Source organism: Tympanuchus pallidicinctus, unplaced genomic scaffold, assembly GCF_026119805.1.
Source record: "Tympanuchus pallidicinctus isolate F22 unplaced genomic scaffold, pur_lepc_1.0 scaffold8, whole genome shotgun sequence".
NCBI classification, from domain to species: domain Eukaryota; kingdom Metazoa; phylum Chordata; class Aves; order Galliformes; family Phasianidae; genus Tympanuchus; species Tympanuchus pallidicinctus.
This window is the reverse complement of record NW_026294802.1, coordinates 7,972,555-8,116,733: the sequence shown is the minus strand read 5'-3', so window position 1 is coordinate 8,116,733 and position 144,179 is coordinate 7,972,555. Positions and strand designations below refer to the sequence as shown.

The 144,179-nt window shown below is 42.2% G+C and overlaps 1 protein-coding gene and 3 long non-coding RNA genes across 7 annotated transcripts; 2 read left to right on the top strand and 2 right to left on the bottom strand.

Moving 5' to 3' along the window:
- Positions 1-56,864: 56,864 nt before the first annotated feature.
- LOC128073086 (uncharacterized) lies at positions 56,865-62,629 on the bottom strand. Its single transcript, XR_008202613.1, has 2 exons — positions 60,905-62,629; positions 56,865-60,332 (listed from the first exon to the last, which is right to left on the bottom strand). It is a non-coding gene; the product is annotated as an uncharacterized LOC128073086 (long non-coding RNA).
- A 12-nt stretch (positions 62,630-62,641) lies between these two features.
- Positions 62,642-76,538, bottom strand: LOC128073085 (uncharacterized). 3 transcript variants are annotated; one of them, XR_008202612.1, is made up of 4 exons: positions 76,192-76,538; positions 73,420-73,483; positions 62,909-63,040; positions 62,642-62,816 (listed from the first exon to the last, which is right to left on the bottom strand). It is a non-coding gene; the product is annotated as an uncharacterized LOC128073085 (long non-coding RNA). The 3 variants fall into 3 exon arrangements; XR_008202611.1 differs by having other exon boundaries at positions 73,420-76,538; XR_008202610.1 differs by lacking the exons at positions 73,420-73,483; positions 76,192-76,538 and adding an exon at positions 72,798-73,399.
- Positions 76,539-84,258: 7,720 nt separating this feature from the next.
- AKR1D1 (aldo-keto reductase family 1 member D1) lies at positions 84,259-118,468 on the top strand. 2 transcript variants are annotated; one of them, XM_052668077.1, is made up of 10 exons: positions 84,259-84,478; positions 87,648-87,821; positions 99,647-99,814; positions 104,270-104,386; positions 109,113-109,190; positions 111,145-111,267; positions 112,872-112,981; positions 113,412-113,577; positions 114,104-114,186; positions 118,307-118,468. In XM_052668077.1, exons 1-10 carry the CDS (start codon positions 84,386-84,388, stop codon positions 118,347-118,349), a joined length of 1,155 nt encoding a protein of 384 aa, XP_052524037.1. In that variant the 5' UTR covers positions 84,259-84,385; the 3' UTR covers positions 118,350-118,468. The 2 variants fall into 2 exon arrangements, with proteins under 2 accessions (XP_052524037.1, XP_052524038.1); XM_052668078.1 differs by lacking the exon at positions 87,648-87,821 and having other exon boundaries at positions 84,261-84,478.
- On the top strand, positions 104,393-109,069 carry LOC128073329 (uncharacterized). Its single transcript, XR_008202682.1, has 2 exons — positions 104,393-106,106; positions 106,203-109,069. It is a non-coding gene; the product is annotated as an uncharacterized LOC128073329 (long non-coding RNA).
- Positions 118,469-144,179: the final 25,711 nt, after the last annotated feature.

Here is a 144,179-nt window from a genome sequence, read left to right as displayed (position 1 = left end):
TTCAATTTTTCAATGCTGGATGTCAAGAACCTTTCTAAATATATTTTTTAAAAAAATAACTTTAATTCTGTCCAGCATATTTTACAAATCTTTACATGATGTCATCTAGAGGCTTAAATGATGGAATCTGGTATATTCTTGATTTTTATTGGAACTTTTAATTTCCTGTCTTCCTATTTTAGGATTAGTACAAGACTTCTCTTCAACACCCTCCTAGTGCAAATACCAACAATTGAGTGCAGGTTCCTCTTTAACTGTGGACTGATTTAGAGGTGATTATAAACGGGACAGTTTTCTCCAGTCCATTTATGAGCACACCAAGCACTACCAAAAGTTTTACTTGGGTCAAGATACATCTGGAGTCAAGATGCAGTCACTTCTTTTTGCTTTTCCTTATCTACTGAACTGGTTGTCTTTTTCAAGAAGAAAATTAGATTACTTTGACAAATTCATATTGGCTGTTTCTTATCACTGTATTATTCTCATGTACGTTTTCATTTTTAGGTAATTCATCTCGCTATTTTTCTAGGTATTGAAATTAGGTAGACTTCTCTGTAATTCCCTAGGTTTCTCATTCCTCATTTTTAAAAGCAGAAATGGTTATAACCATGCAGTCCATGGCCCACAGCCAATGACTCTCAATAGTGCCCAAATCTGAGCCTGCAATGAGCGTCACATTGAAGAAACCTTATTGAACAATTTCCATTAGACTTTTCTCTTTTTCTTTTTTAATTAATTTGTGCCACAATGGAGAAAAACATAAGGAAAAGCAAAGCTTTAAACTGAATGGGTGTTTTCTTTAACATAATTTGCAAAACATGTGTTGCAATATCAGATCTCTCATCATTACCAAAAAATCACAAGTGTGATCACAAGCACATTGCCATATTGGGCTATTTTGTTGCTGCAGGCTCCTGTGACTTCACTGCTCTTCCAGGAACTCTCAGAGATAAGTGAGAGTTCAGAATGTATTGAATGAATTTCAACAAGCTCTAGAGACTTGCGTATATCTCATTTATTCAAAAATCCTTTTACATATTTTTTGTTTGTTTTTTTTTTTTCATTCTGGCATTGTGCTCATGAAAAACGAAACAAAACAAAACAAAAAAGCAGTGTTGTTAAACATTTATCATTAATGTTTATTTGCATGTAAAGAATGTAGCAAAATAAATAGTAAAAATTTTTACTCTAGTCTGGGTATCCATTACTCGTGCCTCTGCCCTTCTCTTCCTCTAAATTCTTGGTATTTATAAAACCTTTTTTTCTTCCATTTTATGCTGGAGGAGAGATGTATCTCATTTTGTGACTTAGTCTTCTCGGTTTCATCCCTAGATGCTTATACTACTGCTTTATTACTCATCTCACTTGTATGCCCTTGCTTTCACTCTTTGTAGGATTTCCTTTTTGATATTCAGGTCACTGGAGAATTCTCAAGGCAGGCATCCTGGCCTCTTACCACTTATCTTCCTTCCACATCAGGATGGTTTGCTGTTGTGCCTTCAGCACTGTTTCTGTTATTAACAACAGTTCCCCTAAAGAGATTTATTTTCCTAATAACATCTTCACTTGGGACAATTCCTAGCAGCACCCTCAATGACTGTGTTAAATCATGGACATTATTTTTTAAATGATGTCTTAAAACTTTTAAGGAAAACAAAACAAAACAAACAAACAAACCAACAAATTAGTACATTTTGTCTACACTTTTCACTCACAAAAAAAAAAAAAAGTCTTAAAATAGATAAAATGCACCCTAAGCAACTTATGATGATTACTTATTATGTCTCATTTTAAAGAACTATTTTGCCAATGAAAAAAGGGCACGTTGGGATTTCAGCACAATGATTTACGATTCTGTCATAGTGACAGATGCTCTTCGTGTACCTCTGACATCGTGATCTGGAATCACTCTGCTTTTTTTCCACGCTTGCTGGAAAAAAGAAGTGCAGTACATAAACACTACTATTTATCCCCAAGGCCCTGCCCTGTGTTGGCTCAGAAGACCAATATGCTTCTGAGTTCTGCAGTAGAAGTCACATAACTGGTGAGACTACAGCATGGAAACAGCACTGCAGACCTGGTTGGGCCCCTTACTGGATGCTTACCAGGCTGATATGCTCACATCCAGAGAGGGTCTGGCATGCTGCTGTGCTCCTCTGAATCTTGGCAGACTTCAGCCACCATCTCCACCTTCCACTTCTCAGTTCATGCTGTGGGCTGAGATTCCCAATCCTACACACCCTTTGTCGGTGTTTGGGATTTATTAGCCGCACATTTTGGCTGCTGAGATGCAGAATTTAAGCCTAGTGGGACAGAAAATAATTGAAGCAGTAACATAGAGAGGAACTGACTCATGGAGGAAGAGAGATGTAGTACTGTACCAGTAAGGAACTTCTTTTGCAGATCACCATCTCAGCCCCTTTCCATGTCTTTTCCAGGAGCACAGAATACTTCTCTATCACCTCTCCTTCCTTCATACCACTCTATTTCCCTGCCCACTGAAGTACAACCAGTCAGAGCAGGCTTCATCTTTTGTTAATTTACAGCTGGCAGGGGAAGGAGACTATGGCAGCCTAATGAGGCATTGGCAATTTGCACAGTTCACTGCTGGTTTGCTGGGGAAAGCTTCCCACTAAACAGAAGATCACTCTAATTCAATAACCCTCCATCTCTTGCCCTTTCTTGGTACAAGAATTGTTCCCAGCACCCATGCCTCTGCCTAAAGGACTGCTGAGAGAAGCTGAATGTTCAAGGCATTTCTTCAGCAAAGGGGTGAAGTGACACAGATATGTGATATCTATATACTTCATGAAGTTTTGCTGATGCAGTGATGTTACACTAAGAGTTTCTACCAGCACAGCTGTATCAACCAGGCTTTGCACATCTTCACAGCCTCAACACAACCATGTTGGTACCAACTTGTGGGATAAACGCAGCTGAGGTTCAGAGGTCCCCCAAAATACATCTTATCTTGGTGTGTCAGGGACCTTGCTAACAAAACTCTGTTCCTGTTGATATCTTATTATGACAACATTGTTCCGCAGTCTACAGTTTTGCTGTTATCTTTACCAGTTAGTAGTGTTCATGTTTGAGTTCCTAGAAAAAAAATTCAGACTGGCGTCATATCACAAAAGGAAGAAGTTCTGCTGGATATGTTACAATGCTATTTCCACACTAGGGGAAAAAAGAAAGCAAGCAGATACATTAAACGCTTTGAGAAGATGTAGCAAACTATAGATCTTGTAGATTAAATTTATTCTCCCAAAAGTATGTTAGGCTGGTATAATTCCCTTTCCAAAACAATTATTTAAATAGTTTTTATTCAATATTGTTCTGAACTTTAGAGACCATACCTTGAATATTTTATAAATGTCACCATTTTCTGTCACTCTTTATCCTTTGTTTCTTACACACAGGTCTAAATCCTTGGTCTTCAGCCACGTAGCTGTTGGGGCTTTGGTGTTCGGTTTTTTCTCTTCTTTTTTTAATTTACCTTGCAGTCATTTTTCCAGGGTTTAGTTCTCTCTCTTTTTCCAGCTGTCATAGCCAGCAGAGGAATGGACTTCTGGGATCCTATCTAGCTTGAAAGATCTATAGTCACATACTCTATTGACCCATTACAAAGTAATAAGTGGAATAAATGTAGTAGCCTTATCTCTTTCCCTGCTGGATAAGACTCCAAATCACAAACACTACTCTATAACTGAGAAGCCTCAGAAGCTTTTCAGAAAAGTTCAGCTGTGGAACAGTATAGGGCAAAAGATTTTAAAATGAAAACATAAGGTCTTGCATGTTCATTTCGTCCCTGTGCTCTGCTTTGGTCAGCCCTGTTAACAGCCAAATGATTTTATGAACTATAGATTCAGCCATTATACAGTGATGAAATATTGCAACAAAGAATACTTATTCAGTTAACTTTCCAGACTGGGGCCGTTTTTATATGGACAATTTGAAAAGCACTGAAAACTGAGCCAGGCTCAGATTCAAATAGAGATAATAGTTCTGCACTCAAGGAGCAAAAGATATTAATGCATCTTTATCATCTCTACTTTCTATGAATGAGTTAGCAAATAGGTGTAATTATCAACAAGCAATCCAAATTCTGAATTTGAAGGTTAACTTCCTGATGATTAGCAAGGGAGATTGATGTTGTTGCATTCTGGAGCTTCCTGGGTACTACATCACAGGTGGAACTAAACCAGATCTGTTCTGTTTATTTTTACCATATGGCTAGTAGTAGTTAAGATGCCTGACAAATGGAAGGATATCCACTGCAGATGATGTTTGAAGCTTTCATGATGGAGTTTCATAACAAAAGACTCCGCTACATAGATAAGCGCTGACAGAACCAAACTCAACTGCATGCACTCAGGATTCAGGCTAGACTGGCAGCTACAGATGTGTAAGAGTTGCTCTTCATTGCTGCTGGTACTCACTAGTTTTCACTTAAACAGTCACACGGCTCCAGACTGTGTCTGGAGTACAGAATGGAGTGCAGAGCAAGGTCAGAGAAGCTTGCCCATGAGACCATGGTTTGAGATATTCAACCACTAGATAAATTTTACAAGGTTGGAACACAAAAGAAAATAACTTCTATGAAAGCTACAAAAGTGCTTGTTTACAAAAAGGTGAACTCATGAATATCAGTTCTGCAGAGCCTGAGCTATCAGTAAAGTTGAAGGTTTAGACTCTGTTCTTTAGAGTTTAGGAAATGAACAGGAGTTAACCTTCAGGCAATAGACATTCAAATAATTCAGTACTGTGATGCATCTATGGAAATTAAATTTCACAGATGGTTACCATTTCTTCCCTTCCTCAGACCTGCAGATCTTTGAAATCATTTGGTCTTTCAAAAATAAAAAAGCAAGTGACATTGTTCAAAGATTTATATTTGCAAAATCAATTTATCTGTCAGCTACTACACAAACTTATTTGAGCCTGAAATATTTACAACACAGCAGAAAAGCTAAGTATGAGTGGAGTTTGTTATGTTATCACAAAACCGCCCTCCTTCAAAAACAGTTTTTTCTTTTTCACTATTTTGCAGAAAGCCAGAAATGTAATACTAGAAGCAATATCACGTTGTTCCTTCTTAAAAATATACCTTTAATTAAAGAAAAAAAATCATCTTCTGATAAAATTTCTGGATCATACTCAAGAGCAGATACTGCTCATGTACTTTTAAGTCACAATCATTCTGCCTACCTTAGCAATTGGCTTCACAACAACAAGGTAGCTCTCCATCCCTCTCCTCAGAAGAGGGTAAGATGGCACGTTAATGTCTTGGGAAACTTTTCTTTTTCATTCTTCTCATTACAGGCATTGCAAAAAGAATTTACTGTTTGATCACTCTTTGTTCCACGCAATGTCTCCTCATGCCTAGTGCAAAAGAATGTCCAGGACACCACTGCTTTCCTGGAGCATCAGTAATCACAGAGATAGCAGGATGTAAGGGGCGTGCATGTAGCCACCATGGAAACTGGTCTCTACTGGTCAGCTCAGATGGAAGGGCTCACCTGTACTCACCTGAAGTTCATACAAGGCTCAGAAAGCAGCCATAACTGGAGATTATTAGGACTGATGGCATCAAATCTGTTTGGTTTGCAAAGTTCATCACCTGGTAGCAAGGTCTCCAAAAGCACCACCTAATTCCAGTCTATGGGCAGAAAAAGCAAAGTCAAACCTTGAAGGAGCACTCTTTCTATTAAAGTATGCCTTTATGATCAAACAGTGTAGGGCTTTTTCCCACAGAGAACAAACACAGTGAACTTTCCCTTTTTGGTAACAAGGTAGCCATATCCCCACCATGCCACATGCCACATCATGAGTCCACTTGCTGAATTCTGCTGAGAAATCTATAAAACTTATTCAGAGCTCAATCAAAGCCTTACAGTGTATGTATTTGCATATGCAACAGGCTGGAAAAAGGAGAATATGAAATTTGTCAGTTAGCCCTCAGTCAAGGAATCAAGAAAACCAAAGGCTTGGAAAGATCTGGAATCTTGGGAAGGTCTGGAAGATAAAATCTCCATCATCTCTTTGCCCATGGAGGACTTGCCCTACCCAAAGAAAAAAGTGAGCAAGCAGTAAGAGTCAGTGGCAGCTGTTCATTTGGGCAAGGCGATGGGCTCCGAAATATCAGGTGAAGATGGTTCATATGGTGCACCAACTTGCAGAAGAGGGCCTTGTCCTTCAGCATCCAAAGGTCTTGCATATGCCACTGGTTATCCTACCTGCCAGTCAACATAGTCCCTCATGCTAAATTTATTCGAAGATTCCTATCCTAAATTTATAAAATGCTGCAAATATTTGATCCTCAATAATGCACCATGGAAGGAAAGAGACATTTTTATATTTTTCCAGATCAAATGTTCAAATGAGATCTCAAGACAAACTCTTCGAGAAAAATAGAACTTAAAATGTTGTCATTACAAGACAGGATCAGACCCATGACTGATCTGGTCCATTAGGTCTGAGAGTTCAAATATACATGAGCGAGTCTTGTGACTCAGCTGCCGCTTAGATAACTGGAGGTGGGTGAATAATGTTTGGAAATTAATCAGGCAGCAATGATGTTTCAGCACACATCTGTAAACTTGTTAGCTCTGACACAGTTAAAAGTATTAACAACGTTATGCCAAATCATTCTTTCAGCTACAACAGCTCAAATCTGTTATTGCACTGAAGCTCTGCTGTTTTCCTTTTTAATTACATTTAACCCATCAGCTGCTTACTGTTAACAAAATCTGAGAAAATGGCTACATTAAAGCTTTTTAATTTTTTGCCTTTTGAACTCAGATGATGCTAATTTAAGAAGACAGCACACAGCAGCTTACCAAATGTCTTCTTTGATCACTTCTATATCTGTTTGTGGCTTCTTTCTCTGGAGAAATGGATGTGTACATTCACTGGAAAGGCTACACTCTACTCCAACCCCGCTTCAGGTGAACCTTCCAGTTCAACTGCTACTACAAATACAAACAACATACACAGAAGATTGCGTAACTGAGGCAAAATGACAATTTTTGTTTTCCTGAAGATTGATATTTTTTCAGCTAGATCTGAATCTGAGACATTTGAAAAGGGAAAAGAGGTTTTTGCTTATCATTTGTGTCATTTTAAGAATATTAATATGTCCCTCCTCTGTCTTTCTCTCACCTTTATCATTTTGTGATCATGAATGAGTGGAAATATAAACACTTCACTCTGAGAAAATTAGTGCCATTTCCCAGCCTGATTCCTTTTTAGGGCTCTTTATTTCCCTTTTACCTCAGCCAACCTCTGCACATCTTGCCCCTCATCAAAATGCAATTTTCTCTTCGTGCCACCCCACACCTGCAGTGTATTCACCTTCGTATCAGGGTATTACACATTGCCTCAGCAACCTCTTCTGCATGTACTACCCACATCTACAACGAAGTCTGCCATGCTCTTCACATCCTTTTCTTTCTCACTTTTTGTTGAAGCCTGCATTTATTTTCAAAGACTTCTCTACTCAGCCTTTTATGTGCTGTGCTTTAAGCCCTTTCATTCCCCCGAGCATTGCCAGCCATCCATTCTTGCCCTGAGAGGGAGGTGGATCCTCCTTGAATTTATTATTCAGGGAAAGGAGACAGGCCCCATTATTTGAAAGGCTCTGTTTGATTTCACAAGTCATTTAAATGAATGGTACATATGTGCAACTAGACAGTGCTTGTTAAAATGGTTAATTTGATCCTTTCTTTTCAGAGATGGTGGGAGAGCCTAAAATCACAAAATGAGTAACTGAGTAAAAAGGCAAGAATTACGTTTTGTCCTGCTTTCTTTGTAATAATATTCAATAATAACATAAATCTTACAGAAATACTTATAGGGTATTACTATATCTACCAAGAGTTCATTGTGTCTTACTTTATCAGAATGAAAGGCAGAGAAATGAGTGATTAGATTATGACATTAAAGCTGCGCCATTTTTATTTAAGCAATTGCATTACTTGCAGAGCAGTCTGCCAGAAAAATGACTGCCTCAGTGACAGATCTCTTTTTCTATCACAAAGCCCCCTTTAAAATAATTAGCAACGGGACAAAGTAAAATACAACATATAGGAAAAATGGGAAAATATTCAGATGTTCTAAGTTAACCTTTCTAAATCATCTGCTCAAATGACAAAATCACTGCAGGAATTAATCTAATGTTGTGATCTTCAGGCAGGGGAGGCTGAGCACTTGCACAGGTGTCAGTTAGGACAGGAAGGATGGTGCCAAAGCCCTTCAAACAAAATCTCCCCAAGATGTGCCTCCTCATCTCTGGTACTGCCTGAAGCAATATCTAAGTCCTACGTTTTACAGAGGAAATATTTTTTTTCCTAAAAATAGAAGTGTCTACTATCAACTTACTGAGAATGTAAGCAGCAACTTCCTGGTTATAGGTCAATTAAAAGACACTGGAGAAATTGCTGCATTGGCTTCAAGGGAACAGAAGGCTGAGTTTCTGTTGCCAAATATTTGGGAATGATTTCCAATAGTTTTATTGGGAATTACACCTATAATCATTTAATAGAGAGAAAAATATGGCAATAGCAAATAGAAATTCCATAGTCATGTTTTTCAGCATCTTCAAGTAAGCCTGTGGCAAATGCTGAAGTATGACTGGAAACCACACCACTAAATTTTACCATGCAAGTGTACTGGTGACAAGCATCCTGTGTTTAGAGATTTCTTCAAGGCATATAAATATTTATTAATATGAAGGCTTTAGTCTTAATGTTTTCATTTCTTATCAGTTTGGCATCTGTTAGGCTCCAGACCTGGTCCCAAAATTGTCTCCCTTCATTCAAACAGAATAAATGGGCTGCACTTCTCCATGGCCAAGGATTGCTCTCCAACACATCTCCAGAAGCATTACACTCAGTGTAATACCAAATCATTTGCCATCACTTTTTGTAGTCCTGTCCAAGGAGTACTTCAGGGACAGCGTCTATACAGAAGTCCTCAGCTTCTAGAAGCCACATACAGAAAAAAATAGAATCATTAATATTGGAAAAGACCACAAAGGTCATCTAGTCCAACTGTCAGTCCATTCCCACCATGTCCACTGCCTACATCCCTCAGTGCCACATCCACACGGCTCTGAAACACCTCCAGGACGGGGACTTCACCACCTCCCTGGGCAGCCTGTGCCACTGCAGCACCACTCTCTGAGAATAAATGTTTCCTAATATCCAACCTGAACTTCCCATGGCACAACTTAAAGCCATCTCTTCTCATTCTATCAAAGGTACAATATTATTTTAAAGATGAGATGAACATTTTTCTGAAGTCGTGTTGCAGTGAGCCAGAGATCTGGAGTGCCATAAGGCACCCTGTTTACTAGCATAAACTTGATACCTGTGAGGAACTGATCCTCTGTAGCTGTTAATTCTTTGATGGTGTACTCTCTATGTCTGTAATATTTTATTTATATACATATATATAGCCTTCTAACTGAGATTAGGAAGCACCTTCAAGCTGGCTGCTATTAGGCCTGTGCTTATGTGCCATATTGCCTGTTTGCTATCACCTTTAGACCAGACAGCAATGACCGTTTTGTTTCAAGCTAAGCCTTGAGCTTGTCAGAGCTATGGTAATGAGTCCATTGCATGTGTGCTTGTTCCTTAGTTGAAATTCCCTACTTTTTTCTGAGGAGTGCTGGAGATAGTGTCTGCAGTGAGAGCTCAGTCTTACTGAAGTCTAAAGGAAACAGTGATTGCTGCAAAGTAAAATCCCTCATATCATAAGCACCTTCCATATACCAAGCAACACCAGCATCTTATGTGCATGCAGACATACGCTTGCATGGCTTGTATTATTTATGCTCTTAGACCTCATCAGTTTCCCATATTAAAATGTAATGATTTCATATTCACTCTGTGGCAGCATATGCTGATCATCTTGGAAAATATTAATCATTTTTCTACAGTTTCAATTCTAAGGAGTCATTGTTCTGCCATTTCTATCTTCACAGTGGATGAAGACTTACCCACTGGTGTCACTGCAACATGATAGACTGTTATCAAGTCCTTACGAGGGGCATAAAACGTGTTTAGAGAATTAAGTTAATAAAAAAATAAGAACTCAGTGGCAGGAAATAGCATTACAGACTTCAAAAAAACAGAAGCATAATTAGTACTGTGACATAATGAGGAAAGAAGGCAATAAAATTATTTTACTTCATTTTGTATTTCTTGGAGCAATGCAAATTAGTTTGTCAGCAGGGAAGGGTTGGTTTCTTTAAATTTCATCTGTATGCTGTCTTAATGTTGTTTTCTTTTTAAAAGATTTTGCAGAACACAGTGAATACTATACAGCTGAATTTTGAATTTGCATGATGCATGAGCGACTCTCCTTTTTCAGGCTGAGAATCTCATCTGCAACACAATTAGGAGAGCTCACTGTGGCTGGAGAATCAGTATTGCGCTGGTCCCAAGAAGAACAGAAGGATGTGAGCATTTGATCTGTGATCTCTGCAGAGCCATGAAGGCTCAGGATAGCAGAGATACTTGCATCTCTATGGCACTCCTATTCAAAACAAAGAGATATCATGTTGGTGGCAACCTGGAAAATTCAGTGAGGCCAAAACAACCAACACATGTAATTACATATATTTTGTGATGCAAGAGCAAGAGACAAAAGATACCCAATGCTTTCCTTACATTCAACTGATGCCCATGACAAAACTTCTCCTGCACTACTTGTTACTTCTCCTATACATTAAAAAGTGATTATAATTATACAAAATACTGACTAGAGAGGTAAACTGCAGTACTGTTTTGTTCTCTTTTTTCTTCCAGTCTTTACATTTTTTGTCTCAAACAGAACATGCCGAGTTTCAGATTTCTTGAAGAAGAAAACAGTCACTATGAGTTTCCATATATAGTAAGTTAGTTTGCTGCTATTTCATTAAAACCTAATTTAAATTGAACTAAACACTTCTCTGAACTAATTAGTATGACATGGAAAACTGCAGAATATTAAATCTCTCATGGTCTCATTTTATACTACTAAATGGAAGCAATGTACTGGTATGTTACAGATTCACCTCTGTGATGTGAAAACAGAAAATAAAAAAAGAGAAGGAAAGGAAGACCAAGCGAGAGCATAAGTTTAAGAGAATCAAGGTTGTCAAGAAGAAGCACTAAGAAAAGTACTAATTCTTTTATTAGAAAAGTGGACAGGAATTATAGGCCCAAGAGACAGGATTTGGAGATGAAACTGAAAGTAACTCAAGAAGCCATTTAGTTTGCTCCAGGCAGCATGAGAGAAGGAGCTTACTGCCAACTGTGGTGAGACAAGTGGGAGATATATAATATTTAAATCATTTCTATTGAATTACATGAAAAGCCTACCTTAAAAGTGTTAGAGTTGCAAAGTTCAGAGCTCAGAAGATGGGAAATGCCTGATTTAAAGTTTCCCAAACAACTAAAACTTGTAACTCATGTAGGCACTGTACAATCTTTAATTACAGGATCACATATACCTTTTTACACAAGACCTTTGGCCTTTGTCTGTGCACGGAGGGCATACAATAATGAGCAAATATTTATTACTTTGTTTTATCCTCATTGTTAAGTGTGTGGCCTCATGCCTTATTTACTACATGGTATTCAACCTCTGCCCTGAATACACAATTAGTAATATCCTCACAGGATCTCCCATGTAATTTATTGCTATAGTACTTAGTGCTTCAAAACGTTAATTAATATCTCCAAACTCCTGGCACAGACAGGTCATTTTTCTTAGTTTTATGGTTGGGAACAGTATGAAATGACAAAGTTTTTGGGTAAAGTTTTTTTCAGGAAACTTGCATCTCTGTGTATCTCCTTGAAGAAAGGATTGTTCACCATTTTCCCTTTCTGTCCTCATGTCCCTTCCATATATTCTGCAGGAATACCATGCTGGCTTTTTTGACATGCCACTGAATCTCCAGTCTATCATGCTGGGCTGCCTGCAGTATGAACTCTGATATTTCACTGGGCAGTGGGGATAGGCAGCCAACAACAGCCTATCCAAACCTACTGCTTGAAGGAGAGAGGACCACATTGTGACAAACATCAGTGAAGTGGTCCTTCAAAATGAACCAGCAGCGCCATGGGAGATGCCACTCTCACAGCTCCTCCAGTTTCCCACTTTTCTCCATGCATGAAGCACGACTGCTGCATGTAGCCATAATAGTATTCTCATCCTTCTAGTGAAATAAGCCTCTTGTGCTTACTTGGCATGTGCCTATAGCCCTAGCACTGAACTTGCTGCTAAGAAGGAAACTTACCTCTGTGCCAAGGAAAACGTGTCCCTCCAGCAGTGACTGTTTACTATGGCTTTCCTGGCTTTACTATGGCTTTCACCAATCTGGTAGAGTACCAGTACCGATGTATTCACTGGGATATTGCCTGTGGCATGGAGAGATGCAGGTAATCCATGTGATTTCCCCACACTTCTAGAAATATGAGCAGCAGTACACAGAAAAGAGTTTGATCTCTCCTATGGCTCTCATTTTAACATTCCTGGCCACGCCAGTGCCTGTATGTACAAGCTCATAAAACTTATAAAGCTGTCCTGGATATTACAGAGGTGTGAAGCTCTAGTTGTTTTGATGGACTCCTCTCTACAAATGCCCCAAAAGAGACAGGTGTACTGAGGTCCTGTGAATTCACACAAGCTATCTTTAAATTTACAAGTTTATACTGGCTTTATTCCCTGTAAATGAGTTACAAACATGAGTTATTTCCGTAGCCAATAGGAAGTTATTCCTGTAGGAAATCGCATCAGCCACATTCCTATGTCCTCTGCCTACCCAGCCCCAATAGATTGTAACCTAGGAAGATCATGGAATCACAGAGAATCCCAGCTTGGAAGAGATCCACAAGGAGCACAGATCTTTGGATCATCTCTCAACTTTGATCAAGGATCAACTCTTGGCTCCACACAGGACTACCCAAAATTCAAACATCATTTTAATGGAAACAGATAAAATGTTTAATCTTCCACTGAAAAATAAGGGGCATTGGTTATGTTTAATCAACGTGAAGGTAGAATTCTTTGATCAAGTACTGTTTATACCGAAGCATGGACGTCTTGGCCACTGATGTTATCTAATTAATCAAGTAATATTGTTCTTCATGGAAAGGATAGAGGGAAGTTGACAAAAGGAGAACTTTCAGCTTGTACTTAGGTAATGTGTGACCATATTTGAATAAAAGGAGAAAGGGTGCTCCACTCAAAAGGACCACTAGAGACCACTAAAGACCCCCCCAAAGAAAGGAGGAGATGCACTTAACTGCTTGAAGAGGCCAAGATGGATGATTCTGCAGTGTAGATGAGGATAAATAGGTATTAGATGGGTGGAGTACTTGCGAATTTAATGTTTAAATATGGTGAAGAAATTTGCATTGGTGTGCTTATTTTGTGGAAACTTCCACCAAGCACTCGGGCCTGAATACCAGGCATCTCTCCTGGGCATGTGGGAATTGGCTCATTGCACACTGGTAACGAATCCACTTCATAGACAACACTATGTCTGAGAGTGTTGTCCAAACTCTCCTTGAAGTCCAGCACTTGGGGCCATGACCACTGCCCTGGAAAGTGTGTTCCATGCCTACTGCCCTCTGGTGAAGAACCTTTACCTCTTGTTCAACTTGACTCTCCTCTGATGCAGCTCCATGCCATTCTTTAGTGTTCTAGATCAACAGAGGGTGACCAGAAGTAGAAGCATTATACTTATTTCCTCCTCTTTTGTGAAAAACTGTAGTAAAATTTTCAACTTTGATATGGATGGAGTTGAGTAGGAATGCCTCTGTGTGAAAGAAAAGGAAGAAGTAGAAGAAGAGTTAAAAAGGATAGTATGGTAATGACACTTAAGTTAGTAGGTTGTAAAGTTCCCAGCATAACTACCTTTAATCTCTCTAAACATCCAGATTGACAAAACAAAGGGCAACCTAAATAGGACAGCCTACACCCAGAAAGAGAGACAAAAGAGCAATGAGTTAATCAGTTATTTTTGCTTGACTCACAAAGGTAGGACAGCTGTAGAGACAAATGATTCTCAGTCTGTGACTACTGGTACAAAAGGTGCAAGAAAATCCCCCACATTTGAAAACCAACATGGTTATCAGCAATGACAACAATCCAGAAGGCACTGTGAGAACAAAGTAAAAACGTTCACTCATTCTCTGTGTCACAATAAAGGATCGTGGACAGACCATACACAAGTAAATCTTTGAGAATCTTAGTATGAGTGAGTGAGCAAAATCGATCAGAGAATGACTGTGATCGAATTAAAATACAAAATCAAATCACCTTTCCCTCCCACACTGCCTCTTGTTGAGATTTGCTCCACTGCTTGAGCTTGGCTGAACAGTTCTGGGTGTTGGACTGCTCCTCTTGTCAATCAAGTAAGAATTAATCTCTGTACAAGTCTTACATACAAGATATATGGGTACTCTTAGATACAGCAAACGTGTTTTTATCTACAACAGAAGTCCATCTTGAAACTATTAAAAGTGATTAAGTAAGGGAATTCTTAATCACAGTTAGACTACTAAGCTTGCCCTTGAAGACGGGAACATCTTGGGAGTATGTGAATATGAATTTAATCAGTATGACTAGAGTAGTCAGGAGAAAGGGAGATTGGCCCCTATATTTAATAGAACCGTCCTCATTATAATACTAAAAATCACACCCATTGGCTTGAAGCCTCCATCCCACCTGGAGATCCTCCCCAGTGAGCATGCACGATATCAAAGAGTATTATAACATGCAGACTATGTAACCATTCATAGAGCCAGAGCCTGTATCAAGCAGTGGTCAAGTTATATGGGTACGTATTAAAAGCATCACAGAAAATCCCTAGCACATAAATTTGTGCAACTTTGCAATAAATCAGTATTTCATCTCTGTGTTTGAGACTGGCTCATCGCATACCAGGCAAGGAATCCATCTTTTGGACAACACTCCCACCAGGTTAGTAAACCTTTTCCTGCCAGGCCCCTGCATGCTCTTGGCCTCTACCTGCAGGTCAGCTGTACTGGCCAAGAAGCAGCACGTGTTCCCAGGTGTGATTTCCTGGTGAAAATCAGTTCTAAGCCCCAGTTGATGAGGGGCAGCACGCAGCACAGGCTTTAAGGGCGAATGTGACTGGCTCTCACCAAGGGACTGAGTGTACTCTGCCCTCTGGAGTCCAGCACTGGAGCACTGCAGTAGGAATACTAAACAGATTGCTGAAAAGGATCTCACCTGTCCACTGTCCCACTGGCACAGTCCTCTCTAAGCACAAAGAAGCTGTGTCTGCTGGCTGTAGAAGGGTGCTACCTATCTACACTGCTACACGCCCTTCTGTTGCAAGAGAAGGTTGTTTTAGGCTATCAAGCACTCCTACCTCACTCAACTTCACAGAGAAGGGAGGAGATCTTAAATACCACAGCTAACACAGCCTTTACAACTGAGTCACTCCCCCTATGCCTATTAATGGCTTTGCAAACTTCCACAGCGTATAGACAGAGTACAGACAGAGTACACATCTTTACATGCTTTACGAGCTTGTGGTAGTCACCCATTCATCATTCATGGTAGAGCACTAAAATATTTTGCAAGCAATTGTATCTAATTCTAGAAATTTAATTAATATCAATTATGTCGTAAGTGTATAAAAAGTTGTAATTCTTGTAACTTCAGCACAGCCAGCATTTGAATTTTCAAAGCACTCTAAACAAGCATGAATCTGTAAAGAATCCTCTTTGCAGAGGAAGCTGCTGCATAGAAGTTAAATCTATTACATTTCTGTGCAGTACTGATAGCATAAAGTTGGGTTACAGTCTCATGCCATCAAAACAGGAAGCTCCGCTGACATGTACATAAGTAATATATCCCACAGTGTATTCTCTTGTATACACTACTCTGCTTTCCTTACAGGTGATCTTTCAGTTTGGACTAGGTCTATATAGAATCGTAAAATGCCTTGGGTTGGAAGGGACCTTAAGGACTATCTAGCCTCAATCCCATCTCATGGGCTGCCACCCAGCAGCTCTGGCTGCCCAGGGCCCCATCCAACCTGGCCTTGGACACCTTGAAGGATGGGGCACCCACAGCCCTCTGGGCAACTGTTCCAGTGCCTCAGCATCTTCTGGGTAAAGATTTTATTCCTCATGTCTAATCTAAATCTACCCACTTAATTCATTATCCTATCGCTACGCTCCCTGGAAAAAAGTCCCTCTACACCTTCTTATAAGCTCCCTTTGTTATTAGAAGGCTGCAGTGAGGTCTCCCTGCTGAACAAGTCCAAATCCCTCAGCCTATCTTCATGTGACAGGTACTCCAGCCCTTTAACCATCTTTGTGGTCCTCCTCTGGTCCCACTCAAACAGCTCTACATCCATCCTGTGATGGAGGCCCCAGATCTGGTCACAGTACTCCAGATGGGGCCTTAGAAGGACAGAGCAGAGGCAAACAATCCCTTTCACATGCTGCTGCTACCACTCTGCTGCTACAGCCCAGAATGCAGTTGGCCTTCCAGACTTCAAGTCCATGTTGCCAGCTCACGATGAGTTTTCCATTCACCAACACCTCCAAGTCCTTCTGCCAAGTAAGAGTGATAGGATGAGAGGGAATGGCCTCAAGCTGCATCAGGGGAGGTTCAGGTTGTACATTAGGAAACATTTCTTCTCTGAAAGAGTGGTGCTGCAGTGGCACAGGCTGCCAAGGGAGGTGGCGGAGTCACCATCCCTGGATCCATTCAAGAAACATTTAGATGTGGTACTGAGGGACATGGTTTATTGGAGAAATATTGGTGGTAAGTGGACAGTTGGACTGGATGATCTTGGAGGTTTTTTCCAGTCCTTATGATTGTAGGATTCTATGAGGCTATCTGCAAAAAACATGCTTGGTTACATAGTCAACATTCACATAAAATTAAGTTACTTTCTACTTCTAACAACTCATCTTTTACTGTAAAACTATTCCTTGCCATCATTCTAGGCAAAGGGAGAAAATAAAGAACAGTAAAGTAAAAATATGGGGCTCGTTTGTTTTCTCTGCATCACCTCAGCAGTGCGAAGGGTCTCATATGGGAATGTTAATCCTGGTCAAAGCCATTACACAGCACAGCTGTAAAATTAGTAGAACAATCTGAGGCAACAGCTACACATGTCCAGCACACCTTAAATTGTTATTTTTCAGACTAATTAAATCCCTGATCTGGTTCACTGCACAAACAACCATCTTGGCAAAAAAAAATAGTGAGAAAAAGAACTACAGAGTAAAACTTCTTAAATCCTCACCACCAGCAAGTGAAGGTGCTTGGAGACACAGCCTAGCACAGAAATTCCTGGGGAGTTGTCTTCCAGTAGCAGCCTGTGGTGTCCTTTATAGTGGTTGTTAAGATGGAATAGGTTTAGAACTAAGCAGTCCAGGGCCTGTGGTAATACATTCAGGAAAAGGTCCAGTCTTATGAAATGGTTGACAAAATGTAAACATTAGGTAAGAGCTGCTCAAATGATCTGTCTACACAAATCTAGCACTGATTTAACTACTTGTGATACTAAAACAGCTTTCTAGCATTATATAGCCACAGCTATCGACTAATTTCTGCACACACACAGTAAATGTATACAAAATTCAAACACTGTGTGTTATTCAGATCTAAAACGAACACTTGGAGCTATTTTTTACAACCCTGAGAGTGACTATAGGAACAATGACTTCAAAAGTTATTTTGGTCTAATCAAGGAATCACAAGATGGTGGCCATTGTTTTCCCAGAGGTAATTTTGGTCTCACTTCTGGGAAATAAATTGTCCCCTTTTCTCCCAAAGCTGACTGAAAACCAGTTTATTTTTTAATGACAGTTTGGGACCCATCAGCCTGAGGATTCCAGGCAAAGTGTAACATGAACAGTCTTCTGAAGTTCAGGTTATTACAACATGGCTTAGTCTTTTTCCACATGTATCATCAGATGAAACGTTGAATTAATCTGCTTTATTTTGCAAAAGTAAATAACTAAAAAAACCTACACAGCGAAGACCTGATACGTAGGAAAGTTTGCCCACAGCTAGCCAGGCTGGTAAACCTAGAAAGCCATATTTACTATCCGATTATATCAGTGAGGCTACAAAGATTCAGATTCCAAATAGGCTGATATGAAAATAGATTGGAATAGCTATTTTGTTTTCTCCCAAACCACTACATTTTGCCTTTCAAGTCTGGGATTTTAATAATTTCTGCTTCAAGTTTCACTATAGGATTTCACATGTGAGGTAAGCAGACTGTTCTGCTGTGTATTTATAGAGATTTGAAACTTCATACAACATAGTTCTGATAGTTGTAGAGAATTTTAACTCAGTTTTGCCACTTCTTACTTTGCACTGCTTGATCCGATGAACCATCTCAATGAACTTCTCTATCAGCCTTTCAGCAGCTTCCTTTATGATCACGATAATTACTATTACAACACTTCAGGAGTGCTTTTTTAAAAAGGTACTCAGTTCTTCATTTGTGATTTATTTTCAAGCATGGTCTCACATCAAGAGTTTGCAGATGATTGTGTGGTCTCTCCTTGGCAGGCAGCCTACAGTCTGTGAAACAACATTTGAGGAAAAAGCCCTGAGTTTAACCAGTTGAGTGAATTTCCTGAAAAGATAAAGGAGAGAGGAAATGAAATCAGGCTTTGTTTCACTGGTACTCTATCATAGAACTTTTACACTAAAATGGCTCCTAGGAGCTACCAGAGAGTCAGAGCATGCTGAACCATGTGGATGCAGAGTTGGGATGCTTTCCTCTTCAACACTGTGCCAGTACACCTTGTTGTTTATGAGATGCCTTGAGACACACCTTGCTGGCAGATGAAGAGAGTGGACTGCATCATCAGAGAAGAAAAAGGTCCTAGTCCTCTGATCTTCTTGTATTTCTATACAGCACAGGCAGAATTACACAGAAACCCTGGGCAAACACACCAGTGCCAGTAACCACAACTGTGAATCTCTGACTTGAAAATTAGCAGGCTGTTGTGTACTGCATTAGCCTTGGAGTAGAAAAATTGTTGTCAAGCTTATTGAAGACAGCCAAGAAACTGGCAGCAAATGTGTGGTACAGGGCATTGGCTCTTCTTTCCCATGCAAGGGATGGAGTCATGGCACAGAGGCAGTCGAACAGAAGATGCCAGGTCTGGCAACCACGCTGCAAACACACTGCTCAGTCACGTGTAAATGCAGCTGGAGAAACGTGATGAGATAAAACCAAGCAGGTCTGTCATATGACTGGCAATCACAAATATCCTGTTCTACAAACCCATCCCAGGTCCCCTTCTTAATTACAAGAAAAGCAAATAAACACTGGAAAGATAAGGCAGATGTGAACTAAGTTTCTAATGTCATGTCATCCTCAGCAATTCCTGTTTAAACCTTGGCCAGAGCTCTGCTTATCTACCCAAAAAGCTGCACAACTCCAACACCTACAGTTTCCTCCACTCTCCACGTGGGATGCTCCTGACACACAATGCAACATTTTCAGCATATGTAGGTCAGCAAATGGAGCACATTTAGCTTGAAACACGCATGGTGCTACGGCAAATGCAAAAGAGGGCATCTGAAGCAGCTGAGGCTACTGACTCTCAGGGACAGCAGCTTTCTCCAGGCACCAAATGTTTTCCTGGTCCTGCACAAGTTGAGCTATAATATCTGGTCTTGACCTCTTTCTTTGGCTGCTCATTTGTCAAATCTAAGATCTACAGAAGCAGCCAAGTAGAAATATTAATTTCTCAAATAAAAGAAGAGATTTTTGATGATCTAAGATCCCAAGAGGCAGTTAGTAGCCCATCTCACACTGTCTTGCCCTCTTGCAACATCATCCCAACTGTACTAGATCAAGGATTCTGTTCTGATTCTGTTCAAGGATTCTTTGGGAATTTTGGATTTAAAATATAGGTTTTTTAAAACAGGTTATTTGATAAGAGGATTTGTAAGAAGTGGTTCTGGCAATCTGTCTGGGGGGACCAAGCCGAGCTTTGCAGAAGATGCTGCCAAAAAGCACTGACACGTTTATCCTGGATGTACACATAGAGGGAAGGAAATTGCCTGAAAACAAAACATGAAAAGGATGTAGCTACACCCAAAAGGCGTCAGAGATGAGGCAACTTTTAGGTTTATTAAGCTAAAGGGGCAGATTTCTTGCAACAGAGAGCCTACTTGGCGAAGTGACTGAGTTCAGAGAGGCCCAACAAGACAATCCCAGCCAGACACATGGGAAAGCTCCTCCTGAATCATGTTGTCTTCTGCCAGGACTGCACTATGACTTGCATCCCTGCTCCTGATCCCTGGCAATAAGTTTGAATAACCAGTAATAAGGAAGATATCCATAATGTGTAAGTGGACTGGCAGTGTACATCTCTGCTCCCTTCTCTCCTCTCTGGCATCAAGGCACAGGGACACTCATTGTCAGGGTAATAAAGGACATTCAAATCATAGGATCACTAAGGTTGGAAAGACTATCGATATCATCTTGTCCAGCCATCAATTCATGCCTGTGACTACTCTAGACCACGACCCTCAGTGCCACATCCACACAGTTCTTGAACACCTCCAGGGACAGTGACTGCACCACCTCCCTGGACAGCCTGTGCCACTGCAGCACCATTCTTTCAGAGAATAAATGTTTCCTGATATCCAATCTGAATCTTCCCTGGCACAACTTGATGTCATTACCACTAGTTACCTGGGAGAAGCAGCTGACCCCCACCTTACTACAACCTTCCTTCTGGTCATTGTAGAGAGAGATAAGCTTCTCTTGAGCCTCCTCTTCTCCAAACTGCAATCCCAGTTCTCTCAGCTGCTCTCCATAAGGCTTGTGCTCCAGTTCCTTCACAGCTCTGCTGTCCTTTTTCTAGACAAGCTCCAGATCACAGAATCACTGAATGGCAAGGGTTGGAAGGGACCTCAACTATCATGAATCTCCATGAATCCCCAACCCTAGATCCTTGGTCAAGGGTGTAAGAGAATCTTTCTGCACCTTTGTCTCAAAGCTTCTTGCTGGACAACTTCAACAGATGGACAACTCCAGGCAAGTCCTGGACAAGTCCAAGGTATCTTCTGTCTGAAGACTTGCAGGCCCCAGTGAAATGAGAGATAAGCTGCCACCAGAGATAAGCGGCTGCGAAATTGCCAGTAGTATCCTTTTGTGAGCACATCTAGAGGGAGATAACCATCTAGAGGACTTGCATGCCCACAGGTGCTGCATATGACTCTACCCTAAGTGCCCAGGAATGCTGCATTGGCAGAAGAAGAGGATAAAAAAGGAACCCACAATCAAGGAATGTGGTGTGCCTGATATCATGTGGTGTGATATTCGCCTGCTGCCTGTTTCTCCTGCCTGTTTCTCCACTGCTGGTTGTGTACTGTTTACCTGCTTCCTGCCTAATGCCAGTCATTCTGCTACCACACTTCCCCCTACATCCTTACTCCTGCACCAGCCTTGTACCATCAGAAAAGCTCACAGTGGGACACTGCCGGATCCTTGGTGGTAACTATCCCTGCCTTACACAATTTTTGCTCTCTTCCTATCTTTCCTGTTGCTCTTCTCCATTGGTTTATTCATAATGTGGGAATCAAATGTTGTTTCTGCATTGGAATTGGATAATGCTTTTTTTTAACTTCACTATCATAGTTCTTTTTGGGAGTCGTTCTACTTAACTTGGGGAAGATCTCTGATAAGTTTACATCACTTATCTTCTAGACGAACCTTCCCAGGAATGCACACTCTGTATATAGGTGTATATATGTATATTTTGTCATACAATCTGCAAGAATATCCTGCACAAGATCAAACCAGACAACAATTCATGGCAAGCCCGAGGAAGCGCCTGAAGAGAAGGCCTAGCATCATCCCCCCAGTGCTCTTTGTTTAACGATGACTTTAAAGAAAATCACCTTATCAGTGCGACAAGGAGAGCACCCAGACATCTTGGAAACAACAGGATGGCTGCTGACTGACACCAGATAACAAATAAATTAACAAGTAAATAGCAAATGTAAACCTTCCGATAAGGTTGTGAACCTGGAGTACCCAGCCATTGGGGAAACAGAGGAGAGAGGAGGCAAGGGGGAGAAAACGGGGTATAAAGGCTGTCATGTTGTGTCCATAGCTGCGCTCCTGCTTGCGGGACGCCCGCCATTGCAATCACAAATAAATTCTGCTTTTATCAGAGATACCGTCCTGACAAAATTACTTGGATATTTCCAACAATAATAATGGACAGACTTTCCCTTTCCCATCACTTTAATTGATAATAAACTGGTTGGACGACATTTGACCATGCTTGTGTCTTGATATCACTCCTGTTATATCAAAAAATCTCCCCTCTCACTTGGATAATTGGAACGAGACACAGGGGAAGGTTCCATCTCCAGCAGCACTGAGTTTGGTTCTAATCTTAGTGCACAGTACCCAACAGGGTCAATGGGGACAACCTATCTGTTAGGAGTAAAGTGTTTGCAACAAACTAGGAACAAGAGTGTAAAGTACTCTTGCTGTTGAGTGACCCATCTGGCTCTCTCCAGTGAGCATTTGCATGACTCCTAAACATTTAAAAGTAGAAATAATCTTTTTCTTTCATCATTTCTAGGTGATAGTTGGAATGGTTGATCAGTTTTCTTGTTAAAGGGCTACTGACATGTCATTTTGGAGCTTTCGGACAATCAGGTCTTGATTAAATTTAGTCTTGTAGATAAAACTCTTGCAAGGATTATTTTCAAGTTCACTTAGCCCTATGTAGAAGCACAGCATTATTTTCATATTTCAACTTCCACCGACTCATCTAGAAGTGTGTTTCCATGCACAAGACGCATGAAAAGTTTTTATGGGAATATTTAAAATGTACTTTTGTAGACAAAGCAGGCATAAAAGGTCACTCCTCAAGATTAGAAGATTATAAGGAAAGAGCATTCAACCTTTCAAAATAACTTCATTTTAATTGTGTTTACTGGATACTTACAATGCACAAGCAATGGATGGATGGAAAGATATCAACTGTACAGAACTCAGGGAACAACCCCAGATTTTGGCTTTGGAGAGTTCACTGGAAATTCTTTCTGAGAATTCTTATTTCTGTAATAAAACTAGAAAACAGTCACCTTCCAAGCAGTGGATGCTCTACAGCAGTCTATGCCCACAAGTACATCTACTTTGGGAAGAGCCCAGATTACCAAGCTTCTGGGCCAAGGAACAAACAAACAGCAACAGAAGTGTTTCCAGGCAAAGATGGACTCTAGCCTGGAAGATTCCAGGCTACCCTGGCAGAACCAAGCATCCTCAAGTCATGATGTGTTTCAAGAGCATCAAACATGCCAGTCTAAACACAAATCCTTGATTCATCTCTTCTTGATCAGAGTCATACTCATGCTTTCTCTGAGTGTTCCTGAGTAAAAAGAAAAGGTTTTCTGGGGAGAAAAAGGGCAAATTTTACAAAATTAATTCAAAGCAAGTGTATGAGGAAAGTGCATTGGCAGAACCACTCACTCTACAAAGACAATTTGCCTCACTCCTCGTTAGCCTACAACTTTATTACAGAGGAAGCAGTGGAAGGCCAAAGTACAGCTAACCAAGAATCTCAACAACAAACAACAAGAACTTTGTCAATTATGAGAGACCAAAACTGAAATGTTCTTTATCAGAAAAGAAGAAAAACAAAATGTGTAAAAATAGCACAATATTTGATTGATAGGACAAGAAGTGTAGGGTTTGTTGTTAGGCGACTAACCGGGGATTCGGGCTGTCATGGCGCAGGCAGCTGAACTGTCTCATGATAAGCACATATGGGAGTTGTGCAGCACTGTGGTACATGCTTGGAACAGTGCAGCCGTTGGCCTTGAGGAAGAAAATAAACAAGGAAGACGGAACTCAAGGATGAAGATAAGGAATAAGAAGATGGACGCCACCTGGAGATAGCTGCCATGGAACATGTAACAATGAAGGGCCAATGGTGTTGGGCAGCCTGGACTGAAACCTGCTAATAAGATTCTGACAAGTGGGCTCCGGAGGGTGTATAAGATACTGTTGAATTTCAATAAACGCCATTTTGCAGCATCCTTGTATTGGTGTGTGTGTTGCAATGGTCGTAGAAAGGAGAAATTGGGGATAGAGCAAGGAGAGATCACTAGCCCCTGCAGTGACTGATCCTGAAATGGTGGCGTGTCTGCGGCAAAGAAGAACATTGAATCAGTTCAATGGGAAGAGGAAAAGATCTGAGGGATGTTTTTCCACATACAGTAAAATTTGACAGAAAAAAAAATGGAAACAGTAAGAAAATTCTGATTCAATTCAAGTAAATTCTTGGCTGAAAGTTGAAGACAGGAAAGATTTTTGAAGATGGCAAAGGCTTCTATTCCAAAATTTCACAAATAAAATTTTGCAATTCATCCAAGGGAAAGGGAAAGGGAAGGGAAGGGAAGGGAAGGGAAAGGGAAAGGGAAAGGGAAGGGAAGGGAAGGGAAAGGGAAAGGGAAAGGGAAAGGGAAAGGGAAAGGGAAAGGGAAAGGGAAAGGGAAAGGGAAAGGGAAGGGAAGGGAAGGGAAAGGGAAAGGGAAAGGGAAAGGGAAAGGGAAAGGGAAAGGGAAGGGAAGGGAAAGGGAAAAGGGAAAGGGAAAGGGAAAGGGAAAGGGAAAGGGAAAGGGAAAGGAAAGGAAAGGAAAGGAAAGGAAAGGAAAGGAAAGGAAAGGAAAGGAAAGGAAAGGAAAGGAAAGGAAAGGAAAGGAAAGGAAAGGAAAGGAAAGGAAAGGAAAGGAAAGGAAAGGAAAGGAAAGGAAAGGAAAGGAAAGGAAAGGAAAGGAAAGGAAAAAAAGAAGGAATTAGTTTGCAGAAATGCAGACCATTCCACTCAGATCCAATGAGGCATTTTGGTTCATTCAAGGTTTGGGCACAATAGATTTTTCGTTTGTTTGTTCTGTTTTGCCAAACAAAATATGAGCATATTCTGACCCAAAGCAAGATTTCTTATTTTGCTCTTTTTTGTTTGTTCGGCCTCTAAACAAACAAACAAACAAACAAAAAAACCAAACTAACAACAAAACAGTATTTGTCTGGATCTGCTGGGGTGATGAAATGACATTATGCCAAGGTAACATAATTTTATCACAGCAAAATGAAGATGCTAAAGCATCCATTTAATCCAAAGCAGCTGTGAGCTGGTTTTCTGCTTGCTGACTGCTGACAGAAATGTAAGAAAGACACAAAGAATTCTGCAGTACAGTCTAGAGATCAAAGACGGGAGGTTTTCTGTCCTTCTGTCCTTTGCTTCTTCCTATGATCTTGGCCATGCAGACCAATGGTCTACAGTAACTTGGACAGACAAGAGCTCCCTGAAACTCTTTTAAAGAACTGACTTCAATGACAAACAGCACCTGTCTTTTGCTAGCACCAGATATTGTCTTGGCATTCACAGGTTATTTATTGGTGTAGCACAGCAACCAGCAACATACTTCGTTTCAAAAGACATAAGTCATTTTAGCTGTAAAGTTTTCTGAAGTCCTTTCAGAACTGTCTACCCTCACTTCTAATGCTTTATGTATGGGTGGCATGATGGGATGGCTCATAAGACAGGCACAGCCTCCTGCTGCTCCCATTTGCACAGCTCCTGTGGCCGTTCCTGCCACCACTGAGGCCACTGCTGGGACCAGTGAGCTGCTGCCAGCATCAGGAGGAGCTGCATGAGAGGAAGAAAGTTTCAGTCTCCTTAATGTATATGGAAAGCTTATATTTTAGGGCTCATTACTCAGAAAGAAAAATCCCATGTTATCTTCACCAGAAAATACATGGGCACATAGCACAGAAAGAAAAATGAATGGGAGCTAGCAGGAAAGATACTAATGAAACAAGTGTCGTTACAACACTCCTCTTCCAGCAACAACCTGTCCCTGCTGTGGCAATGAGCTGTGTCCAGGCCCTCAAGGGGCTGAGAGCTCTCAGCCCTGGTAAAGAGCTGCTTTGTGCCTCCTTCAGGATTCCTGTTAGGACTCCTTCAGAGAGCAGTTCCATCTTACATAGAAATACATTCATAAATAAGCACCAAAAAAGCGCCTAGTCAAACCTACTTCCTGAAAAATTCAGTAAAACACAGTGTGAGTTATAGCCAAAGCAGAAATGGTTTTCCTGACACAATGTAAACAACAGAAGCGAAGGAGCAATAATAGAAATGATGAATCATGGGCAGGAAGCATTGTATTTTGATGCTCATGCAAGAACTGAGCAATATCATTTTTATGCTGGCACAAAAAAAGGTAACTAAAGTAATAAGGTGTAATATTTTCAGTGGTTATTAAACTATAAGCAGCTCATATGACATCCAAGCACCTTGACGATGGTATTAGGACTTAAGACCACCTTGCAAGGGATAAGGGGACACATCATGACCCCAACAACTTGTCTACTATCTGTGTTTGGTTTGAAGAGCTCATCTTGGAGAGCAGCAGCAGTGAGCTCCATTTAAACTGCTGCTTATGGAATTCCTGAAAACAGGCATAAAGGCAATTTATATTCCTATTCATGTTGTCTTATTCAATGTTGAGTGAGCCTAGAAGCATCCCTGGTATTTGTCCCAGGAAGAAGACAGGAGTTTTTGCTTTAAGAGCCTACTCTCTCCCCTGGAATGCATTTGCTGTGTGGATTCTCTGAATCCACCAACTCTTCAGTAAGGGTATCAGGCAGACTAGCCTGCACCCCATAAAGGCAGGGGAAACATGAAGTTTTGGGCTTAAATGGAGCAGGCAAGAATCACTGAATCACAAAGGTTGGAGAAAATTTCCAAGATCATCCAGTCCAACACCAGCCCATCCCCACTATGCCCACTGACCACGTCCCTCAGTGCCACATCCACACACTTCTTGAACACCTCCAGGGATGGTGACTCCACAACCTCGCTGAGCAGCCTGTTCCAAGTCATCACTACTCCTCTCTTTCAGAGAAGAAATTTTTTCCAATATTCAACCTGAATCTTCCCAGGCACAGTTTGAGGTCATTATCTCTCAAAAAGAGAAGAGTAACAAAGATGAGCATTCATTGCTGGAGCTACAGAGTGACATATTCTTCAAATCAAGAAGGATCATCTTACTGGTACTGAGCAAATATTGACTATTGACCAAGTTAGGTATTCAAGTTAGTATCTGTAGTACTGAGATGTTAACATCTGTGCATCAAGAAAAGAATCTTTAGTTCAGTAGCCGGGTTCTTTTTTTTTAAAGTTCATATTTCAAACATGACAAATATCCCTACTATAAATTATACATTAGCTTCCTGTGCAAAGCTTTTTAGGTGACAGAGAAGCAGATGGTTTTCAAGTCATGTGTACATATGTTTCTCAGTGCAAGAGGTACATGTGGAAGCTTCTAGGCAGAAAGCATATAAGAAAGACAAGACAAAATCTTTTTAAAGGGGAAAAGGAAAGTGCCATGCCATTTTCAGTGACAAAAACAACAACAAAAAAAGAATCATAAACAAATACTGAAAAAGCTACTGGAGGATTTCCTGAAATTAATCTTGGCAAATTCAGTGGAGCTATGAAAAGAACAGCGTGAATTCCAGAAGGTTCTGAATTTAACAGCTTTCTACCTTAACACGAGATGGGAATTATTATTCTGTCACTCTTTCTGGAATGGTATTAAGATTCAGATGCTGAGTGCAGCAATTGAGTGCAAAGGCTCGTGGTACTCCAAGCAGCTCCTTCTGCACCTGTTTGTAATCGATTGCCTCATTATCATTTTGCACAGCGGGAGAGAACATGGCTAAATTCTGCTTCAGAGAAAACTGAAAATTCACCAGGCTTATTAATGTCCCTTTCATCTGCAGCACTGCACCGCCCTAACAGGGAGCATTATTGCCTTATGCTGGATGATGAGAAGATGCCCCAGAGAAGCCTCTCACTGCCAACACAGTGAGTGCGCATGATGCAACGAGGAAATGAGGGGCCATGCCCATACCATCTTTCTTTTTCCTTCTCTCCTCCCCAACCTCATAGAAATCAAGGTGGAGTAAGGAAGGGAAGAAATCGGGAAAACCATTGCTTTTATCATGTTTTCATCTCTGTCCTCCTGGAAAATAAATTTATTACAACCAGAGCACAGTATGACAAAAGCCACCGTAAAGGTATCAATTTCTCTGGTACTAACATTCCCCCTGACAATATTTGCAGCCTCTTATCTCTGTTTGGTTTTTACACACAGCTGAAAGCAAAATGTATTTGCACATAGGGAAAGTCTGGCAAATAAATATATTCACTCCAAAGAGCTACACGTAAGAGCCATATGTGTAGAGAATGGTAACCAGCACACAGAAATAAGCCAGCAACCACATGCCCTGGAATAGCAAATACCCAGTGAAGTGGTGTCAGTGCTGGAATACCTTTGCATAAATTATTCACAAATGAATTCTGAATATTTAATATGCAATGATAAGGTTGTCTGAATGCACACATGCATTTTTCTACTTTGCAGAGGTTTTTGTTTGTTTTTCTCTTTCTACATTTGTTCTGCTGCTTAATTCCCTCTTTCCCCCACTGCCTTTGCAGACAAACGTATTGCAAAGTGTTCCTCTCCAGCAGAGCCCTCATAAGTCATCCTAACCCATTCTGAACCATAAGAGCAGTGGCTGATACAAGAATAACAGTTAAATGAGGATTCTTTTGTTATAGTGGCCAGTCTGCTATCAACTAGTTCTGTCTTCTTTAAGGAAAATGAATGCTGAGAATTAACTTGCTTTATTCCCAGCTACTGTTCTGCACTGGCTTTTAGTTGCCTAGATCCTATACTGACCAGTCCATAGCAATCTGCCACTTCCTCGAGGACTGCTCACATCTTTAAAGTAAGAAAAGATGCCAAGGGACATTAACAGATAAACATCCCTAAGTACATCTCAAAGGTTCAAAAAGAGGTATCCTGTCACCATGTGTATTTCCTGTGATTGATTCAGCATTATGTAAATGGTACCCTGCAACATGTTCAATTCTTCTACAGACTGAAAGGATGCAAGAAAAATATGCATTCTTTGCTTAAAATTCACTGAAGCCAGGGAGGAGGAGTCTGTCAGTTTATCATGACTACAGCTCTACAAGTGTGTTAATTTAAAGCAGTGCCTCTTAAGGATACAAGGCATGTATCAACCAGTTTCACATTATTTATATTCAATAGTAAAAAAAATAATAATAATTGTAGATTAAAAAATCTCTCACGAATTTTCCTCTGCTGATTCTCCAGGAGCAGGAAGAGAGTGCATGTTTTGTGCAGGGTTGTGTACTCTCCTACTAATGGTGCTCCCTGTGGTATGTACACACAGTGACACAAAGAGAAAGGAATGCTAGCTTGTGCTTGAAGGAAGAGATGGAAAATTAATGTCTGACAGGTAGGAGAGGGCAACCACAAAAGGGGAAAATGGTAAACACTAAAGGTCAAATGAAAGGAGTAAAACAACCAGCAACTTCTAAGAGATTTCAGAGGCAAAAACCATCTGTTTTTCTTTTAGTAAAGTCATAGCTTGTGGCCACATGCAATCCTTATTTACAGTGCTGAACTCCAACCAAACATTCTTAGAACAAGTGTCTCAGGTTACTTCTACATGGCAAAATACCAGGCCACACAGAGACCCTGAATGAACTCACTCAAAGAACTAATGCAACAAAAGCCCCGCTGAGAAGTGTATTAAGATGTCACTTCATCCTGGCTAGACTGATTCTAGTCCTGAGAGGACAATTGAATATAAATCTCTCAAGCTCTAGAGAAAAATACTGCTGTGGGGCTGTCCCTCCTAATCCCTCTTACCTTGCGTGCCATCTGCTTGGTGCAGTCATTTTCCATCCATACAAACTCATCTTTGCCTTTACTGATGCTAAATGTTTCTTTTGTGTGACTGACTTACAGACTTAGTGATGCAGGCTCTATTTCAATTATTCTGGAAGAGGAATATAAATAATAATAAAACTTCTTAAAGAGTAAGTGGATCTACAGAAGCCAATAATAAAATTTGCCAATGATCTCAGTATTACAAGAATTTCATCTTTGCAGCCAAAAACATCCATTCAAACAAGACAAGAAAGGTCAAATTAGCATCAGGAACCATGTAGTCCTATCTGCTGTGAATTTATGACTTCTATACCTATTAGGCATGACTACTTCACAATTGTTGGTGCATTTATCAAGAATATGAATCATTTCAGCTCCATTTCTCAGGTACAAACTCAAATGCCCCTCAGTGGATGTCAAGATACTTAGCATCTAATTTTAACAAATTTCCATGGAAAACAAATAGGGGTTTATACCTTGAAGTGTCTGACACTAAATTATTTCCCTGAGGTCTCATAAGTAATCAACTGCAGAACAGAAATCCGAATCCAATTTCCCAAGTTAAAGGCTGGCGGCAGAAGCTTTGGGCAGGATCTCTGTCTTGTATGTTAAAACAGCAGCCTTGAAAAGGAGCCACGTGGTGCCATCGTCCAATCTCTTGACCTTGTCACGGCACGAAGGACTGGTAGAACCTCTTGGAGCAGGCTATGAGAAGAGGTCTTGCTGTTGTTGAGTCAACATCTATCATCTGATCTTATTTCTCAGATTGTGAGAGTATTTATCGCTACCAACAGTATCGTGAACGCAGGTTTTCTTTTGTTTCAAATCTCTCCAGTCACGTAACTGAGCAAATTCAGCGTTAGCACAGCTTTGCCAGGAGCTATGGGAACAACTCCATGACCTCTGCGCAATGCAAGCACAGGCACATACTGGTCTTACCAGCATTCCCACAAGCTTTGCAGTATTGTTGCTAGGAGCAGCCACTGAGGACTTCCAAGAAAAAGGAAACTGTACAAGAACAGATATCTTGAGCAGACAAGACCTGTAAGTTCATGGGCAGACCTATCTTTAATACTTTTCTTCCCTCAGACCTCAGAAGATGCTTCTTCCCCACCTCTAACCCATAAGTAAGCCAGAAGTAGAAAAATATTTCAAGGTGAACAATGAGGTGTTTTCTATGCCTCCTGCCCTACTACGTAGTATGGAGGCTTTACTCAGGAGAGTGCTGTAAAGCACAGAGTCTGAAAGGGTTTCTATAATTCCTGGGATTTACATGTCCAAATCCTATTAGGATTAGCTCTGCCTCCTTCATCTCCAAAGCAAATGCGTGAGACTTTGTGTATGTGAACTCTAGGAATGAGTTCTTTAAATTATTGAAGCCTGTTTATTCAATGTGAACAAGAAATCTATTCCTCAGTGCATTCAGAGGGTTATCAAATAAATTCTGCAAACAGTCCCTAATCTTTCATTTCCCGTTCCTCGTCACAACAGGAGCTTTATTTAAATCTAATTAGCTTGTTTATTTTTAATTGAATTATTCTCTTATGAAAGGTTATAAAATCTGAATTATTACTTGACAGTGAGTTCAGAAATGACTTAAATGAGGGCTTAATCCCAAGACTAGAAAAATCAAGGTCTCCATTGTGTTTTGGATCTCTCCCCCTCAAAATGCATCACATATAAATATTTTAAACTAGAAATACTACTGTCTACTTATACATTCATTGCATTACTTTCACCTGTTGCTTCTTCAAAAAGATTTGAAAGACATTTTATTCAGAAACAGTATTTTCCCCATCACTTTGTTTCAATTACTACTAGCATCATTATTACTAATAAATCACAATTAGTTGCTATGGAGATAGCTAAGTCTGCAAATTAAAGATTATGATTAAAATTTCCTAGGCAAAAAAGCAACAAGGAACACATTAACCTCAAATCTAACAATGGGTTTATTTCCAAGTAAGTTATGTAATTGTTGGAAATAAAAGAAAAAAGAACAGAAAATAGCACTAAATCACTACCCATATCCAGCATTTCCTAATGTCTTCCAGGAAACACCATGGCTTCTAGAGTTCTTCACTTCTAAATCTGAATATTTATTAAACTACATTACAGCTATTCCAAGGGCCAGGCACTAAGTTGTCATTACACCAAAGTGTTTACCACTGACAGTAATGGCGGTTGAAGACAAGCAGTCAATGTGCTGTGTGTACTCATAACTTTGTGTATGCACTTACTTGAAATACAGCTGCAGAGTCAGGGGCAAACATCCTTTAACACTGACAGAGGTGTAAGTTGTAGTGTATGAAAAAAGGCTTTAGTCTTGAGCTATGACTGTGACTGCACCAGGCTGTATTCTTGAATACAAGAGTATTGAAGAAGGCTACTAACAGAGTTTCTTAGTGATCTAGGCAGAAAATAGCTTCACCTCGCTCAAAAAAATGCAAGTATTTCTGAAAGTTAGGAGGCAGATGGGAGGCAATCCCTTGGGAAAAGATTGAAATCAACATTTTAATTAAATGGTTTTCTAAGAGGAACCACAGAGAATAAATCAGATGTAAACGTTATACCCAGAAAGAATCCCAAGAAACAAATCCCAAGTTCATTGAAGTATGGGTGGATAAAAGAATAGTTTTCTTCTTAGTTCTGTCTCTAAATTTAATGTAATTGTGTTGCCAGCATTTAAGCTATGTAAATAAATTCTCATTTACGCTTTACTTTTAATCTTTACTACTATTAAGCGTGATTTCAGGAGCACTAGAAAGCAACAAAGTTTGGGTGTAGTAGCCAGTACAGGCAACTTCAAGCATTACTACAATGCCATCCCCAGGGTCTTCAGAAGGAGAATGTGCTCTTCTGGAAGCCACAGGTTTCAGGGCCAGTACTGGACTCTCCTGGTACTCCAATATCAGCAAGTATTGGCCAGGCACTAAACAGGCTGCCCAGGGAGGTGGTGGAGTCACCGTCCCTGGAGGTGTCCCAGAACCGTGTGGATGTGGCACTGAGGGATGTGGTCAGTGGGCATGGTGAAGATAGGCTTGTGGTTGGACTACATGATTTTAGAAGCCTTTTCCAGCCTAGATGATTCCATGAAACATCCATCCATGCTGAGGATGGAGTGGGAGAGGCTAGACAGGACTTCTGAGTAAGACTGCCAGTCCCCTATGGTCTTACAGTGAGTTGATAAAGGATGCACTTATTCCTCATGAAGCTTAAGGAATGCAGACCTATCTCTTAACTCTTTCCTCCTTTCCAGCTCACATACTTAGTGCTAATGGCTTAAAGTACAGTCCCTCTCTCCTTCACAACATTGACTACAGGTGGTTGTGGTCAGAATCCCATGTAATAGCACTTCAAGTGTGATTCCAGTTCTGCTAGTGAGATGATGTTCTCAGCACCTCATGAAAACAGAGAAGGAATTTTAAAATAATGAAGTCAACAGCTGAGATGCAACAAAGAATTCTGCTCAGCAAATCTGAGATTTTGAAGTTCAAAGTAACAGCAATGACCTTTACAGACAAAGACTTGAAGAAATATCTGTAGAAACAGAGTCTTTTTCTTTCTCTATAGTCTGACTGATGAACTGTTCTGACTTTCCAGGTCATGAATGTGTTGTAGGAATATCACAACCCTGATTTTTCCAGAAATGTTAAATATCTACAACTTCAGCTAAACTGAATGGCACCTGGATTTGCCTACCCCCTCTGAGAAGCTAAATTTCTATTTCTTATCTTCTTTGAGAAGGCTTTGCAGCTCAAAATGAATTAAACAAATATAAAGACATACTTACAGTAGTCGTACTTTGAGAAATTCTGAACAAGGCTAAGTACAATGTTTTGGCTGACTGCAAAATGATTCTTTAGACAAGTGTCTTTTTTTTTCTGACCTTCTACTCTGAAATGGAAAAAAATTTTGAATCATGGAATTTCCTCTGATTTCTGCCCAAGTGTTTTCCCTGTGGCTTCTACATGAAACCTAGGAAACCCAATCAGTGGTACATTCCTCCTTTGCATCTCATGGCCTTGCCAGGTGGCTCTGTCTGCGTTTTGTGCTACAGAAAAATAAGAGGCTGAGCTGCTTCTATCGCTGAGCACAAAGACTGATAGTTTAGCATGTTCAGCTGCATTAGAGATTTATGATTGTCTTGGTATAAGACCTCTGCTCATGGGCCATTAAGCTTCCTCCTTTATATCTAGGGCAGATAAGCAATTTTGTATGACAAAAGAAATATTAGATGAAAAAGTCAATTGAAAGCTTACCAAACATGTATTAAGGGGAAAATCCAATGCCTTTTGTATTTGGGTTTATTAAAAGAAATGCAAACGTTCTCATGTTACTGTGACAGCAATCTCTGATTACCTGAATATCCTGGTGTCCTGAGAGAACTGATGTTCAGATAGCTGCAGTGCATTCCCAAGCACAAGCTGAGCTCTTTGATTAAACTAACTCCCACAGTGAACCTGGGACAAAAACAGTGTTAAAATATTGGAAGCCCTCCAAAGATGAAACTCATTCACCCCTCCACCATCCAGAACAGCTTAGAAAATTTTTCTCTTTACTGAGAATTACTGTCATGAACCTTTTTCATACCAAACGGGTTTGGTGGATCTTGGATAATATCTGTTTAGAGCCTCCAGCACCATACCCAGATTCCCACTATCACTACTAAACAGTTGCAAAATCTCATTTCAAGACTGAGCTTTCTTCATTACATGCACAAGCTATGTTTTCCATAGTTAGCAGGAAAATCCCTGAAAAATCTTTTCCAAATTTTTTGCAAGTCTACCCAGGACATAGTCAACCACAGTACTGACCACGAAAAGCTTTGCTATGCCTAACAGGAGCAAGTAGCAACCATGATTTTTACCCAGTTAATTTGAAGATAAGACCTTGAGGTATGAAGCTAAGGAAGAATTTCTACACTGGAGTGAAACTCTGTGTGTTTCTTATCTGTTTTAAGGATGCAAAAGCATCATCTGATGGTTCAATCCCACCTGAATTTAACTGCCTGAAAACTAGATTCTGAATCTCAGCTCATCATCTAGCCTACTCACTGATGCCTGCGGAGAGACAAGCATTTCTAGGAGTGATTCAGTTCGCCTATCGTTGATGCCTAGAATAAGCACCTTAATTTTTTAGCAGCTAAAGATAGGTCAAGCGACTCTGGACTAATGGAAAATTACCACCCTGCTTACTCAACACAACTACTTAATTTTGCGTGGGCATTAGTCTGTTTCTTTCTACTCTTTCATGAGTATGCAAGTGCCAGGCCCTCAAGGCAACAGCAGGCTTTAACCGCCCTGTCCACTTAGTAACCATCTTTCTCTGTAACCATCTTTCTCTTCCCTCTTCAACCTCTTCCCTTTGGGGCTTGGCTGGCTGTGCCCAAGGTCAGCTCTGATGTACGTGGCAATATTTAGGTTGTGAGTCCTTGAGGCCAAGATGACAATGACACACTGGATTGCATTAGCAAGAGCATAGCCAACAGCTCAAGCAAAACAATCCTCCACCTGTTTAGCACTTACAAGACAACCTGTGTATTTAATACATTTGATAGCCAACAATTAATTGAGAGTCCTTGGCAAACTGACATTCTGTCTTTGGAAGGTTGTTTTTCCTAGATAGGCAGGACATCTGGAGCCTAAAAGAAGAGTCTCGACATTCCACCAGCTGTGAGGAGGTACAGTGTACCCTGCCAGGGTTGATAATATAGGCACCATAACAAGGTCAATGTGATAATTAGAAACACAGTCAGCAACCAATTTCTGTACATATATTTCTTTAACTAAATAAGGAAACAGGCCTCCTTAGCTTATGAACTTTAGGTTAAACAGTATCTCCCAGTGGAATCCAACAATCACCAAAGCTGCTTGCAAAAGCCCCGTAATAACACAGCACATGCGTAATATTAGATTTTATATGTTAAGCAATTGCCAGAACAGGTAGGCACTTCATAGAACATGTATGAATGTTCACTTGTTGAACAGGAGTGCTTTAGTTCACCTATCTGTGATGCCTAGAATAAGCACCTTAATTTTTAGCAGCTAATGCAAGCTGGGAAGGAGGAAAGAGTTAACCCGTCATTGGGGTTGGCGAGTTTTATTCCTGGATTTCAGTGATACATTCAGTCATGGTATCTCTAGTTAAAGAAAGTCATTGACAAACTGGAAACATGTCCAGTGAAGAGCAATCAGATAGGAGGACTGGCAAGCTGGATCATACAAATCCAAGGAGAGGCTGAGGTAAAAGTCTTGTTCAGCTGCAGAAACTGGAAAATGCTCAGGGAATACCTAGCAGTGTCTTCAACAACTTAATAGAAGAATGTAGACAAGAAAACCCGCTTGGATGGACACAGTCAAAGCATGAGGCAAAATTATGTGATGGGAAATAGGTAAGTTGCAAGGGACAATCCAGAGAGATATTAAGAAAAGCTTTTCCACATCGATCGTGGTCAATTATTGGAAAAAATGTTCTGAGAAGTCCCAGAATCTGCATCATTGAGCACAGAACTCAATAGGCTAAGGCTATAACAACTGACCAAGTTGACCATGCCATGAGCAGGAGGTGGGGCTGGATAAAATACCGGTGTTCCCTCCACTCTGCACAAATTTCTGTGCACTTCTGACTGGACTCAGCTCACACTAAGTTGATTCCTTTCTTTCCCCAGCTTCAGCATGGGTTTTCTATTCATTCCCACATATGCTTGAAATATAAGGATGAACTTCATGCTGACAATGGGACAGTATAACAAAAAAAAAAAAAAAAGTTCCAGAAATGAAGAAATATTATTTCAACATTTCCCAAACATAATCAAACAATTTTATTTCAGTTAGCCTGATTCTAGATGTAGTGGAACTTCCAGTTTTTATAACCTTCACTATCACATACATTCAAAAACTAAAAATTATATTTTCAAACTTCTATATAACTTCTGTACTTCTGAAGGTCTTTCACAGAATGCCTGTGTACAAAACAGGAAAAAACTCAAAGGCACACAAAAAACCAACTAGTGGTTGGTTTATAGTGGCCTATAAACCCAGGACCAAAACAAGATGGAAAACTAAAAACCAGTTTTCTACCCTGAAATAGCTCTCAGCAAAGACAGTAAGGAAAGAGGGGAAAGCTTATACTCCCTCTTGCATTCAAAGAGGCATAAAGGAGAATTACTGAACAAGCTGGGGTGGGGAGAGAAGACAGAGAAAGAAGTGAATGGGCTGAAGAGCATTCAAGGCAGGAATGGTTTTGAATGTTAATGTTCTTGCTGCAATTTAAAACTAAGCCAATTTAATGTGATGACAAACAATAATAAAACCTAACACTGCGTCATGCTCCTACCATAATATCATGACACTGCATGCTGCAATTCAAAGATAATTAAATTACTTCATCAAAAATCTTTGCCATGATGCCTGACCTTTAAGCATATCAAGAAAATAAGGAAGTTCATCACCACTGTAGGGTTGGAGATTTGAAGCAGTTTCTCTCCCAGAACACCTTTGTAAAAAATCATGCTGTTATCAAAGTACATTTCCTAGTTTTAGCACCGTTAAATCAATTGCTTTGTAGTCCTTATTGCAGTGCTCCTTTCACTAATTGAGGAAGAATATTTATGTAGTCTCTGACAGTTGCTCAGGTTATTAAATTTGTTCCCTATAGAATTTGAATTCTGCCACAACAAGGGACACAGATATACATTATAAAGGTTTTTGTTCCAGATATTCTCGCTTTGCAGGAAATCTCTACATTCCACTCTTTTCTTCAGAGCATGGGGCTGTCCTGCAGCATCTGATCAACTTTCAGTCTTTGTTCACAGTCTTCATACCTAAGCAGGGCAACGTTTTCAGTTCCTGATGTTTACAGAGCTTGGGTAAGGCCCACAGCTAAATAGCTTCAGTCTTCAGAAATGCATTCTCCCAGGCAAGCTTGATTAAAATTTGGATGATTCATGAAAGGTTCTGTGCAAGAGCAGAAGAAATTCCTTTTTAAACTCATAGATAAGTTGCTTGTTTCCCAGGATTATATGAAAAGGAGAAGGGATATGGTTCCTGAATCAGGATCAAGAGACAGGCAGGATTGGTTGACCTCCACTTTGTTTTTATCTATCAATTCGTCTTCTTTTGCATGATTTGCTGCTCAGTTGGATTGATGACTTTGATATATATTCTTCAGAATAAAAATACTATTTTCCAGGAAAAAGCTCCTGATGTTAATTCTTTTGCTACTGTCTAAAAACAATGAAGATGAATCTCTCAGGTATCAATTCATCATTTCCAAAACTGTTGAAGACACGTAGTGAACCTCAGATTGCTAACACAAGCTAAAATCTGTGCTGTTGTCTCTTAGCTTTTATGACTTAGCCATACCAGAATAAAATCTGATTGCAGATATTTCTAAATCTGCTTTCAAACACAGAATATCCACCCTCTCTTAAAGCTCCCAAACATTCACCTTGTTTTCATCAACCCAGTTGAAAGAACACAATTAATGTTGCAACAGAATGCCATCAACGTTGTAAAGCTCAATTGAAGACCATATAGGGAGGAAAAGATGACTATTTTGAGACTCAGTGGATTTCATTCACTGAATGTCTTACCTACAAAGACCAAGACTCAAGTGCTTAAGTGTATTCGAGCACCAGGCTCCAAGATTACTTGCCACTGCATGGAGGACAAAGTATTTGGTTACCAAAACCTCACCGCCTCTTCAGGGTTTTTTTCCATTTGGTTTTGGATACATACACGTTTACTTCAGAAATGGACAGAGGCTGAGATTCTCGGTCTCTTCATTCTGTCTTACTTCTATGAGTGATTAGGATTTACTCACCTCTCGTTTTTGCGGAGGCAATACCTTGTTCACCCAACTTGGCCCTATGATCACATAACATCCAATAATGTTGATGAAATTTACATGAGATGTGACATTTCAATCTTACCAATTGTTGGTTTAAAACAATCATAGAAATAAACCAAAATGCTCATTTTATATGGCATTTTATATATATACCCAAAAATACATGTTGAAGAGTTCACAGGAATTTTCATTTTGAATGTGCACAAATTCATGTAGTAATGGTGTCTAGACATTATTCACACATTAATTTTTACCTTTTTATGAAATATATCCTCAGAAGTTTCTGGAAACAGTTTTAGCTAGTACTGATTTCTCTTGAAATGAGTGAATTTTTTATTAAGCATTTTTCCTGTGTCCATCAGGGACTCATGGTGTTCAGATTTGTCTGGTTACTGTTGATATTTTTGGTTTAGTTTCTCTAAGCTATTTTTTCTGGTTTACCCATTAGTTCATTAAAGTCTGAATTTCTCCCTGTTTAATTCAACTAGCTTCCCTGCTATCTCTTCCTGCACATTTATTCTCTTTTTATGGACTTATGATGCTTCTCTTTCCATTTTAGACCCTCCTCCATGGTTTTATTTAAGGTGCTGACCTCAAAGGTTTTATGTATATTATAAATCTAAGCAAATACAGGACCAAACCCTTTGTTCTTGATTATTTAGAGTTGGTAAATTCCGTTACAGAATGACAGAATCGTAGGGGTTGAAAGGGACCTCTGGAGATTGTCTAGCCCAACCTCTTGATAAAGTACATTGTCTACAGTAGGTTCCACAGGAAGGTATCCAGGAGGGTCTTTAATATCTCCTGAGGAGACTCCAACGCCTCTCTGGGCAGCCTGTTCCAGGTCTGTCATCCTTAAAATCCTTTTTCATGTTCAGATGGAACCTTGTGTGTTCCAGCTTGTGTCCATTGCCCCTTGTTCTGTCACTGGGCACCACCGAAAAGAACCTGGCCCCATACACTCAACTCTCTCCCATTACACAATATGAACATTACATATTATGAACGTTATGTTCATAAACATTGTTAAAATTCCCACTCAGCCTTCTCCAGACTGAACAGTCCCAGGGATCTCAGCCTTTCCTCACAAGGGATATGCTCCAAACCCCTAAACATCTTTGTGGCCCTCTGCTGGGATCTCTCTGGAAATTCCCATTCCTTCTTGAACTGCAAAGCTCAGAAGTGGACCCAGATGTGGCCTCAGCAGGACAGAGGAGAGGCACCTCCTTTGACCTGCTGCACCCTAGGATGTCATTGACCTTTTGAGCCACAAGAGCACACTTCTGGCTCATGGCCAACCTGTTGCCCATCAGGACTTAGGTCCTTCTCTGCAGAGCTCCTTTCCAGCAGGTCAGCCTCTAACCTGCACTGATGCATGCAGTTGTTCTTCTCCAGGTATAGGACTTGGCGCTTGCTCTGTATTCCTCTTTGCTCAACTCTCCAGCCTGTCCAGGCACTCTTAGGGATGCACCAATTTTGAGAAATGGTGCTTGGGTTTTTCTGTTTGAAAAGAGACAGGTCCCTCTTAGAAGGAGTCCAGCAGAAGGCCACAAAGATGATTAAAGACCTGAAGCATCTCGCATATGAGAAAAGGCTGAGTAACCTGGGTCTGTTTAGCTTGGGGAAAAGAAGACTAAGAGGTAATCTGAATAATGTTTATAAGTATCTAAAGGAAGCGGGTGGATGAGGCCAGGCTCTTCTTGGTGTTGTGAAGTGATACAATAGGAAGTAATGGCCTGAAACTTGAACATATGTAGTTCCGTACTAATATGCAGAAGAACTTCATTATGGTAACAGTGATGGAGCACTGGAACAGGTTGCCCAGAGAGGTTGTGAAGTATCCTTCTACAGAGATATTCAAGACCTATTTGGATGCCTAGCTGTGAGACCTACTGTAGGGTACCTGCTTCAGCAAGGTGGTTGGGCTTGATGATCTTTTGAGGTCCCTTTCCAATCTGTAATTCTATGAATGTCAACCAACTCTCTTGCCCCCCCCACATTCCAGTGATCTTACCCATGGGATATTTCCAAGTAGATCCTTGAAGAGGTCAAAGTTAGCCCTCCTGAAGTTCAGGGTCGCAATTCTACTTATTGCCTGATTTCTTCCAGGATCCTGAACTCCACTGTCTTATGATTGCTGCATCCTATGTCACGCCAAGCCTTCATGTTCCCAACCAGTCCTTCCTTGTTTATATGACTAATGTCCAGCAGCACACTTTTCCCAATTGGCTCCTCCACCACCAGAAAGCTACACTTCATGTGCTGCATGGGCTGTGCGTGCCTTGCAGAGACGCTTTTCAAGCTAATATCAGGTTGGTCTCCCATAAGAATCATTGCCTGTAATCCTAAGGCTTTTTTCAGCTGTCTTTAAAAGCCTCATCAACTTCCTCCTCTGAACAGGCAGCCCGTAGGAAACACGCACAACAGCGTCACCCAGATTAGCCTGTTCCTTAATTCTCACCCATAAGCTCTCCATACATTCATCTCTAGGCAGAGCTCAATATATTGCAGTTGTTCTCTCATATAAAGAGAAACTTTGCTGCCTTGCCAATCTGTCTCTCATAAAAAGTACATAGCCATCCATGAGTGCAACCCAATCACGTTAGCTGTCTCTAACACGTTACCGTGATTGCAATGAACTCATAGTCCTCTGACCACACATAGACCTCTAATTCTTACCATTTATTCCCCATGCTGCATGTACACAGGCACTTCAGAGATGAAAAATGAGCAGAGGATGTGGGTTTGCCTAGCAGGATGCAAGAGGTGCCTCCATGCCTGTACACACCCTTGAGATGGCTGAGCTTCTGCATCACAGCACGGGAGGCAGCTAAGAAACATTTGTCACTCTTTTGGTTGGCCTGGCTTATTCCCCAATCACATGAGCATTGCCATTCTGGACCTCATCCTCCAAAAACTTCAGTTTAAAGCCTGCTCACTAGGTTGGCCAGCCTGCAGCCAAATGTTGCCCTGCCTGTTCTGGATTCCATCTCTTCCTAGAGGTTATAGTCTTCATGGAGAGTCTCATTGTCATTAAAACCAAAACTCACACTAGAACCAACCACATAGCCAAGAGCTGATATGTATTATACGTCTATTTCTGGTTTCCCTCTTTCCTTCAACTGGCAAAACTGAGGAGAAGATAATTTGGGCTCCAGTATTCATCATTTGCGCTCCCAGTCTGTTTTGATTCTGCCCATGTTCCAGCTTCTGCTCTCTTTTATGCCCACACAAAAGAGCAGTAGCGGACAGTAGCCTGTGCTCTCGACAAGTTGCAGCCCTGTCTTGGCAACATTCCAGATCTTGGCTTCTGGAAGGCAGAAAACTTCTCAAGACTCCCATTACCCGTGAACAATTTCCCTTGATTTATTTTGGTTTTTAAATAAATTATTATTGAATGTTGCTGAAAGAGCACTTCCACTTTGGAGACAAATCTGAAAGAATCAGTTTCCAGTTACACATTCGAATACATCTCCTTCAGAAAAAAAGTAATATGAAAAAAAATCAGAATATGTGTATTTATTTTCTGTTGATCTTTTCTGGTGGATTTATTCGTTTTGTTACATTGTATGCAAAGCATCCTTCATACTGTATGTCATCCAACTATCATCACCCCTACTTCTTCATTTGAGCTAAAAATCCTTCCCTGATGTTCACAGTCTTTTTCTTAAATTTCGTTTTCCTTAAAGAAATTGCACACACAACTATTCTAAAACTTCCCTGCAATGGGCTGCCCTTTCTCATCTGTTTATGCAAATGGACACATAAGCTGATCTTCTACAAATTCATCTGTTAAATGAGTTGCAAGTAAAACCACCCAAAACCATATTTATTCTGTGTGAGCTCCTCTTGTCATAGACAGTAATGAAGACCAGCAGCAGATACAGGAAATGCATGTATATAACAATGCCAAATTTATTTCCCTCTCAATTGGGCATCTTTCAGAAAAAGAACATTTGATCAAGTGAGATCTCTTCAAAATGTTTCGCTGTTTTTACCTTATCTTTATTAATGCATTTTCCCCGGAACACCCATCCCAATTACATGAAATGCAAGTCTAGAAAAAACAACAACAAAATCAAAATCAGGGCAGCAAGAGAGGTTGTGACCTGACCAGTCCACATCAACAAAACCTTCCTTTCTCTCTATTACCCCTGGTTCCTCTAAGGACTATCAATAGGTTTTTTCTATCTTTCTCTGTATTTTTTAACAATACCCACAATACTGAAGACAGTGTTAACAATATACTTCAGCACATGTTTAAATTTAAACCCATGCATGACTTATTCTGTCTACAGACAAGAATTACTGGATTAAAGTACAAGGTTCTGTTGACAGTGACACTTGCCTTAGTATCTACAAAACTGCCCCCTTGATCTTTCTTACCAGCGTTCACTGTTTTGTATGTGAGCATCATGACCTGCTCTTCAAGAACTTTGGATACAGCCACTGGCTAATTTTAGCCTTTTTAGTTCGGTATCTTTGTATGTAGAATGCTGAATGCTAATGACAAGACTTGCCTCTCTACACAATCTTACCATCACCTTTTCACTAGCTTGGGAGAACAGATGTTAAAAGTCTCCTCAGCATCTGAACTAAAACACATGTTTCTCACATGAGCTAATAAAGACAACATCAATGACCCTCAAAAGCAGCCAGAGTCAAGACCATAGTAGTTTTAGTTGACCTCTTTATGGTCACAGAGCAGCTTATGGTCTTGTGGAAAGACATTGTTTCTTTTTGCTTTTCCTTTCTTTGTTGGCAGCTTCCCTCGGTGACATTTATGTTAAATAAATAAATAAATAAACAAATAAACAAATGAAATAAAAAACTGAGCACAAATTAAGATATCCATTTCTCGGCTTTGCCAAGACATGTCTCTGTATGACAGGAAGCCCCCTGTTGATGGTCTCCAAAGGCAGATGCTTTGACCACGATTTGCAGTGGAAAACAAAAGCAGTAGTGAAGTTACTCCACCGTACAGACAGATGTTAGAAAGTAACACAATAATTATGATTTAGGGGTCCAAAGAGCAAGAGCTACCTTATCTTCAGAATCACATTCTGTAGGAGAAAACACAAGGAAGCAAAATGACATTGAAAGAAAGGGAGAAATAAGTTAACCACTATCTCAGCTAACATCTCTTCCTTTATGTGTAGTACCAGATTTATTTCAGTCTCCATCATGAACATCCGTCCTACCAGGATTACAGAATGAATGTCAGTGCAGCTGGATGAATGGAGAATAATTGTCTTACCACCTTTGTATCTTGCAGTATGAAATATGCTGCGTTGTCCCTTATAAGTAGAAAGGTAAATATCTTCATCAAAATACTCCACATATCCAGTGTACTTTCATAGAGGAAATAATTGTAGAATCCACTTTTATGTGTAGGTAGATGTTGCAAAGGCAAGGACTGTGGTAATCAGTGTAACAAGCATTTCGAATTGTTACTTAAGAAAAGTCCATTTTCCCTGCAGGACTGCTGCAGATTGCAGTTACTCATCTTTCAGATCTAAGTCTTAAAAGCATCTGTGGCAACCTACACTATCAAATGCTTTTTCATCAAGTTTGAGTGTTCTTGCAGCTTTTTGTGATTCTCTATTTCTTACTACTGTCTTGGGCCGTCAGAAACTGAACAGTGTGGGAAATAGTTTAAACAAAGTGACAGATCTTCAGAGGTACTTAGCTAACCGAGAATGTCAACTGAAGTTTTACCTAGTCTGTTAAGAAGGTATTTTCTTGGGCTTTTTGACTCAGAGTCTAGATAATCAAAGTAATCACTAACCATAAACAGACAGGCTTTAAAAAGGGACAGAAACATATTGCTAATAATTGTTAAGTTAAATTAAAGCAATTAATTATGTTGTATTAATCTTTTCTGAGTTATCATCCACTCCAGTCATTTTATACTGCAATTTATATCCCAGAAAGCCCCAGTCTGTTCAAATCTTTTAACAGTAGGTAGGAGAGAAAAAAGAAAAAAAAAGTAGAAAATAGGTTAAAAAAGACAAGGAAAAAGTCCTTCACAAAGCACTTCAGACATTTTGACAATTAGTACATGATAACTTCCTCTGGAGTGACAAAAATTAAGACAGAGAGATTTATCGCATGATTTGGAAGAGCTACTTTTCTCAGACGGTGACTGAAATGAAAACAACAACAACAACAACAACAAACAAATGCTGCATCATCATTTTGGATTGCATACCTGCTAGCACTTCCCTGATGTAAACAAAGTCAATTACTTCAGAATATGGTACAAACTAATTAAAAACTTGAAGCATAAGCAATAGCTACAAATCCACAGGGAGAGGGAGGGAGAAATCAACACCTTTCCAAACAATGATGGAAGAAGCACAACTCACATAACTCCAGAAAATCCCTGTGCCAGTCCAGTGGCACCTGAGGACACAAGTTAAAGAATACTCTCCATATACAAGTTCAGATATGTAATCTCAGCAGAGTATTGGTCTTTGCCAAAAATCTCAATAAGGGCGAAAATGTCACAGATCAATATCATCAGAAACTTGGCAGCACATGCCAAGAAAAACACTTTGTATGCCATTACTTTAAAAGAACAGGGCAGCAATGACCCTGACAAAAGGCAAGAGAGAAATTTCTAAGATGTTCTAGTGATACTACATTATGAAATAGAATATCTTTTGTTGAAAGAAAAGTAAATGCCTGAAAAAAAAACCCAAACAAACAACAAAGGACTCATAAAATATTGGCTGAGTGAAAAATGCAGCATACAGATGGAACAGTACAAAGCACTGCAGGGAAAGAGGTGGATGGCAAAACATTTGGTTCTGTCAGTAAAAAGAATCATAGAATCATTGTGGCTGGAAAGATCCCTAGGATCATCCAGGCCAACTGTCAGCCCATTGCCACCGTGACTGCTAACCATGTCCCTCAGTGCCACATCCACATTCATGCAGTTCTTGGAAGACCGTGGCTCCACCAGGAATCTGACCCATTCTCAGGTGATGGCAATATTTTCTAGTAGGTTCCATCTAATTGAAGGGAGAAAAAAAGTCTTCAAGCAAAGCATCTAGTCTGTCTTTATTTGCAATCCGTACTGAATTTCTTTTCTTACTCAATTACTACTGAACCTTTCAGTTACATTTGCTAATTATATGGGCAAGATTAAGGTGCAGCACTTTTGTCACAAACACTAAATAACAAAAAGCGAACATTCATTGTTCAGTAACTAAACATTTAAATAGACAAAAGCAGTGCTTCCACATACGTGTGCATAATTTATCAGTATGTTTTTTTCCTTCGTTATTCACAAACAACTCTTTATGACTGCAAAATCAAGCCTATATTATGTAACAAAGTTCACAGTACTACAGGCAAAACCCTCTGCACTGTGTTAGCCAAAGACCAAGGTAAGAAAACTGAACTTGGGCACACAGAGCTCTTGCAGCTTCTTCCTTGTTGGACAACGTGAATCAGGAGTCTCTAGCAATAGATTAAGCAATAATATATTTTGCAATGTATTCAGAAAGTTAGAAAATAAATCCAGACAAGATTTAATGATGTTGAAGTAGCACGTTGCTTTGGAATTGATTTGCACAGTACTGCAATTGGTTCAAGGTTTTGGTCTGCAACTCTACTAGAATTTCTGCAGGTAAAGAATAATCAGAAGCTGTAAAAATTTAGCAAAGGAAATTAAATCATCAACAAATCAGCAAGTTGGACAAACAAGGAAGCTTATCGTATATTTCAGAAATTGAGATTCCACCTTGGAATCCCATAGAAGTGCAACTGAGGGCAATGAATGCCTGTTCAAAATACTCCTTCATAGCAGGTAGAGGTGACTCAGCTATTATTTTCATGTAAAATCTTTTAAAACCATTACAAGGTTTTGCGAAGTACCAAGCAGGAATTTTATAGCTGAACCTGAAACGTAAACCAAATGTACTAGAGAGAACAAGATAGAGGAAAGCAAAGGGAACTTGGAGAACTGGCAAATGGTTTGATCATCTCCAATCAAAGCAGGCCAGAAAATCACAAAATACAACCGTGTTCACTTCTGCCAGATCAGTGAATACGTAAAAACAAATTACTGACCTCTACCTACACACTCGTGGTAAAACAGAAACCTCTAGTAAAGATTAATGATAAGCAAGTTGATGATTGTGCAATGACTTGCAAGAAGAGAAAAAGGAGAATTAAGATACTGCTTCAGATACGCATCTACTGCTCTGCATACTGCGCAGCATACTATAAGAGCAAAAAGGAAATTATCACCTGTTTATAATAAAACTCCAGTAACACGGGCTATGCTTTTTGGCTGGCACGTATACTCCCTCATATACACAGACTATTTTCTACTGCATAGCTGCAAAGTACTTCTTCAGCTTCTGTTGTACTGTAAGGCCAGGCTTGCTGCTAGTGAAGCTCGTGTTGAGGGTTGCTTCTGTTCCATTCTAACAACACATACAATACTGTTAGCGCTTCTCATTTAAATTGATTGTTCTTCTTATGGTAAATAAACAGCAAAATTAAAGGTGTAATGCAATATATGTATAAATATCAACTGGAAAATGTCAGCATTGTGACTGATTAAACTGCATAAGGCAGTACTCAGCAAGAGTTCTGAAACCCAAACTGAGTACACAGGCTTGGATATCTCCAGAAAACTAAAACAGAATTTACCTCTTCAGGTGGTGCCATTTGCTAAAGTTTCTTGCCTTGGCTCACTGACTAGAATATAATGTCTTTAGGAAGATGCTTTAATAGGCATGTTCACCCTCACCATAGACTGAGAAGAAGAAAACAGATGGACAGACCAAGAAAATGTAATTATTCTATTATCATACATTTGCTGAAAGAGATATATGTGGGGTTTTCCTAATTAAAAAAAAAATATTAAGGATCCATTTTGAAGGAACTGTAAGCATTGCATGGAGAAGCATTGCACATAGGTCCCAATGTCAGTAATGTCTGTCTGCCAACACAAGTGGCAGTAAGGAGGTGGGATGACTTCCTAATTCATGGGCTGGGCCCTAGCATGCTGAGGTGAAGAAAGAGAAGTCACATGTGGCCACAACATGAAAGCACTCCAGCACTCCTTCTCAAGTAGCTGTGCAAGCACAAACCATCATCGCTGTGACCCCAGTGTCTGTCTAAAGTAGGGTGCTGTAAAATGCAAGGAAAGGTGTGGGAAAAGAACCTTGAATGGCCCCAGGGAAGAAATCTGTTCTTGAACCACCACTGGAGATGTAAAATATGAATGGTGCTCCAGATCACTTGGGTTCTTCAGAGTCTCATGACCCTCTGTGTGGCCTGTAGGGGAAAAACAACTGCGATAACTCAAGCCTCCACAGTATTTTATTGGGTGAAGATGGTAAATGAAGGCTGAATTATCTGAGCTGAGAGGGGAGAAGAAAACTGACAAGTTGATTTATTGAGTTTTTGTCAAAGAGCGCCTGATCTTTATTTTTAAGATTTTATAAATTTTAACCTCCTACCAAGGGCATATAATCCAGGTTAGGTTAAATTAAGTTTAGGTTGTCAGAAGAATAAAAACTGAATATGGCATTGAAGGAGTGAAGAGCTGCAGTGCAAACAACTGCAGAGGCAGGACAGGATGTAGAGAGGACAGAAAACTGGAGGTGGCAACTGGAGATGGGATAGGAATATGCATACATTCTTTCCTGCACAACACCTTCATGAAACAGTAAAATACTAAAAATAGATGAGTGAAGACCTCTCACATTCGTATTTAGAAATTAATGCTCCCTGAATAAACAATCCACTAGCACATGAAGTGGAAAACTGCATTGGAGAGAAGAGCCTGCTGCTTGGAAATGGCAACTAAAGGTATTCCTGCTCCACTGCTGAAAACCAGAAACCTCTGAATCCATGCAAAGCAGCCTCCAAGCAGAGGGTTGCACAGTTGTATCCCTTCAGACTTGCCACACTGACAACCAGGCGTGTGGGACATAACCCACTTTTGCAGAGATGTTTCCAATATAGAGGAAATAGAAAGGAATAAATTATTCAGTGGGTTGATGTCTATTAAATGCACACCAATTAATTTTTGAGTTCTGGGTGAATATCAAATGCTGACTAAATCTGGTAGAAACTTGGTATCTACATACTATGTTGTAAGTATACTTGCCTTTGTCACCTCCCTTCACAGCCATACTCTGATTGAGCAGACTTGCAGGCAAACGTGGCTAATAACAATTTAATATATGCCAATTCATTCCACCAACCACCTGAAGCAGCTGTGCTCTGGAGTGCACAGCTAATGCTGCAACTGGCAAACTAAAAGCTAACTTCAAAAGTGATTTCTGGAAAAGAATTTTTACAAGATCCAAGATCTTGGTGGAATTGTCCACATTTCATTTTGATCTGTCCAACTGTTTTTAACATAGCAAGCCTGGGCACTGGAAGCAATATAAACACAAGAGCTGGGGATGCTGTCTCTGACATCACGTGCACTGACCTGTCTCACCTGGCGGGTTTACAGACTGCGCTGAACTCCGCAACAAATGTACAAGGAATTTTTAAGTTAAATTAGTTTTAGATATGTCTACAGACCACCTTTCCTCAATTTCCTGGTCCCACTTGTGAATCTGTTGACTACTCTTGACTGTGTCCCATGCTGGGCAGGGACATCACCTCTGTGTTTGTGAGTAAGAATGCTGAGTAAGAAACCCAGAAGGGCCATCAAGCATCTCCCTCAGTACAGCATTTGTCCTCTGCTTACAATGGGGGGTGGGGGGTAAGGAAGAAAAGGAAAAAAAAAAAAAAAACAAGCCATCAAACCAGACAATGGCCTTTGAAGATATGTAAGAATAGAGAACGTTAATCATGTACACATTGCTGGATAGCAGGAGATATCAAGCAGAACTTTTTTTGGCTGCAGAAAGCTCAAGTGTCAGTAATAATTATGACATTTGTCAGAGGATCAGTCCTGCAATGCCAGTGCAGATTTGAATTTGGAAAGTAAAGAGAAACAAAAATATTAATTCCAGAGCTGCTTCCAAGTCGCAGAATCTTTGTTTTGGGCAACTTGCATACTACACCAAGTGCCCAACTTCTCTGCCTTCAGCCTCACGTTCAATGACATCATCACAGTGAAACCGGAGTACAAAGAGAGAGTAGAGAAATTGGAGTGCAGAGAGCAGTGTGCTTTAGGATAAGCAAAGAAAAGATGCTGAACTGGTCATCTGAGGGCTGCTGGAAACTATTTTACACAAGGAAGAACGATAAGCCACATTAATATGCTCCAACATTTCAAAAGCACAACTTAATTGAAAATGCTTTCCCTCAGGGTAAGAAAGCTCAGGATGGGATTTACTTGACCAGACTTTATGGTGACTGTTATGGTGATTAGAAAGTCTAAGATAAATTGTGTCTGGAACACATGTTGACATTCACTCTTTTAATCAAAAAACAAACACATCATTAACAGACAATAACTCAGAGTGATGGACAAAAATTATAGTTAGAATTAATTGTGGTGTACACTGCAGGAAAAAGTAGGAATTCTGCAGCCCACAACTAATGTTTTCATTTTGAATGGCTGTGGTTTCATGCTGCTGGTAGGATTCAGAAAGTGAATTAGAGAGATTTTCTTATGAATACTCTATGTAGAGGCAAGCAGCTTGCTGAAAGCCTCAAACCAGTGTATTATACTTCCATAAACCTATAACTAGCATCATTTCATAGAACACAAATATTCTTAAGTGTCCCAAAAAGTGATTCAGTCCAAGTGTAATTGAAATAAATAGGCCTAGAATGAAACTAAATTCATTTCCCTTCTGACTTACCCAGGGAATTTGACTACCGGCCCCTTCATCAAATAGCATAAGAATTCACTCAGCCTTCAGCACAGGAAGATTTCTGTATGTTCTTAGGTCAACAGGGGAAAGAGCATCAGCCCCGTTATCAATGCTATAACAAATAGCTGTAATGATTGCATCACCTTTTGTACAAGAAAAGAAAACTGCATATGAGCAAGGACGTTAGATAATGGGTGAAAGAATCAGAGACATGGAAAGATTTTGCTGTGCTTTTTTTAATATTTCAGCAGTTCCATGAAGTTCAATTAATGCTAAACAAAACTATAATGACCTTCACTGCAAACAGCCCTACGCTTCTTAGGCCTTGGAGTAGACACCAGAAGTCTGACTGGGAGACAGCCTCCATCCTCCTCCTGCCAAACCTGTGATGAGCCACAAAAGTGAGGGAAATAATATACTCTTGAAGCATCATGGTTTGCACAGTCTGATTGTTTCTAGCTGAAGTCTCCGTGTGATTTTCAAGTATAGCACAGTCCCTTGCAAGTCCCAGTGTAAGCAAGCTGCATCCTGCACTAGCTTGTGGGTGTGCTCATCCCTCAACATCCATGAGAGCACCCCACAACCACAGACACACCACATACCCCTCTCCACCACAATCCCAATGCAAGAGCTACAGCACATATCCTACGCAGCTCAGAATCCTCTGACGCAGCAGCCCCAGAAGTGATGGGACAACTATGAGGCAGGTTTGTGGATTTTGTCAAGGCCTCTTTCACCAGATCTCTGCAGAGATAATTGATTTTTCTTCCCACTGAAAACTTCTCTTTGTCTTGCATGCCCACAGAAACAGTGCTCCACGCACAAAGAACATTTAGGTTTCTCAGTCACATCCTCAAAGACAGCCATGCTGCTGTTCCTGTGGGGCTGATTTGAGCCTATTCCAAACCAGTACCATGCCAGCATGTTGCTCAAGGCCAGATGTGAACTCAGCAAAGACAGAGTTTAGCGGCTCCAGTGTACACCACATCCAACAGTCCACAACGATTCCGCCCCAGAGCTGGCTCTCTCATGGATAGCTCACAAAGAAGGCTGAACAAGCCCAGGTTTGCAGAAGACTGCGTGGACATACCCTAAGCCTGCAAAGGGCTTGTTCTGAGTGCACCGCCTTTAGTCAAACAGGTTATATAGGCCATGCAGCTTAGCTCAGGCCAGCCAAAAGCTTATGGCAATTCTTTTTTTCAGTTGTTACTGTTTTCTACTAAGTTAAACAAACAAACAAAAAAAAGTGGTTGGTTTTTTTTGGAGCTTTTTTTCCTCTGAGTGTTAATAGGAATGCTTGGAATGAAAGACAATTAACTTTCATGTGGTTTATGACTGTCTTCAGATCAAAGACTCATATTAATGGCACCTAGTAACATTTTTCATCAAAGAAAGAAGCAAAAATAAAACCTGGATTTTCAGTTAAACTTCTGATTAAGAAGAGTTTTCGAAACTAAAATTAAACACAGAATACATTTTTGAATCATGAAAATCCAGTCCTGAAAAAGATTAAATAAGCTGTTTTTCAAGTGATTTAAAACTCTAAAACAGTATTTTTCAGGGGTGATTTAATATTCAAGGAGATCTTTTTAGGCACAATAGATGAAACCTTTTTTGTAAACAAAAGAAGCAGTAAATACACATTAACCTAGAAATAAACAAACAAAATAGTACATCTGACTCCTATGACCATATGCAAGTATTCTCGCTCTATTGGGGAAACAAACAAACGAAAACCACACACACAAAAAAAGCAAAAAACAGAAACAACTAGATTTCACAGTAAGGTATGAGCTACCAAATAATATAGCACTAAAATATGCACAATGACCATTGAAATGCAAAATATGAAAAAATACGTAGGTTATGATAAACAGAATTGAGAACAAGGACAATATGAGCCACAGGTCAGAGCAGTCAACTGCACCTTAAAAAAAAAATCTCAAATTTGGAGTATAAAAATAGTTACTGACCTACATACCAAGAAATAGCAAGTAACAGCAACCAGATCATCATCCTCCAAGGAATTGGATTGGGAACCAGCTTCTTATCACCTGAGGACCATGTGCAGGGCCGGAGCACAAAGGTAATGAAGTAGGTCCTCAATGTGGGACACAAACCCCCAGGGCTGAACATGGCAGAACTAGTAATGGTTCTATTGACAGCAAACCAGGCAAAACTGGATGAGAACTTTCCACACCAGAAACCATTTAGGCATAAAGACCACCACCCAGTAGCAGAGTTCAGATGGAAATAGCCCCAGGCTGAGCTGAACTGGGTCCTGGGGTGGGGTGGAGGTACCAGGTGAGGTTATTCAGTTGTTAAGGCACATTAGGGTCCACAGGCTCAACTAGCACTTCTGCAGGTTGTTCTTGAAACTACAGAAGGCTTAGAGCACACAATCATGGCTTGCAGTGCATGAGAAACTCTGCAGAAGTAACTGGTGCAAGACAGTTAAAGAAAACATGCTAAGAGTTGAGGGCTATGAACATTTTTAGTTTTCCATGATGCTCAGGCATATGCATCAGGCCTCTTGGAAACTCTGAGTAAAGAATAGGACAACTCCTATGAAAACCTGGGATGATGTGGTTCAGTGACTCAATGAAAAATCAGCACCTTCTGTACAGAATTTCTGTTTTCATATTTTTTAGGGATGCAATATTTCTTTACATACAGTATTTTCAAGCGTTAACACCAAGAGGTCTCTAAACCATTCCCCTTTTCCTGGCACAGCAACAGCTTTTGAAAAATGATGATTCCAGAGGTCCCTTCTGACCTTAGTTATTTTATGATTCAAAGTACTCAGCTCACAGCACTTTTAACTAACCAATTTTCAAAGACAGATGCAGAGAAAAATCAATGACTCCTCAGGACTGTTGACTTGGAGGCATGCAAAAGCATTATCTACTTCTGAATGTGCCAGAACAGGATTTTTCACCTGCATCATGAAGTCATGGAACTTATTTCCTTTGGTCAGAACCAGCAAGCCCCATTATGGGCCCTAAATAACTATGCTTTAATGTTCAGCAAATACAGATCTGACTAATTTGGTGACCTGTAAGCACCCTGTGAACTTAGGTCAAATTAGTGACCAACCTATTTTTTTTTTTTTTTTCTGAAGAGAGCATTAAATTTAATAGACATATGGTTAATGTATGCATTCATACAACAGTAATTGCTTTAAGAAGTTTGCATTACAGAAGCTAGTAATTACATTATGCAACATTTTCAAAACTTGCTCCGCACATTCATGATTAACCACATCACTATGTGCATGTGTCTATAATTTTGCTCTCTGAGCCATGGCTCTTCATGGGAACTACTGTTATTGCATCAGCATTTGTCACCCACGGCGAAGTGAGAGGAATCTGATTCATGAGCGGAATCTTGCTCAGGAGCTATTCTCAGTACCCTGCTTTTCACCTCAGACTTCTAGAGTCTGAAAGACTACCAGCTGGAAGGTGACAATCCCAAATAAGAAGCCAATTAAGATGAAAGCAGCAGTTACAGAGTCCTCCAAAATCTGTGGCCCCAAAAGCTGTGCTTAACTGCAAACAGGACACCTTCCCACCGACAATTTCCCTGTGCACTGCTGCTGCTGTGTCATGACAGCCAATTACTCCAATTCGTCAATGCCAGCAAGGAGCCTCTTGTGTTTAACCTTTATTTGTGACCTTTAAATAGCTATGGTAGGGCACACAACTTCAATAAACAGTGGGAGTTGGATGTCTAAACTGACTACAGAATTGGATATCCTAGGTTGGATGGGGCCCTGGGTAACCTGACCTAGTACCAGGTTTGGAGATTGGTGGACCTGCCTATGGCAGGGAGGTTGGAACATGATGATCCATGGGGTCCCTTCCAACTCAAGCCACTCTATGATTCCATTATTGTATGATCTCATGGGTTGCTCCATTATGTCATCTTTCTCATCATCACCTCCAAACACATTCATCCGGTGGGCTTCAGTGCAACCCTCACATGATATGTGTCACTTTGACAAATGGTGCAATCCAAGAATGGACACGGCTGCAGCTGTGTCTAGGACTGCTGTAGATGCCTTGGAGCTGGTGCCTGGAGCCATCATGCTGGAAAGAGGCTAGCACCTGTAGTGGAGCCAGAACCACTGAATTTTCGAGACTTTGTCCTGATAAATGTGAGGCAGTTTGACAGATGAGGCTATAAGGGATAACTTTTAACATCCAGGCTTATATTTTCAGGTGTAAATGGAGCCATCTTCATTTGAAAATTTTAGGAAATTCACCCCAGGTCCCCTATAACATGAGCCCTGTCTTGTCCATGGCTACGTACAAATGGCACAGTGGTGTTACTGCCATATCTGCAGCTTGGCAGGAGTTCCTCCATTGATCAGACTTTGACTCCATGGCCTTTGAAGAGCCTGAGAAAAAACTCTAAGCAAAATACTGATCATAACCAGCGTCACGGCAGGAAAATAAATAACCAAACTTTGCAATAAAGCAGCCATCATCCTGCCTTGTGAAGGGAATATATATTCTGTTCTCACATTTGTTTTGAAGTGTTAGGAAGCAAAAGTAAATATTACAGTGCACCAGTCTGACAAGTAGGTGCTCCCTAACTTAGTGAGTAGGAAGCTGCATTCCCAGGGGATGACATAGAATCATAGAACCATAGAATCCTTTGAGTTGAAAGGGCCATTAAAGTCTATCCAGTCCAACTCCCCTGCAGTAAACAGGGACACCGACAGCTAGATCAGGGTGCTCAGAGCCTTGTCCAGCCTGATCTTGAGTGTCTCCAGGGATGGGGCATCCACCACCTCTCAGGGCAACCTATTCACCAGCGCAGAGCACAGAGGCAGGATCACCTCCCTTGCCCTGCTGGCCACACTTCTTTTGATGCAGCCCAGAACATGGCTGGTTTTCTGGGCTGAGGGCACATTGCCTGCTCATGTTCAGGTCACCATCTTCTGTTACCCTCTGTGAAAGACTATACTTTTAGTCTCAAAGCTTGCCTGAGTGCTTGCAGTCAGCCCCTGTTGGACTGGCCTCACCTCTGCCTACACATGGTTGCCAGGGGCAACAAAGAATGTCCTACAGATAAGCAACTGGAAGAATGGATTTTGTGCAGCCGGATCACTCTTGGGGGATGGGCTCAGAGGGGTCTAGCTACCCAAAAGTAGAAAAGCCTGTAGAGAAGTGCCGTATGTGCCATTATCATAGGAAACTATGAAAAGAAAAAAAGAAAAAAAGAAAAAAAAAGAAAAAGACTATTAGAAAGGACTCCTAAGGCAAAGGAACTCCTGTATACTCTCACAATGGACCTGAAGACTACGGGCTCATGGAATGCTGTGAATCCACTGCAGGACTATTTCTGCTTTCTATAATGAACTCTTGCTTTTATTTCCTATCTTTCTTCTGTCGCTTTCTTCTCTATTCTCCTCCCCCAAGTCTTACTAGCTAGGATTTGCAGTAAGCTGGTTGGGCAGCATTTGCCTCCTTTAAAGTCTTAATCTCACTAGGTGTATATATATATATATGACAGATCTCTCTCTGCCTGCAATAACTGGTGCAAGACACCCACAGGTCCTTTCTGGCAGGGCTGCCCAGGCTCTATCCTTACATCCCCCAGCTTGTGGGTTGATAGGGGAAATTGCTATGATTCAGATGCAAGACTTGGATTCATCGACCCTCATGGGTCCTCCTGGGCTCACTGTTCAAGCCTGTCCAGATCTCTCTGTGCATCACTCCTCCAGTTCCCACCTTCTTGAACCATCTACTTGAAGGCTGTGTGTAGAGCAGTCACTAGTGAAGACTGAGGCAAAAATTTTGTTGAATACCTCAGCCTTCTCCTTGTCCACTGTTACTACTCTGTGTTTAATAATGTACATTTATTAATGAGGTACTCAGTGAGAAAGGCAAATACTTCCCTCCTGCCTGGTCTTGCAGCAGCATTTAAGACTAAGATTTTTTCCCACAAGCACGGTGTTGTCCCATGTGCTTTGTAGAGGTCAAAGGGGCAGAGTCCCCAAAGATTTCTGGAGTCTGCTGTGTGGCACAGTGTTTTGTGTTGAATTCAAAGTTACCCAATAAATTCCCTCATCAGAGCACTGAATCGAGGGCATCAGCAGTACTACTTAGTCACACATATGGTGCTTTGCTGTGATTTCCATTTCAAAGTCTACTGTCACTTATTTCTGTTTTTCTCACAGCTGCCCACTCCCAGTCTTCGCAGGCCCCGAATAGATTGCTGGCATATGTAAATCAATAGGGTTTTCTCTCTGCCACACATGGTGGCATTGCAGACTGGACAATTCCCGCTTAATTTTAAGATGTTAATGTCGTTAACATTGTTTTGTCTTTTTCTTGTCTTGGTGTTGCTTATTCTAGGGTGTAGGACAAATGACAAAACAAATAGTTACATACTAATTTAATCAGCAGAGAAAGAAATATTGAGGAAAAAATCATTGATTGATAGTCATAGGACACTTTCACTATCACGTAAGGGGAGGACAGTTTTAAACTAGAGGAGGAGATTTAGGTTAGATGTCTGGAGAAAATTTTTCACTGAGAGAATGGTGAGGCACTGGCCCAGGCTACCCAGAGAATCTGTGGATGTCCCATCCCTGAAGGCATTCAAGGCCAGGTTGGATGGGACCCTGGGCAGCCTGATGTAGTGCCTGATGCTAGCAGTGCTGCCCATGGCTGGGGGTTGGATCTAGATGCTCTGTGATGTCCTTTCCAACCCAAGCCATCCAATGATTCTGAAAAAAAAAAAAACCAACAAACAAAACACCACCACCATCAACAACAAAAAACTAAGTCCTGACTAATTCCAAGAATCCACTGCATGATTGTGAGATTCAAAACCAGTACTTACCAAACCAGCACCACATATAGAGGAGAAATAAATCTTGCTTCAAAGAAACCCAAGGCTTTGAGCAACACAGTTCTCCAAAGACAAACTCACGGTAAATCCTTACCACATCCTGCCTGCACGGCTGCTTTGGGCACTGTTACATTTTCCAGCCAAGAGCAATATTCAGTACGGAATTCTCATTCATTCAAGTAATTGCAGCCAGGTCCTACTGCCCCCAGCTATTTCACTTTCCTGACCTACCTTAAAGCGTTGTACAGCCTCTTGTGTCCTACAAATGGGCAGCACTGCTATCTGCAGAGCCACTGTGAAAAGAGATGGACCCTTCACACCTCGTGCTGTTGTGAGAGCAGCTGATGGTAGCGGTGCTCCAAAAGCTCAAGAGGAACGCTTAGGTAAAAAAGGTGCTGTTATTGTATGAACAGATTCTAATAGAACATGGGAAAGAGGAACTGACAGGTTCCTGTTTTTTTCCCTAGCTCGATGTATACTTCCTATTCGCAGTACGTGCGTGGAGAACGCTTGAAAACTATTTTGCTCTCAAAGAGATCTTCCTTTTTCCATTTGGCAGATTCCTTCTCATGATGAACAAAGAAGAAACAAAAAGAAGGATGAATAAATCAACAGCTCTTTTTCTCTCATCTGTGCCTTGACTTTTACAAGCACTGGTGTCAGGGCATTACTCTAACAGACGTATCTACATTTTGTATTTCTACACTATCTTATCTGGTATAGGTGTCACTGCAATAAAAGAAACAAGTCAAGTTTCAATTAGAGGTGCTTGAATTGGTTTCCTCCACGTATTTTTAAATAAAAATTGCTTTTCAACCAAAATAATATTTGATCTGCTGTTTAAAACTTCAATTTTTCCAAACAATGAACCTAATTTAAAATAGCTTCTTGTACTGTCAGCAAAAGTCAAGATCTGATTTTTCAGAAACTGAAACACTCCGAACCAAAACCTTTTCTATTTTTAAAAATGGTCAAGAATTCTAATAATTTTAGACAAAAAAATATGGTCATGTTTCCAAGCACTTTGTTACAATAACAATAGCATACAAATGCTCCCCCTGTTGGTTGACTTTTTAAACCTATTTCAAACGTAATAGCAGTGTGTATGAAGAGCTTATTTCTTCCTTTGAAAAAAATAATATGACGCAGAAGAATAATTCATTCAAATTGCTGCCAATCTACAAGGCAAGTTTAATTAAATTTTTACAGCCATTTAGGCAAATGATTTATGCCTAGAACTATATGATATTCACACACTGGAACTCTTAAAATTTAATTTTGAAAGGTTTGCAATCTAATTTTTCCTGGTCCAAGAAAAGCACTCTCTTGCAGTAGAAAGAATAATAACATTATTCTATTTCCTTGTGGAGTGAAAAGGCACCATTCCATACCATTAAGAAAACACTTCTTCATTAGCGTTGACGACAACAATACCGTAATACTGAGGAGGAATTTGGGAGTTTTGTTTATGCACATTAAATTTCCAACAAGTAGTTCTTTAGGAGCTGGAGTGGTTTTGTGTAGAGAGGAACCTTCCTGAGCCTAACAGTTGCCATCAAGAAAAAAAAAAAAAATCTGTTTCCATGGAAACATCCGAGGTGGACCAAGCATAGATTAATCAAAATACAATGAAGCCTTTTTGCAAGGTACCAGAAAAAAATCGAGTTTAAATTGAGCACCGCTGCTCTTTCCTTCCATTCACACTGGAAAGCATGGGAAATTCTCCCCAAATGCCTATGTGACATACAGTTTAATTAGCATGGTAGAAAGTTGGTTTTCTTTATAATTATAATCACTGGATGGTTACGAGCCAAGAGCCAAAGAAACATTAACATGAAAAAAAGAGAGGGAGCGAAATAAATAAATAATTGAAAAGTACATTTACATTCCTCTTTTATTTGCAACTGATTGTATCGAGTGGTTCTTTTTATGTTTAAAAAAAAAAAAATTAAATAGCTTTCTCTGTATACTTAGCACTGGAGGCTCATTCCTTAGCACTGAAGGCTCATTCTAGTATTCAAAGTCTGAGCTGTAGTTTGGAGATGCTTTTTTTATTATTATTCTACATGATATCAAATCATTCTCAGCTGCCACAGACAAGAAATTTCTGCCATCAGAAACTAGCTGCAAATTCTGCCACTGCACAGAGATGGACAAAAGAGTTTATGTAAAAGCCAACCTCCCTCAGCCCACATTGTCAACAAAGACCTCACTGAAAAGCTGCGACACCCTCCATTTTTATAAGAACATTTTAAATGAAACTCTTCTTTTGACCATTCTTTGAGTTGACAAAATAAACACTTTTTTGTTTGTATGTTTGTTTGTTTGTTTTTGTTTCTACAATAACTGGAGCTGTTTTCTAATTATTCCATGACTGGAAGATTGTTAAAAAATATGCTGAAGGTAAAAAAAAAGCAGCGTACCATAATTGCAATAGAAACCAATAGATGTCAAATGATTGCAAGCCTTCCATTCATACACAACAACACGATACTAATGTCATAGATACAAATGCATTTCCACTTCTAATCCTACCTTGGAGAGAGGCTCTGGTCTGAAAAACTGCCAGCAACAGCATTGGCAGGGTTCCACTTTTGTGTTTTTCAAAGGTTTGGTAGCAAATACATTCAAGGATTTTGTTCCTCTTTATTTTATTACTTTCCAGCAGGGAGCTGAGCATCAAGCTGGGTTTTCCATTTCCAGCATTGCCATTAGTAATAAAGGCTATGTCAGCCAAATTATGATCACAATAATCTGCCAGTAGTTGCTCTGTTATTAAGAGATTTGCTCAGCCATTGCTTGGGGAAGAAGCCCCAGGCTGGCGAGTGGCACGTGTGGATACCTCAGTATGTGGGGAGGATGAGCACTACCAGCTCCCGCAGGTTTAAATGAAGTAGAAAGCAGCAAATACTTCATTTCAGTCATTCAGGCAGGCGTATGTGACTGAATACACAACAGCGTGGTCTGTGCAATCACACACCGCAGCGGCACATCCTGAGAAACAGATAAGAGCAAGTTTTTAACCACACTACGGATGCAATAGGTGATTTAGTGGTCTTCTCCAGCCTTAATGATTCTATAAAATATTACCCGGGGTTGATAACCCAGCTCAGATGCTTTAAGGCAGCATGGGGACAGGCGCATCCCCCTACTCATGAAGCAATGGTAGGTGCACAGAGCACCATGAGGGACAAGGGCGAGGAGGAATCACTCCACACAAGCCCAGGTGAAGCTGTGCAAGGGCACAGGCATGCCGAGTGGCACAGATGTCCTCGCTGAGATGTCAGCTGTGGGAGATAGGGACATATGGAAACACAGCTTCCACTCCAGCGAAAACAAGGCCACATGGCATGCGGAGGAATTAACACTTGAAGTGCTGCAGGAGAGACCAAAACTGCCCTATTGCCGGGGCTGGGATGTGTAAGGAAAGGTTTGAGGATGCCGAGTAGGATCAGGGTAGGGGGGATTCCCTGTGCCCCCTTGGGCACTGTCTCCAACTCTGCAGATCTGCTCCTTAGTTCTCCCTGCTCCATGCTGCAAGCCTCAGAGGCTGCTCCCTCACTCACCAGCCTCTTTCCCCCTTTGTAGGGACACAGTGATCCTTCCAGGCTTTGGCTGCACTGGTGGAGTAGAGGGGCAGAAGGAGAGAGGGTGCCCTGAGGACCTCCTCAAGGAGCCTGGCATGCATCTTCTTCCGTCCTCACTGGCCAGCTCAGCTCTTCCAGCTCACATGAAGCAGGTGATCTCCTGCTCTCAGCAGCCAACAAAGAGGATGAAGGGCTTTAACTGTCATTTGTTGGGTTTCTGTCTGAAGCAAATTGAGACCAATTTTTTCCCTCTGTTTGTATTCTTCTTTCCTTAAACTAATGCTTAATGTCCAACACCTCTTCACAGAAGCAGCTTCTTTCATTGGTCCATTTCAATATAAAATTGCCCCAAAGGTCAGAATCAATACAAAGGTGCAAGAAAATCCTGAAGCTACCTATCCCTTCTCCAGCAGATCTACTGACACAGATTGCCAGATCCCATCTCACGCTACCCTGGCCTGTACTGGAGTTGCAAAAGTTGTTGAACATCACAGTGTTAGGCTCAGCAACCCAGCAATTCCTAGTGTGAGCATTTTTCACAAGGAAATTTGGGTTGGTCCTGGTGAAAATATCCCTTCAGAACAAACACCTTCTTACTAGGGGGTCTCTTTAGAATTAAGCAAAAGAGATAAAAGAAGTAATTATCTCCTTGCTACCTATGACAATACCTTTCTGAGGATAACACAAGTCTTTCTGAGGCAGCCATGACATCTCTCCGTACTGAATACTTTAAACACTGTTTTCTTTACAATGCTACATCATATAGCGCTGGGAATGTGCCACCATCACTTGGGTGACAAGGGACATCTAGTGGCACATTTGCAGTTTAGCTTTGCTGTTAGGAAAAATAATAATATATTTACAGTAAAAGGCTGGTTATTTTAAAGGCCTGTAATGAGTAATAAAGCACATAAGCTTCCTCCTTTACTCATAGAAATGCATAGCTTCACTGTAGCTCATAATTGTGCAGCAAAATAAATCAGAACATGACCATAACAAGACTCTACTGGTTTGGAATAGGAATCACTTCACAGAACATGGTTTAAAACAGGAGAGAAAAATCAGGGAGGCTAAGGCAGCTTGTCAGAGCAAGATGGAGGCAAATGGGGAATGGGAACCTCAGACTTCTAAAGGCAGCACTTTAGAAGATCGCAGGATAATTCAGGTGGGAAGGGACATCAGGACATTCTGAGTTCAGCTTGTTGCTCAAAGCAAGGTTAGGTGTGAGCTCAGACAAGGCTGCTCTGTCTCTTGTCCCTCTTTCAGGTGTGCTGAGAAGAGCCCACCACCTAAGTCAAGGTGTTCAAAGCCTTTCCTGCCAAGCTACTCCCCAGCCTCTGTCAGTTCTAGGGTTCATCCATCACAGATGCAGGACTCAGCATTCATTCTAGCTGAATTTCACGAAGTCCTCATTGGCTCCTTCCTTCCAGTTGTTTGAGTCCCCATTTGGGACTGCTGACCATGGAATATTTGCAACCAAAGTTTTGTAGTATATTTTAGAAATTTCACATGCGGACTGGATCTCACAAGTCCCTCAGGAGTTTATGAACTCCCAGGTGGTCTGTTCCAAACCCTGAAATTGTATATGTAAGGAGAAACCTCTCTCAAATGTGTTCTCTTTTTCCCAGTAGCATTATAGACTACATTTTAAAAAGGATACTGAAAACAGTAGGCACTTAACATGCACACAAATCTCATGATTTCAAATATATGAGAACGTTCTCCCACAGCAATGTGGCATGGCATAACTTCTGTTGAGCTTTGTTCAACTGGATTCCTTTTCACACAGCAGCTTCAGCCTGGAGTTAGGCAGGCTTATAAAGTTTTTCCTTCCCCACTTTTGGTGCTATGGCTTGTCATGTTGCACCACTAGAATGGTCAAAAAGCAGCCCTGCAAGAAAAGGGGTGGAGTGAGAGCCAGGATTACACCCATCTCATTTGCTTGTATCAGTAATAAGGAATCAAAACACTTTCATTACAAACCTAGTGACAAAATCAATTTCACAGAATTTTCTTCATAAGCAGCATACAGTTACATTCTCACATCTGTGTGCTCCCGATGAGTGAGATTGGTCTGGACACCAGGCATGTGGACAGTGACTGAATCGTGGAGACCTGGGGAAGAAAATAAAGGTGGCTCAAGGAAAGCAGGGATGATGCAATGGCACCCAAATCCAAAGCAGGCCAGTCAGAGAGTATTTCACTGGAAGGAAAATGCTATAGGTATTCACACACAAATCCTAGAGATTGGTCTTTTAATTACTCACCAGTAACCATGGAGCTTCACAAGGTTTCTGCAGTCTCCATGCAGAAGGTACACAGCAGTACTGAGTGCCAATGGCAACCTAATAGGAAATAGCCAGTCCTTGTTTTGTTTTTTCCTTCAGGCCATGTATGTTATTTTACTTTTGATAATCTTAGAAAGTTTGCTATGGGAGTTCTTATGGTGGAACAGCTCTCCTGAAGGAGACATCCTGTCCTCCTCTGTCTCTCATTGTCTCCATGCTTTCCATGGTGGCTTTCCAGACACTCCTGGCTCTCTCCTTCAGGCTTCCAGATGTGCCTTTAGTCTCTCAAATAAGTTCCTGCTGTTGACCAAATCTGTGTTTTTATTTTTTATGAACAGACTTTAACAGTTATTTTATGGGTTCAGCCAAAATTGGTACCAATAAAATGTTTAAATTGCAGACCCTGGAAGTCTCATAATGAGCAACGTAAACAACAAAACACTTATAAAAAAAAAATCCTTTGTGAAATGAGATTATAGTGCTAAATAAAAACCTCTCTCTACTCTGCAATTTAAAATAAAATACAGCAATTAGGTGATTCAAGCAATGAACACGCGAAGAAGGAATCCAGCTGAGTGCCACATAATATCCAAACCGAAAATGCAACAGTTACAGTAATACTTCTTACTTCAGAGCTTTATACTTGCTATATGTCAACACATGGGGTTGCAGTGTGGAGATGGGTGAGAAAGGAAGGGCAGGAAGACCATCTGGGGTTTTGGAAGAGCAGGTTGTATTTTATCTTTCAACACAGAGATGAGGTTACGCATTAGGCCTCAGGTCAACCTGGCTGCTTGTTGTCACTGAAAGGGGACAGTTGTACTTCGCTCTCCTTTACTCACTTAGTGCCAGGTCTCCTGACCCCTGCAGTGCCCATAGGCCACCTCAGGGCTCCCATATGGGGCTGCAGTGCTGAGCCAGCAACAGCCAGCTTGGGAACTATTTTCATAGGGCTTATAAACTTCACCTGGTAAAACCCTCCCAAAAAAAACCTGAGGTTTCAGCTTCACTGAAAGAGCTTTGATGCTCCTCTTTTTCCAGGCAGCACCAATATAATATTTTTTTCTTTTTCTTCAGCTCTGGCCTGCCTGTCTTAGCTGTTCCTGTGAAGGCATTAGGGAAAAATACCCATATAACAGAGCAACAGTGGCTGTATCCTGCCAGGTGGCCAAAGCTCTCTGACCTCAACGCAGAACTCTCACATGGCTGCAGCCTACCTGCATCTCAGCCCAGGCTCCCCACATGCGGTTAAGAATAGCTGATTTATTTGTTTTCCTCTTATGCCCTGTTCCAAAATAATTACAAAGAAAATCTGTGGCTGGGAGAGAGTAAATAATGGCACTTTGGGAGGTGCAAGTGAACCACAGAAACCCTGACTCATCGAACTCACTTTCAGCTTGTTTGCCTGTTTTTCTCCTTCCATCCATCCCTATTTTTTTTCTACAGATTTTCCCAAGTGATCCCTCCTAGACTACTTGCTTTACCCATTCACTTTCTTTTCCCTTGCTCTATTAGTTTCTCACACTTTCTCGTTCTTTCCTTTCCTTTTTGCCCCCTTCCTCCTCCCCCCCCCCCCCCCCTGCTTCCTACTCCCCATTCATTTCCCCCAACTGCCACCTTCTACAAACACTGTGACCCACTATAAAGCAAGGCGTTTGAGAACCGTGTGGATGTGGCACCGAGGGACATGGTTAGTGGGCATGGTGGGGATGCGCTGATGGTTGGACTACGTGATCTTAGTAATCTTTTCCAACCTTAATGACACTATGATTCTATGACAGCAGGCTGAAAGGAAGACAGACAGAGAGAAGACATGGCATTATGGATCAAAAGACAAATGAGAACGTTTTTTCATGGGAAAAAGTTTGAGAAATTGGCTTGCCTTTTCCAGCTCTTGAAAAATAAGCCCATATATTTTATTAAGCATTTCACTGGAATTCTAATTAAATTAAACTTCTGTGTACACCTGTACATTCTCTTCTCCCCCTCATCTTTTTGTTTCCCTTTTTTTCTGACCAAAACCACTGTACAGTGCCCTGCCCATCAGCTGCCACCTTGTTTTCCCCAGTGCTGACAGCAACTGGAGTACAAATGAGAATCTCAAATTTGCAGCTGGCAAACTGCTGCTGCCACGGCATGACTAAAAGGTCCCAAAGAGCACACGACACCTTCGCCAGCCCCTCTGCTACCTTCGGCAAAAAGTTCTCCTTCCCAGCAGCCAGTGCCGGGAGAGAGGCTGGAAGAGGAACGGGGCTTTAAATAGCTTTAAGTGTTAGAATTACAGTGCGAAACGTCCCAAAGAAAGCAACCAGCATGGGCTTACATGACCCCAGAGGAGTTTTATGTTGGTACGGAAATAGAAGGGAGGAACTATTTCTGAGTACAGAAGCTGCAGCACTTAAGCTGTTCCCGGTGCCCGCCGAGGCTGGCAGGCCAGTGCTGCACCAGCAGCTGGCACTGTTGCTCCACTGGAGGAGCAGCGAGAGGTTCAGCACCCTGCGCACACAGCGGGGTGGTACGCAGCGCCTGTGCGTGGTTGCGCACACACTGGGTATGCACTCTGTGCGTGTTTATGCATCGGCATCTCACAAGGAAGGAAAAAGCTTCCTAACGTGCATACATCCACCACCTTCACTTAGATCCCACACCCGTAAATCTGATCTGTGGACACTGAGACAGGTGGGAAATAGTGACGTGCAATAAAAATGGGGGAAATTCAGGTTGATTTCCTGCATGTCCCAAGTCATACATTCTCTGCCTCCTGTACGTCATCTATTCCTGGAAACAGAAGGCTCGGGAAAGACCTTATTGCTCTCTACACTGACCTGAAGTGAGGTGTGGTATGGTGGAGGTTTGCTTCTTCTCCCAGGTAATAGCAACAGGACAAGAGGGAATGGCCTTAAGTTGCACCAGTAGAGGTTTGGGTTGGATGTTATGAAACTTTTCTCCTTGGAAAAAGTGGTGCTGCAGTGACACAGGCTGCCCAGGGAGGTGGTGGAGTCACGGTCTGTGGAAGTGTTCCAGAACCATGAGGATGTGGCACTGAGGGACGTGGGCAGTGAGTATGGTGGGCATGGGATGATGGTTGGCCTGGGTGATCTTAATAGTCTTTTCCTTCATGATTCTATGAAAACACTTCACAGAAGAAATAAGTCTTCTAAACTCACTCTAATAATAATGAGGGTGTGGAATCTTTCTTCCAAAGAGCAGGAGCCTCCTCTGCTCATACAAAGAAACAGAGATTTGCCTTCTTTCCCCATCACTTCAGAAGACAAGGAGAAGCCATAGCATAGAAAAAGATAAAAAGGAAATCCAATTACTTCACAACTACTTCAGGATTTGTCAGATGCTGAGGAGGTTAAAACCAGGCATAAATGCAGCAGAGGCAAGGAGCTCAGTGGAAGGAAAAAACACTGTACCCACCCACAGATCTGCCCTTCATAGATTTTAGTGCTTGACAGAAAAAGCAAAAAATGTAGATGGATGAGAGCAAAGAAGGAAAGGAAAGAACTGAATAAAAACAACTTAATGTTCTAAAATACAAAAATTGGAAAAATCCATGAGGTGAGAAGAGAGGAACTAAACAACAGCAGCAAAAATATTTTTCATTGTGAATCTACAGAAAAGGAAACCACTTCATTACATCACATAGGAAATTTTAGCCAGCCCCAGTACAGGAGCCTAAAAGTGTGTCAGAAGGACAGGCAGGTGTCTGCTCTGCCTGCACTCCTCACAATGAGGACTGTTCTGTGATCGAGGTAATGTCCGGCCTGAGGCATCTGCAAACCAGAAAGGAAAAGTCTGGGCTAAATAAAGATGAAGAGTTCTTAAGGCCTTTCTGTTGGTCATTGCTGTTGAGGAAGTTTCCTCATTCTAAGTGGGGGGTGGGAAATTGAGCTAATTACTGAGAAATAGTAGAGATATGCAAGGAAATCGATCAGTTCAGGGGTTCAGAAAAGAAAACTGGCCAAGGAGCTAGATGGAAGGGAAAGGGGAAAGGGCTTTGTCTAAACAGCATGCTACAAGAAACAAGAAAAACACTGCAACAGCAGCAGTGAAATCCTTCCTTCCTGTGACTGCAGCAGCAGCAACTCCAGAGTAAATTGGGGGGGGGCATATATACAGTGCATGTGATTTACTAGCTTGAAAAACAAGTACTTCACTGGGGAACGATGCATTTCTTGGAGTGGGGAGAAAGAGAAGGCCATTCAGCAACACCTTAGCACATCTGCCTGTTGCAACAATGCTCAGCAGAGAACCAGACTCTGGGAGCAGCATCTGAGTTTCTCCATGACATACTGGCATAGCCCCAGTGACAGTTTTGCCAGAGAGAGAGTTTGTCTTCCAGTAAGCACATGAACTCAGAGGAAACCTACCATGAACTGAAGACTCTTCAGTCTTTGTAAACCCTGAAAGAACACAGAATGATAGCAATCCTCCCACAGTCTCCCTTCAGTATGAATTTATTGTATCCTGTAGCACTGATACGTGTAGCTATACACAATTGCTGAAGTCTCAGCAGTCCATATGTGTGGAAGAGGGGAATATTGTGATGTCTCTTTTAGTCTTACCCTCTGTTACAGATCAACAGCTGTCTGGGGGGAGATGCTACGTGACCACAAAAATGAGTGCACAGCATTGAGAAAGTAGCAGCCAGTTTCTGAGTGCCTGTGCCACGTGAACATCTTATAAATAAGTGGGACTCGAATCACACTTGCCTATGGCCTGTGGCCTCAGTGAGCTCATCAGGCCATGTAGAAGGACAGCATCAGCTTTGTGCCAGTGGCATGTTTGTGGCACCTGGAAGTGCCACAGGGATCCCTGGATGGAGACAAAAAACTGGATTTCATCTGTATCTAGTAATTGAATTTGAGGGTTTTTCACAACACACCTTTAATCTCACTGCCGCCCTCCAGAAAACTGCAGCAACAGTGGAACCACCAGATGCCTGTAGCTATGGAGAAAGCTGGATCTTGAAATGCCACTGCTGTATGTCCCCTCAGCTCCAGACGACAGTGGAGAGCTGCCCCTGTGGCCCACTGGCCTTCTAGAACCCACAGGTTGCACCAGTAGCCCACAGCACAAGCGAGGACACCCAGGAATGCTGCCACAGCCCAATGGCTTCCAAAGCATGGTTTGAGTGTTACAGACACACCACTTGCTGAGCAGACTACATAAGTGTTAGCACTTGGCTGAGGAGAAGAGGTCCATTCAGGCCTTATTGTGGCCTGCCTCGTCAGCCCCAAGGTGGGCTTGTGCTGACTCTGCTAGCGGGGATCTCCCTTGTGACACCTTCATGAAGAAGCAAAGGTTCTGCTAGTGTGAGGTGAAGCAGCCAGCGAAGGAGCAACGCCTGTGCTGCATGAATCACCCTCACCTTTCGGAGGAGGAACCCATCCATCCCCCACATCCTGCCTGTGACATGAGGCGAGATAAAATATGCTGGGGAGGCATGACCTGGCCTATGGCCCGGCTGTCTGACCACAGCAACCACACTCTTTCCTTATAAACAGGACACTGTTCCTTCTGGGTATCTGTGATTTGCTAATTCAGCCTTATTCAGCTCACTAGGCTTTTTTTTTTAAATGAATTTTCCAAAATCAATGCAGTGGCTGTGGAATGCTATTGGAAAGCACCGCGTTTCCTGCAGTTTTGGTAAAACATGGAGAAATTTGAAGTTGCACTGCCGCCTGAGGCAGGTTTTTCAGACACCTGGAAAGGTATTATTAGCCTGGTTCTTCAGGAGACTTCAGAGCTGTGCTCATCTCCTGAGACTGAAACTCACCAGCACTTTACATCATGGGTCATGAGAGTGACATCACCACCATCACATCAGGCACTTACAGGGGGAACAGAGGAAGCAGGTGATAGCTGAGGTAAATCTGCTCTAGCAGAGCATCTAGAGAGCAGACTTAAGTGGCCCTGAAGGGGATTTTCTTTCTGCTCTCTAGCTAAAGTAACCACCATTAACCTCCTCACTATTCATTTTTCGCCTTCATTAACACCAGTGTAGTATTCTCTCTATACCAAGGGAGGACTAAAAATTACTCACCATGTTAGTTACTTGGGCATGGTTATAAATATGCCACAAATAACCACTACAAGATTGTCTGCTGTCTTGCTGTGCTCAAGTATTTTGCATTCTCTCTGTCATGCTCTCAAGGCTGCTCACCCTCACCTGAACAAGGTCTTGGTTACTGCTGTTCCTTGCTTTTGCCACATGGCAGATTACAAGCACAGATTAAGAAAACAGTCAAGATCCTCTAGCCCAACCACTAGCCCATCACTCCCACGTCCTCTAACTACATCCCTCTGTGCCACATCCACATGTTTCTTGAACAGCTTCAGGGACGGTGACTCCCCCACCTCACTGTCTTTGTCATAAATCTTCTTATACTCCTTTTGCAGTGTCCACTCATTAAATACTAGCAGCCAAGGCACCTGGCTTTAAAGCCATACTGGTACAATACGAGCTGAGTTTTCAGTTTTCCAGTCAAAACTCTGCTCAGCCAGAAAGGCTCGTCAGCTACTTTACAAGACATAACTTAGCTTTCTTTGCTCCTGTGCTCTCTCTGAAAAGCAAACACTACATTAAAGCAGGCAGAGCATACGTGTGCAATGATATCTTGGGATAGGGCAAGAATTTATAGTCTTTAAATGACAGAAAGATCCAGGTGAAGCCAAGAGCCTGCTTTCTGGCGCCAGGGATGATGAAGCAGCAGTGTGGAGCTCGTGGGAATGATGTGACACCTTGATCCTTGGGCGTCCTTGAAAACAGCCCTGAGTGATGTTTGCCTCCAGTCGATTTTCCTAATAAATATGCCTACCAGTCCTGTCACCCATAAGACCACAGCTTCATGGAGTAGAAGTTCTGTTCCCCAAATTTAAGATGACACATATTCTTTGTGGGGACCATGACAATAGCAGTTGTAGGAGATGCAGTTCTTTCAGAATTTCCAGTTGTTTTACAACTTTCAGATTAAAAAGGGGGCAGAGTTGACCCATTTCTCTGCCAGCTCTTCCCTCCAGAAGTAGATGCTGATCTTTCTTTGGACTTTGCCTCCAAATGAGAAAGGTAACCAGAAGTCATCAGATAAGAAACTGGACACAACAAAATAGTCAAACAAACCTGAAGGACTTTGATAATAAACACACAAGGAGTTAAGACACTTTCACATGGATTTCTATGCTTCAGCATGTAGGAAATCCTGTGGCAGGGATTTCATTTAGAAGAAAAAAAATGCACCATTGAGATCTTTCTAACAACTTCCACCCACTCTCCCTGAGCCTTTCCATCCCACAGGCAGATCACAAGCTGCAGAGGGGTGATCCTTTGGGCACCACACAGGACAAGTGTAGGAGTGCCCTTGATGACAATATAAAATAAACAGAGATAAGAGCAGCAAAACACGAGCGAGCAAATGAGAATGTACTCTGATGACCAGAAAAATTCTGGCTTTCTTCCTAGAAAAGCTGTGGTACCACCTGAACTACAGAGGCCTCCCAGAGTAGAGAACAACATCCACACTGGCTAAATAAATTGAGTAAGAACATCATCATGACAAAACCAAAGATATCCAGATAGGCACAATTAGAAGACCTAGTGTAAGATCGATGTGCTCCCAGCAGTGTAAAAGGACATATAAGTAAACTGAAAAGCAGTTTAGCCAATGTAACTTATTAGTTTAAACACACTCAGTTGAATCCCTTTGCCAAGATGCCCCTTCTGGAAAACCCAAAGGGCAGCAGCCATGCCAAGACGAGTGCACTGTATTATGTGCACTAGTGGCACCGTGGTGGTGGGTCTGCCGTCCCTCTGGAAAAACAGGCACCCACAGCGACTGATACCATAGCCTTCATCAGACCAAGTTACTGTCAAATCAGCCCATACCAACAGCCTGCTCTCATTCCCATTGGGCTTTGGGTTGTTCTTACCTCTCCCTCTCTTTTTCCTGTGCATACACACACACATACTAAAAATGCATGCAATCCGCTGTTCATTAAGTGTAATTTCTTAGGTTTTACTTTCTAGCAGGCATCCTCTGCAGCTGCCAGCACTTCCTCAGGTTTAAATGTGCCTTTCACTTTGGCCACTGCAGAAAGAGGAGACTTTTTCCAGCCAACCAAATGAACTGAATCGTCAGACCGTAACATGCAGCTTCACCTATAGTAGCAGCACTGACACACAGGGAAATCAGAAACTCAGTGCAGCCTGTTGGCTCTTGGTGTCAAAGAATAACTCTGCTTGGACTCACAAAAGGAGCAATTTTTCCTTTGAAAAATTCTCTCTCCTATTTCTTTGATGCCCATCTGCAATCAGTATTCAAGCACATAAATCTGAGCGATCCCCAAAAACAGGTGGTAAGAACCACGTGGAACAAAAAGCTCTGTTTGTGCACCTCTCCCATCCCTCTTACATCCCGCATCCAGATGCTCCACTAGCAGGTGCTGGGAGGTGTTCTCCTGCTGAGTGGGAGCAGCAACATGACAGCTTATCTTTACACACCGTCTTCAGTGTCCAGCTGATCTGGGAAAGAGCTGAACATCAGGCACATTCCCAGGCACTCTGCCAAGCTGGGGCCGAAGGGTAAACAGAACGCGATGTGCAGGACGCAGTGTGTCTTTTAAAAAGAACGACACCAGGTGGTCAATGAAATGATCCAGGAGAGGGGTCTGTGAGCGAACATTTCAAGTTCTGCTGTAGCACCTTATGAAGTGTATAGAGACCTGTGACTTTGGAGTGGGCTGCATTCTGGGAGAGCCACGTCGGATGAGATGTTGAAAATTCTCCATCTCCTCCGCAACCGCTGGCGAAACCACTGTGGCACTGAGAGCCACACTGCCAGTCCTCCCTACCAAAACTCACTTCCAGTACGGCTAAACAGCAAATTGCCACCAACAGATTTATTTTGTTCTTTAACTGAAGCCGCCTGTAACGCAGCGTGCAAACCCTAACGAAAGGCATTTGTACGCCAGTGCGGGTCGATACCATAGTTTAACACAGAGCAGCTTTGTGTAGGGAGAACAAGGATCCTGCAGTGTGCTGTTAGGGCTTGAGCTTCCTATGGCCAGCCCCGGATCTCTGTTCTGTGTTAATAAACTGCTGCTGTAATCTGCACCAGGGTGGTCCGGCGAGACGGCAGCCGTGGGACAGCTCGGAGGGGAAGCGCCGCTTGCAAAGTTCCCCCACTTATCTGGCCTCTTTGCATGAACAATGCTGGCAAAATCACCCATGCGTATCACGGAGCTCTGGAAGTCATGCTGCATCTCTTAGGTTTCACGCTGCTTGCTTTAAAGACTCAGTGGGCAAGAAAAGAGCTCTGCTTCTCAAAGAAATAAGCTCCCTTATACCCAAGAGATAGCTGGCACAGAAGCTGCACCCCTTCAGCAGCAGCTCCAGAAGAGCTGTGGGGTATCATGAGGGTTTCTTGTGCACAGGAAGTCACCCTGCCATACAAGCTGATGTTCCAGCAATTTCCCTTTGGCTTCATCAGTCTCTTAGCTACTTCACAATATACACTTCTAAAATTTGAACTCAGAAATTAGAATTCAAATGTCATAAATTTCCATGCCTTCATCCCTACCTTTTCCAACAGAGAAGTGTGTTTGTTCTCTCAGAGGTCACAAACTGACAGCTTGGCACCTGATGGAGGAGACTGCAGATCCAACATCATTAGAAGGAGCTTGGGGAAAGGGAGACATAGCAGGAACTGCTTGGGATTTACTTTGCAAAAGTCCAGTCCAAAAGACCATCAGTGGTATAAGGGAAATTAATTTCTTTTCACCTGTCTGGAAAGGAAACATGGGCTTTTATCCCGCTTGGTTAGCGCAAAATTTTCTACAAGTTTAAGTACCACAACACAAAGCTTTGTGAGGAGGTGTGAAAATGATCTGTTAGTTTATCTGTTAATTGATTTACCCAAACTAAGCAAGCTCTCATTTGCTTGCTTGAGCACTGTGCTGCTTCCCTCAGCATACATGGAGAGCGAATCAAGCCTCCCAGTTCTCAGAATCCTGTAGCTGCAGTCAGCCTACCCTTACCTGCCTTCTTCTCCCTTGGGAGGGCAAAGGAAACCACCAAGCCTCTTCAAAGCCAGACACCAGGCAGAAGGGAGGCAGAAACCACAGTGAACTAGATAATTTATAGGATCAGGATCAGCAATGGCAATACACAGCCAGCTGTGCCTTTAGTTACTATTTTCTTACCTTTTTGTTCCGTCCCTTCCTCTTCCCACTGCTTGGTTTGCATCCTCAGGCTGTGGGGTTTCCCCTATTTTCAAAGGAGTAGCAGAACAGCAGTGTAAGTTCAATACATGCAGTGGAGACTCTCCAGAAGGTTCATAAACCTTTCACTACGCTGGCCAGAGCTTTCAACCAAAGGGCCAGAAAAAAACTTGTCTGCTTTCTCATTTCATAAGGAGATTCTACACAGTTCTAGCACTGGCATTGGAGACAGACCTTTTGAAGTGGTTTCTGGGCATGTGTTTTCTGTTTATTTTCTAATAAAAGAGAATCATATGCACTGAGTTTTCTAAAAAGCAATCACCCAGGGAAAAAGCTATAAAAACTGTAAAAGTCCCTGACGCTTTCTGTTAGCACTGCATTCAGACTGCTTTGTTTACAAATGCAACCAACCTGTTATTTAATTGACTTTTTTTTTTAGGAAATAAAATCTGGGAAAGTTTATTGCTCCGCTATGGCAAATATGTTTTCTGAACAACAAAGGGGACTGTGATCACTTCTACTGACATCCAGACATCTCAGAAGTGGTTGAGAGAATGTTTCTCGGTTTGCAGAGGGACTCATCATGGGTCATACACTGCTCCCACTGAAATGTGCAGTTGCATTCCCACCAATGTCCTGAGGAGGAAGAACAAGAAGTACTCCTGCCAAAAATCTTAGCGTTTTCACACCACGATAGACAACCTCAAGTCTCTTCAGTTACCAGTCACTTTTCAACAGCACCATCACAGCAACAAAGTGCAAGACTTTATCAAAACACTCCAGAAACCCACGACAGCTGCCTTTATCAGTGCCCACAGCTGACTGCATCTTACCCAAGCACTCTCCTTTCAGTTAATTTAATCGTCATGTGCTTTTTCCTTTTTCCTCTCACTTCTGAGACCTCCAAGGGCTGCCTGGGCAGGGAGCAGCCTCAGAGATAAGCTCCACAAGATGCAGGTCAGGTCTGCACCACCCTCACCTTACCTTTACTGTCTCCAGTATCAACATGTTATCTGCTGGAATCTCCCCTCCCCACCTTTCTCTCCACCAGCACCACAAAACTCTCCTTTTGCTGTGATGAAGAATGAAAACCAGACATGCCATTTCTGGCTTTTTTTCACAAGGAAACCTTCCATTGCCCATTGCTGTTCCCTGTCAGCCCCTTTTGTTGCCCTATTGGGGTGGTGGATTGAATGTGGTGCTCAGGGATGTGGTTTAGCAGAGAGCTGCTAGAGTTAGGGTAGTATGGTTAGGTTGTGGTTGGACTTGATGATCTTTAAGGTCTTTTCTAACCTGAGTAATTCTATGATTCTATGATTCTATTAACACGTACCTATTTCAGAGGTACAGGCTGCCCTCACAGAAGTGGAGATTTAGGTAAGAACTGTGGAGCAGGGATGCTGTGTGCAATGCAACAAGGATCTAGATAGGGAAAAAATTAAGACTAAAATAACTGTACAAATGTGTTCCCTATAGTATGTACGAATATTTCTGCAGAACAGAGGGTAGTCCCGAGCGTGAAATTGTCCAGAAGAAGAAAGTGAGGGAAGGAGAAGGAGACAAAAGGAAGAGATTTATAAAAGAAAGGGGCATTTAAAACTACAGTGGTGGAGCAGCCTATAGTGAAACTTAAACATCAGCCTGCAGTAAAGTCTGTGTAATAGGATCTCCCAGCTCTCAGGGAGGTTTCAGCTCCCCTTCCCAGGCCTATCTCTTCGACCTTGCCTCTGTCACATAAACGAACAGAAATGAACATATGTTTTTAAGTTTGTTTCTAAAATAACCAGAGCGAAGCAGAAATGCTGCACTGCCCACACCAGGCTCTCCTCGGGGGAAAGCGGAGAGAAAAACCATGCGTGCTCGTCACACCAGATGAAGTGCTACAACGACAAGGGTTTATACAAAACAGAGCTAAAGAATGGTCTGTGGGGTGCCAGCTGCAGCATGCCACAGCTCCCAGCCCAGCCTTGCTGGTCCCTCGGGCATACATCAGCCCTGTGGTGCGGAGGTCACCAAGCGCCTGGTGGGGACGTGTCCACCACGGTGGGGTTGTGTCACATCCCACAGTGTGCAGGGCTGAGGGTGGGCACTGTGGGTGGGCTGTGCACAGGCTGCATGCAGGGGCAGGATATTGCTGCCTTAGGCTTTGCTGGCCCTTCCAAGACAGAGGTAGGTGGGCTCCAGGTGCTGAGGATATGCTTCCGTCCTTCAAAGGATGCTAGAGAAGCTCAAGGGTTGCCTTGATTGGCTCCTTCCTCAAAAGCAAGGATCCTGGAGCTTTAATTGCAATAGCAAAAACAAAAATAAAAACAAAAATAACAAAACAAAAAAAAGGTATCGAGAAGAGACATGAATGACAAGAGATAAGGCAGGAGACTAAGTGTGGATGAAATCAGCTGCTTCCCAAAGAGGCAAGAGAGATCAAAAAGAGAGTGTGCACACATTTCATCCTGATTGATCCCAACAAAAGTAATTTCTGTTTCAAAATCAAAATATGAAGGTAAGCACCAGAATGAAGAGATCTGGTCTTAAGAGCTTCTTCTTATTGTATATTATTCCACAAATTTATAGCCCCAGGGATAACCTTGTGCCTTGGAGAGGGAGACAGGAGAGCACAGAGCTCAGGCAGTCTCTTAGTCCCAGTCTGTCACCACCCTGGGCTACATATAACTCAAAGCAAATCCTATGACCCAGCATCAGTGAGTCCTTTAATTCCTCTACATATTTCCGATGTTGTTGCAAGTACACCTTTACCTGCAAAAGCCAACTGTGACTGTATCTACATTCATTTTTCTCCTTTCTGCCCCAAACCTTGAGTCCTGCAGAGCCTTTTCATTTCACGGAGCTGCTTCAGGCTAATGTTCTCCATGGAAGAAATAGGGCACGTCCACAACAGGTAGAACAATGTCAATTTGGGTTTTCGTCTCCCTGAAATTCAGACACACAGGCTATTCAGTAATTATTATTATGTTGCCAAAGGCATTCTCTCATTTGTCAATATGGAGACTTGACAGTTTTCAGAAATGACAGCAATAGGACAAGAAGGAATGGTTTTAAACTAAGACGGGAAGTTTATGTTAGATAATAGGAGGAAGTTTTTCACACAGAGAGTGGTGACACACTGGAACAGGTTGCCCAAGGAGGCTGTGGATGCCCCATCCTTGGAGGCATTCAAGGCCAGGCTGGATGTGGCTCTGGGCAGCCTGGTCTGGTGGATGGTGACCCTGCACATAGCAGGGGTTGAGACTAGATGATCATTGTGGTCCTTTTCAACCCAGGCCATTCTATGATTCTGTGATATGACTTTCCAAAAGACACATCAAACTGGAAGGAGGACTCAAAACCTCCTAAAACATCACTTACAGAGACCGTGAATATGACTTAAAATACATTTACAAATGAAAAAAAAAAAAAAAAAAAAAAAAAAAAGCTGGAAAAAGTAGTTTTCCTTTTTGGAAAATTTTATTCCTTCTTCTTCCCACAACAACATGTGCTTAACTTGAATTGTCATCACAGTATACAGCCAGCATCAGAGAGCATACATTGCTGTTTTGTTTTGTTTTGTTTTTGCAAAATTATTAAAAGTTTCAGGATTGAGTATTTCAGAAATGCTTTGCCAAAAATGGGAAGAAAATATCACGAAACAATTTAAAAAGCTCAAATTGGCAATGTCTTCAATTGGTTTTAAAACACTTAATAAAAGTTTAGTAATACAATCCTATCCTAGGGCCATTATTAATCTATTATGGCTATGAGAGATCCTAAATAACCTGTGGAAGCTAGAAAAGAACATATTGTTCTTTATTGATGTTGACTAAAGTAATTACAGAAGATTTAATAAATCATCTCAGAAAAACGAAGTTGTTGCAAGCTCCCCTTTCTTGTTATGACAGGCAGCCCGTGAGTTATTCTGGGTCCATCCCTAGCTCTGCTCCCCCTGCTTTTCCACTCTTACGCAAACAAGAAATCGCTTATCTGCCTCCACTTCTTAATCACCACCATTTGAATTGCAGAGATGCTACAGGAGGGTTTTGGGCAAAGAACAGCGTCTGCCTCATGGCACAAGATGGCACAAAGCATGGGAATGTGGCAGGATGAGGGAATAGACCTTTAATGAGAGGCAGATAGTTGATCAGTTCATTAAACCTGCTAATGAGCTTCAAATGTGCAAGGTGGTCTGGAAGACTAGTGATAGGCTGGCAATGCTTGGCAGAATTCGGTAAGCGTGTTACACAATACACTAGGAGATTTCCCAATCTTACAACATGCACGTAAACATCAAAAATTCAGTGGCGACATGGGAAAGAGAAAAGCAGATTGATCTGTTTTTCACCTGCACGGCAAATCAGACGAAAAGAATGGCTGCTCTCAGCTGAGAGGTCCTGGGAGGACAAAGTAGGACAAACCCTTTGTGGTCAGCAAGCAGCACACTGGTAATCACAGAATATCCTGAGCTGGAAGGGACCCAGAAAGATCATCAAGCCCAGCTCGTGGCTCCACACAGCACCACCCAAAATCCAAACCCTATGTTTGAGAGCAGTGTCCTTGAGCTCTGGCAGTCAGGGCCATGCCTACTTCCCTAGACAGCCTGTTCCATGCACAAATAACGTGGAATAGGAAGCTGAGTGCAGTTGTACATCCAGCCAACCAGATTAACCCTCTTTCCATGACACACAGAAATACAGAGAGCTCTTCCTGCACCTGTGGGCTCCCGCCCACACAAAACCAAGCTCTCTGGTCTCTTACAGTGTTCTGGCACATTTTATAAAGCATGCAGGTAAAACAAAATGCACCAGTGGGCTGCTTGAGACCCAACCCTTCCAGATACCCTGTTTTTACTTACAGAAGGTGTTTCCCACTAGCAGGAGACACCAGTAAAGCCCACAGTGTTACTCATTTTTAAAGCATTCCCAAAGAATACCTGCAAGCAGAGAAACCACCACGCTGTTAGGCTTTACCTTCAGGAATTTCTTTGTGATCCATTTCCTCCTTCTAACATTGGCTCTGGGGCAGGTGAAATGTGCTTCCTTTAAGGAAGAGCCTCCGTGGAAGAGATGTGCCGCTGGAAGTGCTGTGAGCAAGCAGGCTGCACACTTTGGCAGCCTCATCTCCAAGCCTGTGTTGCTTTCACCTTGTAAAAGAGTACAAGGTATGGGGAAAAGTTCTTATTCCTTGTTTTTTTTTTTTAATCTCACCAGGTGTTGTGCCATGGAAACCCTTGTTGTGTTTTTGCATGTTGTCCCAATTGTAGCAAAGGTGCCAGTGTGGCTCTGCTGCAATTAGTCAGACATGTCTGCCCGTTGCTGAAGGCAAGGAAAGAAACAGTATGCCAGTGAGACTCTTAATACAGAAAACATCTGTTTATTCAATACAAGGAAATAAAATGATAGTTCACCACAGCTGAACTAGAAGACCTAATGCACAGCCCTAAGGTGGACCCAAGAGATACATGTGATAGGTTATGTGAGGGAAACTCAGGAAAGAAGTGCTGCATGAAGGTAAGGTGAGCTCAGTATGAGCTCTGTATGAACTGGAAGCAAGGAAAAGCTCAAGTCTGGGGAAAAAGCTAAGATCTGGTGGTGCTTTCACCATGTCCTAAGAGCATGATTTCAAGTAGAATCATAGAATCACAGAATAGCCTGGGTTGAAAAGGACCACAATGATTTTCAACTCCTCTTCTATGTGCAGGGTCGCCAACCACCAGAGCAGGCTGCCCAGAGCCACATCCAGCCTGGACTTGAATGCTTCCAGGAATGGGGCATCCACAACCTCCTTGGGCAGCCTGTTCCAGTTTAAGAAATAACCTTGGTCCTAGTGATATCACTGGCAAAACACTCTGGAGTGAAGCCACAATCTCACCTATAGCAGAAATGGCAAGTACCAGCATAATAAAAGCTATCACATGCTACATAACCCTCCCACCTCCAACTTCCGATCATTGGGCTGCAGATGATGAATAACTACTTGTATGTAACAACATACTTGCGAGGCCTTCTTCCCCATCCCCTCCTTCAGTCCTTTTGCCAGGGACTACCAAGAGCTAGGCACAACATGTGAGGTATTTTCCACCAGCACTGGGTAGTAGCACACTGGAAATCCTCAGGTCAAGTTCTGGATTTACAGGATGCCAAAGGAAAGATACTTCTATCAGATGGATCAAATAGCCAGTCAGGCTAAATGAGGTGAGATATGAGGACACTCACTTGGAACCAAAGGTTAATGCCTTCCTGCATGATGAGGGCAGGTATCTGAGGAGTCCAGAAGCCACCATGCAGCTCCTGACATTTGTCTGGGGGAGCTGAGAGAAGGTGTTCACCAGCTTCAGGCGTGTGCCATAGCAGACAGTCTGGAACAGGAACTGAGATACTGCTGCTAGAAGAAAGTGATACCATCAGTAAATAGACCCACGAAAAGCTAAGCCACTTTTGTTTGATTAATCGAAGACTCAAAATGAAGAATGAGGGCAGTGCCTGGTGGACAGCCATGCACAGAATCACTAATCGCGGAATCACAGAATGGCCAGGGTTGGAAGGGACTTGAATGATCACGAATCTCCAACTCCCCTGCCACACGCAGGGCCACCAAACTCCCCCTTTAATACTAGACCAAGCTGCCCAGGGCCCCATCCAACCTGGCCTTGAACACCTCTATGGATGGGGCATCATCAACCTCTCTGGGCAGCCTGTTCCAGCACCTCACCACTTTTACAGTAAAGAACTTCCCTCTGACATCCAACCTAAACCTTTCCTCCCTCAACTTAAAAACATTTCCCCTTGTCCTGCTGTTATCTACCTTTTCAAAGAGTTGATTCCCCTCCTGTTTGTAGGCTCCCTTTAGGTACTGAAAGGCTGCAATGAGGTCACCCTGCAGCCTTCTTTCCTCCAGGCTGAACAAGCCCAGCTCCCTCAGCCTGTCTTCATAGGGGAGGTGCTCCAGCCCCCTGATCATTTTTGTGGCTCTCCTCTGGACTCTCTCCAACAGCTCTCTGTCTTTCTTGTACGGGGGGCTCCAGACCTGGATGCAGTGCTCCAGATGGGGCCTCATAAGAGCAGAGTAGAGGGGGACAATCACCTCCTTGTCCCTGCTGGCCACCCCTCTTCTGATGGGTAAAGGACCAGTGTTCATGCTTATACAGCATCCACTGCAGATACTCTCAGCTCCAACACCCTAAGCAAGAGGAGAGTCAGATGTGGAGCCAGCTCCTAGCACAGGATCCACACCAGCATGTGCTCAAGGTAACACCACACCTCCCCGGCCCCATGCCAGGCCCAACACACACAGGGATGAGAATGGACAGAGGTGGCCGTGGCAGGGCCAGTCACAGGCACAGTGGCACAGTGCTGAAGGCAGTGGGAGGATAATGCTGAGCAGCTGCTGGCATTCCGTGTACGCCCAGGAGCCATCCAACTCAGTGGTCGCCTGACTTTTCCAGCATTACTCAGAGTGATGGAACAGCGTCAAGGATACCTAGGAATTTCCCTTTTATCACAGCTGTAGCCACAGCGCGTTTATAGGAAGCAGAAGGGTAAGCGGCCCAGCCGTCAAGTATTTTCCTAATTCTCTCCACAGGCGCAAGTGGTAGCCACATTTTCTCCCCCTCCTCGTGCTCTCCTTACGGATCTAACAGAAGTGCTGGAAAAATTCGGTTTTGCTGCTTTCTAGGTCTTGCAGAGAAGGGTTTCAGCAAACACACACGTGTATCACGCTCCCAGTACTGCAGAGCTGCAAGGCAGGCACAACCTGAAAGCAAACTTTAGGCCTCCGAGGCAGCACTCACCCAGAACTAATCCTTAGCAGGCAAAAATAATTTAAATAAACCAGAACATGTCGCTTAAGTGTTCCATTGTTTGCAAAGCAGTTGACATGCAAGAGTGGGAGCCAGGAAAAAGTGTTTGCACAGAAATTCCCAAGCAGGCCCATTAGAGTGACTGTTATCCCGGCTGCAATCATGCACATTATGCAACAAACACGATCAAAGGGAAAAGATCAGGAACGCTCCCATGCGAGCAAACCCTTGGCCACTGTGAGAGGGAATTACCCAGCAATATAAGGTAACACTCATCTGGTTGGGTGTCCTTGAGAGCTCTATCATGGTGCATGGGAAGATAATTAGAAGCTGAGACTGAGGATTAAATAGATGCTGCAGCATGGTGGGTGCTTTTAGTTCGGGTTTGTTTGGTGGGTTTTTTTTTCATAGAAAAATATTCTCAATCTCAGTTTAGAACATTTGTTTCCACACTGAACAAAGTGGTAAGAAAAAAAATGAAAACCCTCACTTATATTTATTTGTTGGGGGTAAGAAGAGAGACTGGAATTTTCTTTTTAGACGTATTTGTTGATCACACTGAGTGAGGAAAAAGGAAAAGAAATATCAGCATTAAGACGTGCTACCAAAACCTCTGTGCTAAATGGTTGTAAATACACATTACAAATAGCTGCTCCACAAGCATGACAGATGCTGGTTCATGCGAGTTATTAAGGGACTAGGCTGAAAATACGCAGGCTTTAAGACCAAGTTTTAAGAAATTTTAACTAAAAACACGTGGAGAATGTGCAGATGATCTCACGTGGCGAGGCACAGCTCCTACAGAATGTAGAAGCAGTGTGGCAACATGCTTTTTTTTTATCTCATAGAGAAACATTTTTAATCTAACGCTATTATCTCATGGAGAAACACAAGCATAATTATGGCACTTCCTATTTTCCTACAGGTCACCCACCTCTAGAAACTCACTAATCTAATCTACAGTGTATAAGCATGCCTGAATATACAAGAACTGAGAGGATGCTATTTTTAACACCATCCCTTGTCCAAAACTCCAGCCTGCTGACAACAGGAAGGCAACCCACAAATCTCAGAGAAAACATGAAACCTCAAGCTCCATCCTTTCCAGTCAACAAATCCTTCTTGTTCCCATCTTTTGACTTGTGAGAATTGGGGAGGTTACATTCAAAGAGAGTAGCCTCTTTACCTTAACAGACTACTGACGAATTTTGTTCAGGTAAGGGGCCACTAAGCATTTTCTTTACCCAAGACTTTTGTTATTTTTTAACAATAAGAAACCTCAGATGCCTGATCGACTTTTCCTTCCAAAACTTGTACTGTTCTTTTCTTTTTCTTTCAATTTTTGATACGTGTGTGTATACAGAGGAAACAAAGCATTGAAGTTGAAAATGCTGCTCTTGAAAACCCTATTCTCTACCACATTGGTTTGACCATAAAACTACACCATCAGCCCAGGAATGGTGAATTCACCTCAGCTGTGTCATAAGGTGTTTCTGCATGTCTTGCAAGCCCTGCCAGAGGCTGCTGGCTGGTGCTGAGATGATGGTGATTCTGCTAAGGCCAGGCTGAAACCTCACTGTTTTTGTTTCCTAGAGAAAGAGCTGAGATCACATCTGCATCTTATAAAAGCTCCCGAATAGCTGCTGATCAACAACAACCGGCAGCCAAAGCTTTGCCTCGAGAAACTTGCATTGTTTTTCAGTGGGAGTTGCTAGATACCGAGTCCTCGTAAAAAGTCTGGTGAAGTCATCTGAGCTCTGAAACGGGACTCTGCTTCCTTGAGCAGCTAGCATTAATTGCCGCTAAGAACTGCCTGCGAAGAGCTCAAGAGCTCGAGGCTGCGTCGTTTTGCTTCCTTTGTTCTTTAGAGGATACTCATCAGCGATCCTAAAGACAACAGCATTTCTGGATGTTGTGAAAGAAAGCTATTTCAAACCAGTAACTAAGACATAAATGGGAGAAAAGTGTGATCATCTGCTTTCTCAGCTGTCACTGCTCTGTGCACATGCCCATGCCAGGCACCCTGGGCAGAGCAGTGCTGGGCTTTATTCAGATCGCGTGCAGCTCCAGTGCCACACCAGATGATGAGCTGGTTGTGCTGAGCAAATGAGCAAGCTGTGCTGGAATAGGGGGAGTTATTGTAAAATGGGGTTTGGGGGTGAGACAGAGTGTAGGAATGCAGGGGTAGTGGAGCCTCCTCGTGGGATACCTGGAGCTGGATAGTGAGTGCCCTGAATGCCCTCTGCCACATGACATTCTCCTCAGCTCATCCCACTTCCATCTCACTTAATGCTGTTCTCTGCTGGGAACACAGCAGAAGTAGGACTGTGGCTCAGAGCTGCAGCTGGCATCGGCATGCTCTATAATCGTTGTACTTGTGAGTATGAAGAGAGATCAGAGCTTCTGCTGTAGCCTGCCCATAGCAGCCAGTTACATGGGAGCACTGAGGAAGGTACACCGGGTTCCTTTCCTCCTGCCACAAGGAAATGCCTGCACGCAGGTACCCACAGCCTGAGAAACCACGAGATGCCTGCTCAGCAGGTCCACATTGCTGGACCTTCAGCCTCAGCTTTGCACTTGGTCACCAGCTGCTTGGCAGGTCCCTATCAGCGAAAGTGTAATTTTTTCCATCTCCAACGTGCAGGTGTCCTAAGTGACGTAAGGGACTCTCCCAGAAGGGAGTTCTTTGCTCACATCCCAGCCTTGAGAGCCACCACCATTTCCCCAGACTCAAGCTAGCGTGCACCTATAGATCTCCAGGACCCCGCGAAGATTGCTTGCGTGATAGATGCTCCCCTTTGACTCGCACACGGGGGGTGTGGGGGAGGGGCTGGCAGCCTCCCTCGGGGCTCCAGACGGGTTAGGGGTATCCAGGGGCCCCCGGCAGCAGCCGCGTGAGCTCCTGGCCGGGGCGGTGCGCGGGGACCGCCGGTGGCCGCGGAGCCGGGGCGGGGCGCGGGGCGGTGCGCGACGGGGCGCGGTGCAGGGCCGCGGCGGGCACACGTGGCTCGGCCCCCCAAAAAGACGCTCCCCGCCGGCTGCAGAGAGCAGTTCGCACCTCGGGTCTCGCACGACAGCCGTCTGTACAGTGCGCTGCGGAGGGATCCGCGGGGCGGCTGCGGAGGCGGCCCCGGGCTTGGGGAGGCTCTACCTGGCGGCAAGATGAGTCTGACGGCCGAGAGCCACCGCGTCCCGCTGAGCGACGGGAACAGCATCCCGCTGCTGGGGCTGGGCACCTACGCCGACCCCCAGAAAGTAAGTCCGGGTCCGGGCGTCCCCCGCAGGTGACGGCAGTCCCCGCTGCACAGTCCCGAGCCGGGGCTGCGTTCCCCTTCTTCTCTACCACTTCCCAGCTCGTTTCTTCTTTCTGCTCCTTTCCTCCGCAAACTTAAAAAGCCCGATTGCGCCCGTTAAGAGTGCCGGCAAGTGAGAGGCGCGCAGAGGACGAAAAGGTGGGAAAATAAAAATCCCGTCGAGTTCGCGCTGCGCGGTGCCCTTCCCCGCAGAATGGGGTTCGGGGCGATGGGGACGCGCACCCCCGGGCAGGGGGCTCCGATCCCGGTGTTCCGATCCGCACCTCGTCTCAGGCGGGCACGCCGAGTTTCGGGTCCCCCAGGCCGGCCCCGCTGCAGATAAGATGAGGGATTTCGGAGCGTCTCGCAGCTGGCCCCGACACTTTCCAAGGAATGTTCCTAAAACAAAGCCCCAAATTCCTGCATCTTGATTCCTGCAGCTCCCACAGCTGAGTGCCAGCGGCCAAACCACTCTCAAATGTTCTGCATCCCTCGGCGCTGTGCGTCCCGGGCAGGCGTCCCGTGGAACTGTCGCATTTGGCGCTGCGTCGGGGCGGTGGGAGAACACCTGATGCTTCTTCCTTTTGCGCACCTGGGAGTATGAAGGCAGCTCGCTGGTCTCGCTCCCGAAGGATCGATCCTCTCGTTCCCTTCTGTTTGTTTCTTTGTTTAAAGAGTAGAAACAGTGAGGCTGGCCAGAGCCCTTCTTGTGTAACAGTATCAGCGTCGAGATGCAATATTCTGAGCGACTCCACACGCCGCAGTGCATTTAAAAATGCCTTCCTAGAGACAGCTCTCAATCAGCAACAAGTAAACGTACCGTTGTGCGTTACCAATAATGGCAGAGGACTTTAACAGAGGCTGCTGCAGGCAGCGCAGGAGTGGAGCAGAGGGCTGTGAGAGGTCCCAGCGCTGCCCATTTCCCCGCTGAGCACCACGGGCTCATGCAGGGACAACCAGTGGGAATCTGTGATTTCAGACGCTGGGCACCATCCTTCCCCTGCATCCCTGAGGTTTCTGGGGATATTTTTAGCGAGTGGTGTTCCTTGAACAAGGGTTAGCGGAACAAAATTTAGCTCTCCAGCAGGAGCTTTTGTGTAGCAGGGGAGCATGTTGCATAATTTGGTGACAAAATAGCTCTGAGTAAACTTAAAGCATCTGGCTCCAGTCCTGTGCATCGGCATGTCCCCAAGCCCTACGCTTGCAGTCTTGTGGGTTCAAAGCTGGTGGGTGAGGCTGCTGGCAGGAGCAGTGCCCCAGAAGAGCAGGCAAATGAATCATTTGTAGGTAAGGGGGTTCCAGCCCCGGGCTGCTGGCTTTTTGCACGTGCCTTCATAGCAGAATGGGGGTTGGGACAACAAAGCAGGGCCCGGCTATGGCAACCCCCATTTGGAGCAATTGCAGCTGCTGGTGGCTGCACCTCCGGTGGGGGATGGGGCTGCGTCCCAGCACCCATTCTCCCTTCCCTGGCACTTGTAGGAGTTTGATTCTCTGAGCTGTATCTTTGCACGGGGTAAACATGATAGAAAGTTACGGGTGGGAGTAGGAGATGCTAAGGAATTGCAGAAAGCCCGCTTTCCCAGCAGACCAGGTGAAGCACGACATGCTGATCTGCAGCGTTGGGCTGCAGCCTTGAGCCTGGGTTGGGATTGGGTGTTGGATGTGGGAAGGTGCCAGGGAAGGCAGCTGGGGAAGCGTGGTCGCAGGGTGCCACAGAATGTGCTGCAGAAGTGTTCACAGCTGCTGAGCATGGGGCAGGATGAACACAAGGGTCATGGCTCAAAAAGGCTGCCTTGCTGATAGTAGAGCTCATGTCAGCATCTTGCCACAGTGATGAAGAGTGGCTGAGCTGCGACAAGCTGCTCTGCTGAGCGCTGATTGTACCTGGCATGGCTTCCAGCGGGGTGCCCAGTTGTGCTCCCATCCTATGCCTCCTGCTTAGAGAGCTGAAAGGAGCTGTGGCAGTGAGGAGCCCTGCAGGGTTTACCTTAGCAAGCAAGGCTATGAGCTTGCACTGGAGCGTCTCCCTTAAAATCCTCAGCTGCAGCCTTTCCTGGCTGAATTGCTTAAGCAGCAGCCTCTGAGCCACCCGTTCACCGCAGCGGAGGCAGGCAGCGGGTGGCAGTGATGGTGCCAGCAGTAACCAGCACACTATTTCTGCTTGTGAGTCAGATCTCTGTGACACGCTGCCATTCTGTGCTTTGATACAGATCGCGGAGCCGCTCACTTGTCAGCTTATTCATCTTGCTCTTGGAGGCAGACTTCTTCCAAAGGTTATTCACCCTGGCATCTCTGTGTCAAACTGCCTGGTCCAAAATAAATCTGTTTTCTCAATCTTGAGCTGCAGCCTGGTAGCTTGTAACGAGCCCAGAGCGCCCTTCCTGGAGTGCAGAAATGCTTGCACTGGTTGAGCAAACCAGGCGTATCTCATTAGCCACAGAGCAGGGAAATGGGCTCTTCCGACAGTCAGTTACAAGAAAATGGGCAGGAGGACAGCTTTGGTGTTTCAGGCTTTGTTTGGGTAAACTGCACTGCACAGCAGTGCCTTCAGAATTGAAATGTGTCAGCAGCTCGCCTGCTCATCTTAAATGACTTTATTGTTCTTTTAAATACTCTTTTGGAAGATAAGTCACACTTCTGCAGTTGTGAAACACCAAGGAAAAAAAAAAAATCTTTGGCCAGTATTCGGTCCTGTGTGTAAGTTTACTGATTCAGTGAAGCACATCGCTCGGCTGGAGCAGCACTGCACCATTGAGAAAGGGTCTGTTTGATGATCACATTACTTTTATAGAAAACTCCTTACCCCCGGTACAGGAGACCTTTTTCTTCTGGCCAGATGTTTATCTAATTCCTTGAGACTGGCAGTGCTGGGGGGAGGGGGTGGTTCTTTCTGTTTTATTCTCCCAGCACAGCAGGAAAATGCAATGACTCCACTTGCCGTAATACATCTCTCAGCAAGAATATTCACTGGCTGTAACAACTAGTGATAAATTCGGATTTAAAAAAAAAAAGAAAGAAAAACACTTAGAAATCACTTTTGCTGCTTAAATTGATGTTTCCTAATATCTGTATCAACAACGTATTCCAGTGCATTAAGGTTGGCTCTGTGTTCTCCTTCTCTGCTCTCACAGGGAAGGAAACGAGTAGTCTTGCCTACCAATAAATCCCAGCAAGAAAAATCCATCGTTGACTCCTGCTTTTCTCTCTTCTACTCTCCCACGTCCCTTCTCTTGATGGTTTTGGGAGGGAATCACAGTGGGACCAGTGAGTTTGGGCTGTCAAGACCCTCCAGAAGGCTCTACAAGGTGGGGCCAATTCTTCTTCTTTCTGACTGCATGGACCTTCCTAACAAAGCTCCACACATGCAGGAGTGGTTTTGCAAGGGCTGCACATCCCTCTTTCCCTCCAGAGGCCCCCAGGCAGCCAACGCAATTCCTGGGAGAACAGAGAGGCTGGGGGGTGGGAGGGAAAGGGAAGCCCCAAATGGGGTGGGAGGGAACACAAGGTTTGCCCTACAAGAGATAGGGCAAACCTTGTGTAGCTGCAGAGCTGGGTCATCCCCTGCACAAGAACTCAGTTCCCAGTGAGGCCAGTGAGCAGGACCTGAACCCAGCAGGGAGCAGATGGCGAACGGAGCTGAACAGGAGTGGAGGAGAAAGGTGTGAAAAAAGCTCCTAAATCCTGGAAATCCTACACCTCATTAAAACTACACTTACACCCATTTCACTTTATAACTCATCCCTTTCAGCGCAGCTAGGATCACCAGCACGGTGCCTCCGTGTAAATAATCACTGTCTCTCTGGAAGGTCAAGGGGGCCTTGGCCACAGACCCTCTCTTGCCTTCCTGTTTTTACTGAGGGAGGAGAAGGCTTGGAGGGAAGGTTGTGGCAACCACACTGTACAAGAGGCATTGCTTCTGAAACATAAGATTGGGCAAAGCGCTCAAGTATAGTGCTGGGTGAGGGCTTCTGGCAAGTTGCAACTTCTTTGCTGAAAATGAGATTCTGAGGTAGCCAAAATCCATTTATGAATTGGAAGCAGTTTTGTGGAATAGTTTCAGGCAAAACAAATGGCAAAGCATTTGATTTTGGGCACTGGCAGTACAAGCTGAGGAATCAAAGGATTATTAAAGTAGTTGGAGGTAGTGGTTGCCTGATGAATAGCCCAAATAGCCTACTGGTTAGGGAACCCACATGCGAAACCAGATTCAATCTTCTTCTCTATCTCTGGGGACCAAATTCATATCGCACTGCCCAGAGACATAACATAATCTCGGGAGCGCGTGATAGTCTGAGAGGAGCAAGAAGAACTGCACACGCCCTGCAAGAAAGCACTCTTCCCACTAAGCCTACAGCTTTGGCTACTGAACAGCTCTGTGTGATTTCTACCAGGTAGGAGAGGGCTGTGCCCCAAGTCCTTGCCTGCCACAAAGTCACCCATGTGAGTGTGAGCCTGAGTTCTGTTTAAAAAGAAGTGGCTGTTTTGAATCAGGGAGAAGAGAAGATCACCCAGGGCTCCTGCATCCTATCTTTGTGACCAAGTCAAAAATCTGTTTTGCATAAGTAAAAACACTGTTTTGGCACCCTGAATTGCTTTTCGCACCCAAGCTAGAAGCTGAACAAAGTAACCTTTCGCTGTTCAGTACTAACAGCCCCTAGTGCTTTTGTAGGACCTTTTATGCTAAAACTTCCCCACAGAAGGGCACTCACAGCATGAAATGTTCTGATCACCAGTAATGGTGCATCTCTGGTGCAGACTGCCCTTCACTGCAGCTGGGCATAGGCTACCCCGAGGGCAAAAGAAGCAACAGCTGATTTGTGGCTACAGATAGATCTCTGAACTGCAGTATGGGGGATTACATACCATTTAATTTGCCTTTTTTCCCTCCCGGCCATCACCAACTTCTGAAACATGATCAAATGGAGACAGCAAAGATTTCAGGTGACTCACAGGAAAGTCACCTGGTTTGATCCAAAGCTATCAGACTGAGCAGGTATTGGACATCCCAGGCAGGAGAAATACCCCAGAGCTCTGGAGAGAGGGCTGAATCTCAAAGGCTTCCATTTCCCAATCTCTGTGAATTCCTCCTTCATAAATCCAAACCGCCTTTGGTCTTCATCCTGAGGTAAACCTCCCACTCTGCTGCTAGATTTTACTTGAAAGAGATAATAAAGGCAGGAGAAGGAACTGCTGTAACATGCACACATCCTAACAGCCTCAGCTCACTTCCCACAACACGCTATAAAAAAATAAAAAATACCACAGTACTCTTAACATGAACAGTTACACCCAGAGTTGTATGTGAGCTCAGCAAGTAGTGAGAGTCTGGAGTTAGGTCTGCAATGAGCCTGCACAAAATCATCGACTACACCAGGTGTAGGCCAGGGAAGTATGTTACCATTTTCGTTCTTAACAGTGATACTGGAACCCAGAGTGAAAAGGGGCTGGGGGAGAGTCAGCTGAGATAGCTGGCTATAGAGCCTCGTATTTATGCCCTGAACTTAAGAAGCAAGTAATCTTCCAGAAAAAAAAAAAAAAAGAAAAAAAAAAAAGTTGCTGAATGATGCCATTGCTGCTCAGTCTCTCAGATTTCAATGCTTATTCCTCAACTAAGTCACAGTCACTGGCAAGACCTGGTTGCCAAGAGCAGATGAAGGCAGGGTTTCTTAGTATTTGGTCTCCAGAGACAGGAACCAATGCCAGCGTTTAGCAGGCAGCAGGATGACAGGCTCTGAGGCAGAAGAGTAGCTGTTGGCTTGGAAGCACAATCAAAAGCACCGTAAGAAGTGACAGGAGAAAGAGCCTACATGAGGCTTTAAAGAGCTGCAGTGACTATGGGCTCTTATTATTGCCTGAATCATTTCCTACTGTTTGCTACAGAGATGGCAAGTATACCAAAGGATGAGGGATGACCAGAGTACTTCAGGTACTGCTTTCACAGCTCATCCTTCCCATCATCAGATGGCTCTCAACAAAATCCTGCTTTCATCACCAACTTTTGCTAAAAACCTTAGTTGCATGACGCATTTTAAAGTTCCCTATCATATATGCTTTCAATATTTGCCACCAGTGAAAAGCAGAGTTTATTTATCTGGCAGACAATCAGAGCATTTCCCACTCTGCCATACATCATCTCTGTAGCTGGAACAGCCTTTCTATATTTCTGTGACTTCAACATGTTCTCCTTGGTGCTCAGCCATGACCTCTCCTCCCCTGTCTGCAACCACCTTACGACACCTCTGTTTCTGCTAACTCCTTGTAGCCTCATGTTATACAATGGAATGCTTACGGCTTGCATAAATGCAAGATTGCATCTTGAACTCATTAAGAAGAGAAAATTGAGTCATGTAATTAGAAAAAAAAAGGTAATCAGAAAAGGAAGCCGTTTTTCTTTCTGATATGTGGCAAGCTCAGAAACTCCTATCTGTTGTGTAGAAACTGTCCTTTTACCGGTAAAGTTGGATTTGACAAAATGATTCATTGCCCTCCATCAAGTGGAAGGAAAGATTCTTGCATGCAAATTTGTTGAGGATGTAAGCTTTTTTCTTATGTCTTTTATTTGCACAAAACTGTGACTCTCAGACACTGCTGAATTCACAGAAATGCCTGTTTACTTTCCTGTGTCTTCTCTGCTGAGATCTTTGTGGCTCTTCATTTCTATGAATCATGAAGCTTAAGAGAAAACAAACTGATAGTATGACTAACCTCTGCTTCGTGCCAGCAGCTTCTGTGGTGTTTCCAGCTCTCAACACAATTAGTGTCTCATCATACGGGGCGCATTAAAAGCTGCATTCACTGAAATGATCAACATGTGAAATGCCCAATGAGGACGGGCCCAGCCTCATATATGAAGGTGAATGAAGGACTAACTTTCTAGCTACAAGGTTCATTAACCTATGAAGGATTTATGAGCAAAGCAGCCACAAAATTGCTATTTGCAGAAAACAGTAGATTCCTTACTTTGCCCTGATGAGTAGACTGTATCATTGGTTAGTTAGAGTTGCTTACCCCTCAGCCCCAAACCTGAGCACGCCTTAAACTAAATACACCCTTCTTAAAACGATAAGCCTTGTAGTCATTACTGACACAAGAGCTGCTGTGTAAAAACGAATCCATGCTCTTCCAGGAGCAGGAGACATACCCCCTGCTGCAGAGGGGAGGACCTCAGCTGATGGAGCTGATGACAGCCAGATAATCTCCTGGCCCCCATGCAGCAGTGCCTGTGTAATCCAAGCTGAAGAGCCAGCTCTCACAGCCAGCCTGGCACGGCTTCCCTTGGCTCCCAAACACGGCACCGACACACACGGAGCTGGACACCGCCTGAGAGCTCCAGAGGGAAGCGTTCCCAGAGCAAGGCAACATTGAGATGACAGTATTGGCTGGGTGCTGGTATGGCTTTTGTATGGTAAATATCAGATGCTAATATCACCCACTGAGCCGGCTGTCTGACTGTGACAGAGGTTGGAATTGCATTTAATAGGTCCAGATGCAAAACTAATAGCAGGTTAATCCAGATAAGCTTTTAGGACAGTAGCACTACCCAAAAACAGTCTTAAGGATATTTGTTTGAAGAGTAACCAAATGGGAAGCAGACCTTTTCCGTTCCATAGCTGTGCACTGCAGTGACGAGCACTAGCTGTTTCAATACATCCCTCTTCCAAAAACTACAGAGTTAGCTGTTACCAATGCAATAATGTGCAGCCCAAATATTGACAAAAAAAGATTATTTTTTCCTCTTTCTCTGGCATTCTAAAGATGTTGAATTTTTAACTCTGCTCAAGTACCTCAGGGAAAGCCCTTCCCTGTAAATCAAAGTTACGAAGACTGTTCTGCGGAAGAGGAGACAGGGAATTGCGGGCATTGTTGAAGAGCATGGAAAAACTGAACCCCTACAAGTGAGTCATCTGAATTAACACAACTGAAAGATATACTTTTTGGCAAGAACACTTAGAACCCAATTTTCCAGACAGACCTGCTCCGTTTTCTGAAACGTCCCTGAGTGACTCCATACGTTAAATGTGCCTGCGTGCTCCCATGTGCCCCTGATTCCCCGCAGTTCCCCAGAGAGCAGCATAAACATGTTCCTGCGGCTCACGCGGGAAGCCAACATCTGGGCTGCGTCTTCAGTTGACCTGGGAGGCCACATTTGTCAAAACTTGAAAACATTGTGCAGAAAATGCCTCTCTAAGCTTCAACAACGCCAACTTTTGTTGGTTCAGCTAACTAGGTGGTGGAATTCCCCAAGCTTTACATCTGCCTTTGCAAATGCTTATGCCAACTGGTGCCAGAAACCTCTCCCCTTTAACTCTAAGGAATGAAGTGGAAGAACTACTGGCAACCTTTTCTTTCCCCTCCGCTGTTGCACAGGCTGGTGCTTCATCCTTCCCTTGTGCCTCTCGCATCCTTGGGATCATGTTTCTTGTTCGAAGGGTGTTTTGATAGCGTCCACCCTTGCAATTAGGTATGTGCTTTTTAGGGCTGTTTGGATACGGTATGCTCCAGCTCTACAGAAAATTGTCCCAACCCAATTCACTGATGCTGAGAGCAGGGGACCCAGGTGTGCACACCATTTGCTTGGTTTGCTTTAATGCTCTAGCTGCTTAAAATTGAGGCATGGCAGCCCTTCAGCCCAGGTTTGCATTAACTGAAAAGCTGCAGCGATCCTAAAACGGAGGATTCTGCAATCAAGTGGTAAGAAAAGCTCCAGCAACCTCTGCCAGCTACAATAATAAGGCTTTCCTGAACACAGCTTTGAGTAAATCCCAGAATAACAAAGTCAGAGGAATTCTAGAAATGCTAAATCTGTAGTTATGCAATCTAAGTTGCTGCTGTTTGGGCAATCAGACCTCAGGCTTCCAACCACTGATGGGACTTCATGTTAGAGACAAAGGCTCCCTTCATCCATGCTCATCTGTGTGACTGGTGGAAGAGAGCATCACCGTTCACCGCATCTACTGTGGGCACATTTGCTACCCTCCACTTTCTAAGGCAATGCATTCTCTTGCACAGCAAACCCCCAGCCAGCACAGCAGCTCCTGGCTCTCAGCTGTGCTCTCTGCCTCCGTTCTCAGCCTTGCTTTTGCAGAGATCCCTTCTCCGGATTTTGCTTCCCGGATGGTGGCTGCCAATACTTCCGGGGGAGGAAAGCCAGATTTTCCTGTGTACGAGAGAGAGATGTGCTGGCAGTTGCATTTTCCAAGAAAGAGGTGTACAGTACAGCTTCTCCTTTACAAGATTAAACAATTCTAAGAATGTACCCTTGTGTGGCTTATATCCTCTGGCTTTGTAAACTCAACCTGCGCTTTCCTGTAATGCCTTCAGTACACGTTTTCTACGTTCTCCTCCTGACATCTTAAGCCAGTCCTCTTTTCCAGCTTGTCCGGAAAACAGGCAAATGGAAATAAGCAATTGGGCTTCAAGAAACTTGCATAAGAATCTCTGTGTGAGTGCCGAGCTCTGGCAACGGAGGCGCTGAGCCCAGGAATGTACCTACTTTCTCCTTCCTGTATTTAGCTGACTAAGATTCCTAAACAGCAGCTTCACATCTTAAATTATAGGTTAGCACTGGAGCACTCAGCCCACAGTTTGGATCCCTCGTGTAACTCAGCTGCAGCTCAAGTCAGATTTTTCCAGGAGATAGCCCTCTTTCCCAACACCTCCAACTCTTCCTTCCAGGCTCACCAGTCCCAGCTGGGGGACTGGATACCACTAACCAGATGAGATACTCACAGCACTAATTCCTTTCATTGCTGCTGCCTCAGCCCCCATGCACTGCAGAGGTTGGGGCAACTGCAAAGCTGCATGCATGAAGCAAAGCAAAGTAGAGCATGGGAGCCTGAGTCAGACTGTGACTTTTTGCCATATGCACTATTAAGGAATAAATTACAACAGCGATGTTGAGACATTTAAAAGCACTGCTTGTGGCAGCTGTTGCATGCAAGATTGCTATCTGTCACTGATGTGTCCCACTAGCTTTGTCTTTAGAGGTAACTGTAATCACTTTTAAACAGCTGGAAAGCTGATGGAAATTGCTGATCAGAAAAGGATGCTATAGAAGAAGCAGAATGAGTGGCAGGAAGCTGAAATGCAACACTAAATTGCAGTAATGAGTAAGACTACCACGAACACTGCTAAGTAAATACTATTCTGCTGGACAGGCAACAGCAAAATTTGTGGGTATGTCTGCACAATAGAATATTCTCCAGTGGTTTGATCACATGTAATCCTGAGCAGATTTGAAGCTGTACATTTTCCATGGTAGGGAGAATAGCTTTTGACAAAATGGGATGTGATGGAAGGTGTCTGGAACAAACATTACAAAAAAAAAAGTTGATGGTCTCAGAGGAAAAGAGAGCAGACTCTTTCAGACAGGCAGACCTGATGAAGCACGTTGCTTTTTCAGACTCATAAAATGTGGTAACTGGCCAGTTGGCTACTTCATCTATGGAGAAGGAGCCAAACTGCTTCTTTCTCTTTCAATGAAGTTGCAGATTTGAGTCTGCTTCCCTCACCCTTCCGCCAGATTTACTTATCATGGATCTGAAGGAAGTGATTGCAGGTTTAATCCCTCATGCGTGCCGGTAAATCAGTAGGTTTACACACTATTGACTGATGGAGGGACAAAACCTGTGTGTTATTTCTTTTAACTATATGATTTTAAAAATAACTTGAGTGCTATTAAAGGTGTTATTAGCGATACAGTGAGGGGTTCTACTCAACTTTCTGGTTCCTCTTTTATCAGAGTAGGTGTAATAAATATAATGTCTGTTTTGGCACACGTTAGTGACTGAATGTAAGAGCACCACAGATAAAATCTGACCTACAATGTACAAGCGGTTATAAAATCCTGGTTCTAAAATAACAGCCCTTGATCAAAGTAGCATGGGTGCAGGGCACTCTGATTAGAGGCTGGAGCATTAATTACAGCTAAGAGACAAGCACATCTCTTATCTACAATTAAATAAAAAGTAATAAAGAAGTAAAATTTTGTCTTAAGGCCAGTGCCTCCTGAATGACCACTGACAAAGCACAAAGGTTCCTAGCACCATGCTGGGACATTTTGGTGTCTCAGCATGCATTTGTATTGCTCTACACATGACTGCTGCTTAGTAGGGAAATGGAGCAAGAACACACAGAGGGCTGCCTAAAGAGAATAGGACAGCCACTTTTTGCACTGCCTGCAGCAAGGCCAACGAGGCCTAGCTGTCCTGGGGGAGATGCCAGACCTTACACAGCACTGTGTTTTCTTGTGAGGGATTTTATCTCCATGAGAAGCTGAAAAGAATAAAACATCTTGGCCTGGGTAGAAAGGAGAGATCTAAGCTTATGCCCTCTCTGTTGGAAAGACAGATGAGCAGTGTTGGTTTGAGCCACCCTGTTTTAATACGGTCTGTCAGGAACAATGGAATAAGATACAACACTTAAGGCAGTGTTTCTAAAAAGTGGCAAAACCACAACATGACGAGCCTGTGCAACTCATCAGCACAGTTTACCACAGCTCATTTACTGCAGGATTTGGAAGGATTAGATATGTGAAATGCTAGAGATGATAGCTTCTCCATCAGAATGAAAATAAACATATGGTATAAAGTTTCCAGGCTCGCAGATGTCCCAGGCCTTCAGTTCAGAGGGTTCAATAGAGGCAGGATTTTCCAAAAACAGTTCCCTAGGTTCCCCTTTGCATTTTTATCTGAAGCACCTTAAACCAGAATCTGTCAGAACTAATATACCACATCAGATGAAATGAACTAGTGCAATAAAAACATTTGTATTTAATGTAAACCCATCTCCAGCCCTTGATAATCAAGTCCTGATCCAAAAAAAACCTCCTCCAGTCCCCAAAGGATAAGATTAATCCTTGAGATGGAGGAGTCTTTCACAAGATTATTTGTACAGATGTGTACAAGTCCCATGCAAAAGAAATAAGAAATATATAGGAGTTCAGCATTAATATAAGTTAGCCTATTCAGGCAAAGCCAGCTGAAGTAGCTGCAAGCTTGCTCATTTCCCTTTGTTACCCTCTCCTCCCAAGTCTGCAGTGATACCGTTTCCCAATCTGAAAGGCTCTGCTCTTCATTCCATGTTCCTTCTGTTTTCATCACCTATCAAAACATCCCTGGTGTCTGAGAAATGATGGAACTCAGTGATCAACATTTCCCTGCTTCGTGGAGTTTAGTTTATAGTTTGAGGAAACAACTGGGAGCTGTGCTCATGCAGTCTCGTAAGAGAGCAAGGAGAAAAGAGAGAGGAAATCTTGGGATCAGATCCACATCCCATTTTTAGGCTCTTTAACAAAGAGGAAAAACAAACAAACAAACAAACAAACAAAAAATCAGGCACTTTTAAATTTGTATTAAGGTAATGTGTCACTGTATTATAAATGTTCTGCTTATACACACATTAATGATAGCAGTCAAACAAGCTGAAAATGTCTAAAAATCACAGTGTTCGAAAAATCAGGTTTAATAGGGAAAACAGACTGCACTTTTAAAAATATATTTCTCTTTCAGATAACTACCCATTACTTGGTCAGAGCCTTAAGCTGAGCTTACTTGCTTTTCTGGGCAAGCCATGCCATGCAACCATAGCTCCAGCCCTATTGCAGCTCATAGCTGTGACAAGCCTGATGTTGCTGCCATCAGTCACTGCAGACTCATAGCATCTGGTTTGGAGCTTTTAGTCTCTTACCTTCCTCAAATCTGGCTCTATCAGGTTCAGATAGGGACAAGCAATGAATGTGTTGGAGGTTGTCAGCGCGCTATGTCTCATGCTCCTAACATGTCCCAAGTGAAAACTAGAAAACTAGCTGTTCTTGAAAGGCTTTTTGCTGCCCTGATCTTCATTACATTCTACTAAAAGCTCGGCAAGGACCCTGGTGGGGCTGAGCATGCTCCCATGGGCTTCCACAGTGAAAGCAGCAAAGCATTCTAACAAGCGTTTCGTTGTTTCCCTTAATTAAGCAGACAATATTGCATCATGACTGTTCTAATTATTTTAGCTTGTCAAATTGTGTCTTTCTGCCTCTCAGTCATCAGTCAGGTCTGCAGTAAATGAGGGCAAGCATGAGCAGCTTTGTGTTTTAAGTAATATTTAGGCAGACAGCTCCCCCTTTAATCTGAACAGAAGCCAGCTCAGTCCCATCCAATACAGTCAGCCTGGATGGGATGCTGAGAAGCAAAGTGAGCACACAGGGATACGCTCCTGTTACACCCAAATAACCTACCGCTAGCTGCAGCTCTGCGATTTAAAGACAGAGATGTTGATCCCACATGTCTCCAATAAGCCTTCATCAGCCTTTCTTCCATGGATGTGAAGATCATTGTCCTAGGAAGCCTCAGCATCCCATGGCATCTTTAAGTGAATCAGATGTCCCTGTCTCACCAGAGCAATGTCAGTGAAAAAGTGGGAGAAAAGTGTTGCCATGCATCACTGAGCACCTTTGGCCATCACTGCTTAGAGCTGCTCACTTGTTAAGCAAACTGTGGCAACAATAAGATGTTTTTTGGTCCAGTGATCAGTCAAATACATTCTGTGACCATTTGCCTTTTTTCCTTGCTTTGCCCAGCACGTATTTTACTTACCACATCAGCTTTTAGAAAATATGGCTTTTAAAAAACAACAAAACCAGCTCACTTTGAATTTCAGCAAAGATGAGTAATCAAAAATGCAGCACAAAATACAGAAATGTCTCTTGGATGTGCCAAGAGGTATATAAACATACACTAAACAGCCTGCTGATTCGTAGCCACATTGCAAAGCAACTGTCCATCGACAACTGGGAATACCACTAAGCTCCCCTAAAACATCACCTTTTGGACTGTAATACCTCTAATGGTAAATTGGTTCGAAAAGAAAGAAGACACATCCAAACCTCTCCTTCCTGCTCTGCTAGGTCATACGCTATTCATGCAGTTTCTAACAAGACAGAAGGCTAACCAGCTCTGCTCAACAAAAAAGCCTTCTTCCATTAGAAGAATGAATTTTATTAAACAGATGTTGCAAGAAAATCTTTACTAGGTGAGAAATTTTGAAATAATTTACATCTCAAGTACATTCAGTTCTTACTTTCTGAAGACTCTTATACTTCTCTTTCCCAGACACATAGCGAATGTTCTGCTTTTTTTCTAGCTTATTTTTGCATTCTAATTCCATATGTATGATATTTTTAAAGAAAAGAACACAGCACATTTTTGTTCAGATGCTGAAACACAGGTATTTGGGCTCAGCTAAACATGAGCCAGCAGTATGCCCAAGTAGCCAAGAAGGCCAGTGGCATCCTGGCTTGTGTAAGAAAGTGTAGCCAGCAGGAGCAGGGAAGTGATGGTTCCTGCACTCAGATCCAGTGAGGCCACACCTCAGTTCAGTTCAGTTTTGGGCCCCTCAATACAAGAAAGACATTGAGGCCTGGAGTGTGTCCAGGGAAGGATCTGGAACACAGATTTTATGTGGAATGGCTGAGAGAACTGGGATTGTTCAGTCTGGAGAAGAGAAAGCTCAAGGGAAGACCTTATTGCTCTCTACAATGACCTGAAAGGAGGTTGTGCTGAGGTGGGAGTCAGCTTCTTCTCTTGTGACTCGTAGTAGGACTACATGGAATAGCCTGAAGCTGCATGAGGGAAGGTTCAGGTTGGATGTTAGGAAACATTTCATCTTCAAAAGAGTGGTAAGGGATTGGAACAGGCTGCCAGGGAGGTGGCTGAGTCATAGTCTCTGGAGGAGTTCAAGATATGTTTAAATGTTGTACTTAGGGACATGGTTTAGTTTGGAAATATTGATAGTAGGTGGGCAGCTGGACTAAAATGTCTTTTCCAACCTTGATGATTGTATGTTTCTCAGTTTAAAGCTGAATTAGCAATGGGAACAATGCAATACACATTCTGCCTGATACAGTAGGTACCTGCACGTTTAGACCATTGTTACACTCAGCGGTGCCACCTGAGCTGCTACCCACATGTTGTGCTGACATAAGGATTTGTATAGTCACATACTGAGCCAGACCCGGGCAACAGGAGGGATGATTAGAATGGGTGAACACCAGCATAAACCTTGTGCCTATCTCAATGACTATAGCATTGCACAGGGAGTGAGCAGGAGGCTGGAACGATATTTATTCTTTCTCTTCTCCCACTAGACTCCCAAAGGCACTTGTTTGGAGTCAGTGAAGATTGCCATTGATACCGGTTATCGCCATATCGATGGTGCCTTTGTCTATTACAATGAGCACGAAGTGGGACAAGCCATCCGGGAGAAGATTGCTGAAGGAAAGATCAAGAGAGAAGACATCTTCTATTGTGGCAAGGTTAGAAGTTATGCTCATATTATTCACAACAAGTCTGGGATTTCTGTGAATGGACTTTCTTAAAAACGCCAGTGGTCAACATCCAGTGTATTTCTAGATCCAACATTCTTTGTATTTCTTTCCTCTTTTTACCATGAAGTGATAGCATTTTCAGCATTAGCTTTGCTGTAAAGCACAGTAATCTCTGTTGTCAGTTTAAAGGTGAGTTAGCAATGGGAACAATGCAGTACGTGTTCTGCCTGGTACTGTAGGTACCTGCAAGTTTAGACTATTGCTACACTCAGTGGTGCTACCTGGGCTGTTACTGTCACACGTGTTGTGCTGGCACAAGCATTTGTATAGTCACATACTGAGCCAGATCCGGACAATGATCTTGCAAATGAGTTACTGTCTGTTAGAGCAATTCTCCATAAAGATTTGCCCTGAGATTGCACAATGGAAGGGGTGGGAGCCAACACATGCATGCAAGTGTCTATGTACAGGAGAACAGCAAGTGCTTATGTTGGTACTGCTGCCAAAGAATTACTAATCAAGCTACACCCTAGTTACTGTATTGTCTGTCATTAAAGACTTCTATGATCATGAATCAACACACTGGGAGAGAAGAGGTCATCACACTTTGGGTTTACAGTAACAAGACTGGAGTAGTGCATGAGCAAGTTACTGTTTTAAAATCCCAGCTGTAAGAGCAAGTTCTCTGCTAGAAGAAAGAAATCCCCTGTCCAATAAAACATACGATAGAAGCTGCTACAAATACATTGACCGGATTATGGGCATAAGAGAAAGCATATTTCTAAAAAAAGATCAGATGACTCCCAGAAAGCCCATGGTTCCTGTCCAGTTTCTAATGGACTCTGTGGCCTCAAGTTCCCCTTCCGGCAATGCTTCTTTGAATATAACAGCCTAATATTTTCCCTTTCTCCCTTCCCAAATAAGACGTAATCCACAGGAGTTACTCAACAGCCTTGGAAATAAATATACAGTTCCTAGAGTGAAAGTTCTGATGGGACAAAAGGCCTGTTTTACTATGAGCAATTTAGTTAAGCTTTATGATCTGGGAAAATAAGCTTTAGATTGTGTAGTTTGCAGACCAAGAGGATTTTCAACAACTATAGAGCAACTTCCAAGTAAAGCAATTTTCAGTCTGTGAAATATGCAACTTTACTCCTAGTTCCCTGCTCAGCACTACTGGTTACAGTCACAATTTTGCCATCCTAAGAAAAGCTTCAAGTCCTCAGAATTTCCACTTTGATCAGGGTAGCCTCTCAGTTTCTCATATGCCAATACATTTATTTCAATCAGTTAAAATATTTTATTTCATCTGTTTTGTAGCGTCATTACTGCATATTACCAGTAATATTTCAAATTAAAAAAAAAAAAAAAAAAAAAATTGTACATGAAGATTAGAACTGAATAACTGCTTTCCCAACTGCTTCCCCCATTAGCATCTCCAAAAGAGCACCTCTTGGCAAAATTTTATTCTCCAAACTTTACTTATTAAGCCTTTCTATGTTCAGTTGTCTGATCTGATCACTAGATATATTTACCCACTACTTAAACATTGAGCTGTGAAATTTCACCTTCTGTTTCTTGATTATGAGTTCAGTTGTTCCGTAAACTGCAAGTGTCCTGCTAGTATCAAAGTTGCAACTTGCAGTACTGTGGTAGTCAATGCCTGTAGTTCCAGCCTTCCTTGGGACTGTGAGATAGGACACACGGATTTATCTTTCTGTTGTGCCCTGCTTGTGCTTGACAAAATGAGGGTTTACTTTTAGGTGGTCATCTTGATTAGAGCACTTCTGTAGCCTTTAAAGTGATCAAAGACAGAAGTGGAAAATATACTGCAAAAAATGAATCCATCAGTCCAGGATTTTCATAGGTTTCATTGGACATTTTAAAAGCCACTCTGAGCCTTTCAGAAAGAGCGGGACTGGATGGCCTTTGTCTAATGAGCTTACATATCTTCAGCTTTGTGTAGCTTATACATCTATGCACTGAACAAATTATAGGCAAATATCAAACCAGTAGATACATCAGACCTTCATAGATAACTGACCAACATTAACTGTTGCATCTTCTGGAAAATGTGGTAATAGAACATTCTTGAAAGTAGTAGGCACAACAAAAGTTGTGTTTGTTTTCAATCTCACTGAATCAGAAGTCCTGGAAATACATACAGAAGACTCTGAACATGCAACTCCTTCATACAGGCCTTCTCTTAAACAAAGATGATGCGAGTCAGAGGCTGGTCAATCAGCAGGGACTAACAAGAATGTCTCCACGGAGTGGCACTGTTACTGGAATAGTGAGTTGGTGCAACCATGCTGCAACTGCCAGTTGAAATCATCGGCACTTGCACTTGGCTCTCGCTGCTGGCTGGCTGGTCAGGCACAGCAGCTCAGCATCCAGAAATTTTAGAGGTTTTCTATCAATTGCCAGCAGCTCTCTTGGCTTATACAGCAAGACCTTTTTTGGTCTCCTCTTTCATCCCAGGATATTTCTTTCATTAAAATAAAAGTAACATTTCCAGGAAATATGGTGTCCTGAAATGCTGAAGCCAGCTGGCAGCTTTGACTTCTCAAACGTCTACATGGGTTCTACTTAGGTAGATAATACAATAACTTGTACAAATCATGAAAACAGTTGTGAAACTCTTAAGTTTCCATGGCATTTGTGTATTAAGGCAATACAAATGTTTGCTATTTCTAAAGACTGTTTCCTTAGAATTTCTGCATTTTTTAAAAGTGATGGATATTCACTGGCAAGAACTTAGCTCAACAGCACTGAGCTACTAAGGGCACTAGGAAAAACAGCTCCCAAGCTGTCAATATACCTTCAGTTACTAAATTTCTAAATCAAAGTAACAAAATAAACTAAACATGAAGGATATAAAGATTCACTTCCTTACACATGTGAAGTTCAAAAGAACATCTCATTTTACTGGTAAAATGAAAATCAAAGATTGGCAAATGCTTTAATAGCACCCAGACCAAAGGCTTTCAGGAAATCCAGCTTAACAGCTTAAAACTGAGAGCAGGACCTTGAGCCTTGTACTGTGCTACACCTCAACCCATGTAGTCAACACTTCACTGATCTTAAATTCTTCATTTTTTGCAACAGGATTAAGACCCAGTGTGAACTTTGAGGTGTTGGTGTCACTTTGGTGCTTCAGCTTAGGGCAGGAAGATATGCATGCTCTTAGGACGGCTAAGCTTCAAGATAACATTCTTGCCTTTGCCAGCACAACTAAGTAGTTTACACTCTAAGTAAATAATAATTAAAATACTTCAAAACTTACTCAGGCTATGTCTTAACACCTATAATCCTTATCTTTTGAAAACTTCAGTTCAAGTGTTTCATGTTTCAGAAATGGTTTCATTCTACAACTTGGCATGCTGCGACTTCTGCATTGGTAGCAAAATTGGCTAGACAATCACTATACCAACAAACATCATTTTTTTTCCAGCCAATGAAGGTGCCAAAAATCATAATATGACTCCAAATGTCAGTTTGGTGCGTTGAAAAACAAAAAAACCCCCAAACACCCAACCTTCCCCATCATTCCCCCAATAAAGATAGAATAGCCCAACTTATTCTATGCAACCAGATGGTACTTGTATACCATTGTATGTTAATTTCACTTTTTTGTAGATTTTAGCTTCAGAGAATGGTTCACAAAGAGTTCTTGGTTACTAATTACAGTGCTATGGTTCTATTCTCGCAAGAGATTTGCATCAGCAGAGTTCTGTTAGAGGTAGCATTGCAAGCTAATCAACTGAGCACACTCCATAGCAACATCAGGCCATAGCACTGGTTATGATTAAAGAGGTTGCAAAGGCTATCCTTTAACTGATCACACCTGTGTTACGGTAACTAAACAATAATACTTCTTTCAGTGAGGATAGAGGAGTAAGTTTAAACTTTGCTATGTCGGCAGTCACGCAGACTCCACGGCCACAGGAAAAAAACCAAAAGATCCTCTTTGTGCCAGGTGCTTGGCAATTCAATAGCAAGCTCACATGATCTGAGCTTCAGCCTTCAAGCATAAACCTGACCACAGATTTCTTGTGGGAACAAAGTTTTCCAGTGAAAGCATATGCTTGGAAAGCTCATAAAACAAAAGGAATCTGCCTAAGTTCATTGAGCAAGAGTTTGCAATAAACACAACTCTGAATAACCTGTCTTGTAACAAGCAGGTATTTGGTAGCTTTACTGGGTCAGCACACAGACAGTCCTGGGCAAGGATTCCTGTCTTAACTTCTACAAATTCCTGTGGAGTAAGATGGGATAAAGCCCCTTGCATTTTTCTTGCAGCAATGTAGACCATGGTATCTTTGTACTGTGTATAATGAGCTCTGTCAGAAGTACAAGAGTGTATGAGATGGAGGGAATTGGCTGGAGGATGCTCGCTGTCACTCATGACACCCTAAACAGAGTCTGTGCTTGTTTCCCCAGCTGTGGAACACCTGCCATCCACCAGAGCTGGTACGTCCCACATTGGAGAAAACCCTGAAGATCCTGCAGCTGGATTATGTCGACCTCTACATTATTGAGCTGCCAATGGCTTTCAAGGTAAAAAGAAAAATTGCCCTACAAAGTACGCGTTTGGCTTGAACCAAGGTTTCCGTCTAGCATCATCCTTGTAGCTTCCAGTCCACACTGAAAATAGCACTTATGCAAGATGATGTTCTTTATACAGTGCCTGCACATATTTCTCTGCATTACCCATACAGAGGGATTTACAGGTGTGTGAGATTCATTACTAACAGCTGTAGCATCAAGTCTCTCCACTGAAAGGACAGGACTCCTAACTTAAGTAGAAGACTAATTATGCTGAAGAACTACTTTAGGTGAAGTAACACAGGTGCTGTACAAAGCCATGAGGAGCCAGGAGCCTAGAGTGGGTAGGGAGAAGATGGGGCAAGAGCTGATGTCCCTTACTCTATCTCAAAAATAGAACAGCCTCAGGAGCACTAAAACCAATGATCAAATCATAGCTGTGATCTTAATCTCCTTAAATGTAGTGCTCCTCTCAGACAGCTTGAGTAGGTGACAGTTAACCCCAAATAAGGGTTGTCTATTTCTTGCTCTCAAATGTCTAAAAAGTTAAAGCGTTGTATTTCTTCATTCTGCTGGCTCTTGGCAACTTCTTCCTGCAGTCACAAAACCCTTGAAAGTGAGGAACTCACATCAGAGTTGTATGCCTCCACTGCAACCAGCTCTTGTAAGTCTCCTTGAACTTTCTGGTTTCACAGACAATTTGCTCTAAAATTTTCACATGCAAGTACATGATATGAAGGTAAATTAAGTAATACTAAAATTAGAAAATTGAGATTCAAAAAACTTTTAGAGATTTTTTTTAACCAAGTAAGTCCTTTTTCTTAAAGATACTAAGGCCAGGAAATTACCTACCTAATTGTTTCTGTGGGGGTGTTAAAGTGCTAAATTGGCCATACCTTTTTTTTGCAAGGAAATTAATTACTAAAATCATATTGTACCACAGATTCCAAACTGCCAGAAGCACGAGATAGGAAGCAATTTAGCAATGGAGCAATCACCTTGGACCTGTAAATCCTTTTTCCTGTTAAGACCTCCACATCAGTATTGGACTTGCATATCAAAACTTTATTTATCCAGTCCCACGTATGGAATCCTTTTGGGTGCATTTTTAAAAATTTCCCACCACTTGCAATTTCCTGCTTCCCCTTTCTTGTGTTTGTATTCTCTAGTAGTTCACTCTCCCACATAGTGAAGGTCATTGTCTCACAACATAAAGATATAGACAGCTGGCTTTAAAGTAACGTACATCTGACTCCATGAGGCTTGTATCAACAAGCTCTGCTATTAAAAGAGTAGTAGTCCCAGATTTACTCGTGCCCCTTTTGAAGGGAGATTAAAAAAGAAGTCACCTTCTGCTTAAAAAATGCACGTTTTCGTATGCCAGATGTTTCCTTTTTTTGCTACCTCCCTCACAAAATACACCCATCCCAAACACGACACTTGCCTTTGCTGAGGACTGCATAGGTATAACATGCTAATAGACTCCTTCTCTTTCCTGCTCTGCAAAAGCTGACACTTATCTGTCTCCTTAAATGCCTTCTAACAAAACTACTTTCTCCTTGGAATCAGTGAAGAACTTGAGCCAAAACTCATAGTCCCATTCTGAAATCAGCAAGGAAAATGCCTCGACAAAGCCAACTGGTGCAAGTTCTCACAGGGACTTTCAGGTAGAAAGGAATTTATTTGCTGAGAGTACCACTCATAGGAAGAAAGCCCCACTATGCCAGTACTTGTAAGTACACCAAGAATGGTATCTGGGAAAACATTAATCACTGAACTATTAACTTTAGCCTGAGTCTCCCTTTTCTTTTTGTTCTCCCCTTTATAGGGATTCTCCATTCAGGACTTCTGTCCTTCCTCCCCTTAGCCCAGCGGTGGTGCTCAGCCCCTCTTCCGTGGTAAGACAGATACCATAGAATCATTAAGACTGGAAAAGACCTCTAAGATCATCTAGTCCAACCCTCCACCTACCACTAATGTTTCCCTACGAAACCATGTCCCACACAGTTCTTGAATACCTTGAGGTATGGTGACTTCACCGCCTCCCTGGGCAGCCTGTTCCAATGCATCACCACTCCTTCTGAGAAATTTTTCCTAATCTCCAACCTGAACCTCCACTGGCACACTTAAAGCTGTTACCTCTCACTACCTAGGAGAGGAGGCTGACCCCCACCTCACCACAACTTCCTTTCAGGTCACTGTAGAGAGCAATGAAGTCTCCCTTGAGTCCTCTTCTCCGGACTTGAACAACCTCAGTTCCCTCAGCTGCTCCCCATAAGACTTGTGCTCCAGACCCCTCACAGCTTTGTTGCCCTTCTCTGGGGGCACTCCAGCACTCACAGGCTTTCTTCAGGTCATCACATGCTCTCTCCCTCAGTAGCTTGTATCCACTGGGAGGTTTTTCAGATGCTTCTAGTCAGATGGTAAGTAAGCAGGTACCCACACACTAAACAATCTCTAGATCCCTCCCAGCTACCAGAAAAAGAGATATTTTAGCCTTAAATTGAACAAGCTCACTTTAAGTATCTTTTTGTGATTTTAAAATAATAAAACAGATTAATAGCCTTGCTACTTGACATTTTATGGCCTTCTGTTTGCACAATATGCATTTACAATTTGTTAGATTGCCTTCTTGAGAAAGCGCATGTGTCAAAGTACATTTTGAGAAGGTGATGGGAGGTGCAGACCTGTCTCCCTGCATTTGTGTTGGTGAGGAAATTATTACCATGGGAGGAGGTTTTTCCTCTCAGTTGTTACCAACTGCTGTGCTTTAAATATGCAAATTGTCTGGTAGCTTTTGGGGTGTCCCTGAGTTTGAGAACTAAGGGAGCACTGCAGCACTGCATAGCAGCAGTGGCTGTGCAGGGTTGTCGCAACTGTTTCAATGCTCACATAAGAACATGGTAGAAAACCACCTTGTATTCAGTCTAAGCTATGTGACTGTCTCCAAGACAACTGCAAGAGAAGATGAACATTTGTGCCAATGACTGGTGTTTATAGTCCATAAGAATTCAAGGTGAGAAATGTGCTAAACTGCTGAGAGACTTCAAAGACTTAGCAACCACCATCATGTTACCTGCAAAACACTGTCAGCATGTTATTCCTTCCTATCCATTTACTGTCAGTTCTGTCATTCAGGGATTTGCTTGCTTAAAAAAAACATAGCTTGACAGAAGAAGTACTGCCTGGAGACTACTGAGCAGAAACCTTGTGTAAATCCCTGGAAGCAGAAGCAAGAATTTATCCTTGTGAAAATTCAGAGTAGCTGGCACCAAACTCAATCTTCAAGCTACCTTTATCCCAGCTTTGTTGGCTTTTTAGAACACAAGGAATAGAAATAGAGAAAAATGCTGCATGTCTGAACTAGTGTAATTGCTCACTCCTATATGTAATGTAACATTGACTACTATAAAAGAAGAAACATTGAACAGAATTTAATGGATTGAAACAGAGCTATCCCCAGAACTCCATGAAATCCATACGCTGTGCCTGTGTGCCCTGAGCTCATAGTCTCTGAATAGCTTGTTAGAATATCATGGGGATAAATGGTTTGTTCCAAAATACATCAGTGTGGTTTTGTAAATAAATTCTCTCCGTTTCAAATTACAATGACAATTAGTTCTCTTTCTGGTAGAAAAATATTTTCAATAACCACCTGCTTCTTTCTAGGCTAGTTGTTTTTCCAGCAAGCCACAGCAACAAAGGCAATAGGTCTTCTTCAGAGAATTCATTGAGGAAAGCCAGCACATCTGAAGAAGACATGCTCGTGATTGTAATTTGGTGCCTGTAATCTAAGTCTGTGTTTTCCCTAGGCTCACTTGTCCTATGAAATGCCTTGAATTTGAACTCAAGAATCCTTTTCATAAGGAATTATCATTCCGACAGCTTGCATTCAGTCTTTAGAAATGTAGCACTTTGCAGTCAGACCAAATGTTAAACATCACTGAAGGGCTTTCACAAAAAAAAAAAAAAAAAAAAGTGGAATTACATTCAGACAAAAGGGAGGGTGATGTTAATGCATTGCCTGCAATATTAATTGCAGGAAGTAAAAGAAAGCTCATATCGTGAGGTATCAGTTCATAACTCATCCCTGAAGTCTTGCTTGTGGAGCACAGAGACAGGAAGAGTTACAAGGAGTGCCCTAGGAAATGCAGTTAATGCACTTAAAAATGTGCAGCATGTACAATAACTATGCACTTAGATTGTTATAATAGTAAATAAAATAGTAAAGTAGTAAATTTTGGAAATGATCACTCCAGCTGGAGCTGGACTGAGATGGTGCTCTTCTCAGGCACCCAGGACAAAAAAACAGGATCAGAGGAAGGCTGAGAAGAAAGGAGGGACAGAAAGAAAAGGGAAGGAATACAGACTGGCACTCTAACTTAGCTCTTTGGAAGCATATTCATTCTTTGTTTGCCTTACTGTAAGGGTCAAAAGTTTATTGAAAAATAAGGCCATCCTGGAGTTCCTAAGCATGCATTCATGTGACAGTCCAGAAGTGTATCCAAGGACTGTCTCGCAGTGGAGGATGTGGTAAGCCCAGCATGAATGACCTGTTGAACTTCGGGTGTTTCAGAAAGCTTTCGAGTGTACTTATTTTCGTATGTTTGCTGGTAGAAAGACTGGAAAAAAAAAATCTTTGCTCTGAGGAGTGAAAGTTTTTGTTTTTTCCTCCCCCCTCCCCCCCCCTTTTTTTTTTTTTTTAAATAAAAAAAAGAAACCTATTTTTACTTTTCAGCCTGGAGATGCAATCTACCCAAGAGATGAAAATGGAAAATTTATCTACCATGAGACAAATTTATGTGCCACGTGGGAGGTAAGCAAACACAATATCTATATATGCTTAAAAAAAACAGCAAAAAAAAAAAAAAAAAAATAATACACAACAGATCCTCATTCTCAGCTTTACTTGCGGTCTTCATAAGCAGAGCTGAGACATACTGACAGAACAAATGGATCAAGTTCTACTAGCTTCATGGATAAATTTGACTCCTGTTTCTAGAAACAGTGCTTCTTTTCATCATTTAATTATTTTTATAACAAAACAAAATATTATTACGGCATTTGATGTCTGTGCTTCTTTCAGAGAGCACACATTTACAAGTTGATATACCTGTAGTGTTTTCTCCCCCGCACTCCCCCCCATTGCCTCTCCTTTTTAATCAGACCTTTACAGCAGCAGAAAGTTGAAGCCCTGAAGGAGTAAGCAACTGGATCTTCCTCAAAAAAGGAAATGTTTTTCCATTAACGTAAACCAAATTTTTCCCTAAAGCTCCTCATTTAGAAGTTATAATAATGTAATAATAATTATATTAATTTAAAAAGTTGCCATCAAAATAAGTTCTCTCCCTTGTAAATTTAGTTGTAGGATGAGAACATAAGAATATTCTGCTAAAGAAGCCTGCAGGAAAACAGCATTTCCTCAGAAGACTGCATTCTAAAATTGTTTGTGAGGTGTGTTAGTTAAGATGTCCTACTGCCATTTGGTCTCAGGTGAGGCAGAAGGTGAGATTGGCGATTTCCTCACGTTCCTGCCTTTTGAAGCCTTAAATAGCCTTTAATTCAGAGCCAACGATGCTCAACGTTCCTTCCACATTATGTGAGCTGCAAAAGCATTACTAATTCAGCACAGTTCACACCAAGATAGTCAACATGGGCTATTCCACATTCTACTTCAGCTTGCACCGCCCAGAACTGGATAGTCACATCCCAGTTCAGCTCTACTTGAGGTCTGGTAGATGAAGATACATAGAGAATGTCTGAAATCTTGAGCAAAAGTTCAGAGTAGAAGAGAGCCCAGGACCTTTTTTGGCAGTGAAGATATCCAGGCAGAATCTCATGGAGCTGAGGACTCCCATATTAGCTGTTTATTTCCCCATCTGGGGCTGATGTAATTTCTCTTTTTCACAACTAATTGCTCAAGGCAGCAGCTGTCTGAACACCTTAAGCTGTTGCTTTATTGTAAAGGATATATTGTAGAAGGTCTCTCTTTTAAGCTAGAAGGCTGAGGTAAGAATAGGTAGCGGCAGCTGCTTGCAAATAAGAGCATCAATCTAAATAAACCTGGCTAAACTCAATCCAGATAATTTCAGTCTTTCAGCGTGGTGCCAGCAAGAAAAATGTCTCCAGATGACTGCTGACTTGTCACTGAGTGATACAAAGCATATAGGGCCAACTAGAGGTTGTCAAATACCTGGTGCCTCTTACCTCCCTGCTTTCAACTCCTGTGAGACAGAAAAGAATAACGAAACTTGCAGGAGGGGCAACCAGTTGTGCTGCCTTGAACAGCCCCTAAATCATCTGTAAGCAGTTTCTGGGAGCAAACAGGAAGACTGTAGGAAGATTGTAGGGAAGGAGCCTCTTTCCTCCTAACAACTTAGCAGATAAAGTTGAATGAAGAAGCATGTGTTCATATATACAGCATTCATAAAGCTTTTTCAACTATTAGGATTCGAGACATACAAAATGTAGAACTCCCTTCTCCCACCTTTTCCTCCTACTTTGTATTCCCAAATTAACCTGTCTGCTTTCCAAAACAAATTCTACTTTCATGGCAAAACATTAGGGTTTGGTCTGGAAAGCAGGTCTACATGAGACAAAAGTTTAGAACAGTGGGATAGCACCAGCCTTCATGGTAACAGAGCTGCTAGCTCTGCTGCTGCAAGTTTTCTGCACTTTCAAGAATGGACTGGCTTCTACCCCTCCAAAACACACGCTTCAAGGAATCAAGCCAGCTTTTGAGACTCCACTAATCTTTGCTGTCTTTGCAGGCTATGGAAGCATGTAAAGACGCAGGCTTGGCAAAGTCTATTGGAGTATCCAATTTCAACCGCAGGCAGCTGGAGATGATCCTGAACAAGCCAGGACTTAAGCACAAGCCTGTCAGCAACCAGGTATGACCTGAAGCCAAGGGCAGCGCCTGCTGTGGTACCAGTGCCCAGTAGGGAAGACAGAGGCAACACAATGTCTATGCAGCAGGGTGATGCTTTGCCACAGCTGTTGCCCTCTATATAGTCACACTTTCTGGCTTGAAAATTTTACTCATCCTGTGTAAGCTCAAGATAAAACTTGAAGGTACTAGAACAACCACTCTTCTCAGTTCCTGTTTCGGGATTATAAAATTCACACTTCTATGTCAAGCTCCACAGCCAGGTTAAATCTCTACCATGTACTTTACTTTGCATCCAAAAAGTTCCTAAGACAAACCATTTGGGGTTAACTAGTCCTCAGTGAAGCCACACTTGCTTCAGCTGACACTAAGCCTAAACAACCCTAAATATCAGAAACCCTGGGTCACTCTAATCTTCCCGTGTAACAGCCATTAGATGTAATTTCTTTCTCTCTTCTGCCTTTCCAGTAAGAGTTGGGGAAAAACATGAATTAAAATGGAAAAAAAATAAATAAAGCAACCAATTGGAGCTGAACGAGCCTATGAAGATGATAGGTGATATCCAAGTTAATCACAGTAGTAGGGCTCAGAGCTTGAGGGAGGTGGCAGTGACCCATCCAAATGCTCAATACCTTTGACAGGCATTTGGCAGCTCACTGTATTTTCTAGAAGTCACTGGGAAGCTTTTCAGACTCATCTGGCACAGATGAGCATCCACATTAGCAATATCAGAGAAGAGGTCAGAGACCAACTGGGACCAACTTCCTATCCCCAGCGCATAGCCAGGAGGGCTGGAATTGGCATAGGGCAGGGCAGCCTGAAAGAGGAGGAAATTCTAGCACTCTTCATTGGTACTAACATTGCCAGTAGCTGCAAAATTCAGTTGCTGTTCACTGAGTGCCCCTAGGACTGCACTGCTGCTTCATGGGGTCAAGAAAAACTGGGCAAAAATATTAAATACAGATTAAGTCAGGCAGCCAGAAAGCATAGATGTGCCAGCCAGCTCCAGATTGCTTTCAAACAGATGTTTTTCTGTCACCTTGTAGATATTCCTTTCCCAGAGACAGAGAGTACTTCCAGAAAATCCCTTCCTGTAAGGGAATTAGGGACAGTATTTGCAATATGAGAGGGCAGAGCTCATAATGACATCATAGCCATTGTGGAAATACCTCACCTTTTGCATATACCTACTCAACTTTCTATACAGGACAGCTTCTGCCAACACTTACCCTAAAAATGACATCAGATTGGTCATCCTGATAAAACAGAGAACCAATGATCTGACCCATATCAGGTGGGTTGCCTTCTCAGCTTAGTCAGACTCCCTCAGCTCCACCTCCCCACTTATTGCCACAAATGTCCTACACAAAATTATAATCATAGATGTTGATCTGCTGCCCACCAAAAATTAATAAATAAATAAAATTCATCACCCAGCAGTATATCATTAGTACTGTAATCAAATTCCCATATTCATTAACTTACATATATCCTTTCCTGAAAGCCAAGAAGTCATCTTTAACCTGTAACACTTACAAATACTGTGACACCATCTACTTCCATATCTGGTCTTACTGATTAAGCATTCTTTTTATGTTACTTTTGTAGGTTGAATGCCATCCCTATTTCACCCAACCCAAACTCTTAGAATTTTGCAGGCAACATGACATTGTTATTGTTGGATACAGTCCATTGGGAACCTCGAGGGATGAAACATGGTAAGTGCCCATGTTATTCCCAAGTAGCAGGGCCATCATCCTGGAAAGAAATAATAAATCTCCACTGATGGATCTGCGTGAAATGCCTTTTCAGAGTAGTTTTGAACTCAAGTGTCTAAATATTACAGTTGTGAATGTATACTTATAACATTCCCGATGCATGCTGTCATCAAAAGTGCCAGGTGCCTGTATGGGAGGTCTCCATATGACTCCTCTGCCAGAAAGAGGCTGTGGAAGTCTCCACTGAGAAAGTAGAAAATAAGCTTATGTTGGGATATGACATAGGAAGTTTCCTTTGACAACCAAAGCTTCTCCTCCATCCTTCACAGAATTGTCCAAAGGTGCAATATTCTGCCCATGAATGAGTAGATGCCTGTGTGTTTTAATACTAAAAACAGCAAGACTACATTTTTCCTCAATTCTCTTCCAGGGTAAATGTGTCCTCCCCTCCCTTACTGGAGGATCCCGTGCTGAATGCCATTGGCAAAAAGTACAGTAAGACAGCAGCGCAGGTTGCATTGCGTTTCAGCATCCAGCGAGGGGTGGTGGTCATCCCAAAAAGCTTCAACCCCCAACGCATCAGAGAGAATTTTCAGGTAAATTCACACTCCAATGGTACAGAAAAGAATCCATTTGCTCTAACTTAGCCCCTATGAAAGGCCGTTTTCCCATCTACTTCCATAGATGGAAAACTTGACCAGTGTCAGTTTAATTCTTTTTGACACCATCACTTAATAGCACTATAGTATGATAATAACAGAGCAGAACAGTGAAAGAATTCTGGTACCCACTACTGCACTGAGCAGCACAAGCGAAACAAAGTCACTTGGTAGATCTGTAGCCCAAGAATTGCTGGTTGGAGGTATACAGAGATCACTGGCCTGTTCTGACTTATCCTCAGTTATGGAGTAGCATTACTGAGGAAGGGATGGTGCTGTATACGGGCATGCCAAAAAGGCTTATAACTATACTACTTGAAAACAACTGGCCTGACCCCTCCATCCACTCCAAATAAGTGGGAGTATTTTTTCCTGTGTCCCTTGTACATCTGAAATCTGGAGCACATGAAATGTTACCTGTGACAAGAAATTGTAACTTATTCTCAACATTTCCTTCCAATAGATCTTTGACTTCTCTCTCACTGAGAAAGAGATGAAAGAAATTGAAGCCCTGAACAAAAATGTTCGTTATGTGGAACTTTTAATGTAAGTCCAGGATAAGTCCAAAATTCTCACCAAACATTCTTGGTTTTTTTTGAGGAAGTGTTTTCTTTTTAAATCTTCTATTAATATTAATTTTTGTATAATCAACCTTGTATTATGATAAAACTCGGAAGTAGGAGCTCTTTAATGCAGTCTGAATACGTCTCAGATCATTCACAAAAATAAGCTTGCAACACTTGCTGAAAGCTCAAATTTCGAATGCCCACCTAAAAGATGATGCCTGCTTCTAGCTATTCCATCTCTACAACTCCTTGATCACTATATGTTGTGATGGCTATCTCAGTCAGTCACAAGCTGTAGTATTGACCTTCTTTAACCACCCGTGTGAATACCAGCTCTGATATTCAAACAGGAATACTTTCTTGCCCTTCCCCTCCTTCCCAACTTCTCTCATTGCTCAGCAAGCATTCAAGTATTTAAGTATTATTGCTTATGAATTGTAGCCCTACTGTTTCCAGAGACAATTTATCCTAAAATGATATACAGAAGAATAACTTAAGAGCAATACTATAAAAAGTAAAAATATGCAGTATAGAGCTAGTTTAAGAAGAGCTCTACTCCTTCTCCCTTAGTAGCTTCCCAGGATACCATTAGCCTTCTTGGCCATAAGACCACACCACTGGCTCATGGTCAACCTGCTGTCTAGTAGGATACCCAGGTCATTCTCCACAGAGACCCTTTCAAGCAGATCAGCCCCCACCTGTACTGATGCAAATGGTTATTACCCCCCAGGTGTAGGACTCTAAAATTGCGCTTTTGGAACTTCACAAGGATCCTCTGCCCAACTCTCTAACTTGTCCACGTCTTGCTGAATGGCACACAGCCTTCTGGTTTGTCAGCTATTCCTCCCAGTTTCACATCATCAGCAAACCTGCAGAGTTCACATTCTATCCCTTTATCCTGATCATTGATGAAGATGTTAAACAAGATGGGACCCAGTCCCACCAAGCTCTGCCAGTCAGCCAATTCTCAGTCCATCTCACTGTTCACTCATCTATCCCATACTTCCTAACCTTACCTAGAAGGACGTTATGGGAGACAGAGTCAAAAGCTTTGCTAAAGTCAAGGTATACAACATCCACTGTTCTCCCCTCATCTACCCAGCTGGTCACAGTGTCACAGAAGGCTACCAGAACAGTCAAGCATGATTTCCCCTTGGCAAATCCACATTAACTACTACTCTTAATCTTTTCTTCTTCCACTTGCTTGGAGATGACATCCAGAATACGTTGTTCTATCATCTTCCCAAGGACAGAAGTGAGGCTGAATCTCCTGTAGTTTCCCAGCTCCCCCTTCTTGCCTGTTATTTGCCATATCTTGACTTTCCTCCAGTCTTCAGGCACCTCTCCTTTTCTCCTGTTGAGTTCTATCCTCTTGTACGAAAAGGAGAAAGCCACAAAGCTTGTTTGACTGCTAGACCACTTTCTAATTCATTTCTTGCTGCTTATGATCTAAATCTTAAAATCCAAAAGTAGTTTATCTCCACCTGAAGGTTGCACTGCCCTAGAAGGCTCAGGCTGACCCAGATCTCTTTTGGAGAAAAAGGCCATTAGTTTTACCTTGAGCTTAAGAGTATTCACAATCTGTGACCAAACTATGCTTTCCCTTTTTCAGGGCACTCAGTGTGCAGCCAAACACTAAAAGGATTCACGTTGATATATTTCTCTTGTTAGCCTGAGTTATCTACATCTTGCCACTGTGCTCAAACACTAATAATAACAAAAAGCAGGACAGCAGCATCAATAGCCCTCTAAAATGTTGACTGTTGCTCAAAAGATAGGGAAAATGTTGCAAAGGAACAAATAAACCACTTACTGTGATAAACACGACAGAAAATATTAACTAAGTTAAAAGCATCATAATAGAGTTCATCTTTCACATCTAAGCTCTGCATTGTGCTCTGAAGATTTAGTTTCTTGCAACTTAGCCTCCAATTAATTAGCAGCACTTAGTTCCAAAAAGCTTCTCATAAATGGCCTAGCAAATATTTATGAAAGTTTTGGTATTGGAAATCATTTGATTTTACAAGGCCAGGTTAAGTTAGAACATCATTTAACTTTTGTTAGTGAGAATATACATTAAAAGTAACCCTAGTGCAGAAAGAGCCTTTTCCAGAAGCAAAATTAGAGGAGGTAAATGCCCATGGGAAGAGAACTTACAAGGTCACTAATCTAAAGCTAACAAATGAGATGTTTTGCTTTATTAGACTAAATTTTGTCACAGGAGGCTACTGAGGACAAGGAAAGCAGCATGTATGGGATAGACACTGGCAACTCTGTTTCACAGAAGTGCCATGTTTGGGGAAAGTGCTACAGTACAGTCTGGCCTCGATCTTAAACTTAAACTTAAATAATTTTTTGGAAAAGTAACTTTGCTATGTAAGGAGCAATTAAACCTATATCTACCCAGTAGTATGTTCTTGAACTAAAGCATCTGGAATTGATGCTGCAACAGATGTCTTACAAGCCTAGACAGATGCCTTATTTCATTCAGAAATAGGTATTTGAGGAGGTCAAACCACCATATAGAAAAAATTCTGGTTAGCTAGCTTTGTGGAAAGCCTTCCACTGTTGCAACTCAAACACCAGCAAATGGAAAAATACAACTTTCCTGTGACTCTTCCAGTTATCAGCTACCATGTGCAAATCTTTTGTTCTGATAGTGTGAGTAAGCCCATTGGAACAGGATATTACACTAATTGGAATGAGTTAGCAAGTTAGACATCTGAGCAGGGAAAAAAAAAAAAGAAAAAAAGAGAGAGAGAGAGAGAGAGAGAGAGAGATAGGTGTAGTCCAGAAAGTCTTAGTCTGAAATGGTTTCTTCATCCCTTGAGAAATCTAAAAGTATTATTTTGGCAAGATTTTTGTTAATCTATCTGCTGAATCTATTTTGTCCATAGCAGAGACTGGGAGGACATTCTTCCTGACCAGTTATTCCAAGCTACCTTATCTCCTTTGAGTGAATCATTTTGGTACACAAGAGGACTCTGATCTTTGAACATATGTGATCTGAGTAGAAAGCATGCTCCATAGATGGAAACTAGATATTATGACAGTGGTGGCTGAGAGATTGTCAAATTATGCTGAAACCAAAACATGACAAAGTGTTTTTTTTTTTTTTTTTTTTTTTTTTGTTTTGTTTTTTTTTTTTTTGAGCCATCTCAATCTGTTAATGTGTAAACAATTCATCTTGGCTGAATATCAGAATGAAATGTTTTGACGCAACCAATTCAAAATGCTTGATGTCTTCCAGTCAGTTAATTCAATATTGTGAAATGTATCCTTCTCAAATTGGAACGATTCACGTATGGGATAAATGCCAGTATTTGTTGTGCTCTGTTGTAAGGCAAGGCAACCAGCTGCCACAGTGCACCTGACAGAGGTCTTCAGAAATTCTAGGTTTTGCTAGTGGAAAATGTTTGTCAAGCCAGGACTTGTGGTTTAGCACCATCTTCTAAAATAAATAAAAATAGAAAACATTAAAACCCACACTTCCTCACTCAACTACCTCTCTCTTACATTGGCCATTAGCAGACAACCAGTGTTATTTTTCACCTGCACTTTACCCTCAGAACTTACCTCTTGCCTTTTATAATGTTCCTGGACCATGCATCTTCCTTGAGAATGCAGCATTTAAGATGGAGCCTGAAGTGCCTCTATCTTTGCTGCATGCAACCATGAATTTCCCTTTCTTTCCTGAAAGGAGTCATCCCAAAACTTCTTCATACACTCTGCTACTGGTGCTATTAATCTGGCAGTGCATCTGCACCTCAGCTGAGCTAGTGGGTTTTGAGGAACAGGGACAGCCAGACTTAGTCTGGATATGGGAGCTACTTGAAGAAACAACCAACTAGACCTAGATCTGAAATGTGATCTATAGACCTGAAAAAACAGTCCTTCACTATCCTCTCCTTAAGTGCACAGGTGTACTGTCAGCTTTGCAGGGAAGATTATTCAGGGCAGACAGCATCAGAATCACAGAATGGTCTTCCACTAAGGCTTCCTCTCTCCAGGAGAGATAAGAGCTTTGCTCGGCACAGCATGAGTACATCACTGATGTGATATCCCAGGAGACTCACTTGTTCAATCTGACCTCTCCACAGGTGGCGTGACCATCCAGAATATCCCTTCAATGATGAATACTGAAAACAAAGCGTCCAGGCAGGTTCCTAATCCAACATGAGATTTGGCTGAAAGAGACCCAATGTTTGGTGCTTCCTTTTTCTGGGAGACTGTTCAAATCAGCATTAAAACTATGAAATCTACCTCTTGTTGTCTAATCCGTTGCTTTTTTATGCTGAAGAGCAGATCTGTGTAAATTGATGAATGTAGGTTTTTGACCTAAGAGGCTTTAACACCACGAACACTGAATTTGCAATGCTGACAACAAGTAAAACTGAGCATCTCTCAAGAACAAACTTATTCATTCAAACCAAAGTCTTCATTCAAGGGTACATTCTCCATTAGATGTGAAACAAGAGTTTCTACTTCAGTAGATGTAAAGCACCATCGTATTTTTTTCACAGCTCAGGTGAAAGAATCAGGGAGCTAATTGGATTTCAAGTCTGTGTACATGTGAATATAAGTATCCATTCATGCAAGGAATGAAGCATATTTTACCCTGACCAGAGTATTTCCTGACACTCCATTCAACTAGTTCAGGCCCAAACACATAAGCACATTCATTTCCCTTCTACCTCAGCTGAAGAGCATCACTGAATGACAGACCAAACTGTGTTTTTACATTTGAGCTGCTATGCAAGGATGGTATTGCATAGCATGCTGCTTATGCATCTTACAGCCATCCTGAACCTAGCACTATCATAAATACTTTGCAAGAGCCTTATCTCCTTAAGATAAAAATCCCTGAATCTTCTTTCTTGTTCCATAAACTGTTAATCACAAAATAAAATTTCTACTTTGGAATTCTTGCAGTCCTTTAGCTTTTAAGCAAGAATATTCTGAATTGGTAAACTAAGTTCCAAATGAGGAGAATGTTGTCTTTGTTAAATACCACATTTGACCATGCTTTGAGATCACAGAGAACAAGCTGGTCCAGGAAAGAGGTAGATGTAAGACAGAAGGAAGTAGTCTGAAGCCTAGACATTTCCTTCTATCTTGTCCCTGATTGTAACACATGGACAAAAGCATGGACACCAGTATGATGACAACTAACTCCTACAATATGGAATTCTTTCAGAACAGCTGTTTGCTACACTAGTTCCCAGAAAGAACAGACAGCTCTTCCAAATGGATCTCGTGCCAGGACAGCCCAACAACTTCAGTGGGTGCCCCTAGAGAAGACCCCTCATAGGGTGATAGCCTTTACAAATCATTTATAGATCCATTTATAAAGCTGTGACAGCAAAGGCATATTCTGTATGCTTGAAGTTACCCAAGGGCAATTCCCATTTTATTCCATTACATACTTATACCATAGAGAGTGAGAGGATAGAGCTAAGGAGGAGAAGGAACAGACACATTCAGTCTTCTGGTGTTACACCATACCCAAGGTCAGGTGGAGCTCTGCGGGATGAACCACCATCACAGTGCAGCTTTGCCACTCACAGGAAGTGAGGGTCTGGTCAAAATCCAAGCAAAAAAATGTACAGTACCAAAGGGGAACAGGTAAGCATCACACGTAACATTATTCCAGTTGCTTCATTATTAACAGTTATTTCATAAGAACAAGCCTTAAATAGAGCTATCAAGGCTCAGCTACCGAACAGTAGCACTGTACAAATTTTTGCACTGTAACTTGACCAGATGCAGGTCTCTGGACACAGCCAACATTCAGGCCAGCCTTGGCACAGGTCTTGTTTTGTACACTGCAAATGTCAGCCAATGCCCAGCTTAAATGATCATACTGGCTTTTTATCAGCTATCTGCCCTTCCAGACATCCTCTCCCAAAAGTTAGGCATGGCTCTGGGTTCTAACAGAGCTCCTTCATGTGACCTTGTAAATGTGAGTAAAGACAGTGATACACTGAAGTCTTTCTAACAGGAAACACCCTACAATCAGGTCATCAATCTGTACTGAGTGAACAGGCAGGATGGAGTGTGAGAGCTTGTCTGGCCCAAGCAGTGCCAGTAAATCCTTTTCCCCTCTGCCTCCCCTGCCTCTATTTTAATAGGGCTCTCCTCCACATTGCCTAGTTTGAATCCAATGACAAATATTCAGCTTCTTCCCAGGGGCACACACTCCCATATTCATTCCCACTGGTTATGAAACTGCTTCTGACGTCTAGCCTAGTTTTTCCCTTCACTTTGCTCAGTTTCAGACCATTGCTCCCCATTGTTCTCCATCATACTCTACAAATAAAAGGCTCAAAGGAGGGAAAAATAAACAAGCCTGCAGATGGGGGCTTGGGAAACACATTCCACCAGCCAGTGCACAAAAAGAGAGAGGGGAAAAAAAAAAAAAAAAGAAAAAAAGACAAGCCCAGGCTCCAGCCCCACATCCAATCTGCTCCCATCTGGCAAGTTGAGGCACACTGAACACACTGTGTGGTGTAAATCACATTACTCAGCAGCGCTCACTGCTCAGCTCCAACCAGAAAGCCAAGGGGGCCTCAAGCCTCTGCTGCTCTAATAGAAATTGCACATGGCAAGAGTAGATCAAAACTTATACTGGGAAAACTCACTTGCTGTTACCATAAGTAACCTGAATAGTTAGTGACTCTTTCTGTAGCTGCGAAGTGAAATGAAATTCAGGTCAAGGAAGACTAAAACAGGATATATTACATAAAGCTAGAGGAAAACATGAAGGTGGAAAAGAAAGTGACAGGTTGGAATAAGATTCAAAAAGCTCATTTCACTTGTGACCTAAACAGAAAACATATTTGCCTTTTAGAGTGGAGTAATCAGCACGCAGTTAGGCACTAGCGCAAGTTTTCTATTAATTGTTTCTCAGCAGTGCCATATTTTAGTCCTTCCCAACTTCCTACTCCCCTAGAGCAAAAACCCCAGCTTATAAAGGGCTTTGAGAGTCCAAAAACCAAAAGAGTTTGTTTTAATTTTTTAGTGTCAGACAGACTCCTCAGGGAACCTTAACTCAACATGCATGAGCAATACTCACAACAACACAACACATTGCAAATAAAATGCAAAGCAGAACCAAATGGGGAAAGAAAAAAAAAAAAAAAAAAAAAAAAAGCAAAGAAAGAGGTGGAAATAAAAACACACGTGTGTACACACACGCAGCAAAGAAGGCACCACTCAACACTGCTCCATTTTTGCTCTGTAAACTGCAAAACTACCTGGATGGAGGCCTCAGATCTGTCCAAATTCATTGAATATAGCAACGGCAAAGTGCTGCTTCAGGACAAATCTGCACACAACCACAAGTGGCACAAGAGCTCACAATGATCTAGAACAAGTTTTGTAGTAGCCTTGTACATAACAAGAAGGCAGCTTTGCTAGTTCAGGGTGCTTAAGACACTGGATAGGATCCTGCAAAAAATCTAAGCACATGAAAGTCAGGAGTCACTCTGCTGACTCAAGGCTCACATCAATACAGGGAAACAAAACAGAGGCCCCAGGCTCTTGATGCAAGAAAATCCCTCCTTTTACATTTTCCCAGTTAAATCCAACCAGCATAGTCCTCCCAAGACAGGGCAGACCCTGGGGAAAGCTTGTCTCCAAGCTTGTCTGCTTTGTTCTTCATTGATCTGTACTTAAGAAACTTTGAAAATGGATCTCCAACATTTGGAAAGGTTCTTTTAAGTCATAGATCAGAAATTCATACCCCTAGTCAACAAGCCAGTGCTGCCCTCTGGTCCCCTGGGAGGTACAGTCATCTCAAGATGAGTGGAAGAAACAATGTAGAAGGAAAGCAAATAGTCTAGTTTGTCACATACGAGAAATATCCATGCCATTCAGGATTTCTGCTTTACTATTTTTCTATTTTTTTTTCCTAGGCCTAGCATTTAAAAAACAAAGCAACAATAAATCCTCCCCAGTATACTAGAGCTCTCCACTTCAGAGACCATCAAGTTGCTAGGCTCATGCCCATGCTCAAGAATAGGTCTACTTGGCATGCAAGACTTGGAGGCAATTAAAAGTGTTGTCAGAGGATGGCTGAAAGGCAGGGAGTGAGGGGAATGTCATAACTCCATTCACTCAGCAGTTAGAGCACAGAACTGATGGGGCAAGTAAGGTTCGTTATGACGGTTTAAAACTACACATCTAACCTCATTCAACTACCAAGCTGTATAAACTTTTGGATGGGATCTTTCTCCATCCACCACATCAAGCTTTTCAACACTGCATAAGAAATTCATCAAGGCAAAAACAGGAAGGACTCAGTAACTGATCAATATAATGTGTTCACTTGAGAAGAAGGAGATATGTAGTGCAGTCCTCTCTCTACTCTCTCATTACTGACTGAGAAACACTCCTACAGAAAAAGAATCAAGATTTCCTCCCATCCTCCTCCCCTCCCCTTTGTGCTATAGCTCATTCCTATGCTATGCAAGTTGTTCTCTTTGCTGTTTCTTTTGGACACGACACCATTTATATTATCAAAGAGAATTCTATGTACTGGAAAAGATGATGTGCATACCCCGTCCATCACTATATGTGTAAACGTGAATCTCAGTTCTCTGCATGCCTATAAGTTATTACCATAATGAAAACAAATTCTATAGCTTGGAGTAGCCAAACACTTCTTCCCAACAGGCTGCAGAGATATTACAGATCTGTCTGAATTAAGGCATTGATTTTCACCCACCAAATAAATATCTTCCACCCAAATGCTCCAGCACTCTTGTTAGCCGTTGACCTTGCGTAATTAACCTTGCCCCCTTCAAACCTCATTCCTTTGACCTTCTTTCCAGCCAAACACATCCATCCTGACTCTCTGCTCTTTCCCAAGTTTATTTTGCAATAGTTATACTTTGCCCAAATAACAAGTTTGGTTAAACTTACATGCCAAGCAAGACTCCCCCTTCACATGCAATCGCTCCCTCTCTCTCAGCCACTTGTTCCCATTCTTCTGGTTTCTTCCCACCCTGTGAAGAAAAAGGCCTTAGTACAGACCACTTCCAGGAAAAGGTCTCTCCTCCAAGCTATTTCCCAGCTCCATTAAAACTCAGCACTTAAAAAGAACACTGCATGTGAAGTATTTATTCCTTGTAGCTTTTGCCTTGGAAACACTGATAGGCTGTTCTAGACAATGTAAATTTCAAACAAAAACTTTTTACTTATTTAAGAGAGAGGAAGTATAAGCAATAATGTTGGATATCTCTCAGTCATTTTAACCCTGTGAAGGATTAACTTTATTCCATGTAAAGGCAAAACATATCCCACAGAATATAGCTTCTGGCAGAACCAATGCAAAAAAGGGGTAAAAACAGTGCTGGGGAAGCCAAGGAAGGCAGCTGAGAGCTCCAAAGACTGGCCTCTTTAGGATGGTAAGGGGAGAGGCACAATTCTCATTTTTCAAACTATATAATTAGGGATATACATTCACCTCTCTATTTACAACTTTTATTGCAGTACAGGAATGATGAACTATTCTGAGAAATCAAAGGGCATTAAGATCAGTCAAGATATGACTTTTTAACTATGTAGGGCCACTCTCCAGAATTCATGGCTACAAGCTGAATAAGGTTGTTGGAGTTTTAACCTAGCAGCTTGTATATAGGCCAGTGCATGATACCACTGTACCTGATACTGCTGAGGCAGCAAGGCAGGAATGCTGTGGGAAAATGAGAACTTTCCCACCTCACTCTGCATGCTGCATATGGGATTAGATGACTGAACTCTCAGAGGGATTTGCTTGGGGCCAGGACCACAGGCTGCTTAGACTTAATATTGTGCAGTCACATTCAATAAAAGAACATTTCTAAGAAGGTAAGCCCAGAGCCATAATTATACAAGAACACAGATTTTGAGCTTTTCAGTCAGGAGTCAGAGGACACTTAGGACTGCAGAATCCAGCCTTCTGCAGAGGTCTGCTGCTCATCACCAAGAGGGAGATGATGAGACGGGGTCTGCCAGCTTCTCTATGCACCCTAAATATCTCCTCTGCCACAGACATGCACAGCACCCCTCAGGCATCCAGGCAGAAAGCACTAAGTAGCTGAAGACTTGTATAGCAGACACAACCTGGCAGAGAAACTCAGTGGGACTTAAACAATAAAACAGCACCCAAGTCCTCTGCATTAGCTCAGCATTAGCCACAGCTTTACTGGCTGTCCTCCAAAATATTTTTTTTTTTTTTCAAAACCAAGGGATATTTTTACTACTGCTGTCACCCAGTCCTTCCTCTGAAAACAGCTCAGACTCCAGTCTCACAGGCCCATCCTCTGATCAGGGAGCAGAAGGTCTCCTGTCTTCCCCCAGAGAAGCTCAGCAGGCCCATACCTCTGAGGCGAGCTTGCTTCAGCCAGCACTTCCCTCCTTCCTCTTTCCACCTCTGTGCCCCAGCAAGCACAAAGTGCAAACGTTTTACCTGAGGGAATGAAAAGGTGTAGTAAAGCCAGCAAAACCATGCCTTAGCAGCTTGAACTGGAACAAGGACAAGAAAAATACTGGAAAGTAAACAGGCCACCCAAGCCCTCACACATGGGAGACCTAGAGGCTACAGGGAGCTTATGTACTGCTAATTTAAGAAGTCACAGGTGCAGCTATACTCAGTTACCCTGGCCTGAGAAAGGAAAGAGGTGGAAAAAAGCCCCAAGGCAAATTCTAGGTTGGCTGGAGCTCAGGCTGTGAGGTAAACAAGTGAACATGGAAAGTAAAAGTCCATACACGCTTTTGACTCATTTTCTTCTTTCCCCTATTCATGAAATTTATCGCAACTCCTTTTGGGTCATCAGTAGATATATCTGCCTTAGTCACCTGGCTGGGATATTCACAGAAGGAACAATAAATGATTCATGCCCTTTACCGGCATCACTATGAAATAAATTTCTCCCCCTCAACTTTCACGTGCTACCCAAGTGGAGGAAGCTGAAACAGTGTGCTTTAGCCATTGAGTTTGTCCCAGGGTGGCCTTGCAGGAGAGCAACCTCTGCATAGCTCTGCTACTGCTGCTCAGGAGGCAGCTTGCTCTGAGTGGGCTGCACCAACCTCAGTGCCTGGCCGGGGCCCTGGATGTGCCCCTGTGACACCGGGAGACAGTGAATGAATCTGAACCCTTAGGGTAGTGTGGTATAGGCACAGCCCTCACTCTTTCCTCGCTATTGGTGAGGTGTCTTGGAATTTGCAGCTGTCTTAGATTTTGAAAATGGGCTGTTTAGGTGTTATTTTGAAAATCATCCTACCCAATGTGGGAAAGCAGGAGGTAGAAGCTGTTCCACTACTGTATGGCTTGCTTTGCAGGGTGGAGGCTTTGGATGGTGCAGTGTTCATCACCACAACATCAAGCTTTGGTCCAGCAATATCTGTGTCCCCAAGGCTGCACTTAGGGCTCTGGTGGGCAGCAGAACCTCAGAGGGCCTACAAAGGGCACAAGCATCAGAAGAAAGTTCAGAGATGAGATATGATCCTCAGTCTTTTCAATTCGCAAATTAAACATTGAAGTTTTGGTTGTAGGAAGGCTCTCATTTCCAAGTGATGTCTCTCCTAAAGAAAAGCATGGAGGCTTCCCTTCTGAAAGTCTGGACAATGGATATTTGGTCTTTTGAAATACAGCAAGAAAAATAAAATTTCCACCACTCTTTAACCAGCTCTCTTCTCCACAGTTTTTAAGCAGAGTGTAAGATAAGATCATAGAAGACCACGGTTTTCACTTCTTCCTGCCCTAAAATATCTTCTTGACACTTTCTGTGTCCTAGAACGAGTTCTCAGAAAATCTCCTGAAGGCTTCCTCCCACTACTTCTTTAGGCTATGTGGTAAGTTTAGACAAATACAACAGTCTGTGCTGGACAATTCTTGCAACCTTCAGAACAATTACTTTCAGCACTTCAGTTCATCATCAGGGTTAAAGTTTGCTTGTCTTTAACTGCCTACTGTTTGTAACAGGAAACTCAAAGAGCACTCCCAGGGTCCCACGTGCAATTGCTCTTGCCTATTTATAACTACTATGGCACACTAAGATGGGACTTTCCACCTGCACAGGGAACGCCATGCTTTGATGTAATTTCCCAGACTGCAGTCCTGCTGGGATCAGTCTCTCTTCTGAGCTGCTCCTTGTTGAAAGCTCTTGGCAGAAAGTTATGCAGAAGAAATTAATGTGCAAAGCAACCTCATTCTTTTTCTTTCACTGATTTTTTGCATCTCCTGTATCTTATGTGAACATCATTAGAAGTTGTATTTTGCTAGTTACTGCAATGTTTTGTATGAACCTCCTGTGAATAGAACAGTGCATGTCTCTGAACAATCACTGAGAAGAGCTCTTTCTCAGGACCTGCCTATATTTAGTTGTTTTCTGCATTTCTAGTTCATTTGTGAAATAAAATTACTCGTCCCTCAGTACTTCAATAAAACTCTCCTCTTCCAAACAAGGGGGTGAGGATGTTGTTACAGTGCTACAGCTCCACAAAAGAGTTTTATCCTTCAAAGGACAATTAGCAGTCTGGAAACTTTTCAGCTTTGGTAATTCATGTGCAATAAAGTTATAAATGTTTATTTCTTTATGTATGTTCTGATACATACATCTGTTGCCATTCCCTTTATCACTCCATTTATTCTCATTTATCTTTTGTGAGTCTGTGTTATCTTGCAATTTAAGGAAGCATCATATCAGAGTGCAGAGGGGACTGCATTTGCCTGGAATTTTAGTATTCACTTCTATTTTCATACCCCATTAGGCAGAGTCCTGGAATATTAATTAATACTCAGTGTAATCCTAGCAATTTTTTAAAAAATCAGATAACAAATTAAAGTCCATGAATCCGTATGTATACCAAACATGCCTAATAGCCTAAAGTAAGCAGCCATCTATCTGTTCAAGTAATCAAATAGAACAAAAGACAGCTAGCCATAACATATCCAGTCTTATTTACTAGCTCCTTTTCCTGTTCCCAGCCACACACACAGATGGATTGCTAACTCTGAGTGATTTATTTTGCTGGTGTCAGGATGGCCAAACATTGTAATGCCCCTGGACAGACTCTCAGGGCTGCATTCAACAGCAGTGCTTGCCTGCACCAACAACCACATAGATGTCAGTGTCATACAGAAGCCACTCCTGCAACACTAACTCACAGGTCCCCATGAGTTTCTGAGAAATATTAGTAAATGCAAGATTTTTGAGAATCTCAGCAATTTGCAGCAAGGCTTAGTTGGTACAAAATGTTTTTCCGAGGTCTAAACTAAATCTTCCCCTGCTGCCATTCAGTCTATGCCTCTTCCTCTGTCCAACACAGACTCAGCCATCCTGGTGCCCTCATTCCCTCTTGTTTCCCTCAAATAACACACAGCAGCTGCCGGGCTGGGTCTTTTGCCACAGACCTCTGGGTTGTCATGAGGTCTTGGGGAAGATTTTTGAGCCAGTTGGCATACACAGTCTACCAAGTCCTTTGAACTAAACGTCTGTGGCAGATGTTGCCAGCCCGTACGGGGGATCTGGTCTCAGTGACTCACCTGGTTGCTTCCAGCACCATGTTTTGGTGATGAGCAGATCGAGTTGGACACCATTTCCACTTTGTGTCATCTGAGGGCACAGCCTGAGCACTAGAGAAAGCAGGATGCCTACGCTCCCAAAGTACACAAACCACCAGTTAGATCAGATCAGGTCATCCAGCAAAAATAATGAAAGGGAACAACTATGGGAAAATTTGCCTATTGGAGAAATTTTATTCTAAACACCCATTAGATATTAGGCTGGGTCATGCCCTGAAATGGTGAGGGAAAGTTATACTAAAATGAGTTTGATGAATATGGGAGATCACTATGGACTAGCCAAAAAATAAAAATAAATTATTTCCAGCAAAAGGAAAAAATTTTAATCGGATGAGTTGTCAGCCTTCTGCAAATTAAAATGAAGGAACAGTCCTTAAGGGGAAATTGTTTCAAAATAAAACAAAGAAATAAAAGAGTTGTACTTTGAAAATCTAAAACATCTAACTTTCCACAGCTTCCTTTGTTTGCTTTAGTTTATGCCAATCCAGATTTGCAGAGCACACGGTCCACCCAGTACTTAGGCTGTCCATGTTTTCTCTTGCCTCATTTCTTGTTGGTTCAGTTTATATCTTCATATGGTTTCCAAGCACCCTGCTTCTTCTTCCTGCACTTTGGACATGATTCTTACCTGAAAGGAGGTGGTCACAAGGTGGGGGACAGCCTCTTCTCCCAGCTAACAGCAGCAGGAAAAGATGCAATGGCCTTAAGTTGTGCCAGAGAAGTTTCAGGTTGGATATTAGGAAAGATTTACTTTTGAAGAGTGGTGAGGTATTGGAACAGGTTTTCCAGAGAAGTGATGGAATCACTGTCCCCAGAAGTGTTTGAGAAACATGTGGATGTGGCACTGATGTGTATGGGGAGGGTTGGTGATAGGACCGGTTGATCTTAGAAGTCTTTCCAACCTAATGATTCTATTATTTGTGGAGGATGTGCTGCAGAGAGAGACGCCAAAGACACTGGGCAAAACATGCATTGAGTCCCCACTCAAGAATTTCAGATTCCTCTTATATTTGCTGTAAAAGCCTACGTGTGCTGATGAGAGCTTCATGGCTCTATCACCCGTGTGTGGCGGCGGTGCTCTCTGCCTATCACAGAGGAGGAGATGATGGGAGGGAAAGCTGTGCCTGCTCCTGCTGCTGGGTGCCCCTGCATGGTTTTCATGCTGTTCACTGCCTGGGACAGCTAGCCCTGTATTCAATGGTGTTTCAGGGAGAGGCTTAGGCATGTGTGTGGGTACTGCTGGACTGAGCGCCAGGTGAGAACTACTCCTATCCTGTCTCCAGTGACAGGGCTTCCACCGTTTCTCTGGGCAACCTACTCCAGTATATACGTACTTACATATCCACAGCATAGTAGTTAGGTAATGCTGACCATTGATGGGTTGCCTCATTCCTGCTGTTTTGACACCTTGATTTTCAGCTAGCGTTGCCCTGTGTAAATATAGAAATTTTCCATGTTGGAGAGCTGTTTTGGTGTGGTTATTGTTGTTATTTAACAACATCAATATCCAAGAAACATTGGTAACATTTATTCCATTAGGAAAAGTATGCTTTGTAGCAGAACATCAAGTCTGGCAGAGGAGTAGTTTTCATGGCAAGGCTGAATCTTTTGCTAATCCCAGGAAAACCTTCCCAATTTGGTCAGTTTATAAGTCTTTGCAAAATTATTCTCCACAAATGTGCTGTTGAAATGAAATGCCTTTAGACTTCTTGGCAGCAAAGTTCCCCTAAGGTTTCTCCTGTTGTTCATGCATTTGAACAGCCAGTCCCTGGGACCACAGCTCTTGCAGCCTTCACTGTCTTCTGTGCTGACCTTTTCTTTTCTGACTTTCTCAAGCATTCACTTTTGCACTCTGAATGATTTCTTTAACCTCCCAATATTTGTGTAATTGAGTACAGGCAGGCAACAGTCTGAAGAGACTTAAAATGATTAGAGGATCTTGGCACTAGATACTAGAGGAATACGAAAGAATGTTTATACTGCATCTGTATGCTTGTAATGCACCTTTGCCAGAGCCCTAATTTAATTTATACATATGGATCAACCTTTTAATACCTTCCAGGAATAATTGTTTTCATCATTTTATGTTTCAGCATGTGCATTCAAATAAAATATGTCGCAATTGGATTGAAAAGTTTAAATCCTGTTTTGAAAAGCCTCATGAAAAGTTAATGGGCTTTGGCACATTCAGAATAAGTCACTTCTAAAGATATGATGCAGCAGTCTAACAAAAACATTTTTGCAAAGTACTGAAACAGAAATTCCTCCGTTCTCTTGCAGAATTTATATTAACATAGTACGATTTCCTTTAGTGGTTTTCTATGGTACGTGTGTACGTATGTATACAAGGACTGTTCCAGAACTAATGCCTCCTATTTTAATTAGTTGCCTGCCATGTCAGAGATAGAGGTTGGGTATATGACAGTGGAGGATGAACCTTCCCATCAGTATTACATTACATTATGTTGCTGTGCTATGATGACAGCAGAGGGGCAGTCTAACAGAATGGAGCATGACATGGAAGCACATATGAAGCAAAGATGCACAATGAATCCCTCCAGGCACAAAAAAAAATGGCACCCCTTGACATTCATTGACATTTGCTGAATATTTATGAAGACCAAACCATGGATGTCAACACAGTGAGCTGGTGAGTGGTGTGTTTCAGCAGTAGCGATAGCAACAGTTGATTACCTCCACTGGTGCAGACTTTTATAAGCAGGCTCTTGTTCATCACTGGTGAAAATTCACAACTAATGGTGGTGATCATGTTGAAAAATAGCATTTTGTAGTTGAGAATTCACTCTATCAAACAGTGCTATTGCGCTCCGTATATGTGTTATTTTCATGAAAACAAATAGGAGGCATTACTTACAATGTCATACGTGTATATATATATAATAAAAGAATACACATGTACAGATGTATACATATAAGAAAACCTCAAGTCCATAACTCCCTATGTTCCAAATTATTTTTGTGACCTTGCCTAAGGATATTTGACATTCAGTTATTGATTCCTGACTTCCATTTATAATTTTGTTCTGATGCTCTTGTAAGAAACCACTGGAACTGCATGCTAAGGCCCCTGCAGTAACAACCACGTAGGCAGGTATGAGAAATACAGTGAAGTTCTATACAGTTCATCCAGTTCCAAGAAGTGCACTGCCATGCTTTTCCCACTATTTTAACTACTGAGCTCCAAAATATTGGACTAACAGCCCTAAAATAAATCAGCACTAAAAATTACTGCAGTAACTACTTTCTCGATGGTTTAAGAGCACTGCCAAAATCAACAGAACTGTCCTCTGTGGTGAAATTTGTCAGTGCTGCTGCTATGAACCATAGAAAACCTTATCAGTTGTTTTCTATTGATGGATATGTTTGGTTGGTCAACTGGAGTTAACCTTTCAATTGGACACTAAATGAATGTTCATTTTCACATCTGAGATCACAGACACCCTCTAGAATGGCTCAAGCCCACATATGCTGACAACAAGGAGTCCTCTGTGCACTGCAGTTGTCCCTCAAGTCAGCTTGACTATTCTAGCAGCTGTTTGTATACACAAACCAAACTTCTTCAATGTGAGTGCACCTCTGGAATAAGCATTAGTGCAAATGATTGTTCTCTTGTCCCACTCGGTGGCTGGTGAGAGAGGTGAATATTTGGAACCCCCCCCAAACCGGGCACTCCCTACTCAGTAGGGTTGCTGGAGTGATGGGGTCACAACAATGACTGAGAAAAAATACAAGGCAATTTACTGAGCTTTCTAACAATAATCAACAACTTTGAGGCAAAACTGGATAACTTTTTAACGACAGTCAGTGAGCGTTTGTTGTGGTTTAACTTGCCAGATAGCTAAGCACTGTGCCGTCATTCACTCAGTGGGATGGGGGAGAGAATCAGAAAGCAAAATAAATGAATAAATAAAAAGAAGAACCCATCAGTTGAGATTAAACTATTTTCTAATATAAAATTTCTATAAAGTTTTCTATAAAGGAAAAAGGATAACAGTTATGACTATGCATATATATATATAAATGTATATAACAAGTGATGCACTAGAAATTGCTCACCAATACCCAGCTAGCCTCCAAGCAGTGGAAGAGGGAGAAATGAACTCCCAATCCTCTTCTCTCTCTCTGCATCATATCATATGGTACAGAATATTCCTTCCACTAGTTAAAGTCATTTGTCCTGATTCTGTCCCCTCCCAGCTCCTTGGGCTCCCCCAGCCCTTTGCTAGTAGCAGTTGAGAAAGTGGAATGGCCTTGGCTCTGTACAACGCTGCTCAGCAACAATTAGAAACATTGGCGTGTTATCAACATTGTTTTTCTCCTAAAACCAAAACATGGAATCACACCAGACATTCTGAAGAAAAACAATTCTGCCCCAGCTGAAACTAGGACAGTGTTACAAATAAGAATACCTTGGTGCAAGTGTTATTTCCTTATCAACCACTTTCTGGTAAAATTAGGAAACAGCTACCAAAGAAAAGGGAGTACAAAAAAACTGAAAGAAGAAGAAAGAGAGAGAAAAAAGATTTTGCCATTCCTTGGATCCAGCATTGTCTTGAGTCAGGGGTCTTGGTCCATGGGTGGTACGTCAAGAGAGGTAAATGTGCCTGCTCACCATTACATGGTGAGCCCAAGACCACACTTCGGTTTGCAACCCCCTCATGTCTGCACAACTAGGGTGTTCTAGAAGATCCAGGAGTTTTCAGCAAGGATCTCTGGTGATCATGCCTCCTCCTCAGTGAATTACTCAAACCAGTGTTTTTCAACCAGTAGTGTTACTCAAGATGATGTTTTTACTCAAGCTGATGTTTTTTGACCATAAGAGGAAACAGATGTTGTCCATAAAAGGAAGTAGATACTGTCCATAAGAGAAAGTAGAGAAAAGAAGCTTGTCACTTTGCCTCTTCTGGGCTTGATCCATCTTTCTTCCAGTTCCCCTTTTTGCAATGCTCAAGTCAGTACAGGCCAACGTCCTCAATGCTCTCAGACAACTATGTCCACTGATGGTTTGACAGAGAATACTGCTGAAAAATGCTGTGGCTGCCATGTCACACCTTTGTCTGGTTCATCTCAACCCACTACAGGACTTTGGAGACTAGTCTTTGTAAACTTTTATGTCAGGGATCTCCTGTATTGCCCATACAGTGAACAGTGACAGTGATCAGATCAGTGCCTCCCATCCTCCCACACAGTTCCTGCTCATGCATATAGGTAAAGGAACTGCCAAAGTACAACTTCACAGCAGCAAAGGCAGAGAAAGTGGGTGATTTGGCTAAATATCTGTCAAGCTGCACTACTGTAATGACATGAATCTGCTGCAGATTTGTACAAGGACACTCCTTTAGACTGCAAGGTTTTGACCAGAAATCTCCCTTCCTGCATGTGCTTCTTGCCCCTAGAGCAGCGGAGACCTCACCTTCACAGAAGACTATGGAGTTGCTGCACTGCTTTTAGGTATCACTGGTAATTTCCCAGAAATATGTAATAGACACACCTATTTTTCCACTTCTTCGGATGACTGTATAAGATTTCAGATGACAGTGGATCTGTTCTTGCACTATAGACAAAGCATTTTAAGAGTTAGCCACAGTTTAATATACACCATGGCTACAGGTACCATATCTTGTTGAGTTTCTTGTCTAGTCACACCAGTTTGTAACATCTCTCATGTCAACCTTAACATGACCAAGTGTTTCTCTTAGTACCATTGGTGAGGGAGAGGTCTTTGAAATAAAATTTGACAATAAAATCTCAAGTGTAATATAATAAATTAGAATAAGTGGTACAATTTGATTTTTCGCTAACCACCACTCAGTAATAGACTGTGTTGTTCTGACTCCAGTTGAGCGAAGAATAAGTTTCATTGCAATGGCTTCTGAGCTTTTGTCAGATCGGCTGGCCTGATTTCCAAACTGCTCTTCAAGAAGACAAGTTGCAGGCAGAGATATTTTTTCCAGAAAAACGGGAATTGGAATAACTTTTCCAATTACTGCAGGAACAGCTACTATTAAGCATTTTGCTTCTGAGTGGGAAACAGCTTGTGGTTTTGTACAGCAGCCATGTTTTGTGGCACACGGTCAGCACCACGTCCTCTTCTAAGAAGGCAGCTGATTCCAGTCCTCAGTGTTCCTGAGGCAGCAACCGTCCCTGGGGCAACAGAGCTGGTGACCATGCTGCTGCTCTGAAAAGATCTCCAAAAATGAGTCCTCACCCACTTGTTTTCCAGAGAACAGCAACGGCTTGTTTCACAACAGTATTTGCTACATTTTACTTATGTTTCTCTTGCACCCTTCGAGGAAGAAAAAACATGAATTAAGCCTTTGTTCCAACCAGCAGCCTACAAGGCTCAACCCGCACCGCACCATGGGCCAGTCAGCATAGCTCTCCTGACACAACACCATTCAGGGACCGGCATGACTTGTCACCCCCACATTCATTCACAGCGTTGCATCTCTTCTGTAGGGCAACATATGCCTGTGCTGGTTTCCAGTCTCAAAACAATACTTTAACAAGCTCAGATTTTAAAACTGAGGTGCCCATGTCCTCCTCGGTACTGAAAATTACGCATTACTGGTGTTTTGCACAGGCCTTTCTGCATAGAGTATTGTACTGGTGCTGGTTGGTGAAGCAAGCTGCTCTGTTGGCAGCAGCCTGTCAGCTACCATACGTTGCTGGCACATGCAGCAATGTGAGAAAACTTCAGCATTTCACATAGACACATTTCAACTTTTCTACCCAAGGTACTTAAATCTTTGAGTTGGTCAAAACTGATAATAGTTTGCCCAGGCATTTTTTGGGGATATTTGAAGCAATCAGATATCAACATATGGCTAATTGTTAAGTGCTGCTTTGAATGCTGTTAAAGCAGCAGAAGAGTGATGCAGAGCATAGAAGAATGCTCAGTCGCTCAGCAGCTGAGTCATTACACGTCACTGTCAAAGGATGCCAGCCAGTCCAGGTTTGTAGCACTGTACAACAGCATCCAGGGCCAGGTTAATTACTACAGTTACAACTTTTAGAGAAAAATAAACAAGAAATCACCAGTTTCACACTTAAGAAAGTGAGCTGATGACCATGGAAAAAAGAAAGTAGGAAACTGCCAACATCAGAAACTTTGTGGTCAACTGTGATCCCACCTGAGGTTGGCTGCTGACACTAGTGTCTGGGTAAAGGATGGAGAGGGTGACACCAGCTGACTCTCAGGAGCCCTCTATGTCACCCACAGGTGCCAGTTTTTCTGGGCAGAGCTTTTGGGCATGCTGAGAAAATCCTCTGAAAATCCTCTAAGAGCTGCAATGCTTTTACCAGAGGTTACGATACATTACTTGTTAATCAAGACTAAACTCCATGAGTCTGGGTAAAAACCTGGAAGAGCTTAATTGAAAGATTTCTGTGGTCTCAAGTTAGAAGCTGAGCTGTAGCATTAGGACACACTGCAGAAAATGAGCATACATTAAATGCATAAAATGAGAAACACAGCTGTTGACAGCCAGACATAGAAACAATTTGTTTTAAAATGAAACAACACAAAGAAAATATACAGTAACTTCACTGCCTTAACAGAAGCAGATGCAAAATGTCATAAAGTGATAATTAGAGTGAATTGCTGAATGCATAGTGATGTTGTGCAAGACAGATCCATTTAGAAATGTACAGTTTGTGATGAAATATCTGCTTGTTCCAAGCCATATGAATACAGAACATTGAGTTTTCTGTTCTGAGGGCGTGGGGCTGTTTGGTAGAGCCAAGGTCCTGCCATCCAGAGGGCACCCCGTGCTCCAGCAGGCAGCACCTCCTGCTAACACTGCCTTCCCTCTTGTCTGAGAGGGCAGACCCAGAGAAGACAGTTTAATGACCCAAATATAGCACATCTCCCATGGTGCCATATCTCAGACCTGCATCATCTCATGGCCCTGCCACTGACAGTGCTAACACCAAAAGGGTATCATGCATTTGAGACCTCAAGCCTGCTGAAGAAGAGCAGCATGTCTGAGTTTGTGGCAGCTGCACTGGAGTCTGACTTTGAAAGGAAGCTTCTTGTTTGGGAGCACTGATTTTCCTACTTTTTTTTCTTTTTTTTTTTTCATAAACGCTCTTTGGCAGATTGCTTGATTTCAGAGCAGGGTTATTTTGCAATTATTGTTGACTGCTTTGTCTTAATCTATTTCCATGGAACGCACTGCAGCAGGGCAACCCCATGGTGCACTCTCTTGCTCCTGCTTCCAGGAAGTAAACCCATGGCTGCAGAGATTTGAGGAGACACCAAAGTAACTGAATGGCAGGAGGGAAGGTGAGGTGGTTTCTGTCTGGGGTAGGAATGACACAAAGACTTATGGGAACAAGCAGCCTTCCTCAGTCAGCTTCCCTAATAACCATAAGCTAGGGGTTTTCCTTTCAAATATACCTGCAAGGCCCCCAACGCCTGCCCCAAAGCAAAGCAGAGGATTGATGGGTGATGGTTCAGATTTTTGCTGCATTTTCTCCAGTAAACTATTCTGCTGTGGATGGGCATGTCTGCAAAGAGAGCCCCTGCACAGATCCCCCTCTGACCAAGAAAATCAGCTGCAGGCAGATGGCTGCATTGTGAGAGCTGCTCCACAATTATGAATTTCTTCTGGGAATCCCAACATTTTCTGGGAAAGATGGAGGAGCAAAGGGGGATCCTGGATGGAAAATATTCCTTCTGTCCCCAGGCAAAGTAAACAAACTTTCAGATTCCAAAATCAGGAGATGAAGTGGATTTAACAGATCCCTTACTCATCTTCAGATACTCATTTATTCAAATGGGGAAACATAAGACGTTAAGTGCGTTTGGAAAATATATACCAGTAGTCTCACTCCGTGTAATTACATGCTCCAGTCCCTTCCTTGCAGCTTTTGAAAGAGATGAGTTAACCATTGTATTCTGTCTTCTCTCCTTATCTCAAGATTTATTCTGAGCTCCCTAATGCTTTCAGGTTCATTCACACTGAAATGTCATTTGTAACAATGTGTTTTTTGATAATGAAACCAAATCAAAGATGCTCTGGTTTTATTAGGCTAAAGTGAAAGTCCTCACTACAGTATACTCGCAGGCAAACCGTACATGTGCATAGCTTCATGAACGTCCACTTACAGGCACTCAGGAAAAAAAGTGCCTATTACACTACTTCAGAATCAGTGTAATACAATCTGTATTTTTAAAGGTAAGGAAATACTGAAATTAAAACCATGGTGGGAGGGAGGGAAGTTAAAGAAGGATCTGAATTTAATGGTCAGAGCTAAAAGAAAAGGAACTGCAGAATGCTAAGGTACTAAAATTCAAACCATGCCCATGACACGTTACATACACTTAAGTGCATGACAGGCTAGTCTTTTTGAAGCACAGGGATACCTATTTTTAAGGTACACTGAAACCAGAAGTATCAGTAGGAACTACAGTATGTCTGGTATGGGCACCAAGCATGAACTACAGAGCTTTCAGTCCTCTCCGAAGGTACCAGATGTTCGATGGACTCCTGTTGCCAAGCAGCTGAAAAGAGTTGTAAGCAAAGTGGCCAGAGCATCGTTTCAGTAGCACTTGGAAGAATATGGATCAGTGGCATCACTTCTGTGAACCTTGCTTATACAAAAGAAAACCAGACATAGCCACTAGCTCAATAACTGTATAGTGAACTGGGAAACCTTATCAGTTCATTCAGTAAACGGGCACTCACTAATTTGTTTGCCAGGAGTATTAGTAAATAAGATCCTTCTGAGCGTGACCTAAGCCACAGGACTTGTTCTCACTCAGCTTTGAAAAAAATTAAAGCATTTAATAAAGCAAAGAGTGGAGCTTCTCTTAGAAGGAATTGAGTAACTGAAAATACTTTAAAAAAAAATTACAGAGCTGCTCAGCTGGAGGAGCACTGTGTCGTTTTTGCTCTGAGCACACACAACCCCTACTACTATCAGGGCTTGGTTTCTAATGAAAGCAGAAGACCAGGTGTTAATCCCCAGTCACAATAAATGGGGGTCTTTCTGCTGTCATCTGCTCGCTCCTCCAAACAACGTGAACATGAAGACCAATGAGGGGGAACAGGAGCAATTTCATCAGTAGGTGGATTTGTTGCATATAAGGACAGGTGTCTGTGTACAGCACTCATTCAGGCTTATATGTTGTTAAACATTCTGTCACTAGAATGAGGGGAAAAAAAGGCAATGATTGATTTCATTAGATGAAAGGTATTTTGTCCAGTCAGGGTTAGTATAGAAGAATGTTTGTGCATGCTAATATGAAACTGAAGCAATTTGATACTTTACTTGTAATACAAATGTCTTTTGGAAAAAAAAAAAAAAAAAAGAATTGAACACGTTAACACGTCCCTTTTCCTTCTGACAATAAGGATGCTGTAAAGTTGCATAAAAAGACACATTTGTACCCTATACAAGAAAGGAATAAGTTACAGAAAAAGAAATTTACATCAATTACAGAGAAACCTAGCAGAAAAAAAAAAAAGGGAGAAGAAAGAAAACGAAATGCTTGTATGAAAGAAAGTGAAGCATGATTAGATCCCAGAGCTGTTATAAAAGGATTTGAGATTCATATCAATCCTGCACACTGGTTAAACAAATCCCAGGTTCTACTCCTTATATTACAGTATGAGGGTTTTCCTCATACTATAACCCACATGAGGAGTACTCAGTTGTTGGCAAAGCAAATTTGTAAAGAACAGCCAAAAGCACCAAAATGGCAGAGGAACTGATGTACCTCAGTCTTCAGCTTACGCTTGCATAATTGTTGTCTCCAAGAACCTTTGAAGGTGACCAGATGTGAATATTAAGTTTCAAGGCACAACACAGCTAAATGTTTATGGTTTTTGATTTCTGGACACAATTTTATTTATTTTTTTTTTTTCAAATTTGGCTTTTAAACATCAGATTTCTTCTTTCTTGAAAACTTGGGAAGGAGGGAAGAAATTGTCAAAAACCTAAAATTTTCTTCTGTAAATTTCAATTTTTCCAGATTCAGCCTTTTTCTTCAAAGAATATTTTTCATAGAGGTGCTATCAGGGATGGCCATCTCAACACCTACATTTTAGTACCAATAAATGAAAGGTTAAATAATGCACTGACTGCAGATAATTGCTCTAATTATTACTCATATCAACAGCATCCTGGCAAAGGTTTTATCATTTCAAAATTTAATGAGTCAGCTCTCTGTGGAAAAACAAACAAACAAACAAACAAACAAAATAAAAAAAAACCACCAATATTTGAGTCAGTTTTCTAAGCTGCCAGTGATTTTGAGGGACAGAGGGTTAAGGAGATTTAACGTTGCTCCCTTCTGTATAACGTTCACAGATTTGAATTATGCTTTAGCATAAAGTACAAGACTATTGGTGAAGCTTAATTTCACTCTGAACAGTTCACTTTCTCTGAGTTAAACTGGAGTTATAATTCTATTTTATGCAATAAAGTATTTGATAATCAATCTTAATAAAAATAGAAGGGAATAGGATTAAATTTCCTCTACTTTGCTCTGGCTCCTGCTTGATTGTAACAGATAATTAGGGAATTGTTAATCATCTGGATTTGCAATTGAGCTCTGCTATACAATGTAAATGAAGACAATCTGAAGACTGAAAAGTTTACTCCAAAAACCATGGGAAGACTTTTCTTTTTTTTTCCTTTCCTGTCTTGCTTCGTTCCTCAAGTGCCGTCATTCTTTTCACAAATATGTCAAAGGGAATTTTAATTGCTGTATTTAGAACTCCCAAACTCTACTCAGTATCAGTGTAGTGACACTACAACTCAAACCCTGTGGCACACTCCCAGCTTAGGACTGCTGGTGGCAGGAGGTGAGGAACATCTTGTCCTATGGTCAGTAAATGCTATAAATCACTCTCTCAAAGACTTTTCCCTACAAGAAACATCTGTTTAACATTCAAAATCGGGCCATCTGACTTTTTATGCCTAAGTATCCTTTATTAATAAAATGGGGAAACAGTTTTCGTTGGGTTGTCCATGCATTTTACAACAGCCTTCATTTACCCAGATGGCAGCCTGGGTGACTTGTGCCTCCTGCTCTTTTGCTACCTACACCCTTGGCCAGAGTTCCACTGCCACTAGCCAGCTGGAAGGTGGTAGAGTTTGCTGCTGCCTCACTGATCAGGAGGTCCATCCACTTGTTCCATCTGTTGCTGTACACAACCTGGCTCCCCTGGTTCTAGCAGTTCTCAGCTGTGAACTTGGAGCTGAATAGACTGCAACTTATATTTAGGTACTGACAGAGGTCTTTCCTAGTTATCACATCAATAGCTTTTCTAGCTAGGATGTTTTAAGTGGCATTAGTTATGAAGGTCCTAAATGGCAGCAGTTTTTTTTGTGCTAGAGGTCAACATTTTGCATACCAGCTTCCAAAGAAATGTCTCACTTAGAGAGAAAATCTTCCTGCCATACTGGAACATAATGATTTTTAAGGAAAAATACACTAAGGCTATTGCTAACCACAGTTAAGTAATCATGTTAGAAAACTCCCGGGTGAAATTTTATGCAACTCACTTGGACTGACTCAACCCACGAGTTAATACTTGGTCCAACCAGAGAAAAAAAGATGTTGATGCATGAGAAAATTACATGATTGTCAGCAGCCCTTCCATAACCATCGTTTGATTCAGTATTAATTAACCATTGCTTCTTACTGTCAGAACAGACTACAGTTACCAATGCTATATTGAAGCACTTCCTATGAACTCTTATCTAGACATGCAGGAAGCAAAAACTATTGCTTCCCAAAAGAGTTACAAATCTCATGCAGTGAAAATAGCTGCATTTATCAGACTCTTCTCCACGTATGTAGGGATACCTTTTGTTTGTTTATGGAGTGAGTAAATAAGTATTCAGTTTAAGCCACATGGGGCTTTCTGGATGTCTAGACATCAACTTCATCTACTTGGCAGACACCAAAACCTCTTTCCAGTAAATGCACTGTAGCCAGCTGTGCTGACTAAGGCCAGTAGGAATTCCTCTGTATAAATCAATGTCCATCATCTTCCTCACTTCCTACTGCATATCAGTGGACAGTCCTTTATCATATGGCAATAGAATCAAAATATAAGAATGAATTTATAGCAGTGTTCTAAGGTGATTTTCCCTTTGAACTTTACTATCCAAAAAGACAGCATGCTTCCATTTTGTGGCACCCCTGACATGAAAGCTTGCTGGACAGCTGAGGAAGATGCACTGCAAACAGCAAGAAAATACCCTACGTTCAGTTTACCAGCATTTGTTAGCAAAGAAGTCTGCAAGCATTCAAAAATATAAAATGCTCTAAGCAATAGCATTTTTTGACATTAAAGAACAGGCACCTACCTCCAACCTCCTAAGCCATGTGAAATGACCGGATTTTGAGTTACGAGGTTTAACGATGCAGCAGGAAGGAAATGAGCTGTTTACCTGCACCTGATTTAACAAACAGTGTTTGCTCTGTTATAAACCAGTTGATGTGCTGTGTCTTTTTTTAAAGGGCAAATTGGAAATGTGGTTTCCGCAAAAGGTATAATGGCAGACCCCTGTGTCTGTGTGTAGATGGAGACAGGATGCAGTTCATTTGAAACTCTTTGGGGTATTCTGCATTATAGAGGAAATATTTATGCCCAGTGATGGCAAGCGTCCATCTCAGACGCCCGCACACATGTGCGCCTCCACTCGCAAGTCAGAAACTTGTGATTCAATGAAGTGAGACCCTCAGACTGTTATTCAGAGAGGAAATTCATACCCCAGTCTTATCAGTAGAATTAATTTAGATAGATTTCACTAACCAGACAGGAACACTTCAGGGTTAAGGAATGTGAGATCTGACAAACGCTCAACAAAAAGCACATGCATCCCAGCAAATCCCAATGACGCCTAGCAATACTGGTGGTTTGAGGGAGCCACAACAGATCTGAATTTGGGAAAGAAAGAGAAAGAGAGTTAAAAGAAAAGTCTTAGAACTAACAGGATGTTTTATCCCTTCCAATGCATCTTTTACTTTCTGGTTTTGTTGAACTGTGCTTATCCATAGCTAACCATATCCACATCCACCGAGTTCATGAAGCTCCTGATGAGATTACCAGTTTGCTTATGAAAACTTTCCGTTTTTGGTAAAATCCTCCTATTCCCCACAAAAGGGTAAGAAAGTGGAAGTAAACCAAATGCAGCAACTCACTCCAGAGGTGAATTTATTTATGGGATTTCCTATAGATGTAAGCCACAAGTTGGGATGTCAGAACAATACCTGTCCGTCTCAGTGAGAACACACGATACTGGACACTTACCAGTCACCTGGAGAAGTGTGCCAGGCATCAAAACACAATCCCAAACAGCAACCACCAAGTTCAGTCTGCAGGGTGGGAAGGAGGTGGCTGTGCAAAGCCTCTTTGCCACACCAGTCACCATTGCAAGCCCTGTTCTGCAGCCCCAGTGGTACACTGCCATACCCCACTATTCAGCTCACTGCAGACTTCCTCACTGGGAATGTCATGGCACAGTGGTGATCTGGCTCCAGCAGCTGCCATACCCCTGCTTCTCCCATCCTAAACCCAAGGAAGCTCTGCAGCAGTGTATGAAGTTCCCCTGTGGTGACAGGACAACAACGTTCAAGGTATGGCGTCACCAGTGGGATGGGCAGACTCAGTGTGGAAGAATGGAGTGAGAAGTGCTGACAGTGACTTGATTGGGAAACAAAGCAAACCACATCCCCAGTGTTCATTATGGGGCTCCCATTGATTTCCCACAGTCCCTTGGGAAAGTGGGAGGGATTTCCCACCAACAGAAGCTACAGGACTCTTCCTCGTGGTATCTCCCCTAGGACGGCCGGGATACCATCACAATCTCTCTGGCATTTCCAACATGCAGTTCTGGACAAGGACAGAAGACAGAATTTCCACAAGAGGAGATTGTTCAAAACACTCTCAACACCCTGCACCCTCAGCTCCCTTACAGGTCTGCTGTGGGACCCTTATCCCATCCCATAGGGGCCCACCAAGGATGCCTGAGAGAAAGGGCTGGCACCAGGTCAGAGCTCAAGGTTGCTTGCAGTGGGAAAGATCAGTCCTCACGTGGGCAAGTGAGAGCCTGCTCTTCCCTCACCAAGAGCAAAAACTGAGCAGCAGCTGCCTGAAATGGCATCATCACTCCACCTCCTCCCAGCCCAAATTTAACATCTAAAGGTGCTGCCATCAGCACACGAGGGCCAGGCACACAGCATGCTCCTGTACACCTATGTGGAAACAGATGGTAGAAATCCACTATGACATTCTGGTGTAAATCCAAGGAACATTTTAGAGGCCTCCTCCAAGTTTTGGGAGGTTGCATAACCACTCAGAGAGAGACCAGCCCAGCCCACAGTCCGGGAGGGCACAAACAGCTCAAAATAACTACTTAGCTCTTTCTAGGGGAGCATGAAATTACTGCTGTTTTGATCTATGGTATGACTGAACTTCAGTATAGCCTCTAGCAGCTATCCGTTCTCTGAAAGGTGTTACATGAAGACACGTCCCTTCACTAGATATTCAGCATGTTATCTACTCCAACTTTAGCAATGGTCCTGGCAAGCTGAGGAAGACCAACAAAACAAGTGCTTTGCTGTTACTCAGGACATTTTTCTTCTGTTTGAGTTGGAGCCCTTCTGACTCTTAGTGCAAGACAACCAAATGGGACCAGTAGAGAAATTAGGAAACATGATGTAAATCTCCACTAGGATACGATCTAAAATCCTTTTTTTGCCACAAAACTCAAAGCAGCCAAACCACAGGACAAAAACAGCTCAGAGCCCATTGTCTACTTTTGCTACACTGACATGATGCTGATGATCTTCACTCTGTGGAAAAACAACTCCAAAGAATCACTCCTCAAACATGCTTTTTAGTACTCCATTTCCCCCATTTTCTGTATTCATTTCCCCAAGCATGTCCTAAACAATATCCAGTGATGTACCATATTAGACATGGAAGCAATTAGTTCCATAAATTAATCATTATGCACACTTAAATCTTGACATTTACATCCAAATCATCATCACATTGTCATGATTATAGTATTTATTACAGTTTAACTGCCACCAGACTGTTTAGGAGGATAACAACACTTATACAGGAACCAGCCTTTCCTTTAGTTACCACACTTGTAGTTTCACTCTTGCAACTCGAAACAAAACTGCAGTGTGGCTGAAAGTCTTACATGCACTTACATGCAACATAGAGTTTAAAAAAAATATCTGAGGTTCAAGTGGCATTTTTAGACAAGCAATGAGGTATTGTCACCTCTTGAAGGATCCTTACTGGGGTGAGCATGTATACTCTAAGACCCAGGCAGGGTAAATCTGGTGCTTCTTGAAGATGACAAAGATGGAAAGGTTTTTTCAATTAGCTACACAGTCGTTC

Coding starts and splice junctions, on each gene's coding strand:
- AKR1D1 (XM_052668077.1), top strand. CDS start 84,386: ATGAGTCTGACGGCCGAGAGCCACCGCGTCCCGCTGAGCGACGGGAAC. Junction 99,815..104,269: donor ACATCTTCTATTGTGGCAAG/GTTAGAAGTTAT, acceptor TTGTTTCCCCAG/CTGTGGAACACCTGCCATCC. Junction 112,982..113,411: donor ACCTCGAGGGATGAAACATG/GTAAGTGCCCAT, acceptor ATTCTCTTCCAG/GGTAAATGTGTCCTCCCCTC.